Below are 144,179 nucleotides of genomic sequence, written 5' to 3'. Positions count from 1 at the left end.
AGTCGGATCTTGAGTTGTACTGGTCTTTATATAAGTCTTGTTTGATTGAGCAGTTTTTTTGAACTTTTTAAAGTATTTTAACGGTTCGCTATTATAATAGCGCTATGAAAAGACGTAAAGTACTCATTTATGAACTGTATCGTCTTATTCTCTATTCATTCCTAAGAAGTACAGTCATGTCACTCACTTAAGACGACTCAAATTCTCTCTGTAGTAAAAAGAAGATGTCGATGGAAAAAGCTTCAACCAGCGTTTGTGATGTGATACATTCTGCTTTCATTGTCGTGTCACTACACAAAGTGTGTTGAATGGCAAAGCGATCAGAAGTAATAATGACAGCTAAATATGAAGGTAGTATCTGTCCCCGAAGGAACAGATACCATTGATGACCGCGCAGCTTCTCTAGAATGAAATGATAATTAAATCGACACCCTAACTGCAAACAGGCGTTGTTAACATCATTGGGGACATGCTAAAAATGTGTGCCCTGACTGGGACTTGAATCCGGGATCTCCTTCATGGCAAACGCTCTATCCACCTCTTTCTTTCTTTCCTTTTTTTTTTCTTTGTTGATCGTTGCGCTTGGTCGTTGCAGACACATGACATCCGTTCAAGTTCATTATTGATCCTTTCACTCAGTTTTTTATTGCAGAAGCCAACCAGCTATGTGACCGAACACGCTGAGCTACCGAGGGCACAGAGGAAAGTGCGCATGCAGGGACTTATCCCTTGCACGCTCCCCGTGAGACCTACATTCCCAACATGTCCACACCACTACCTTCGTAGTACGCCTAATAGATGTTTGTACGCCTAATAGATGTTTGCCCATCACACTCATTAATCATGACAAATTAATCTACAAAGTCCCGTACGAGTTGGGGCATAGTGTGTGCGTTCGTACAAGAAGGTCAATGGCCGGGTAGCCATATTTTAACTATATATGAAGATAGGATCTGTTCCCGAAAGAACAGATAATGAGTGTGATGGGCAAACATCTATTAGGCGCAATAGGAATGTAGTGGTGTGGACATGTTGGAAATGTGGGTCTCACGGGGAGCGTGCAAGGGATAAGTACCTGCAGGCGCACGATCCTCTGTGCCCTCGGTGGCTCAGATGGATAGAGCGTCTGCCATATAAGCACGAGATCCCGAGTTCGAAACTCGGTCGGCCCACACATTTTCAACATGTCCCCAATGATGTTAACAACGCCTGTTTGCAGCTAGGGTGTCGATTTAATTATCATTTCATTAATGACAGCGTTAAAGATAGCTGTTTCCACAGGACATACGACGAACAGCCTCTCCGACGTCTACAAATAACTGGCCAAATCACACTAGTACCTAAAAATGTACCCGTTGTTGGTAGGGTATGGACGTATCTGAATTTCATTCTAGAGATGGACAAATGTGCCTGAAGAGGGCTGGTATTATGGACACGTTGCCGGTCCCTGTCACTTTGTTTTTCCCCACAAAAGTGTGTTCGTATACGCATCGGCTACTTCGCAGATTGATATAAAGTTACTTTCACTTGCCAATCATAATTTAGTTGAGTACAGCAATGGATATTTACTCGGCTGGAGAGCCAGCTCTGTTTAAACCCTTAGTGGAACTGAAACATCCTTTGAGCACCGAGTCAGGGACGTGGCAGACCACGCTCTATCATTAGCCGAGTTATTCCCCTTTACGCTGACGACCACCGTGGAACATCGCCGCTCTGTAATTATCCCTCCTGGTCTCCGTTCTCGGTGCGCGTCCGTGGTCACCATGAGCTTTTCAGAACTCTGGTGCAACGAAGGCCGTAATTTACCACATTGTCGTTGCAAATTTATATCGTACGTACTTTACGTTTCCGGTGATAAGCTAAAAATATTTTCTTCGCTGTGAGACGTGACTGTTACGCAAGAGAGTTAATATGGATTGCGGAACTGGTCGCTTCTCACACAGAGCTCTCTCACCAATAGCCTGCATCCTTGCTTGCGTCACTTCCCTCATAATTTCTGCAGAAGATGTTCTTCAGCAAAGTTGTGCTAAATGGAAGGCCATAGTTTGATGTGCACAGCGTAGCGTAGCGTTTATATCAATGGAATTTTGGTTTTGTTTTGTTGATACGTGTTGCGCAGTAAGGTAAGTCATGTGCCCTAATCGTTTCTTCATATGACTTATTAACAGAAACGTTTTGTGAATGTTTTGTTCCAATCGGTAAACTGCAAAACGTTATCATCACAAAAGAGCCTGTTTTGGACGATTTATCACTAACTCATCCAAAGTCGGTTAAGAGTTACGATTGTCAATTATAGTTTTAATTAATTAAGAAATGGCCAGTTGGATTTGAATGTGGCTACATTTCTCTTGAAGTTGAGCTGTGTGAATAGTTTCTTAAAACAGAAGCCACACGCGGCAACATCGAGAAAGTGCACGCTATGGTACGGTGACTAATAGTGTATCAAATGCCCGACTCCCTAAGCATATCATAAAGAAGAGTATACTACATTTAAATCCAAGAACTACCTTTCAGAAAGCATGGGTAAGATATACACCGTCTCAGGAAAAGTACCCACATACGTTTTAGCGGACATTAATGTAGGGTGTCCCCACTCTTCGCCTTTATGACGGCTCGAGTTCTGCTGGTGACACTTTCAATGAGGTGTCTGCTTGTCTGTGGAGGAATAACAGCCCATTCTTCCTCAAGAGCCCAAATTAGAGAGATAGTGATGATAGACGCTAGGGTCTGGAGAGCAGTCGACATTCTAACTTTTCCCAGAGGTGTTCCATTAGGTTCCGCTCGGGACTCTGGGCAGGTCAATCAATTTCAGGAAAGTCATTCTCCTGAAACCATTGCTTCACAGATGCTGCTTTGTGACAGGATGAATTGTGATGCCGTTAGAATCAATCATCTCTCAGAATTGTTCCTCTACCGTGCAAAGTAAAAAATGCTGTAGAATGTGGTCGAGAAACATGTGCCTAACGAGGTGCTGCTCGGTCATTGTACTCCATTCTTTTTAAATTCCTACGCACAATCATTGCGCTAGCTGGACAACTGGTAGCACTTTGGAACTCATGGCAGGTTCCTTTCGCTGATTTCGCACGATTTTTACCACCATCCTGTCCGTCAGTAACTGAGGCCTGCCTGCCTGGTGGGCAACTTTAGAAGAATTGAAATGTCCCTGACGGCTGAATTAATCAGGTGACATCCAATAACTAGTCCACATATGAAGTCACTCACCTTTCATGACCGATCCATTCTGTCACTGCTTCTCTACTGAACACACAATACTGCCTGCCACATTTTATGTTCTCGGGTCCGCCTCAAGTGGCATCTAGTGGTCAGCTTCGAATATCATAGGAGTGGCGGGATACATTCGATCAGATAGAGTAATTCGCATTTCTTGAACGTCACTCAACACATGCAAAAACGAAGTTCTCATCGACATTTGAATCGTTTTAAAGCTAATACAGCTCTTTTTGTGCTTTTGCGCTTCGGTTGATTTCTATGGATGAGCTGTGCTTCCATCATGATGTTGTTGGTGTGGTCTTCAATCCGAAGACTGGTTTGATGCAACTTTCCATGCTACTCTATCCTGTGCAAGCCTCTTCATTTCCAAATAAATATTACTATCTGCTTACTGTATACATTTTTTGGGCTCTCTCTGTGATTTTTAGCCCCCACATTCCCTCCAGTACTATTTGGTCATCCTTTGATGTCTCAGAATGTGTCCTATCAAACAATCGTTTCTTCTAGTCAGGTTGTTCCGCAAATTTATTTTCTCCGCAATTCTATTCAATACCACCTCATTAGTTACGTGATATACACAACCTATCTTCCACATTATTCTGTTGCACCACATTTCAAAAGCGTCTATTCCCTTCTTTTCTAAGTTCTTTATCGTCCATGTTCCACTTTCATACACGGCTACATTCCATACAAATATTCTCATAAAAGACTTCCGAAACTTAAATATACACTCGATGTTCTTCAGAAAGGCTTTTCTTATAATAGCCAGTCAATATTTTATATCCTTTCTACCTTAGCCATCATCAGTTACTTTGTTGATCAAATAGCAAAACTCACCTACTGCTTTAAGTGTCTCGTTTCCTAATCTAATTCCCTCAGCATCGCCTGATTTAATTCGACTACATTCAATTATCTTCGTTTTGATTTTCTTGATGTACATCTTACATCAGCCTTTCGAGACACTGTCAATTCCGATCAACTGCATTCCCAAGTCCTTGGCTCTCTTTGACTCAATTACCTCCTTTCCCTGAACTTTAGTTTCTACTCCAGTGGTTTCCTTTACTCCTTTCTTAGTGTTCAGATTGAATAACATCAGGGATAGGCTATACCCCTGTCACACTCCCTTCTCAATAATTGCATCTCTTTCATGCCCTCACCTCTTATAACTGCCGTCTGGTTTCTGTACAAGTCGTTAATAGTCGTCCTGTATTTTAACCCTGATACTTTCAAATTGTCAAATAGAGTGTTCCGGTCAACATTTTCAAAAGCTTTCTGTCACTCTACAAATTCGATGAACATAGGTTTGCCTTTCCTTAGCCTATCTTCTAAGATAAATCGTAGGGACGTGTTGTTACATTTCTACGGAATCCAGACTGATCTTCCCCAAGGTCGGCTTTTGCATTCTTGTGTAAAGAATCCGTGTTAGTATTTTGGTACCATGACTTATTAAACTGATAATTTGGTAATATTCACACCAGTCAGTTCCTGCTTTCTTTGAAACTGGAATTATTATATTCTTCTCGAAGTCTGAGGGTATTTCACCTGTTTCGTACATCTTGCACACGAGATGGAAGAGTTTTGTCCCAATGCCATCTATCAGAAATTCAGACTGAATGTCGTCTACTCCTTGGGGCCTTCTTTCATCTTAGACCTTTCAGTGCTCTGTCAAATTCTTCTCGCAGTATTATAACCCCCATCTCATCTTAATCTACGTCCTCACCCATTTGCGTAACATTGCCCTCAAGTACGTCTCCGTCTTATAGACCCTCTATATACTCCTTCACCTTTCAGCTTTCCCTTCTTTGCTTAGGACTGGTTTTCCATCTGAGCTGTTGATATTCATACAGGTGGTTCTCTTTTTTCCAAATGCCTACTTTTCCTGTAGGCAGTATCTACCTTTCCCCTAGTCATATATGCTTCTAAATCCTTACATTTATCCTCTAGTCATTCCTGTTTAGCCATTTTGCACTTCGTCTCAGTCTCATTTCTTAGACGCTTGTTCTCCCTTTCGCCTGCTTCATTTACTGCATTTCTATACATTTTTTTCTTTCATCACTAAAATTCAGTATATCCCATGATTTCTACGAGGCTTGCCTTCACGATTCCATTTATCAACGCTACCCATTCGTATTTACTGTATTCCTTTCCCCTCTTCACGTCAATTGTTCTCTAATGCTCTCTCTGAAACTCTCAATAACCTCTGGTTCTTTCAATTTATCCAGGTCCCATTTCCTTAATTTCTTATCTTTTTTACAGTTTCTTCAGTTTTATTGTTTTTTGCATTTTTTCAGTTTTAATATACAGTTCATAACCAATGTGATCAGAGTCCGCATCTGTCCCTGGAAATATCTTACAATTTAAAATCTGGTTCCGAAATCTCTGCCTTACCATTATATAATCAATCTGAAATCTTCCGGTGTCTCTAGATCTCTTCCACGTAAACAACCTTGTTTTACGATTCTTAAACCAAATGACACAAATGACTAAATTATGCTCTGTGCACACTTCTACCAGGCGGCTTCTTCTTTCATTCCTTTCCCCTATTCAATATTCACCTACTATTTTCCTTCTCTTCCTTTTCCTACTATCGAATTCCAGTCCGCTATCAGTATTAAATTTTCGTCTCCCTTAAGTACCTGAATAATTTCTTTTATCTCATGATACATTTCCTCAATCTCCTCCTCATCTGTGGAGCTAGTTGGCATAAACGTGTCCCTGAGTCGTCAGTACACTCGGCGCCTTCCATGAAGAGACTAACACCTCTAGTTGCCGCTGTCCACTATCAGTGTTGTTTTCCCCACCGAAGATATGCGGTTACACGTGCCGTTGTGAGCACTGACTTTCTACGAGATATCCGACTCCAAATGTCCACTGTATGCTGTTCCTTTCACAATATTATTTCGAAAACTGATTAAGATGGACTTGGATTCATTGACATCAGCAATTCCGGTCAGTTTTGAAAGCAGCTGTCATTGACTCTTCTCCAGTAGCTGTAGATTAACATTTGGAACACCATTCCTTACGCAGGGTGAACGACCTAAAATGTGAACAGCAGATATTTCGAAATGGACAATGCTACTGACTCGCGGTTTTCGCAGAATGAATTGTTTATCCGGGGTTCGTTCTTAGCCAATAAACAAATTGTAATAAGACTTAGAAAATGTATCTTTTATGCAAACATACACTTTTTAAATGGAACGACGTTTACTGAAAGTAGGATGGTGTTTTTTGCAGGATTCTAGTGCGAGTCGTTTACGAGATATCGAATTTGGAAAAATGTCCACACCGACACTTGTTTGTGACGTTCATACTGCGTGCGATGTTGTTATGTTTGCTTACAGTGTGCTCGTGTCTTCCTTGAGTGTATTAAGACTTGCTAGTCTACATCTACATCTACATTTATACTCCGCGAGCCACCCAACGGTGTGTGGCGGAGGGCACTTTACGTGCCACTGTCATTACCTTCCTTCCCTGTTACAGTCGCGTATGGTTCGCGGGAAGAACGACTGCCGGAAAGCCTCTGAGCGCGCTCGAATCTCTCTAATTTTACATTCGTGATGTCCTCGGGATGTATAAGTAGGGTGAAGCAATATATTCGATACCTCATCCAGAAACGCACCCTCTCGAAACCTGGACAGCAAGCTCTTCTTTGGATCTTCTCTATCTCCTCCGTCAACCCGACCTGGTACGGATCCCACACTGATGAGCAATACTCAAGTATAGGTTGAACGAGTGTTTTGTAAGCCACATCCCTTGTTGATGGACTATATCTTCTAAGGACTCTCCCAATGAATCTCAACCTGGTACCCGCCTTACCAACATTTAATTTTATGTGATCATTCCACTTCAAATCGTTCCGCACGCATACTCCCCGATATTTTACAGAAGTAACTGCTACCAGTGTTTGTTCCGCTATCGTATAATCATACAATAAAGGATCCTTCTTTCTATGTATTCGCAATACATTACATTTGTCTATGTTAAGGGTCAGTTGCCACTCCCTGCACCAAGTGCCTATCCGCTGCAGATCTTCCTGCATTTCGCTACAATTTTCTAATGCTGCATCTTCTCTGTATACTACAGCATTATCCGCAAAAAGCCGCATGGAACTTCCGACACAATCTACTAGGTCATTTATACACTCCTGGAAATGGAAAAAAGAACACATTGACACCGGTGTGTCAGACCCACCATACTTGCTCCGGACACTGCGAGAGGGCTGTACAAGCAATGATCACACGCACGGCACAGCGGACACACCAGGAACCGCGGTGTTGGCCGTCGAATGGCGCTAGCTGCGCAGCATTTGTGCACCGCCGCCGTCAGTGTCAGCCAGTTTGCCGTGGCATACGGAGCTCCATCGCAGTCTTTAACACTGGTAGCATGCCGCGACAGCGTGGACGTGAACCGTATGTGCAGTTGACGGACTTTGAGCGAGGGCGTATAGTGGGCATGAGGGAGGCCGGGTGGACGTACCGCCGAATTGCTCAACACGTGGGGCGTGAGGTCTCCACAGTACATCGATGTTGTCGCCAGTGGTCGGCGGAAGGTGCACGTGCCCGTCGACCTGGGACCGGACCGCAGCGACGCACGGATGCACGCCAAGACCGTAGGATCCTACGCAGTGCCGTAGGGGACCGCACCACCACTTCCCAGCAAATTAGGGACACTGTTGCTCCTGGGGTATCGGCGAGGACCATTCGCAACCGTCTCCATGAAGCTGGGCTACGGTCCCGCACACCGATAGGCCGTCTTCCGCTCACGCCCCAACATCGTGCAGCCCGCCTCCAGTGGTGTCGCGACAGGCGTGAATGGAGGGACGAATGGAGACGTGTCGTCTTCAGCGATGAGAGTCGCTTCTGCCTTGGTGCCAATGATGGTCGTATGCGTGTTTGGCGCCGTGCAGGTGAGCGCCACAATCAGGACTGCATACGACCGAGGCACACAGGGCCAACACCCGGCATCATGGTGTGGGGAGCGATCTCCTACACTGGCCGTACACCACTGGTGATCGTCGAGGGCACACTGAATAGTGCACGGTACATCCAAACCGTCATCGAACCCATCGTTCTACCATTCCTAGACCGGCAAGGGAACTTGCTGTTCCAACAGGACAATGCACGTCCGCATGTATCCCGTGCCACCCAACGTGCTCTAGAAGGTGTACGTCAACTACCCTGGCCAGCAAGATCTCCGGATCTGTCCCCCATTGAGCATGTTTGGGACTGGATGAAGCGTCGTCTCACGCGGTCTGCACGTCCAGCACGAACGCTGGTCCAACTGAGGCGCCAGGTGGAAATGGCATGGCAAGCCGTTCCACAGGACTACATCCAGCATCTCTACGATCGTCTCCATGGGAGAATAGCAGCCTGCATTGCTGCGAAAGGTGGATATACACTGTACTAGTGCCGACATTGTGCATGCTCTGTTGCCTGTGTCTATGTGCCTGTGGTTCTGTCAGTGTGATCATGTGATGTATCTGACCCCAGGAATGTGTCAATAAAGTTTCCCCTTCCTGGGACAATGAATTCACGGTGTTCTTATTTCAATTTCCAGGAGTGTATATATTGTCAAAAGCAGTGGTCCCATAACACTCCCCTGTGGCACGCCAGAGATTACTTTAACGTCTGTAAACGTCTCTCCACTGAGAACAACATGCTGTGTTCTGTTTGCTCAAAATTCTTCAATCCAGCCACACAGCTGGTCTGATATTCCTAGGCTCTTACTTTGTTTATCAGGCGACAGTGCGGAACTGTATCGAACGCCTTCCGGAAGTCAAGGAAAATGACATCTACCTGGGAGCCTGTATCTAATATTTTCTGGGTCTCATGAACAAATAAAGCGAGATGGGTCTCACACGATCGCTGTTTCCGGAATCCATGTTGATTCCTACAGAGTAGATTCTGGGTTTCCAGATACGACATGATACGCGAGCAAAAAACATGTTCTAAAATTCTACAACAGATCGAGTCAGTTAGTGTATGACAGTCCAAGCAGTAAATCGGATGAGCTGACCATGGGATTTACCAATGAAGAAGAATCCGCCATGCTCATGTCGTATGGAGAATGGAGGAAGAACGCAGTTCATTCCTGTACGGCGTATGCGGCAAGATATCCCAATAGATGCCAACTATCTCAGCAATTATTTATCACCTTCAACCAGTTACGTCAAAGTGGTAGCGTAACACCTAGATAACGTAACAGGTGGAAGCAAGTGACGACAGAAGAAGGGGGAAATTAATGTTCTTGCTGCTGTTACTGTTGCGCGCAATCGCACGAGGAAGTGGCATGATTCAGACAAGTGTCCTACGCGTTGTCCATGGACTAATTTAAATGCATTTAACACATCACCAAGAGCTGCATGGAGACGATTATGAGAATGGTGTACAACGGCGTTAAGGCAGGATACTCCAGATGTATCGTGTATCTTGTTTATTGATGAAACCACATTTACCAATGGTGGTCAGGTAAAACGGCGAAACATGGACTATTGGCCTGTTGATAATCCCCGTTGGCTTCGTCAAGTGGAACGTCAGCGTTCATGGAGTGTAAAAGTGTGTTGTGGGGTAGTGAGCCATGAGCTCATGGGCCAGATATTCATAGTCGGAACGTTGAACGTACACATGTATCGCAGCCTCCTAACAGGCCATTTTCCTCGGATGCTAGGAGATGTTCTTCTGCAGACTAGGAGGAACTACGGTACCAAAATGATGGCTGTCCAGCCCGTAATGCACGAAGTACGACAGAATGTCTTCACGGATTGTTTCCAGATAGTTGTATTGGACGAAGAGGGCCTGTACTTTTGCTGGCCCACTCCCCAGTTTTGATGCCCGTAGACTTTTGCTTATGTTTAAAGCGGAAAGACACTGTCTACGAGGACATACCAAGTACATCCGGTTATATGCAACAACGTAATACTGCAGACTGCTCGGAAATCTCTGCTGAAATTCTAGCACGTTTGCAGCAGTCGTTTCATACCAGACTGGAAGCGTATATTGCCGCTGTCGGTGGATCATTTTGAACGTAACCTTTGATGGTCAGTTGTCTCGCTTCTGGTCAGAATCTAAAGAAATGTCGACATTGGAACTTCACTGGAACTTTTCAAAATACGATAACTCGTAAACTACCCGCGCTAGAATCCTGCAACAAACACCACTGACATTCTAATTTATCCTACTTTTAGTCTATTAATGTCAATAAACACTGTTCCATTTAAAAAAGTGCATGTTTGCATAAAAATTACATTTTCTAAGTATTATTACAATCTGTTAACTGGCTAAAATTACGAGCCCTTGACTATTAATCCATTCTGTGAAAACCACAGGTAAATAGCACTTTCCATTTCCGCAGTATTTGCAGTGCAAGTTTTAGCTGATCCACCCTGTATACAATTTGGACCGAACGCGTTGATACACCAACAAATCGGCTACTTTATTAACAAAAAAATGGTTCAAATGGCTCTGAGCACTATGGGACTTAACTTATGAGGTGATCAGTCCCATAGAACTTAGAACCAGACTGTAGTGCCTGGAACCGCTCGTCCACCCCGGACGGCACTTCATTAACAGCGTGATCATGGACGCATTGAGATATGAGAGTTCCTTTGCGCCGTTCCGTCACGGATCCACGTCAGGCCATCTTACTATGTTGACTCCATACTTGTTCCATACATCAGATTTACGATAAAGGTGATGCGGAAGGTGTCAACAGAACAGACACAGAACACTTATATGCAACTAAATAAAACACATAGAAATGATATTTATATGACCGCGTGCTGGCCATTTAAAGGCTGTTTTTATTTTTTAACGACTAATTACCTCTACTCAAGTATTTCTCTATGTTACAGAAAGACTTCGTGGTGTAGAAGAAGTTGTTAAGAGCAGAGCTCTTTAAACTACGTTTAAAAATCTTTCTACTGAATGTCGGAAATTTTATTTCCATGAGTAAATTGTCACAGAGTTTTACAGCTGCACATTTTATCCCTTTCTGTGCCGAAGTTAGATTCATTAAAGAGTAATACAGAACTTTTTTTCTTCTAGTAAGCTTAGATGCATTGCTGTCAACGAATTTCATCAGCCAATAAATGTCAGTATTCCAAGCTGATGAAAGAGATACCTGCAAGCTGCACATGTGTGAAGCCTGCAGATAATTCTGATTACTTTCTTTTGTGCAATTAATACTTTTTGCCCAAGCGAGGAGTTACTTCAAAGTATAGTCCCTTAAGACAATGAAGCAACGAATGTTGGCTTACCGATTTCTACATCCCAAAATTTCGCCATCTTTCCTATGGCAAAAGCTGCCGAACCTAAACGTGTTAGCAGGACTACTATATGTTGTTTTCAGTTTAAGTTTTCGTCAAAACCCACACACTGGCAATTTTCTGCCCTATTTATTATTTCATGTTGGCATACTGGGTTATTGGAAGGTGAGATATGTTCGACAGAAGAAAATATGATGAATCGCGTTTTTTTTCAACGTTTGCGCACAATCATTCACCAACTTTAACAGTAATGTCGTTTACTATTTTCTCTGTTGATGCTTGTTTTCTCGGCTTCTTCGTAATAATGCTTGTATTATCTGCAAACAGGACCAGTTCAGCTTCCTGATTCAAGCAGAATGACAGATTATTCAAATAAAGCAGGAATGTTATTGGGCCAATAATCGAGTCTCATGGGACGCACATTGTAATTTTTCCCGACACAGATGATGTGGCGTCCCTCTTTGTATATTCGAACAGCATAAGGTAATTGTCTGCAATGTCCTTCTTAAATAAGAACTAAACCAGGCATTCGCTGAACAATGTATTTACATAAAAATGTAGCTTCCCCAATGCAATATTATGATTGACACTATCAAATGCCTTCGATAAGCCACCGAAGATCCCAGCTGGAGGTATTTTATCATTGAGAGACTTCATAATGTTCTCAGTAAATGTATAAATAGATGGATTAGTAGAATCTTCCTTTTAAAATAACTGTGGGCGACTAAGTATCCCATTACTACACAGTTGATGTACATTATCTTCTCAAACATTTTATAAAATTGTATAACAAATGACACTGGGCAATAGTTACGGTCATATTGATATCTGTAGACACCCCCAAACTATGGCATACGTATTTCAGTCAACCCGAGAAAACACAAAATTAATGAAGCATTATATAAGTGTCTGTGCACATTATATATGATAGGACCACAACTTTTTAGCGTCTTATAGGAGATATTGTCCACACCGTATGAACTTCTACTATTTTGAGTCTTGATGATTTTCCTTATTTGAGAAAGCGATGTGAGATCAGTTTTTAATTCACCGAATGTCCTCTGCATTTCTCTTCTGAACTATTTGCACCAATTTTCTCACCTATTTCTAAAAAGTATTGTAGTTATTAAAAATAACTCTTGTACATGAACTTTATTTTATAATTCTCTCACTCTCTTTATCAGAAATAATGTCAATTCTTATGGCGTCTTTCCCTGTCTCTCTTTGAAAAAAATTTATATTGATTTTTTTAATCTGATCTGTCAATTTCTGACAAGAGAAAAATCCAGGATTTTATTTACTTTTCTCAATATATTACAGGACCATTTACAACAAGAAAGTGTTTTTGGGTCATTACTTGTTATGGCTATTTTAGACGAATCCTCCATATGTTGTGAAGAAACTCTGATATCTGTAGTGATCCATGGTTCCTTTCATGACTTGCCATTATTGTATTTAATCGTCTTTTTAGGAAACTATTTTAAGATGGATAAAGTTAGCATTATACTCACTTTTAAGCTTTCTTTAAAATCTTTAGTAGTTTAGGCATTATTCAGCCTTACCGTTTTCTTAGTTTTTTCCGAACTGTACATGGAGCTAAGTTAGATTATGTGACCAACTGTCCATCGTGATCGGACATTCTGTTTACCACCAGAAAGGCATGTATCTCTTTTTTTGTGCGTGTTGGATGAATACATTGCCTGTAAGAGTACTACTATCTTGAGTGACTGGGGTAGGGAAATTTATAACTGATAACAAATTATAAGTGGCTAAAAGCACCTCTGGATCACTTTCATTGTCAAATTGTTTCACTAAATTTACATTAAAATCACCAAAAATTAGAAGTCCCTGCCTTCCAACTGACAGAGAGTACAATAATCTATCAACTTTTTTATGAAAATTTGCCAATTACCCATTGGAGACTTGCATACTGTAACAACCACAAATGTTATATTTCCCAGTAATAACTCACAAGTACATGTTCCTGTATCCTGAACTACACAGAATTTTCTTATTTCTACAGTTTTTTATTTATATTGTTCTTTTTATGAACAACACAACTCCTCGTTAATCCGCCTGGATCTACATGAATATACAGCTAACGTATAACCACTTGCTTTAAACACTTTTAGATGTCTTCATCACAATTTTATTATTCCAGTACGCCTTATGTGTTTATTATGTCATCATCAAAGGCTGATGCCTGGTTTCCAAATGGATACATAGTTTCTTGTCAACATTTCTTAACAAGCAAGTGCAAACTTACATTTTCTTTTGATAGTAATGACATAATATCAGAAAGCGAAAGACTTTTTGGAATAATAAAATTGTAGTCAAGACATCTCAAAGTGTTTAAGTGCATTCAATGGCCGCTTTGTCTCACAGTGCTTTTATGCAAATTGTAACTTACATTAAGATTTACTGTCTTCGTGGTGATATGGTGTTCAGACAGACAGATGACATCAATTTCTTTCCAACTACTAAGATCTTGAAAACAAATTAACAACTCATATATTTTATTTGTACCCCTCCCTCTAATATTGTAGCCGGCCGAAGTGGCCGTGCGGTTAAAGGCGCTGCAGTCTGGAACCGCAAGACCGCTACGGTCGCAGGTTCGAATCCTGCCTCGGGCATGGATGTTTGTGATGTCCTTAGGTTAGTTAGGTTTAACTACTTCTAAGTTCTAGGGGACTAATGACCTCATCAGTTGAGTCCCATAGTGCTCAGAGCCATTTGAACCATTTTTCTAATATTGTAATGACGCAAGTTGATTTAAAGCCATTTAATCGTTTCTGTCTGAATCTGATATAATGTCAGTGTTCCACCTTAGCCCAATAACCGCAGAGATTTGTCTCTGTGTACTGGTGGCCCACCTTATGGTTTCTTCTAATGGATCTGCTTAGTTCTCATTGTCCCTCCGATTCAAATGTTGACCATGAGATATGTATCGCCATCTTCCTATAGCAACTACTGGAACAGTGTCTGTATGAGATTTTGCATCATCTAGCTACACAGAAGAGTTAACGCACGACTGATCATAGCACCACAAAAGCTCCACAAAACCCACAAATGTGTGCACAGTAACTGCTCCTATTTTGTACAGGGTACGCCTAATAATGAATTTTTCGTTTTTTGCCAGGCTGTTTTTACTTCCCTCATGTATGAATACCTGATCTTCTTTGTCGAAATACTTATACATTTGTCCAAAGTTTTCTGTTACCTCACAAATACTGTCACTTGATTTGTCAAAACTTTTGGCCTTTTACATTGCACCTAATTTCACTGCAGCTGTTGGCCTACACCCTTCCACGACAGGTGTCTAGCACCAGAACTCTTCTTTTCCTGCTCTGTATTGCAGCTGACTTAACTCTAAGGTTGTTAGCATTGTCCTGCTGCATCCTACATTTTTCTACACATCTATGAGACTCTTCCTTCTGGTTGTAAGCGACGTCTGTTGATCAACTGAATTTCAAATTTTCTAGCAAAACAGTTCGCCATCTGCTTTCAGTCTTTTCACAGTACCACTTTTCTTTTTTCCCTTCCGCTGTGGTAATTGAAATATTGCTTTTTCTAACTCTTCTTGAAGGAGACAAATCTTCACCTCCTTTTTATCGATTTTCCTGTCTTTCTGGCATAACCTACAATTCCATGGCAGAGAGATCTACTTTCTGGGGCCTGACGATGGGCATAGCATGTTGATCTAGAGTGTGGCCATAGCGGCAAAGACATTTGTTTTTGACCTGCAGAACACAGTATTTCGCTGCCAAACAATGAATTGGTATCCAGAATGAGATTTTCACTCTGCAGCAGAGTGTGCGCTGATATGAAACTTCCTGGCAGATTAAAACTGTGTGCCCGACCGAGACTCGAACTCGGGACCTTTGCCTTTCGCGGGCAAGCGCTCTACCATCTGAGCTACCGAAGCACGACTCACGCCCGGTACTCACAGCTTTAATTCTGCCAGTACCTCGTCTCCTACCTTCCAAACTTTACAGAAGCTCTCCTGCGAACCTTGCAGAACTAGCACTCCTGAAAGAAAGGTCCCGAGTTCGAGTCTCGGTCGGGCACACAGTTTTAATCTGCCAGGAAGTTTCATATCAGCGCACACTCCGCTGCAGAGTGAAAATCTCATTCTGGAAACATCCCCCAGGCTGTGGCTAAGCCATGTCTCCGCAATATCCTTTCTTTCAGGAGTGCTAGTTCTGCAAGGTTCGCAGGAGAGCTTCTGTAAAGTTTGGAAGGTAGGAGACGAGGTACTGGCAGAATTAAAGCTGTGAGTACCGGGCGTGAGTCGTGCTTCGGTAGCTCAGATGGTAGAGCGCTTGCCCGCGAAAGGCAAAGGTCCCGAGTTCGAGTCTCGGTCGGGCACACAGTTTTAATCTGCCAGGAAGTTTCAATGAATTGGTATCGTCGACCACGAATGAAAATGTATGCGAGACATTCACAATGCACAGAATGAACTTACCTTGCCTTCAGTGTTGAAGAGGATAAGAAATCAGTACACCAACGAATCCAAGGAACAGCCTATTATCTTTACTTATGCCGCTGTAAATCGTGTGAATTACTGTGACTGGCACGAATGCTTTGCAGTGCACTGTCGCCTTTTGTTGTTAATAAGAAGGAATACTCGAATATTATGTAGCTGTATTAGAGATTTGTATAATATATCTAGAATATCTGTTATTTGAACACATCCAGTAGACGATCGTGAAAAGGATGTCATTTTACTCCCAGCGATTTCTTCCAGTTTCCTGAATACCTCCATAAGCCTATGTTCAGCTGACAGACAACTTGCAAATTATTAGTGTACTTGACTCGAAATGGAAAGGATGGGAAAAGCACAAATGTCTTTAAAGAAGGAACGACATTTTCACCTCAATTGATGGAGGTAAGAAAATTAAAAGCTAAATCAGAGTCCATGAACGTGGATTTGAAACATGTCCCTGACTAATAAAAGCCCATGGCGTTAGCCACTGTGCGAGCTCCTTCGGTATTTTCCTCTGTGATCAACAGGTTCTTGAAGTCCTTCAAATATATCGAAAGTTTTCATTGGCTCTCTCTAATGCGGAAACTACCGAGCAAGTGAGCGCAGAGCATATACAAAATGGACCTTGTAGTGTAACGACGTAAGTTTCTTATAAATGATTTTCTTTCGACATATGACCATGTGTAGACTTCGTCACCTACGTCAGTTACAACCCACTTCAAAATTATTTATATTCTTTTTAAATTGTCTCAGAATGGTTCTTGAACGAAACTGTAAAACATCATTTGAGTCGTATGCACAGAATTACGTCACTCGGGCCAATTGGTTTGCGTAAACTTTTTCAATTTTAGACGTCGTTTGTTTCTCCTCAGAAATTATATTGATACACGTTATCTGATTTAATCGATATTAGAACCACATTGAATAAACTTTTTGAGATTCAAAGTCGCGATGAACGCTGTCAAAATTTAATAATCTTGTCAAATATATTATTAATTCATTCACATAATTCTTCATAAATAAATCCTCGGAACACGTATTTCAACTTTAGTAGCATCCACTAGTTTATTATCTTCCTACATACAGAAGTGAACCTGAGCCTTGACGAGACAAAACTAACATTTTCAATAATATTAAACTTCCAATGATATCATTGTTGTACAAAACATTACAAATTTTCATTTATTTGATTTTTTAGAAGCACGACGCAACAACTCGGTTTCAGGAGCTTCTGTTGCTCTTTGGCTGTCGACCCGCGACGTATAGTGGCCAGCAATTTTCTCTCTGGTCCCGGCAGCGAAGATGCTGTCTTCGTTCGTTGCGCCGCCCTCTCCGTACATGAAACATAAAAAAAATACAAAACTTTAGACCATTCACAACCATTACAAATATTACAAAAATACATAAACAAAACTAAATTAAACTTATATTCACCTGCAAACTGGGCTGACACTGGTGGATGGGTGACGCTTCAATTTCGTCCCACTACAACCTGTATTCTAAACCATCTAGGTTTAGATTTCCCGAAATCACCGTACGTAAATGTGCAACGGTACCTGAAGTACGACGAAAAAATTATTCTGAAGCCCCTGTCCTCCAGAGTCAGAGTTTTGTGTTGAATGACTGGCACCTAGTAGGGAGGATGACCTCCTATTTCAATTTCTTGCACTATACGTTGAAAAGTGGCTGTATCTTCTGCAAATTTAAGTTATCATAAACTGCGCGATGTTTACGTACGAATAATCGCTGCTGATATAACACACCTCTGCCTTTCTGCCTAGCTATGACGGACTATTGTGCATCTGTATGCATATCTGCACTGCCTAACAAATGCTGAAGCACCCGGAAGACATGATCCCATGTCAATGCAGCTTCGTATACGTACACACCATAAGTGGTTGTGTAAATAATTTGAGCTGCATTTCTCTGTAACACTTAGAACAGTTACCAGAGTGCATCGGTGCTGTCGTGTTTGCCGTTTTTAAATTTAGGAGGAACGTACGGCGGCAGATGTTGAGTGATTACTGTGAAGAACAAGGAGATATCGCATATTCCTCTGAGACAGCGGTATCAGTACATGACAGAGTTTAAAAGCGATGTTATTGTGAGCCTCCATTTGGCCAGCTGTTCGAATCGTGCAATGTCCATATTTGTGGGACATTCGGATGTGACAGTGGTCCGATGTCGGTCTGCATGGAATCCTGAGGGCAAGCATACTCATTGTTGGTTCCGTTCGACAACGTCTGACCACCACAAGGGAGAATCGCAATATCGTCCACCAAGCTCATATGCGCCTGCAATACGAGAACCTGCAACGCTGTATGTAATCCTGCATCACTGGTCGGAGATTAGCAGCAGCAAGCACAGATTGCCGCTAATACCGCAACATAAACGGCTGCGTTTGGAGAAGTGCTGCAACTGGTTAACATGTATGAGCCGTGCGCGGCCCGTGTTCATGCCATTTGTTGTTTGTCATCTTCTTTTACGGTAACTGCCGCCTGGTTTTCTTATTCCATTTACTGGCGTCACTAGCTTCAGCCTTACTTGCCCGTGAGTGGCAGCAGCAGTGCTTATCGATAAGTGCACTGTCGTACCATCTCTGGAACGACTGTGAGTATTTCCGGATCGTCGTGTGTTTGAAAGTAAAGTTGGAGACGGGCCAGGAGGTCAGTCGGGACGCAGCAGCAGTGAAGTCGGGGACGGAGCGCCGGTGAGGTGCGGAAATCCGGTACTCGCCCGACCGCTGGCGATACACATGCACTGTCCGACGGCCGCTGTGGCCGAGTGGATCTAGGCGCTTCAGTCCGGAACCGCGCTGCTGCTACGGTCGCAGGTTCGAATCCTGCCTCGGGCGTAGATGTCTGTGATGTTCTTTGGTTAGTTAGGTTTAAGTAGTTCTAAGTCTAGGGGACTGACGACCTCAGATCTTAAGTCCCATAGTGCTTAGAGCCATTGTTGCTTTCTGAGCACTATGGGATTAACATCTGAGGTCATCAGTCCCCTAGAACTCTGCGAGATTCGTGCGAGCAACAGCGTGTGTGCATTGTAGTCGGCTAGAATTGCAACCGTTTTCTTAGATGGGGTTCAACTTAATTTAATTCACTCCTTCATTAATGAAGTGCACCAGTGGTATCTTCTGCCTTGTGGCCGTTAATGTTTCGGTTACCTGCGCAGGGCGTTGACTTAGTTTTTGGCAGTGTACTTTCCTCGTCGTGTTGTTGCTGTCCAGCACGGCCTGCAGTTTGACAGCTGAAGTGTGTTGGTAGTTCTGGGCGTTTATTCTGACTTGGCTGGGTTGGGTACTAGTATCCAGAATGTTGTGCTATTTACGTCTTGTTGTCGTTTTGCTAGTCAGGTGGAGCAGAACTGATTTGTTGGTTGGTTTGTCGGCTGGCCTTCGGTTGGGTTGCCTTCCGATTAAGACGTTGTCGGTCTGGCTGTTTGTCTTATCTAAACGTGCGTTAGTGTTACTTTCCAGGCCGATCCTTGGAACCTTCTGAGCGCCGCTCCTTGTATTTTACGAAGTGATTTCATTTTAGTCTTAAGTACTCTGTGTGGCCTACAACCGAGTTTTAGCTTATTAAAATTGTAAGATTTTTTCTCTTTAGTCCTTAAGCCGTGATATTGTTTTCTCCGTGGTGTGTGGCCTTCAGCCAAGTTGTAAACTCTCTTAAACTCAAAATTCAAAATCTTGCTCTTGCCGTTAAGTCATTACATTCTTATTGTTTTGGTATGAGGCCTTCAGCCGAATTTGCATGAAATGTTTTAAGCTAAGGTCCTCAGCCTGTTAAATTGAAAGCCCTTCCTCCTTGGCTTTAAGCCATTAAATTGTTAGCCGGCCGGTGTGGCCGAGCGGTTCTAGGCGCTACAGTCTGAAACCGCGTGACTGCTACGGTCGCAGGTTCGAATCCTGCAACGGGCATGGATGTGTGTGATGTCCTTAGGTTAGTTAGGTTTAAGTAGTTCTACGTTCTAGGGGACTGATGACCACAGCAGTTAAGTCCCATAGTGCTCAGAGCCAATTGAGCCATTAAATTGTTAGACCGATGCAGCTTTCAGCCGGGTTTCAGCCTATTTAGAATTAACATTGAAAATCTTTGTTTTGGCCTTAAGCCAGAACACTGTTATTGCTTAATGTGTGGCCTTAAGCCTATTTTTATTGAAGTAAAAATTTTTTTTGAAAGAAGTAAAACTTCCAGAAGAACTCCTGTACCTCAATTCCTTGCTTAGGCCTTGGGCCTTAGATTTTCGTATGTGGCTTTCAGCCAGTTTAAATCAAATCAAAGGAGCTCTTTCGTTAAAATCTTGAGAGTTTTTAATTCTTGCTTATGTTATTGTGTGTTTTAATTAATAAGATTTATATGTTGAGTGTAACTGACAGCAACTTATTTTGGCCCCTTTCCACAAATACACTCCTGGAAACTGAAATAAGAACACCGTGAATTCATTGTCCCAGGAAGGGGAAACTTTATTGACACATTCCTGGGGTCAGATACATCACATGATCACACTGACAGAACCACAGGCACATAGACACAGGCAACAAAGCATGCACAATGTCGGCACTAGTACAGTGTATATCCACCTTTCGCAGCAATGCAGGCTGCTATTCTCCCATGGAGACGATCGTAGAGATGCTGGATGTAGTCCTGTGGAACGGCTTGCCATGCCATTTCCACCTGGCGCCTCAGTTGGACCAGCGTTCGTGCTGGACGTGCAGACCGCGTGAGACGACGCTTCATCCAGTCCCGAACATGCTCAATGGGGGACAGATCCGGAGATCTTGCTGGCCAAGGTAGTTGACTTACACCTTCTAGAGCACGTTGGGTGGCACGGGATACATGCGGACGTGCATTGTCCTGTTGGAACAGCAAGTTCCCTTGCCGGTCTAGGAATGGTAGAACGATGGGTTCGATGACGGTTTGGATGTACCGTGCACTATTCAGTGTCCCCTCGACGATCACCAGTGGTGTACGGCCAGTGTAGGAGATCGCTCCCCACACCATGATGCCGGGTGTTGGCCCTGTGTGCCTCGGTCGTATGCAGTCCTGATTGTGGCGCTCACCTGCACGGCGCCAAACACGCATACGACCATCATTGGCACCAAGGCAGAAGCGACTCTCATCGCTGAAGACGACACGTCTCCATTCGTCCCTCCATTCACGCCTGTCGCGACACCACTGGAGGCGGGCTGCACGATGTTGGGGCGTGAGCGGAAGACGGCCTAACGGTGTGCGGGACCGTAGCCCAGCTTCATGGAGACGGTTGCGAATGGTCCTCGCCGATACCCCAGGAGCAACAGTGTCCCTAATTTGCTGGGAAGTGGCGGTGCGGTCCCCTACGGCACTGCGTAGGATCCTACGGTCTTGGCGTGCATCCGTGCGTCGCTGCGGTCCCGTCCCAGGTCGACGGGCACGTGCACCTTCCGCCGACCACTGGCGACAACATCGATGTACTGTGGAGACCTCACGCCCCACGTGTTGAGCAATTCGGCGGTACGTCCACCCGGCCTCCCGCATGCCCACTATACGCCCTCGCTCAAAGTCCGTCAACTGCACATACGGTTCACGTCCACGCTGTCGCGGCATGCTACCAGTGTTAAAGACTGCGATGGAGCTCCGTATGCCACGGCAAACTGGCTGACACTGACGGCGGCGGTGCACAAATGCTGCGCAGCTAGCGCCATTCGACGGCCAACACCGCGGTTCCTGGTGTGTCCGTTGTGCCGTGCGTGTGATCATTGCTTGTACAGCCCTCTCGCAGTGTCCAGAGCAAGTATGGTGGGTCTGACACACCGATGTCAATGTGTTCTTTTTTCCATTTCCAGGAGTGTATAACCTCACCCACTCTGTCCTGCTAGACCAGGGATTTCAATGGAATGCTGGTGAATGGTGTCGCATTATATCAATCAGTGAATCACGGTTCTGCGCTACCCCCGATGGCTATTGTCGATGTTTTGGAGAGATGATGATGATGATGTTTGGTTTGTGGGGTACTCAACTGCGCGGTTATCAGCACCAGTACAAATTCCCAATCTTTACTCAGTCCAGTCTCGCCACGTTTATGAATGAGGATGAAATGATGAGGAGAACACAAACACCCAGTCATCGTTTTGGAGAGGCTCAGCAGTATTACCCCTGTCGTCATGGCATGGGGAGTCATCGGGCATGACTTCATGTCGGAGCTGGTAGTGCTTGAGGTTACTCTGACAGCACTGCGGTACGTCTTGGCCATCCTGTGTCCTCATGTGTTACGTCTCACGTAACAGTATAGTAAAGGAATTTTTCGCCAGAACAATACCCCTCCACACATGGAACGCGTCACTATGAAGAGTCTGCGAGATGCTTATGTACCCCCATCTCTCCAGCAAGATCCATAGATCTGTCCACTGTGGAACAAGTGTGGCATCAGCCCGGACACAAGTCCGTCCCAGTGCCAGCATTCGGGATGTTAATGTCCAGTTCATCAGCTGCGTCCCAGCTTACTTCAGGAGAGGATACAATGACTTTACGACACCATTCCCAACTGAATCAGGTGCACGAGTTCACGCCAAAGAGGGTGGCTCGTACTGCTATGTTATTTGTAAATTTTACCTGTTTTTTCAATCACTGAAATAACATCACATATCCTCTCAACCCGTGAAGTTTAATTTTGTTTCATCCTCCCCTTCTGGTTACTTCACTTTTGATCAGGCAGTGAGCCTCAATGGATCTCTCGCACTCTCTGACACTGCGAAGGTTGCTGCATCCTTCGATGGAGTCAAGAGGAGGTTGGTAACACCAGTCATTTGGGTAAGCATTTCCTTGGTCCGCGACATGAAATGACGTCAGAGAAGTTACTCCTCGATTACAGGGTTGAACGCTCTGGCCAGAGACGTTCTGGCATTTATTTCCGATTCAGCTGGTTGCATGGTGCAGGATGCAGTACCTCCTTAGCGGCCCCTAGAAAGGCTGTCGTGCTTACGCAGACTGAAATACTCAATTTTGCCAGGCCATTTTGCACTTGGGTCGCAGTGAATTCATTTGCAGAAATTTGATTGCCATTTATTTCATTTTAACTCACGCCATTTCATATCATGTGTACTTTCACTGAGTTAGTTTCTCCAACGCGCCATTTTTGGCGCTGCACTGCTTCAAAGTAATCCAGTTTTATTTAAAACCACCATCTATCCTGAAGTGCATGTTTTGTAACCTTTTGATTTCTAGGCACTTGTGATCATGATGTTACGAACCGCGCGTAAGTCTGAGGAGTTCCGTGCGATGTTTGTCTTGAAGCAGTCGTGTGTAAAAACTTATATGACACAGGGAGCTTTACTTGCTGTGGTAACATTTTCATTTGCATTCTTCCATCTGTAACACTTGTTTCATATTACTGGGTGTCTAGCTGTGCGTGCGGTCAGTTTAAATAATTATTCAAATAGATCGGTGAACGTGTGTGTGTCAGACTGATGTGAGCCATCAATAACACACCACACGTGTTTGTTTTGTGATTCCCATCTTAGTTGGGTTCCCAGTACAACCATGCTTTTATTGAATACTCTTTTATGAAAAGAAGGTGCTACTTGTTGATATAGCTTTTCCCAAAGATCACCGTCTTTTCAAATTTCTACCACTTCTAGTTCCGTAATCTCGTCATCTTTCTAAAATTTAGTATAGTATTTGTGATACGTACGTATGGATTTCATCTAACGTTAAGGTTTTTACAGCAGAACGATGTAGCTGTCACAGAACAGTGACGCAGTTGAATCTATTGCATAACGCTTTGGTTTAAATTGAGTCGGTCTCATTCACGTAACTTTTCTGTTCGGTTTCACCATATAGCGGAAATGTCGAGTCGCAGATAGCTACACTACTGGCCATTAAAATTGCTACACCAAGAAGAAATGCTGATGATAAACGGGTATCAACTGGACAAATATATTATACTAGAACTGACATGTGATTACATTTTCATGCAATTTGGGTGCATAGATCCTGAGAAACCAGTACCCAGAACAACCACCTCTGGCCGTAATAACGGCCTTGATAAGCCTGGGCATTGAGTCAAACAGAACTTGGATGGCGTGTACAGGTACAGCTGCCCATGTAGCTTCAACACGATACCACAGTTCATTAAGAGTAGTGACTGGCGTATTGTGACGAGCCAGTTGCTCGGCCACCATTGACCAGACGTTTTCAGTTGGTGGGAGATCTGGAGACTGTGCTGGCCAGTGCAGCAGTCGAACATTTCCTGTATCCAGAAAGGCCCGTACAGGACCTGCGACATGCGGTCGTGTATTATCCTGCTGAAAGGTAGGGTTTCGCAGGGATCGAATGAAGGGTAGAGTCACGGGTCGTAACACATCTGAAATGTAACGTCCACTGTTCAAAGTGCCGTCAATGCGAACAAGAGGTGACCGAGACGTGTAACCAATGGCACCCCATACCATCACGCCGGGTGATACGCCAGTATGGCGATGACGAATACACGCTTCCAATTTGCGTTCACCGCGATGTCGCCAAACACGGATGCGACCATCATGATGCTGTAAACAGAACCAGGATTCATCCGAAAAAATGACGTTTTGTCATTCGTGCACCCAGGTTCGTCGTTGAGTACACCATCGTAGGCGCTCCTGTCTGTGATGCAGTGTCAAGGGTAACCGCAGCCATGGTCTCCAAGTTGATAGTCCATGCTCCTGCGAACGTCGTCGAACTGTTCGTGCAGACTAACGATACGAGGCCGTTGGGGTCCAGCACGGCGTTCCGTATTACCCTCCTGAACCCACCGAATCCATATGCTGCTAACAATAATTGGATCTCGACCAACGCGAGCACCAATGTCGCAATACGATAAACCGCAATCGCGATAGGCTACAATCCGGAAACGTGATGGTACGCATTTATCCTCGTTACACGAGGCATCACAACAACGTTTCACCAGGCAACGCCGGTCAACTGCTGTTTGTGTGTGAAAAATCGGTTGGAAACTTTCTCATGTCAGCACGTTGTAGGTGTCGCCACCGGCGCCAACCTTGTGTGAATGATCTGAAAAGCTAATCATTTGCATATCACAGCATCTTCGTCCTGTCGGTTAAATTTCGCGTCTGTAGCACGTCATCTTTGTGGTTTAGCAATTTTAATGGTCAGTAGTGTTCACCAAATGTCTGGAAGTGAGCTTTCGGTCAACAAGACCTTTGTCGAAAATAAAATACAGGAAACACACACACACACACGCACACACACACACACACACACACACACACATACATACATACAAAAGTAAGACACACACACACACACAGAGATGACCACAGCCTCTGGCAGCTGGAGCCAGATTGGCAGCTGCCGGAGACTGTGGTCATTTGTGTGTGTGTGCGTGTGTGTGTCAGTGTGACTGTGTGTGTTTGTATGTGTGGAAATTTGGAAATTTGTGGTCAGAGCCTATGAGACCAAACTGCTGAGGTCATCGATCCCTAAGCTTACACACTACTTAATCTAACTTACACTAACTTACGCTAAGGTCAACACACACACACATGCCCGAGGAAGGACTCGAACCTCCGTCGGGGGGAGCCACGCGTACCGTGACAAGGCAACTTAGACCATGCGGCTACCCCGCGAGGCTGTGTGTGTGTGTGTGTGTGTGTGTGTGTGTGTGTGTGTGTGTGTGTGTGTGTGTTTCGTCTATTTCCGACAAAGGCCTTCTTGCCCGAAAGCTCGCTTCCAGACATTTGTTGTGCCTGTCTGCGACACAGCACCTCCGCTATATTGTGAATATCAACTATCCTTTTCATAATATTGTTAGATTTCATCCTGGATTTTTCATTGTTTGATTTTTTTTCCTTTGGAGAGTTAGGCAGAATAGAAATTCCTGTTGGTCAAAAACGTACTGAATCCGGTTTTTGATTCTGTGAATATAGTTCTACAGTCTGTTTTATTGTATCTGTATGTTTGCACGATTTTGTACGGCTGACGTTTTCCTTTTGTTCCATTTCATGTTACATTTCACAGCACATTCTATTTTATCGATATAATTGAACACAACTTATATTACAAATGAATACTTTTGGCTTTTTTTTGTATGTACGAGAACTTCTACATAAAGTGTGGCGTAGATTCAAGGACTTCAGAATTCCCTAACAGTAATTCAACCATGATACCTCTCTACAAGTAACACCGATATAAGTGATCAGTCTGGGAACGATGTCTGGTGTTAGTCATATTCTGCATAAACTGTGAACTTTAGTCTGTTCGCAATACCACTGAAGTACAGTCGCTTGCACGTTTATTTCTGATTTACATAAACTGTGCTGAGCTATGTACCATTACGTAATAAGCAAAGATGGGAATCACATAGTACTTGACTATGTTTATCGTAAGCTAATGCATCGTGAGTGAACAATTTTAAATAAGCTTCGTTGATTGACGCCATTAAGAAGGAATCCTTCTAGTTCTGTAGAATTTGCTGCAGTAATTCACTGAGTACAAACATGTTCTCTTATTATCATGATTTTCATTTTCCTTTTCTTCCAAGATTTCTGGTTTGGTGATGATGGGACAGAAGGAGGGAAGGAGCAACGAGGAAATGGAGAAAAAAATCTTCTACTGAAGAACACAGTTATTGTAAATAGGAATTTTATTGATCACAACTTGTATAAGAGATATGCAAACATTATCAGTAGTCGCTGTACTTCATTTTGTAAGGAATGATGAATAAAAATTCTACTGTACACAAAAATTTTCCAAAAACAAGTAAATCCGAATGCCACAACTAAATACAAAGATTCTTTGGTTGCTAGCTGTTATGAAAGTCTTAGCAATGACTTGGTTTTCCTTAAACATAAGAACATGGTAAATTTTTTTGTAGGACGGTACATTAGTCATGAGACAGGTTTTATTTATGAAAAAAGAGAACTGAATTGCGGTTGCCGTATGGCATCTGTATTGCTGCAACCTGTGTTTAAACGCTGAGCTGTGGAAGTGCCCGAAATTCCCATCACGCTTGTGTAGTATTCTATCAGAACTGCAGGTCTTCAAGCGAGATGGGAACTTCAGCCCGAATCCTACATCAGAGGTATGCTGAAGGTACTCATCCTACAATTAAAGGTGCTTGTGTAGTATTATATACAGTGCATCTGTACATTATTCGAACAAAACGCTTTTTACATAAAATATATTTTGCACTCGCTCAGTAAAGACAAAGAAGAGAGTCAACTTGGGTATGTCATTCACAGATAGAATAATTGTTTTGCGGACATCGTATACATGATTTATAAACCTGGCAGGCACATAGCAGTCCGGCCAGGCAACCATTTGAAACATTTTAAATGTTTTGCGTCGGTATGACTAAGCACTTTTGCGTTTATCAACAATTCACAATTTAAAGACTAGAATTAGGAAGAATATTTCACTCTGACAAACTGCCTTCCTAAGAGCACCACGTTTAATTACAAAGCCCATCAGTAACTTTCATCAACCTCTTTCTTTTATAACATTCCTATATAGCAATCAATTATATAGGACCCAAACTAGCAAACTATGACGAAGATACATTGTCATTCGTCGAATTAGAAAACCAACATAAAGCATACAAATAAAATGTATGTAACTAGAACAATAAAGAACAGTTCTTGGAATGAGCAACTGCTTCAGTTTGAAACAATGTTCTAAAAGACACACAATATTAAAATAATTGTGTGTACATCGAATGACTATTCTGATCTGAGGGGAAATATACGAAATATATTTTAGAATAGCATTTTATGCTATGTTAGTGCTTCAGCTGAATGATATCCGGCTACAACGCTTTAAGAAGCTATGCCTACAGTAATCAACGTCGCATATTTTTATTTTTGGTCCCAATAGAGTGGCCCAGATACTTTGGTATTGTTTACACTTTTTTTTTTTTACAGGACGGAAGTCATACAGTGGACGGATGCGATCATCACAAGCGATGAATCTAACCTAATTAAGTATAAAACATCAAAAAATCTTTGGGTTGAGTTGCAGTATAGAATAAGGCCACAAAAACAACCGACTCTTTCAGCTAACTAGGAAAGAGACAGCAACAAGAGATATCTTTGGCGATTTTTCCTCTTTCTTCACCGAACTATTTACCAACCATCCCTAAGTGGTATTATTGTTGAGGTCGTACTATCATTTCAGCGAATAACATTGTTTAGTAGTAGTGTTCACGTCCGTGCTTACTTCTCGGAGCCCATAAAATATTTTTCGGATACCTGCTGTTAGTTTTATACGTTGTAAGAACATTTTTTATTAACCTACAACCACTTCAGAGAACTTCTTGTCATTTTGACTTAGATTCTATCGTTATGTATATAGTTTTAATTTTATGAGTTGTTCTACGTTTATCGTGGTTTACATGTTAATTTTGTTCTATATGCATTTAATGAAAATCACGGAAGCAGTACAAGAATAAATATCCATTGACTCAATGAAGGAATGTTTGAAAGTGGTTATGTTTGTACGAAACAAACCTGAGTACCAAGTTGTTGTAGAGATACTGTCTCCACGTAGAAATGACTGTGCCATATAATGTTTTCATCTTACTGTAATGTAATGCTGTTTTGATGAAACATCCTTTCGCGTTGATAATTGATGTATAAATTACGGAAACATATCATCTCAATACAGAATGACGTTGTAGATGGCCAGTATTCTTTTAATGCCTACAGTGTTGTTTTTGGGGTATTTTAGAGGTGGAACTCTGTACCATGTGGGACTACATTGTTGGACGTAATATTGCAATATTATTTACATGGTTCTTGAAAATGTGAAAGGTGGCAAATTGATAAATTTAATTTTTTCCTTGAATTATTAGAAATTTCTTTTTCATGACAGTTATATGAAAAAAAAATAGAAAAAGTAACTGCAGCTCGAATATTACAGACATAATACAATGTCTGTGAAGCTGTGCTGCTATCTTTGCATTAGAAGACTTTGTTTCCAGCCTGGACATTATTATTAGAGTAGGGTAAATCACGCTGAAGTACGTTGTAGGAGCAGATGATTCGCCCAACATCCCAATGAAGGTGTCTCTGAAGCTTATCTGTGGTTGAGTTTTCAACGTATTCTTTCGGTTTTAGTGAACATATACATCAGCGTATGCACTTTAAATTGATAAGGGTTGTGCACTAAAAAACAGAAAAAGAAGTAGCTGCTGTAAAGAAAGACATTTCCACATTTCAAGACTTTTCAGTTGCAGATCCAGCAGCCCATCCTCAACGGAATCGAGAAAATTAAGAGAGATTTGTTCCCATGAACGTGTAGTTTAGTGACGTATGTGCTGTAACATCATCGTCACACTCAGAGCACTTTTATAAAGCACTGCACAGATTACGTCACAAGTGAAGACAAATATTCCCTACTTAGTCGCACACTGCAGTCTTTTTCTAGTGCTCCTATGTCGTTAAATGATAATGCTTCTCAACACACGATATAAGATGGGAATTTTTAAATTTTTTTGTATTCAACACTTGATTGTAATGTAGTCTGCCGCTCTTTCCGTTTACAGCAGAAACTTCACGCGACACGAGACAATAGTTATTGGCACTGCTGGCAACGCATGGCTCACAGGTTTTCACATGTCTGATCGTACTGTACGACGAAACGAATTTTTTCCCCCTCATCTTCCTAACGTTGGATGATACAGATCAGAACCTCGGTGCGTGATGTGACACATCGTGAGAGAATAATTTGTTCATATCTTTAGGGTGTGAAGAATCTTCTTAAATGGTTAACTTCTTTCTTTGTTATGTAAACAGTAACTCTAGGAGAAACAAAAATAAGATACTGTACTTGTTGTTCTTAGCAGCATGCTGTCCATGCAATATTTTTCCTCATTCACGACTCGCTCTGTATAATGTCGTTTCCTTGTGTAGTGACATACTCTCGAAACCTCATATTATAAATTTATTAAGTCTTCAACGTATTATGTCGCCGATTTCCGGTGACTAAAAGCCCGACGGGAAGTCTGACATGTGTGGCTCGAATGACGACCACTTCTTATCTTAACATTTCTGTAGGACATACACATAATAGCGACGAGTGTTCAACAATTCTGACACAGACCAAACACTTCAAGAGCAAAAGCTCATAAACATATGAGATAACACAAAATTAGTTGTCTTTACAGACTAGTTCTGGTAATATTAAATTAAAGGAAAGGAAATGCCCACTGTTGTCACTCATGATGGCTACACCACAAAATTCCTTCTCCTTCTTTGCACCAGCTGCCTATACAGCTCTTGCAACATAGTTATTTGGTATGGTAGTCAGCTTGTGCATTATCACAGGATGTCTCTGATGTGACAGAGCCGTCTGTCACGGGTGTGTTCACCTCCGAATTGTTATCGGTATAGCTGCGGAGTCAAGTGGGAGTACAGGCTCAAATTTTGGAAGGTGAGCTCCATCCTCTTCGGTAAGAGTTCTGCACTTGGACGTGTGACCGAGGCTGAGGCTGGCGGCCGCCGCGGCCTCAGGTGAGCGGCGCGCTGGGGTGCTGGCTCTCGCGATGCCGGCGGAGGTCGACCTTGCGCTGGAACGCCTTCTCGCACAGGCCGCACGAGAAGGGCTTGTAGCCGGTGTGCTTGCGCATGTGCGTGATGAGGTTCGACGATTGGCTGAACGCCTTGCCGCACACGACGCACTTGTGCGGCTTCTCCCCTGCAACAGAGGCGGGCGAGCACCGTGAGAAACAGCAGCGGCGGGGCTTCTTCAGCCGGCAGCGCAGAGAAAGCAGGAAAGAGCAAGTAACAGAACTCGAGGACATGGCAGCCACCTCGAGAGGTTGCTGGCCAGCCGGATATCTGATTTGCAAGAAAGAGTGAAATTTGAGTATACACTGAAGCGCCAAAGAAACTGGTACAGGCATGCGTAAGCAAATACAGAGATATGTAAAAAGGCAGAACACGGCGCTGCGGTCGGCAACGCCTAAAAAAGACAACAAGCGTCTGGCGCAGTTTCTTTATCTATTATTTATTTATTTATTTTATTATTTTATAAAAAAAATGGTGAATGAATGAGTGTGAGAATGTGTTAACTGTAATATGTATGAGTGAGTACAATGTATATATCGTGTGAAAGTGTGAGCGAATGGAAAAAAATTTTAAAAAATTTAAAAACATAAAAAAATAAAATAAAAAATAAAAAATATTATCATCCAGCCAATGTCTTTTTAACTCATTTAAAAGAAGAAAAAAACAAGACAATCAAAAAGCCATTGTTTTAATGTCAATTTTTATTATTGAAGGCGTAGCCGCATGGCTTGAACTTCTATCCTCAGACATGCAATCCTAGATGCCCCAATATATCCTGCAGCAGCGCAGTTGTTAGATTGGTTACTGCTGTTTCAATGGCAGGTTATCAAGGCTTGAGTGAGTTTGGTGTTATAGTAGGCGCAAGGACGATTGGACACAGCATCTCCGAGGTAGCGATGAAGAGGGGATTTTCCCGTACGATCATTTCGCACGTGGACCGTGAATATTAGGTATCCGGTAAAATGTGAAATCTCCGACATCGCTGCGGCCGGAAAGAGATCCTGCAAGGACGAGACCAGCGACGACTAAAGATAATCGTTCAACGTGGCAGAAGTGCAACGAAGATTTATGCCTCGCCTGGGCCCGTCAACACCGACATTGGACTGTTGATGACTGGAAACATGTTGCCTGGTCAGACGAGTCTCGTTTCAGATTGTATCGAACGGATGGACGTGTACTGGTATGGAGACAACCTCACGAGTCCGTGTACCCTGCAGGGTACTGTTCAATATGGTGGAGGCTCTATAACGGTGTGGGCAGTGTGTAGTTGGAGTAATCTGGGACCCCTGATATGTCTAGAGACGACTCGGACACGTGATACGTACGTAAGCATCCTGTCTGATAACCTTTATCCATTCACGTCCATTGTGCATTCCGACGGAGTCGGACAATTCCAGCAGGACAGCGCGACACCCCATTCGTTTACAGCAGGACAATGCGACACCCCACACGTCAATAATTGCTACAGGGTGGCGCCAGGAACATTCTTATGAGTTTAAACACAACCGCTGGTCACCAGACTCCCCAGACATGAACATTATTGAGCGTATCTGGGATGCCTTGCAACGTGCTGTTCAGAAGAGATCTCCACCCCCTAGCACTTTTACAGATTTATAGACAGCCGTGCAGGATTCATGGTGTCAGTTCCCTCCAACACTACTTCAGACATTAGTCAAGTTCCTGCCACGTCGTATTGCAGCACTTCCGCGTGCTCACGCGGACCCTATACGATATTAGGCAGGTGTAACACTTCCTTTGGCTCTTCACTGTAACAAATTGTCTCCACATGCTATCCAGTTGTCGTAGAACTTGTAACACCGACCCATTGTGCCGTTAATATTACTGTTTTATTATTAACGTCTTGTCAAATTTGTGTGTATTTTTTTTGCATTGTTCACAGTAGTGACAAATACTTTTGTGTGTGCTGTACACAGCGACATGTACATATACAGATGGCGGTAGAATCGTGTACACTAAGGCAGTGTACTGGCGGAGCTGTCAATTGTACTCAGGTGATTTATGTGAAAAGCTATCCGATGTGATTATGATGGCACGACGGGAATTACCAGCAGAATGGTAATTGGAGCTAGACGCATGGGACATTCCAATTCGAAAATCATGAGGGAATCCAATATTTCGTGATCCACAGTGTAAAGAGTGCGCCGAGAATACAAAATTTCGGTCATTACCTCTCACCACCGACAGCGCAGTGGCCAACGACCGAAGGTAGCGGCTTTTGGTAGCGTTGTCAGTGCTAACAGACAAGCAATACTGAGTGAAATAACCACAGAAGAAAATGTGGGACGAAATTTGGCTTTACTGGGCTATGGCAGCAGACGACCGACACGAATGCCCTTGCTAGCAGCATCGCCTGCAGCGCCTCTCCAGTCCTCGTGACCGTATCGGTTAGGCCATAGACGACTGAAAAACCGTGGCCTATAGGGATGAGTTCCGATTTCTGTTGGTGAGAGCTGATGGTAGGATTCGAGTGTGGCGCAGACCCCAAAAAGCCGTAGACCGAAGTTTTCAACAAAGCACAATACAGGCTGACGGTGGCTCCATATGGGCTGTGTCTATATGGAATGTACTGAGTCCTTTTGTCCAAATTAATCGATCATTGTCTGGAAATGGTTACGTTCGGCCACTTGGACACCATTTGCAGCCGTTCAGGAACTTGATGTTCCCAAACAACGATGGAATTTTTATGGATGACAATGCGCTATGTCACCGGGCAAGAATTGTTTGTGATTGGTTTGAAGAACATTCTGGACAGTTCGAACAAATGATTTGTCCAGCCAGATCGCCTAACGTGAATCCCATCGAACTTTTACGGGATATAACCAAGAAGTGAATTCGTGCACAAAATACTGCACCAGCCACACTTTCGCAATTATGGCAGCTGCTATAGAGGCAGCGTGGCTCATTGTTTCTGCAGGTGACTTCTAACGACTTGTTGAGTCCATGCTATGTCCAGTTGCTGCACTGCGCAGGGCAAAAAGAGGTCCGATAAGACTTTTGTCATCTCAGCATTTGTATGAGAAGGTGTTGGTACTAATTATTGATTCATGCATAGGATGATGATGATGATATGAGGATCATGATCATTACAGTCTGATAGCATTAAAAGTCCGGGTTATTAGCGCTCTTAAATGAAATAAGAGATGAGGGTTCTGAAAAATAATAAACTTTAAAACCAAGCTGTGTCAACAAACAACAGTTTAAGGTACAACACTGACGTTTTAAGATTCATTAAAAAGCACCTACAAAATTTATGCGTAAGGAAGTGAAAAACTGGTGGAAAGTCCCTCTCTGTATAGGAGGTGGTTATGGAGGCTGAGTAAAAGTTATAAGAGCGTATAGTGAGGGCGCCACTAAAGAGACGGCCTCCCGTCTGTCGCTAGCCTTTACACCGTCTGTGTGGAAGGAAGCACGTTTGCTGCGTAGTAACAGCGACGAGCTACAGGGAGGGAGTGGGACTTACCCTACTCTGTCCTCTAAGTCTCAAAGTCCAACAGAGAGCTCCTTAAGCATTTCGCAAACTGCGTAAAATAGAATTTAAATAGTGTTATAATTTTTGTAATTGGTTCATGGAATAGTGGAGAATGATGTAGACGTATGAAATACAGTGTCTGAGTAAAAATCTATGGGCCTAAGTAGTTCCCACAGTTCCTGCTATTATTCATAATTTTTACAGGCCGCAAGAGAAATAGATAAGGAGCTGGAATTTGGAGAATATATGTGTGTTTATGTAAAACTAAGATGTAGAAATTATAGCGGACTTAATTGCAAACACTTTTTGAGATTTTGAAAGAAATGTGAATTATGAACTAAAAAACAGAAAACCTTAGTAGGTACACTTTATTCTCCATAAGAAGTAATGACGGTGTATCACATCACACTGCATTTACTGAATTTTACTAACGTACAGTAGAAGCAAACGAGACAGTTCAGCCCACACAAGACTCCATTGAAAGCATAATTAAAGCTATAAAACTAAAATTATAGGTAAAACTTCTTCAAGTATAGAAATTACAGAGGCGATACGACCGCAGCAGAAGAAAATATTAATAATCTGATATGCAGAGAGGATACTTTTTTAACACTGAGGTAACAGCTCCAGCGCGTTAGTGGGGAGTATTCTGTTTCGCGGTCCGTTCCGGACGACCGAAAGGGTATACAAGGAACCCCGAAACTGCATCGTATTTCATTCACTCAAAGTCTTCCGCCAATAATGTGTGCCACTATCAGCAATCGGGAACCCGAGCCGTCGGGTAGCTGTGGACGGATACATCTGAGTGATGCTGACAAACTTTAAGATCTCGGGTTTAGAGAATTGGTGGAAGTAAACTTTCGTATGAACTGCAATATTTGAAAAGCCTTTTTTTCGTTTCCAGCTAACGTGGTTTGTGCGCTGTCTGCAGTATTATCAATCAGCTTGGCAAGTGGAGTAAAGATTTACCACTCTTAGACGAGCAGTAAACAGTTCTCTGAATAATGTAGTTTCAGAAAACTAACATGAAATCAAATTTTGAGAGGATTTAGGCTCAAACTGTGCCAACTACTGGTCACAAAAAATACATATCGATGTGCACTGTAAAACATTTTGTACAACAATAAACAACGCCTTCATGTAATGTGCTGTTTCTTTGACTTGTAAAAGTACATTAACCTGTATCTTATTTACTGTGATCGAATACAAGTGAGGAATTTATCCTGCGTGTGCTACGAGGCAGTTATTGGCGTTAGTCACTTAGCTTGTGCTAGGATCCCAGTCCAATTCCTAAAATTAACTGAGTGCCATGCTATTTAATCTGTTGATAAAAGGACTGAATGATTTTGTTAATTATTACAATAGATGAAGCGAGTAAAACAACTTGCACAGATTCGAGAAAGACTGCAGTTCTTAGTTGCATAAGCTCAACAGAAAATTTGCTTGTTGAAGAAAATAACTAGCTGCTTGTTCCATTCCGTTTTGTTGCCATTTTTAAATGAGTAATGAATACAAATGCTATGGAACTCAATATCGGATTCTTCAGACCTTAATACTATAAAACTTGGTGTTATGGTGGAGCACTTCCGTAAGGAAACACACAAAGAAAAGAACAGTAGATGGCGCAGAAAAATTTTATTTGCCCAACACCGGTGAGGCATTGACACCAGTGAACGTGAAAGATGTCCCATAGCTTCAACGGCTGACAAAAACGTAGAGAAAGAGTAAAAAATGGTCACGGACGAGCGGCAGTTTAAGGTTTATGAAATAAGCGATATCAAATTCACTTCAGAAGAAAGACTACAGAATAATATTACACGAAAATTTGACTGCGTAAGTACTTTCCTCAAAATGCGATCCACGCTCTATGGAAAGAGGTCAAAAGTAGATATGAATACAAACTTATAAGCAATATGCAGACCATTCTGAAAAGAACCCATATGGCTTTGTGTGTCCACTCGTTACTATGTACGAGGCACTGGCCCATTACTTCACGGCAGGCACAAAACAGCAGGAAAAGCAGTCTCTGGAGGTCTGTGTGCCTGTACAGAAAAAGCGAGGTCGATTTCGTCTGCCAAAAACGCGGTGCACAATCTTTTCTGAGATGTAGATGGGATTAGTCTTGTTAATTACCTTAAAATGTTAAAACACTACTTGGATGGCGAAACAGATGTAAGTCCTCAGGACTGACTAGACGAAAACATAAGAATAAAAGCTTTTAAAGAGATTTTTTTTTAAGGATAATGCACCTACTATTTCTAGAATATGGAGCTCACTGTTCTTGCTGCTATCATGTAATCTGTATTCTGCAAAAGCTCTTAACAGTATCATTTCTGCAGCTTTAGTTCTCTATAAGTGTATCTTCGCTGACGTCCATTCTTCGGATCCATGGAGCAGTAAAGGTACGGTCATAGTATTATAAAATTTAAGCGCTGTCTCTTTCCTGGTTTTATTCAGGTGCCTCCTCTTAATCGTACCTAACATATGTAAGTACCTTTGTAGTTTATTTTCAGGATTAGTATCGTAAGCCTAAGAAATATATCAGCCCAGGCAGCTGAATACATAAAACTGTTCCAATGTGTTATTCTCCATTAAGATGTTAGCTCAAAGATGTTCTTCTCAACAACAAGTCATAACTTTTGTTTTCTTACCGGATATGGTTAGATTACATTGTTTTGACAGTATGTGTAAGGACCAAAATGCTCCTTAACGGTTGTCTTCCGTATCCGCGGATATAGCCTCGTCATCTGTGAAAAGGAGTGAACTGAAAACTGTTCGTCTCGGTTGCGGCACCCTTACAGCATAGCGACGATATTATATGCCACGTTCTCTTGCCCTTCGTGGCAGACCATCCTGGGCTTACATTTCAATCAGATAATGCATGCCCGTCTGCACATGGGGAGAATTTGTGCTGCTTGTCTTAGAGCTCGCCACACCCTACCTTGCCCAGAAAGGTAGCCGGAACTCTCCCCGATTGAAAACGTTTGGAGCATTATGGACAGGGCCCTCCAACCAGATCGGGATTTGACTGGCTAATGCGCCAGTTGTACAGAATGTGGCACGATATCCCTCAGAGGGACACCCATCAATCAATGTCAAGCCCAATAGTATAATTGGTTGCATAAGGGACAGAGATGAGCAAACGCATTATTGACTTGCTCAGTTTTGTCAGGCTCTTTTCTTGAGCAAATCATCTAGTTTTTCTGAAAATGGAATGTTTTTTTTCTGTCTCCACATGTACACCGCATTTCTCGTTTTCGTCCTATTCGGATAATTTACTCGTAGCGCATCGGTTTTATTTATTTATTTTGAGTTCGTAAGTTAAGTTGTGCGGCGATAAAGGACACCCTTTCTGACTCCTTGTGTCATTCTTCTGGTTACTGTACCATCGCATACCTCAACTTACAAACAATGAATTACCTTCTTAAATGCTGAGGGATGCCATAGCCCTTAAAGTGTGGAGAGTAAAAATTGTGGAGGGAGACGAAGAGGTGAACGCAGAAAGCAGGTTCAAAAGGATGTGGGTTGTAGTAGTTATTTGTAGATGAAGAGGCCTACGCATGATAGATTAGTGTGGCCATATGCATCGAATCAGCCTTCGGACTGAAGACCACCACAACAACAACAGTTAGTAATGATCGTATAAGAAAAGCAGCTGGCGTGTTGTGACAACCTAAGCGCAGCCACGAGCCATGAGCCGGGAGTGTGCGGCGAGGGAGTGGCAGGGATTGCAGTTGCTGCTGCTGCGGCGGCGGCGGCGGCAGGTGGTAAGGTCGAGGTCCCTGGTGGCGCGGCAGCTGGCCCGTCTGTCCGCGGCCCTCGCCCTGCCATGCGGGCGCCGCGCCGCGCCGCGAGAGCCTCAAGGTCCGCGCCCAGCCCAGCCCAGCTCAGCTCTGCCGCCGGCCCCAGGTGTCGGCGCCTACGCTCGCGCCTCATTACCCACCCGCATTGCGTGCTCCAAACCAGATTCGCTGCCTGTCCGAGATTACGCGAGGGCAACGACGCCGGTAGGACTCGAGGGTCACCTACTGCCGCACTCTCGCTTTTCGACAAAGGATCTCATAGTTTCAACAGCGCAAGAGTGTGGGTGTTCCAAAAAATCAGTTTATTTAGCTTAGTGACAAGTCTGTTAGCGTAGCCACCACGCGCACCAAACACGGAAATATTAATATTGTAAGTAACAACTACATTTTCTGGTTGTAACGTATTTTATTTTTTCCAGAAGCGTTTCGCCGTTTTACTCGTCTTCAGTTGAATCTAGAATGATACAGATTTGTTTTGGTATGCGGTATTTGTTCATGTCTCTTTTTTTACGTAAACAAGTGGTATTTGAGTTAGGTCGCACTGTAGTTTCACTTACGAAACGTAAGCACGTATTCACATTACGAACTTTCTTCCTCACAACTTTCATGTTCTTTGCGCTAATTGCAGTGGAGTACTATTATTTGTCTGTCGCTAGTTGTAGAGATTTAACCGAAAATTGATTTGAAGTCCTAGCTAATGTTTTTTACTTTATGATCTTTCCTATGTGCTTATGTTTTGTAGGTGAAATGGTAGCATGTGACCAGATGAGAGGAAGCACAGATGCCAGCCAAAACTCGAATAACAGTAAGTAATCACTTATTTCCGTAGAAACAAGCATGAAATATTTTGCAATCTACAAATATCGCATATCAAAACAAATCTGTATCATTTTAGATTCCGTTGAAGATGCCTCAAACTAAAAAGGCGAAACGCGTCTGGAAAAAAGAAAACGGGAAAAAACATTGCAACAAGAAAAACGCGGTTTTTATTCACAAAACGAATATTAGTTTAGTGAAGTGCAAACACCGACTAAATATTGTCTTTGACGCAACATAATTGAAAATATACGAGTATATGCTAAACAGTAAGTAAATGCAAAGTAAACATAAAAGAACTGTGTGTGTGTGTGTGTGTGTGTGCACGTTCGAGGATGGGGCGGACAAGGAGAACGACAACTTGAACAAAGAATTCTACTCAGTAGAAGTGATGTGAAAGCAACGGTAGTTCTTAATATTCAAAACGTTTGCAACATCAGTGGCTTGCGAGATAACTGTTTCCCTTGTAGGCTACGTAGTAAATTAAAATAAATTTCATGTGGCATTGTTGCTCTACAATCCCATCCTAAGGGGAGGATTCAGCCGCCTAAGGGAAACTGTGTTCTTCCTCTGCCCCTTTTCTTGCGGATTTGCGAAAGTTATGTTGTATGTTTATTTGTAGAGTGTATGTGAATGTAATGAAAGCGCGAGTAATGTAATGTTATGTTTATGTTATATGATGATGATGATGATGAGATAACGGGGAGGGTCAGACCTTCTGCCAATTTCTCTCGAAAGACACTAGGTTGCTGCCGAGCTTAACATCCCCAGCCGACGGACGTATCACCATTAATAGTGCCACATGCTCACACTTCATGAGACACACCAGATCGGTTTGGTTTTTAACCCAGGACGCTGGAGTAAAGAATGGTCATCAGGAACTTTACACCACCCCCTCTCCTCCCCTTGTCGGCCAAACTCTGGCAGTGAAATTTTCATCCATCATCAGGACTCGAACTGGCGTAACTCCGACATAAGCGACACCGCACAGGCGTGCGCTATAATCTCGGCTATGGTGGCGAGTATGTAATACGCGATCATAATTCTCGCTTAAGTACAAAAGTATAGCGAATTATTGTTTTCAAAGTGAAATAATATTTCCTGCATGAATACAGTGTTCCTAATATATAATAAATCTTAAATAAATAATAATTCAAAATGATATTTTGTTGTTGTTGTATTCTTTAATCTGAAGATGGTTTTGATGCAGCTTTTCACGCTAATCTATTAGTACACGTAATATCATCTGTGCATAACTACCGCAGCTTACCCCACTTGTAGCTGCTCACTGTATTCAGCCTGTTCTCACTCTACAATCTCCTTCCCTCCCCACCCCCCCAAAAAAACCTTCCTTTCATTACTTAAATGATGATTTCTTAATGTCCAGAATGTGCCCCATCAGCTTATTTATTCTTTTAGTCAAGTTCAACCACAATTTTTTTCCTCAGTTCGATTCAGTACCTCCTAATTCGATCGATCTATTTAAACTTCTGCGTTATTTTATAACAGCACATTCAGAAGCTTCCATTTCCTTCTTTCCTGACGTGCCTATCTTCCACATTACACTTCCAGACAAGACTACCGTGACAAATACATCCAAAAAAGATTTTTAACACAAATTTATATTCGATGTTAACAAATTTATCCTCATTCAGAAATAATTTTTCTGTTATTGCCAGCCAGATTTTTATATCCTACCTATTTCGGCCATCATCATTATCTTATTGGCCAAATACTAAAACTCACCTGGTACTACTTTTGCTGCCTCATTTTATAATGCAACTCCCTCAGTTACTCCTTATTTAATGCAACTGCAATCCATTTCGATTATTTTATTATTGTTGTTGTTCAGAGTATAGCCTCTTTCTTAGACAGTGTCTATTCCAAGCCCTTTGGCATTTCTGACAGATATACAGTGTCAGTGGGAAACGTCAAAAAATTTAGTTCCTCTCCCTGTTCATTAACTCCTTTCCCAAATGTCTCCTTCATGCTTGTTACTGTCTCCTCAATTTACAGATTGACCAACGTGGGCGATAAGCTTCAAACCTGTCTCATTCGCAACTACTGCCTTGTAAGTAGGCTGTTTAGATTTTTATATTGGTAATGCCACGTAGCGCTCTGTATGAAAATCACTGGCTGTGCTGTGTGCAGTATGTGGCTAGTTTGCATTGTTGTCTGCCATTGTATTGTTGGGCAGCTGGATATTAACAGCGCATAGCGTTGGGCAGTTAGAGGTGAGCCGCCAGCAGTGGTGGATGTGGGGAGAGAGATGGCGGAGTTTTGTAATTTGTCATGAACTGCTATATATATTATGACTATTAAGGTAAATACATTGTTTGTTCTCTATTAATATCTTTCATTTGCTAACTATCCCTATCAGTAGTTAGTGCCTTCCGTAGTTTGAATCTTTTATTTAGCTGGCAGTAGTGGCGCTCGCTGTATTGCAGTAGTTCGAGTAATTAAGATTTTTGTGAGGTAAGTGATTTCTGAAAGGTATAGTTTAATGTTACTCAGGGCCATTCTTTTGCAGGGATCTTTGATAGTCAGATTGCGTTGCGCTAAAAATATTGTGTGTCAGTTTAAGCATAGTCTTGTACAATTGTTGAAAGGGGACGGTCCAAACCTTGTAGTTGAAAAACGTTCCGTTGTTCCCCCAGGCAAACCCCTCGCTTCGCCGAGGTACAGCTTGTTTACTGGGAGACATAAAATATACACGAATTCGGTTCCTCCGAGTCATTTTAGTAGCTGCGACAAATCTCTCGAGGGACACGAGAAACCCTGCAGCTCCGTGCAGGAAACAAGTTGTTAATTCGCCGGCGCGAGCAATTGCGTGAGTACTGATTACTTCGATAAGAGGACGCAATAAACGTAATGGGGCGAGCCAAGCCGTCAGTGGCCGCCCGGCGGGGCCCAAATATTTACCCGCCGCCACCGCGGCGGCTTCGGGGCGCCGTGTTGACGCTGCACGGGCTGCCTGTTTTGCCGCGCCTCAGCTGTCAGGCCGGCTAGCAAGCACGGGGCCCGTGATACCTTTGGCAGAATTACTGCTCTCCCTAGCTGGCCCCTTCCGCGCCGTAAAGAAAGCCGGTGTGTATGTGTGTGTGGCGGGTTCTACGGCACAACACAGTAGTGCAAGGTTTTGTTGGCGCCGGCGCTCTTGAACAACACTGAAAGCTACGTTGTGCGATGTTTGCAGAGAAAACAAATTATCCAAGATTGCTTTGTGACGCAGACTTTGGTTGTGAGGGCAGTACGCGCCCGTAAATTCAAGGCGCGCGGTACTGCCAGACCGTGAAAGTGAGAACCCGTCTACGGCGGGGTGTGCGTCGCTCTTGTTAGGTCCCGTTACTCGGAAACGAGATTGTAATCATCAACAAAATTGAAGTAAAATGGAATCTTCCTTTACTTAAACCTTTTTTCATCATTACGCTGCACTCACTCGAATCTATTTCAGGCGGCCTAGAATGAAATTATCGACCGAGACGGCACAGTCGTTTAAGGCACAAGGCTCGCATTTGAAAGCAACACGATTCGAATCTCCACGTGAGATTTAGCTTTTCAGTTTTTTCCTTAAACCAATTTAGGTGCAGGCTGGAATGATATCTTTGACAGAAAGTTGGAGGCTTTTCTACATCTCGAAAGACCTCGCCGTCTTAGAATGGAATTACGAACAGACTTAATCGAAAAGTCTCATTTAAAATACATTTGCACTAACCAGGACAATGTTTCACAGAGCAGTCAGTGGCGACACATAACTACACAGAGGCAATTTCTTTGCAAAAAGCTCTTTTGCTCATCCATGTTACCGAAATGTTTTTGCTTCTCTTGGTGTATACCTTCACCTGTTTCAGTTTTCAGTATTAATTATGATACACAGAATGTTTTCAGCAAGGAAAGGAAGGAAATGAAAAAGTATCTGGCGATACGAGATAATTTTTTCTCCTCACGCGTAATACGAAGGGCGTTTCATATTGATTTGTGCTTTATATTTTCCCATCACTCACGGTGCGCCATTTGACCCAGCATTAGAAGTTGCAAGTAACGGGTGGTTCAAATGGCTCTGAGCACTATGAGACTTAACATCTGAGGTCATCAGTCCCCTATAACTTAGAACTACTTAAACCTAACTAAACTAAGGACATCACACACATCCATGCCCGAGGAGGATTCGAACCTACGACCTTAGCGGTCGCGTGTTTCCAGACTGAGGTGCCTAAAACCGCTCGGCCACACTGGCCGGCAGTAACGGGTGGTTGTACTTAAAATGCAGCTACTCAGGGAGGGCCAGTATGGGCTATAATTATCACACAGCTGCGAAACTTAGCTGATATTCCAATGCGTTAATACGGAACCGATTTGTATTGGAAGAAATTTACCTCCAATTCTGCGAATCTGGCGCTATTGACTGTATGACGGTATGACATCCACGCTGTTACTAGACTAGCCATTGCGTGAGTGAACAGTATGGCTACCAAGAAGAGTGTCCATGCACCGTTGGAGAAACTGTTACGTCTGAACAGCAGCAATTACGGTTCTATATTGAGTATCCCCGACTGAAAGGTCTGAGGGGGAACCCGTCATCATTAAATGATTCAAAGAAGATATAGTGAAATGAGAAAACATGGATGAGCGTTCCCCTGGAAGGGGAAGGCGTCGTATTCCAGTGGAAGCTATTGGCGAGGTTGCTGTTGCTGCAACTGACCACGTAGCACGTGCCCCAGGCAGTGTTAATGCTCTTGTAGTGGTACGAGAACTGCCCATCTCATGGTCAAGAGTACGCAAAGTTTCGCGTTCTATATTAAGCTGGTACCCCTACAAGATCCAGACGGTAGAGCAACTGAAACTTCATGACTTGCAGTAACGTTCTGAATTTGCTCTTCGATTTCCGGCTCGGATCGAAGTTGATGACAAGTAACCAGGCAATATTCTATGGAGTGACGTGCCACATTTTACTGTACAGGGTGCAGTGAATACACAGAACTGGCGAACTGGGGCACTGTTAAGCCGAGTGTTTGCGCACAAAGAACCATTGGCCCTGAGCACTATGCGACTTAACTTCTGAGGTCATCAGTCGCCTAGAACTTAGAACTAATTAAACCTAACTAACCTAAGGACATCACACACATCCATGCCCGAGGCAGGATTCGAACCTGCGACCGTAGCGGTCGCTCGGTTCCAGACTGTAGCGCCTAGAACCGCACGGCCACTCCGGCCGGCGAAGAGCCATTGCGCTGGTTATATGTGACTGTGCGGTGCGGATCCACAAGCACGTTCATTCTCGGTCCGTTCTTCTCTGAAGAGAATACACCCAGAGAGTCTGTCAGGTATACTGTGACGTCTGCACGTTATCGGGACCTTCTAGTAGTAATAGTGTTTCCTGGAAGTGCACAACCGTGAGGAAACCACTGTTTTCATGCAAGATGGGGCAACATTTCATGTCGCTCGCCCAATAAAAGACCTGCTTAACAACCTTCCAAGAGCGGCCGCATTCCAAAAAAAAAAAAAAACTCCCAACCTAACCTCAGTCGGGCTACGCTACAGTTCAATGGGTCTTGTAAATCAATTACTTTATTTATGAAAATACAATGTACAATCTCCAACAAATTTGACATATTCACAAGTACCTTTGCCTTTAATCCAAATAAATACAGTTTCATTAGATGATAACTTACGTCTATTACGAGTATATAAAGTAAAAGGAGAAGGTGACATATAGGTAGATTTGCCAAAGTCTTTATTTGCGTTCTCAGTAACATGGTAGGTTCTATATGCAATCACATCACAGTCCACGAAGCTCTCCAGGCCAGATACATTTGGAACTCCTGATCCGCCTCGTACAATTGCGACAGTTAACCAACCATTGCCATGGGTGAAGGAATCGTTAATGTCAATGCTGAAGTTGAGACGGCATCCACAGAATACTGATGGACCATCGAGCAGAGAGTGTGCTGCAACAGACTTTATAGTATTCTTCTTCTTGTCAGCAGCCGATGTTGTCATTTCAACGTCTTCTATTATTTTATACATGGTCTGTCTTTTCCAGATGCATGGTCTGCGCCGGCCGCTGTGACCGAACGGTTCTAGGCGCTGCTGCTTCGGTCGCAGGTTCGAATTCTGCCTCGGGCGTGGATGTGTGTTATGTGCTTAGTCAGTTAGGTTTACGTAGTTACAAGTCTAGGGGGCTGATGACCTCAGATGTTAAGTCCCATAGTGCTTGTTGCCATTTGAATTTTGCATGGCCTGCAAGATCACTTCATTTGAATCCATATGATTTTTGGCTCTGGGGATTTACCAGGGATACGTTCGATCTCTTCTTGGTCTGAAGGCGAATGTACAGGAATCCGTTGCTCAGTTCCACCAGAACAGCTGCGAACAACTGTTGATAACATTGTCTTACAGATGTAGCAACTCGTCGACGTCTCCAATGCTCATATTGAACAAATTGTGTAAGCGGTGGTTAATAACAAAATCAACATTATGCCTTTCTCATTTGTTTTACCTTTCCCACCCACATTCCGTTCCTAATCCATTACGTATGGAAAAATTCTAACCGTCTTTTTTTACATTTACAGCGCCAGATTTGCACCTGGTGGCCAAATTTAGAACTAATTTTTCCCAGCCTAAGTAAGTTCTGAATTAACGCATAGGAATATCTACCAAGTTTCGCTGCCATACAATAATTACGAGTAAACGTTTTCGTTATTTCCAACATCGCACCGGGTTAACGTCTGGAGAACGGCCAAAAGAAGCCTACTATCCTGACTACTTGATTCCAACGGTTAAGCATGGAATTCTGCTGGTTTAATCATTACTCTCAAAGGTCGTTTTACGTTCAACGATTATTTGAATATTTTAGGTGATCAGGTGCACTCCGGGATTCAAATGCTGTTCCCTAACAATGATGCCATATTTCAGGACGATAACGAACATATTGACACAGCCAGGACAGTACAGTCGTGGTAGGAGGAGCATGCAACTGAACTGCAGCATCTTCCCTGGCCAACACAGTCCCCAGACTAATATTATCGAGCCTCTGTGGGCAGTATTGGAGCACAGATTCCGGAGCGGATTTCCGCCTCCCTCATCACTACAGGGCATAACATTCCACTGGAGACTATACGATCGTTATATGCCAGTATTCCAAGAATTATCGCAGCTGTATTACAGGCAAATGGGGGTCCAACCCCTTATTAATAAACCATTCCCAAGTAAGTGCACGTGTTCACATTATCCCCTGAATATGTGTTAGATATAGTTTACTTTCGATTACACTTGTTTTGCGAGGGGCGTCACGCTGGTAAACACGCTGCACTCATACTCGGTAATAGAGCTCATATACCCATTGGGTCATCCTGCATTATGATTTCTGTAATGCTCGCAGATTAATGCAGGCATATACCAAAATCACTTCCACTCCATCAGAGATTACTTCTACACCATCAGAGATTACTTCCACACTATCAGTGATTTCTGATTACCTCCAAGTCAACTGGACATTAAGGAGCAACCATTGTTTTTTACTTTATTCTTATCTTTTGAGCATGCCGCAAAACTTGTTTCACCTTGGCCTGACAAAGGATTCTTTGGCCTTGTTATGAAATCCCTTGAGGCGAGCCGGCCGGAGCGGCCGAGCGGTTCTAGGCGCTTCAGTTTGGAACCGCGCGACCGCTACGGTCGCAGGTTCGAATCCTGCCTCGGGCATGGATGTGTGTGATGTTCTTAGGTTAGTTAGGTTTAAGTAGTCCTAAGTTCTAGGGGACTGATGACCTCAGCTGTTAAGTCCCATAGTGCTCAGAGCCATTTGAACTATTTTTTGAACCTTGAGGCGAATTCCTGGCTGCGTTCTACATAAATCGTCAGGCTGATATCCTACTCCGTCCTAATCGAGGAGGTGTTAGGCTTTTACGCAAAGCGATTAGGGAAATCACGTTGCCGGCCGAAGTGGCCGTGCGGTTAAAGGCGCTGCAGTCTGGAACTGCAAGACCGCTACGGTCGCAGGTTCGAATCCTGCCTCGGGCATGGATGTTTGTGATGTCCTTAGGTTAGTTAGGTTTAACTAGTTCTAAGTTCTGGGGGACTAATGACCTCAGCAGTTGAGTCCCATAGTGCTCAGAGCCATTTGAACCATTTGAAATCACGTTAATCTTAAAACAGAGGCCAGACGGAGATCTGAAGACCACTCCTCGAATATGCGTCGGATGTTTTAACCACTCGCTCATCGAAATGGTTAGGCGAGGAAGCTCGCATAATGATTAATTTGATATCGGTCAGTTAACATTTCTTAAGATGAAAAACTATAACCAAAATCTTCAGCTGCGTAGTTTATGCGTTTAGGTGTTCACATCATGCAAATGGCCTTCGAGTACATGCCCGGAGTGGCTTCCAGGTGTCCGCCGCTGACTGCGTGTCGTCCTACGCAGTACGCTGATGGTCGCTTCTGGCCCGTGGCACAGATGTAATTACTGACTCTTAAGTAGCCCCTTATAGATTGAGATTATTTCATGAACGCTCGAAATCCTACGTACTCCATAAAGGACAGCTCATTGACTATTAATGGCGCTTAAAACGCCTTTCTTTCCCAACAGGCGTTGAACGCTCTTCACTGTTAAACGTACTGGGAGAATTATCTCGAGGACAGGTGGCGAACAAACGCGTTTTGGTGACGCTGTTGGAGAACATTACCATTACACTTGATAATTACCGGCCCTGTCCGAAGGCCATGGCTGCCCTGCTCACGTAATAGCTGTACGCAGGCGGCCGACGATGCGCCGTAATCGGGAGCAAGTTTGTAATTACTGCGCCCTTAACGACACCTCCAAATGTACCTCGCTTCTGTTTTTCTTGATCAGACTTTCGCTTAACTATTTTTCTTGGCGCTTTTATTCTGTGATGCAAATGGAACATTCTGTGGAAGAATAAAGCTCGTTGTCTCATTACGGATGATTCAAGTGCTCTTATGGTAATATTTGTCGAGCATTGCAAACGCCGCAGTGGCCAATTAGAGATTATTTTTAATTCAAATACAACAAGAACTGTGCCTTAAATATCAAAGATGTGTGAGTCTCTCCTAAAAGAGAAGCGATTCTGGTTAACTTTTTTCAAACGTCTTCGATAAAGATAGTAGATTAACTAATGAATTAAAATTTGTGGCTAGGTCGGGGCTTAAACCCGGGTCTTCTGCCCACTAAGCCCATGAGTCAACGACTACAACACTATGGTATTGTAGCGCAAACATCTGCACAGACTATCCTAGGCCGTAAGCCCAGTTTCCCCTTCTTAAAGCGCCAGCATTGCTGAGGCTCTCTGATATTGGAATAGCACCTCAGCTTTGTACGTAATGGGGAAATCCTCTCTGTGTCTCAACCGTACGTGATCTATTCATGTGATAGAATCACATTTTCCTGAAGACATCCTGAGTCTCAACCTTAGCTTCGATGAGAATAGTAGCTGAGGTGTGAACTGAAGTTTGTGTTAGGGACGGCATTGGACTAAGGTATTCCTTGCAGGTGCATACGCCACAACACCTCACTGGTGTAGTGATTAGCACATCTGTCTAATAAGTGCAGGCACGGTAGCTCAGCGTGTTCGGTCAGAGGGTTAACGACCCTCTGTAACAAAAAAACTGAGTGAGCAGATCAACGGAGAACTTAAATGGGTGTCATCGGACGTCCATCCCGAACAAATTGAATGAACAATAGAGAACAAAATGAGATAAAAAAAAGTAAGCGGAAGACGTCGGTTCAAGTCCCAGCCTTACCCCAATTTTTAATTCGTTACTTCAGCTTCTTTGCTTATTGAAGATAAAGTTGAGATCTTCTGTCTCCAGGAAAAAATTACTACTGCTGGAATTTTCGCCTGGGAATACGAGCGACTTGCACGAGGCAGACGTCAGAGGAGGCGATGGTGTTGCTCAGAAACCCGGCATAAATCATTACTGGTAAAAGCATTAACTGAACAGAACATCGTCTTAGGTCTCCATCAGTGCTGCTCAGTGCGGCTGCTGAGAGAATTTCATATACAGTACTTGAGTTGGCTATTCAGTTTGCAATACATACGTCCGTTACTGGCTAAACACATAGTCCACAAGCTCGTGTTTACTATATATCGGAGCTTATTCTGTACCAGTCTTAGCCACTCAGTATCCTACTTCATTCGCGTATAGAGAGAGGAGTCCACCCCGAATATCCGTTGTCTAGGTTTGTCACCAGGGTTTCGTCGTATAAAGGGCTCGAATCTCTGCTCGACTTCTGTATGAGCTATGGTGGCCCTTCTGAACTGTAACAGCGCGTGTGCGTTTGGGTCTGCTTCATAAAGGCTCTAAACACGGGAGAAGTAAATAGAATTTGTTGGACTAATGATTCCTTAACGAATGCACTTCTTTTTCCTGGAATTCTCCTCACGACTTTCCCTTATGATCGCCTCATTTTTTCATTGTTTCATTTCCAGTCAATGAAAATCCACAAGAAACAGAAACCGGAAACACAAAAAATTCTCATTATTTTGAGGAATCAGTGATTCAAAGCATGTAAAACTTGTCGAAAAAGCGCGGTTGCACACAGCTGTATTACTCAATTTTTACCAGTCTGAGTATTAACAGACCATCTTAAAGAGTATTCGGAAATCGTAATCAGGTGGGTGTTATCTCATAACCAATGTTAACCATTACTGACTATCACAAGTGATAAACTGGACTTGAATAAAACCGCAAACAGCTGTTAATTGATGATTTATTCAAACGACCAGTTTCGCTGCGTTAAAGCATCATCTTCAGATGATAAGTATTGTCAGATAGATTAGCAAACAAAGAGGCCCCATAGATCATAGACACATAATCGAACCCCATGAAGAGAGGAAGTAACAAATAACCGGACGAGCATTGGGGCGAATTTCACAGGAGATGAAGCACAAAAACAGACTTGTCGGAACCGAGAATGAACATAGCAAATACACTCATGGAAATGGAAAAAAGAACACATTGACACCGGTGTGTCAGACCCACCATACTTGCTCCGGACACTGCGAGAGGGCTGTACAAGCAATGATCACACGCACGGCACAGCGGACACACCAGGAACCGCGGTGTTGGCCGTCGAATGGCGCTAGCTGCGCAGCATTTGTGCACCGCCGCCGTCAGTGTCAGCCAGTTTGCCGTGGCATACGGAGCTCCATCGCAGTCTTTAACACTGGTAGCATGCCGCCACAGCGTGGACGTGAACCGTATGTGCAGTTGACGGACTTTGAGCGAGGGCGTATAGTGGGCATGCGGGAGGCCGGGTGGACGTACCGCCGAATTGCTCAACACGTGGGGCGTGAGGTCTCCACAGTACATCGATGTTGTCGCCAGTGGTCGGCGGAAGGTGCACGTGCCCGTCGACCTGGGACCGGACCGCAGCGACGCACGGATGCACGCCAAGACCGTAGGATCCTACGCAGTGCCGTAGGGGACCGCACCGCCACTTCCCAGCAAATTAGGGACACTGTTGCTCCTGGGGTATAGGCGAGGACCATTCGCAACCGTCTCCATGAAGCTGGGCTACGGTCCCGCACACCGTTAGGCCGTCTTCCGCTCACGACCCAACATCGTGCAGCCCGCCTCCAGTGGTGTCGCGACAGGCGTGAATGGAGGGACGAATGGAGACGTGTCGTCTTCAGCGATGAGAGTCGCTTCTGCCTTGGTGCCAATGATGGTCGTATGCGTGTTTGGCGCCGTGCAGGTGAGCGCCACAATCAGGACTGCATACGACCGAGGCACACAGGGCCAACACCCGGCATCAAGGTGTGGGGAGCGATCTCCTACACTGGCCGTACACCACTGGTGATCGTCGAGGGGACACTGAATAGTGCACGGTACATCCAAACCGTCATCGAACCCATCGTTCTACCATTCCTAGACCGGCAAGGGAACTTGCTGTTCCAACAGGACAATGCACGTCCGCATGTATCCCGTGCCACCCAACGTGCTCTAGAAGGTGTAAGTCAACTACCCTGGCCAGCAAGATCTCCGGATCTGTCCCCCATTGAGCATGTTTGGGACTGGATGAAGCGTCGTCTCACGCGGTCTGCACGTCCAGCACGAACGCTGGTCCAACTGAGGCGCCAGGTGGAAATGGCATGGCAAGCCATTCCACAGGACTACATCCAGCATCTCTACGATCGTCTCCATGGGAGAATAGCAGCCTGCATTGCTGCGAAAGGTGGATATACACTGTACTAGTGCCGACATTGTGCATGCTCTGTTGCCTGTGCCTATGTGCCTGTGGTTCTGTCAGTGTGATCATGTGATGTATCTGACCCCAGGAATGTGTCAATAAAGTTTCCCCTTCCTGGGACAATGAATTCACGGTGTTCTTATTTCAATTTCCAGGAGTGTAGTAGGGGAACCCATTTGTAATGGCAACACCGTAGCTGGTAAAGCTGACCGCCTCCAGTGCTTTACCCTCACGACAATCAACTACAGGGTTCCTGCTATTTGCTATGTTCATTCTCGGTTGTCGACTGGTTGTTGTTGTTTTTCATACCCTACACCATTCACCGCAAATGGTCTTCCGGTAATTATTTTTGAGTATTGCCCCTCTTCATGGGTTTGGATCCTGTGACTACGATCTTTGGGGACGTCTCCGTTTGCTACTCTGATACTACTTATCATCTGAAAATGCTACTCTAACGTTGCGAAAAGGGTCGTATTAATACAACTTCAATTAACAGCGTTTGCGGTTAAGTTCAGCTTACCATGAATTTCAGTGGCTGTGGCTGCCCACGTTATAAAGTTGTATGTCCCAAACACGACCACATGTGGCGCCCAGTAATGGCACAGAGAAGCACTTGACAGTGTTTCCAGCCATCCCCTGCCCACTGACGTCGCTCTTTGGACCACCTCAAGCCACTGGCTACAGAAATGTGTGGCTTATGAGAAGCTGTTGGAGCACTGTACTACGTTCTTCTTAACATCCTACGCACAGTCACTGAGCTAGCTAGACCACTGATAGCATTTGGAACTCTCGAGTGATTACTTCCACTGATTTCATGCGATTTTTCATAACACCCTCCGCAATGATCAATGGTACCCGCCCGTCAGAGCAAGATGTCTGCCTTGTCTTGGTGAGCTGTGGTTGTTCTTTCGCTTTCCCACTACACAGTCACACCACCAACAGTCGATTTCGGCAGCTTTAGGTTCGAAATGTTCGTGATTGGTTTGTTAATCAGGTGACATCAGCTGAATAGCCCGTGGTCGAAGTCACTGAGCTTTCCTGACCGATCGATTCTGCTGTTACTGCTTCACTTCTGAAAACACAAAACTCCCCGCCTCAAATAACATTGGCAGGTGGACCTCTTGTGACATCTAGTGGTCATGTCCCTACTACATACGGGTGTCCGGATACTTCTGACCAGACTGTATATAATGTCGAAAAGCAACTGTAGTTTTTGTGTGTATGTGGCCAACAGTATGTCTCCCTTACAACACGTTCGAGACTTATATTTTCAGTTATCGGTATTTCTGCGTCATCTTGGATTACGGAAGCCAGTGGAACATTCTGTACAGCAGAAGCCACGTCAACCTAGGCTGCTGTCCGGAAGTTCTACTGAGACGCGACGCGATCAGAGCGGACCCCCGTGCACGCAGCCACACACGCGTGTGTCACCGCGAACTGGCGTAGATTTTTCTCACGCGCGCTGCTCGCTGGCCATTAGGGCTCAATTTAATGGCTCGCCTGCCATAAAGAATTCATCGTGGCTGGGGTCCCCAGCTCATCAGAGAGGCCTGCGCGTTTCCCGAGTGTCCGGCGTGTGGGTGGGGGTGGGGGGGGGAGGGGGAGTAGAGGTTGGGGCAGACTCGTAGGCGCCGGCTTACAGTGGGCAATTACCGCCGCTGCTACTCTGCCGCGGCCGATAGCAATCGTGGCACCTGCCGAACGCACAGATTGAGGGAGCCACAACAATGACTTAATTGTACGACCGGAAATTGCACTCTGTCGCTGGACACTGTTGCCGCTCCACGAGGCCTTTCTCGCATTTCATATTTGTTACCGTTGTCATCTGATTATCATAATACTGGTCGATATACATGAAAAGCAGTTGGAACAGGAGAATCATTCTAAGTACCACGCATTGAGGACATTTACTTAAATGTGAGACAAGACACAAGTTAGCATCTCTGTTGTTTAACCGGAATATTGAACTGTGTACGGTCACCGAATGTTTTATGGGGTCAATGCATGCGGCGGCTGTGTCAGGGCAAATTGAGAGGCATAAGTACAAATAAGTCCGTCTTTGCAGCGGTGGTGTGGCTTAGAGTGGAACTATCCAGGAAAGATGGAATAACACTAGAGTCAGTCTCATAGGCAAATAGGTGGGCGGCAGAAGTCAAAATATGTTCAAAAGCAGCAGTGAAACTAGGAATAATGCGGAATAATACACAGAGCAGACGCTTTCGGGGCACTTGTCGCCAAATATAAAATATCGAAAGGTTAATGTAAAGCAACCTTTACGAAATCCTGAGAAGATGAAAATAAAGTGTAAAGAGACTGTTAACGCTAATGCAAAGAGCGTTAGACAAGGTTGTTACCTCCCCCTTTGTTGATCAACTTACACCTTGAACTGATTATTACGAAACGCTCAGATGGGAATAGAGAGTTATGTTTTGGTAGGAAGAGAATAGAACGTATAAAATTGGCTGAGGATGTGGTACTCGTAGCAGGAAGTGGAAGAACTGTAAACATAGTGGTTAAAAATCTCAATGAATCTCGTGTGGTATATGGTATGGGATCAATACAGCAAAGATAAAGAATATGATGATCGGCGCAGGAAGGATAATGGCAAATATTAAGACAGGACAAGTTACTATTAGCCACGTAAAAGCATTTAAATATCTTGGAAGTGCCATCAATCAAGACTTGAGATGTCATTAGGAGGTGAAAATTAGCAATGCTGTAACGGAGGAGGCGTTCTACAGAAAGAGGAGATTATATGACAGACTAGTGTCAGATCTGAGGAGAAGGTTTGACAACTCTTTACCTGAGTATAGCACTCTTTGGATCAGGAACAAGGACATTGATAAGAGAGCGTGAAAAAAGGTTAGCATTTGAGATGTGGATGAGGTGGAGAATGGAGAGGATAAGCTATATGAAAAGAGTAAATACGATTGGTGTTTGGGAATGTTCGGTGACAGGAGAAGACTGTTGCAGTTTATAGGAGAAAGGAAGAAGAAACAGATGGGACATTCGTTGAGACGGTAGTGCTCGCTATCAGATGCTCTGGAAGAACTAGTTTGTGGGAAGAGATTGAGACGAAAGAGGAGATACGAGATAAGGGCACACCCTTTGGGTACAACACTAATGATGCTGTTGAATGTTCAACTGACACTGACGTTACAAGAGGTGTAGAATGATCTTGCTGAAGGAACGATTACAGGAAACCTAATTCAGGATGACCCATGGGAGATTTAAACGCCGCTCTTTCCGAATATGAGTCCAGTACAATACCCTACACACCCTTTCCGAATATGAGTCCAATATAATACCCTACACACCACCTATCGGAAAACACGTGGGTAACAGGAATACAATTTAGCTGTCACATATATATCGTGGCACAGCTGGAGATTTCCTCAATACTGAACTGTCTGAGGCAGCATACAATCATCCGCCTACAATAACAGATTCCAACATATCTTTAAAACATTTGTGTACTTAACGGACCTGACAATATAAGACAGAATGCGTAGAATGATAATAAATAGCAGAGCTAGTCGATTAATTTAAAACATATTGTTTAGACGAACAAGGGAGAGTAATATAGAAAAATCAATAAAAACAGGCACATGTTAAAATATATGCAGGAAAATTCACATCAACTTTCGCTTAGCATGTATGCTGAAAAATCAATAGGGATATTGAAGAAAACTTTCATAACAAGTGCAAAGAGCAGCAGTCGAAATGCAACAAACCTGTAACTTGCGCTTGTAACTGAACTGACTGAAATTGAGGAAGACTTGATAAAGGTATAAGTGGAGCAGGTAGGCAGGTTTCTCAATGAAAACATAAAGAACGTATGGCGTAAGTAACAAACGAAAAAGACAATACGGAACTTTGTACAGTTAATTAGTAGAAGAGAGTGTGGCAGCTTGTGTAGAAGCGAAATTGTGCAAGACGTCATCTTTGTGTAATCAAAACATTTGCCTAGCTGGTAGTTCGAAACCGAAGATTTTCTCCTGATTTCGTGGGTGTTCGTAGGGTGTACTGAAGTATTGAGATGAAGCTCTGATTTTTTTAGACAGTTTTGTGCGTGATGTATGTGAAGACGATGTAGGATTGACTGTGATGAGTTCTCTTGCTGTGTATTGTTGTATTTATATTATTACGGGTAAGTATGGAAACAAAAAATAAGGGAAAGGTGACAAGCAGTGCCAGTAAACTGCCTACTCCTACCAAACAGCATCAAGATGGTATCTGAGCTTAAAACTCATACTCTAATGACAGTTCATTATTAAGAACTTCACTAGTCGAGACACTGCGGAGAGGTTTACGTTTCATTGCATGATATATGCGGATAATCTGATGGTGAGAATTATATATATATATATATATATATATATTACCATCTTTCCTCTTATTTTCGGCTATAAACTGGTAATGAAAATCTCGGTAACGACCAGTATCTGAACTGAATACACAGTGATCTGAGTTAGCACACTGGCTTGCCTCAGTGATTTTGACCTCGGAAATGGATTATAAATACATGATCTACGCACTCTTTACAAGGGATGGCCAATCGTAACGGGGATGGAATTAAGCCATTCATCACGATGTATTTAGGGATAACGATTTAACCCTTTTCAGGCTATTACCAGAAGTATTCGAACAAAGCTCCTCTCAGAATTCGGCAGGCGTTTGCAACTTTGTCAGCCTGGTCTTCCCGTACGAGAGACACGCGCTGCTCACATTGTCACCGCCTGCCCTCATGCATTATGCCCGTGAGAAGGCAGCCAGCCGGCAATCTGTTGCACAGGGCATCAGATGGCGGCGGTCGCAGTCGATTGTCTGCGGTCGACTCGGAGCACAGTGCCCGCCTTGCGTATCTCGCTGAACACAGAACTCACATTTGTCTAATTACTCGACCACTGACGTGGTATCGATTGTGACAGTGGCCTGATGATAGTGTTACGCTACTGCTGTGATCGATCTCAGCCCGCGCGTGTAATACCTGTCATCGCCGGCATGTCCACAGGGAAAAATAGGAGCGAGAAATGCGCGATACGGAACTGAAGACTTCCAATTCAGCGCGTCCGCCAGGGGCGAAATGCTGTAATCACTGGCGGAGTTATTACGAATCAGGTATCAAGACTTTTACTGAATGTTCTGTAACGCTGTGTTCAAATACTGGAGATACCGAGCGACGTGGCGCAGTGATCAGCACACTGGACTCGCATTAGGGAGGACGACGGTTCAAAACCGCGTCCTACCGTCCTTATTTAGATTTTCGTGATTTCCCTAAATCACTTCAGGAAAATGCAGGGATGTTTCCTTTGTAAGGGCACGGCCAACTTCCTTCCGCATCCTTCCCCAATCCGATGGGACCGATGAGTTCGCTGTTTGGCCCCCTCCCCAGGTTCAACCAACCAACCAACTAACTAGAGGTGTCACCCAAATGCACTCTAAGACAAAAAAAAGTGATGTACATGTACAGACAAACAAATTATTGCAATTTCAGAAAATGCGAATGATTTAAGAGAAGCTTCGAAAATTGAGCAAGTCAGTAACACGTTGGTCCACCTCTGCCCCTTATGCAAGCAGTTCTTCGGCTTGGCATTCATTGACAGAACTGTTGGATGTCCTCCTGAGGGTATTTTGCTAGATTCTGCCCAAATGGCGCGTTAGATCGTCAAAATTCCGACCTGGTTGAAGGCCACACGGGTACTTCCATCTAGGAATTTCTGAACCCAAAAGGCATTTCTGATGTTCTACAGCCTCCCCCCGTCTCCCCCACCCCCTATTCACCTAATCTGTGCCCCTGTATCTTTTTTCTTTTCCTGAGATTGAAAAATGCCTAAAAAGGACTTCATTCTGGGACTCTAGAGCCCATTCACAAGAACGCGATCGAAATGTTAAGGGCCCAACCTGCCTTTCAGTGGCTCCCAAGACTGGGAACAACTCCGCCACTACCTGTCGAAGAGGATAATATTGTTGTTTAAGAAAAACATACAAAATTTTGTAGATACAAAGTCAGTCTTATTGCTTTTCTCACATAGCTCAGACATTTTACAGCACGGCATGCTACATACAGTAAGATGATTGTATCAACATGACAATGCACTCTGTCATAAAGCAGCACCTGAGAGACAGTGGTCTGTGAATAATAAAATTCCTGAAATGGATTAGCCTGGCCACAGTCCCAACCTGAACCCAATGGAACACTTCTGGAATGAGTTAGAACATAGACTTCGCTCCAGACCCCAGCGTCCAACATCACAATCTTCTGTGGTTTCTGTTCTTGAGGAAGAATGGTCTGCCATTCTTCCATGACATTCTGACGCCTCATTGAAAGTGTTATCAGCAGAGTTCAAGCCGTCATAAAGGCGAAGAGTGTAGTTTTAGTGGTATAGCGTATACACTACTGGCCATTAAAATTGCTCCACCACGAAGATGACGTGCTACAGACGCGAAATTTAACCGAAAGGAAGAAGATGCTGCGATATGTAAATGATTAGCTTTTCAGAGAATTTACACAACGTTGGCGCCGGTGGCGACACCTACAATGTGCTGACATGATGAATGTTTCCAACCTATTTCTCATACACAAACAGCAGTTGACCGGCGTTGCCTGGTGAAACGTTGTTGTGATGCCTCTTGTAAGGAGAATAAATGCGTACCATCACGTTTCCGACATTGATAAAGGTGCGATTGTAGCCTATCGCGATTGCGGTTTATCGTATCGCGAAATTGCTGCTCGCGTTGGTCGAGATCCAATGACTGTTAGCAGAATATGGAATCGGTGGATTCAGGAGGGTAATACGGAACGCCCTGATGGATCCCAACGGCCTCGTATCAATAGCAGTCGAGATGACAGGCATCTTATACGCATGGCTATAACGGATCGTGCAGCCACGTCTCGATCCCTGAGTCAACAGATGGGGACGTTTGCAAGACAACAACCATCTGCACGAACAGCAGCATGGACTATCAGCTCGGAGACAATGGCTGCGGTTACTCTTGACGCTGCATCACAGACAGGAGCGCCTACGATGGTGTACTCAACGACGAACCTGTGTGCACGAATGGCAAAACGTCATTTTTTTCGGATGAATCCAGGTTCTGTTTGCAGCATCATGATGGTCGCATCCGTGTTTGGCGAATACGCGGTGAATGCACATTGGAAGCGTGTATTCGTCATCGCCATACTGGCTTATCACACAGCGTGATGGTATGGGATGCCATTGGTTACACGTCTCGATCACCTCTTGTTCTAATTGACGGCACTTTGAACAGTGGACGTTACATTTGAGATGTGTTACGACCCGTGGCTCTACCCTTCATTCGATCCCTGCGAAACCCTACATTTCAGCAGGATAATGCACGACTGCATGTTGCAGGTCCTGTACGGGCCTTTCTAGATACAGAAAATGTTCGACTGCTGCCCTGGCCAGCACATTCTCGAGATATCTCACCAATTGGAAACGTCTGGTAAATGGTGGCCGAGCAACTGGCTTGTCACAATACGCCAGTCACTACTTTTGATGAACTGTGGTATCGTGTTGAAGCTGCATGGGCAGCTGTACCTGTACACGCCATCCAAGCTCTGTTTGACTCAATGCCGATGCGTATCAAGTCCGTTATTACGGCCAGAGGTGGCTGTTCTGGGTGCTGATTTCTCAGGATCTATGCACCCAAATTGCGTGAAAATGTTACCACTTGTCAGTTCTAGTATAATATATTTGTCCAATGAATACCCGTTTGTCATCTGCATTTCTTCTTGTTGTAGCAATTTTAATGGCCAGTAGTGTATGTAAGAGGAGGAAGTGTCACTGATTTGTGTTTGTTGGGCAGAAGACATTACGAGTGTATAAAGTTGCTGGGTATTTTACTGACATGTGCGAATAATAACATCAAGTAATGAAACTAAAGGCGGAATTGTATCGAATCAGTGGCTACAAGACTCCGAGATATTGCTCGGGGGTCTACTCATAAAGGGTTTGTTTCCTCAGTTCACAGCGGCACATTTTCACGTTTTGTACGATGATTTTGTCTTTGGTATCTCGGTCGAGTGTAGGTGACTGTAATGGGCGTAATATCTCGTTAGTCCGCAGCTCGTGGTGGTGCGGTAGCGTTCTCGCCTCCCGCGCCCGGGTTCCCGGGTTCGATTCCCGGCGGGGTTAGGGATTTTCTCTGCCTCGTGATGACTGGGTGTTGTGTGATGTCCTTAGGTTAGTTAGGTTTAAGTAGTTCTAAGTTCTAGGGGACTGATGACCATAGATGTTAAGTCCCATAGTGCTCAGAGCCATTTGAACCATTTGAACCAATATCTCGTTAGTTTTGTATAATGATAAACAGGAAAGGGCATTGATGCCGCTACATAGCCTATTCCTCTCGAATAGCACCAAGGCTCAATGACTCTTTCAACAGACGGTTAGTCATCAACAGTATGTCGTGCCCTCACTGGATGACACGCGGTAGAGATGGAAGTTAATCCAGGAGGAGATTGGCGGAAAGTACGGTAGGTCTAAAGTTAGAAGGTTTAATACAAAAGTGCAAGTAATTGTGATTACGTGATTCAAAATTTAGCCTGAGTTCTTCACCAGAAAACAGACCGGTATGGTATAATAAACGGGGTATACGTGAAGTATTAATGTTTTGGCATGATACGATAATCATGAATGCGTAGGATATACGAATCCCTTTTCCGACTGTACGGTGATTGCGATCTTGCGCAAAGGAAATACGGCAAAGAAGAGTATAATGGTCCACGAAACGAAGATCAGCGGCCAGCCGCTGTGGCCGAGCGGTTGTAGGCCCTTCAGTCCGGAACCGCGCTGCTGCTACGGTCGCAGGTTGGAATCCTGCCTCGGGCATGGATGTATGTGATGTGTCCTTAGGGTAGTTAGGTTTAAGTAGTTCTAAGTCTAGGGGACTGATGACCACAGATGTTAAGTCCCATAGTGCTTAGAGCCATTTGAACCATTCTGAAGATCAGCGAGAGATTATGCATTAGTTAAACGCTGAAATATCGGCTCGAAGATTAACGGCAGACGCTGAAGCAAGGATAATGACGGTCGTTTTGCGTATGAGAATCGCCACTGCCGGCTGCCGGGTTCGCGAGCGGCTACGCAGCAGCTGCTGTGCTGTATCTGATGGCTGCGCTTGCTCAGTTATTTTAAAGTAATAATCATATGTATATGAAGCGGCGCGTGTGTCGTAGATAATGGCCCATATCATTAAGCGATGGCCGAGATAAGGGAAGAGAAACGCGCGTAGGGAGAAAGTCATGAGAGGCGAGGCGGGCTGCACCTGCCAATCCGCCCAGCCGACACAGCGGACCGGTCTGCTGTGGGCAGACACGTGTCTCCGAGACACACACACACACGTGGGTTGCTCCTGCACGAGGGAAAACAGCCGAGAAATGCGGCAGAGAGGGGAGGAAACAAATGCGGTAGAACAAGATTGGAATGTCTCTGCGCGAAGAACGTTCACACAAACCGCAGTGGGCAGTGAACGAGAGGTGGAAGCTCCTGTGAGAGATAAGACTTCGTTAACACATTCCGAAGCAATCCGCGTGCCTTTCGCTCAGAAACAAGTAGTCGTTGAATAAGACGCGACACGTGATCAGTTGCTGAATTACATTCAAGTACCAGGCTAAATGAGGTCCGCCTGATTTTTTAAATTCTATTTTTTTTTCCAAGCTGCATTATGACTACTGGGTCCTGCCATCTCACAGCTTCATGCACACCGCAGTGCTCCACAAAGACTCCCATGGCTCCCACGGCGCAGCAGAACTGTGGTACGCAGTTGACGCTGCGGACACTGTTGCCCATGCAGCACCATGTGAAGGTGGGGCTGTGCGGAGGTATTTTGTCTGTTGCTTGATATTGTATTGTATGGTAACTGTGGGCTAGAAACGACGGAGAGGCTCCACCCCCGCCGCAGCCGCAGTGGTCCACAACCCCACGACGACTACCGCAGTCCACTTCACCCCTCTGCTGTCCCACACCGGACCCAGGGTTATTGTGCGGTTCGGTCCCCGGTGGACCCCCCCAGGGAACGTCTCACACCAGACGAGTGTGACCCCAACGTTTGCGTGGTAGAGTAATGGTGGTGTACGCGTTTGTGGAGAACTTGTGCAGCAATCGCCGGCATAGTGTAGCTTAGGCGGGATAAGGGGAACCAGACCGCATTCCCCGAGGCAGATGGAAAACCGCCTAAAAATCATCCACAGACTGGCCGGCTCACCGGACCCCGACACAAGAAGAGAACAAAAAGAAGACAGGAAGGAGTAGATATAGATGCCCTTCACCAGTACCACCCGGGAAGAGGACCTGGTGTTACCCTTGTAAGTTTACCCGCATGGATGTCACTCCTCGGGAAAACTCGATTTGTGCTAATGTAATTAAAATTGTGTTGCTTCTTAGCGTGTATGTGTTAATGTTTGTTAGCTTACAAAAAAAGAAATAACTACTACTCGGTAGTACTAAACAAATTTCGCGTAGCTTTGGAGCCACATCCCGCCACAATCTAATCTAATTAAGTTTTATACAGATCTCATGTGGCTGCAGGAAAAGAAATAACAAGCCACACTAGCCTAATTCTTAATCTTGCAAATACATATTTGTACAACAAAATTAATTCCTTTGAGATGTGTACTTGTCGCTCACATATAAATATATATTGCTTAATATGTATGAAGTGTCACCGTCGTATATTAACACGGTTTGAATTAGTGCTGTGTGTTTGTATGTTACTTATATTATATTTATATTATTAAATTCACAATGATGTGCTCATTTACACTACTACTTTACAATAAAGTCTACAGATACACCAGCCCGGATAGCTGTGCGCTTTAGCACGCCGCTTCCGGCATTCGGGGAATAACGAGGAAGGTCGGTGTGTCGGCAAAAAGGTTTTTAGGCTGTTTCCCGCATTCACCTAAGTGAACACTGCGCTGATTCCGACCACGTCCCGCCTCAGTTAGACGATACACAAACATACAGTAAACACTCGCGCAGGATAACAGTAGGCTCAAACGCTTGAGTTATACAAATTTCATCCCGGGAGAAGGGGCGGGGCGCTGCGCGAAGGGACCAAATCCATAAAATTAAAATGCCGAGCGCTTGTAGATACTGAATAAAAATCAGTAAAAAGAAGAAAAGGAAAAGAACAGTGCTGAAGAAGATGTAAGCAATTAATGTCTCGGTGCTGAGGCATGTACCAATTGCTCAGATGTAAATGAAGCAAAACAATTACATAAAGAAGTCGTAAACCTAAGAATAGTTTTCTTGTATAAACATCTATTCGTCACGCAACAAATAGCGGCAGGTGTCAAACCATTTGTTGTAAATCCTGAAGAATTAATATTTAAGGTATCTAACAATATAAGAAATACGAGCAGAAATGACAGTTTTTCCTACATGACACCTCCAGGTGCATGACTTTCATTCAGAACTACCCTCCGCCACACAACGGAAGGTCCCTTGCGGAGTAGCAGATGTAAAATCAACAGTATAAAGCACACTCAAAATAAAATTTTGTTTTCCTTAGACTGAAGTGAAGACCGAAACTAAAAACTAAACTTTGAACGTCTGCTGTATCACCCGTCCCGTATATCGCTCACTCGACCGATAATTCAGCTTTTCCGAAGCGGAACAACGGGTTTTTGTTCAAATAGCTCTTAAAGCTGCTCGTACAATGTTGAGTTTACCCTTGCGCTGACGTAGTAAAATGGTTCAAATGGCTCTGAGCACTATGGGGCTCAACTTCTGTGGTCATTAGTCCCCTAGAACTTAGAACTAGTTAAACCTAACTAACCTAAGGACATCACACACATCCATGCCCGAAGCAGGATTCGAACCTGCGACCGTAGCGGTCGCGCGGTTCCAGACTGAAGCGCCACAGCACTTAAGAAGCATTTTCATGATATTCTGTTGGTTCTAACGCTGCTCTCCGCGGGTGAATTCTTCTTAAGACCTTCGTGCAAAATTTAAGTGATCTGGCATGTTATCTGAAGGTACATATTACCTTAATGAGTAGGCACTCTTCCAAGATTAAAATGAGTTAATATAAAAAGTTCTGCGTCCGTTTAGGTTCCCTCTGAAAAAAATTATGATCAGCTTTTAGTTCGTAAAACCGGGTGCACACTTCCATCCTATCATTGCTGACTGTGCTATATTCTGAACGCAGTATTGTAACTTAAAACAGTCCCCTTAAAAGTGTCTCACATGTTGTATATTTACTGCGACACTAATCATAATTTTAAGTTGCTGTAACGTCATTTTATTTCTTTTCGTTCAAGTATTTCAATTGTATGCGAGGGCTGTCCAGAAAGTAAGTTCTTGTCGGTCGCGAAATGAAAACCACAGTGAAAATCAGAGATGTTTTATTTGTAACAGTTACCTACACCATCCAACTACTTCGACTTAAACATCTGTTGTAACGTTGTACAAACTTTCCAATACCCTCGTCATAGAAGGCAGCCGCCTGCGCTTTCCGCCAGTTCTCTACCCTGGTGTGCAGTCCGCTGCCTGTGCCACAGTGTTGTCTTCATGGCCAGCGGTTTATGGAAGTAGAGATAAAAATTAGGGGGAAGCAAGTTTGGGCTGTATGGTGGGTGATCAAACACTATCGATCGACAACGCTGCAAGAGTGTCTTCATTTCACCTGCAGTGTGTGGCCGAGAACTGTCATGAAAAAGGAAATGTATGACAGCTACGTTGTAAGGGGTTGCATAAAATCAGACGAAATCTCTCGGCAGGCACCCATGCTTGGCGGGAGACACTATTTTCCAGTCATCTCACTGTGCGCTCAAAACTGCCAAGTGCAATGTGACGCGATCGACGGGAGTACTAGAGAGACTGCCCAACACATCTCTGCAAAGCTTCGTCAGATTTTCACTGTTGTTTCCGTCTCGCGACCGATCGGAACTTACATTCTGGACAACTTTCGTATATCAAAGAATAAATATTATGATTATATGGAGCACAATAATCTGGCCTCTGGATCTTACAGGGAGGTCGCTAGATCTGACGTAAGTTTCATTCAAACTTTTGTTATTCGAAATGGGAATCCTTCGAAGAAAGACGGCACACTTCACATGGTTTCTGACCAAAGACAGAAGCAATACGAAAACGTTGCTCCATTGTATTTTAACAGCGGCACGGCTCTTATCGGTGCCTGCCAAGGAATTTTCCTGTCAGCCACTTAAGTTGTTTTGCTTAATTATCCTTTGCAGCGCAGAAGCGACCGGTAGCGCTCCTCGCCGCCGAGGCGACAAAGACAAATTGACCGACGCGGCGTGGACGTACTCGTGCGCCATATCCGGACCCCCGTGTCCGAAACGGCGCGATGCGCAACTCGCACTCGGGCGCCATTAATAAGGCAGCCCCGTACTTCAGAACAAGACGATTCGTCACAGGAACTCAGGCAATGAACGGCAAAAGCGAAGTCAGGGCCATGAAAAATTCATCCCAGACAGGCGCGACGTCGGTAATTTCTCTCTCTGACTGCAGAAGCGATTGATTAGAGTCCGGTAAGACACTTGGAGGTAGCGGACGAAGCGGGAGAAGGCTGGCAGGATGAGGAGAAGAGGGCACCGAGCAAAGGGAACGAGCCAGGGGCTATAGAGGCGTCCAAATATACTCCTTTCGCGGGCGGTAGGTCCGAATCAATTTAGTAGGAGAGCAAGAAGGCTACCGTTCAGTCGCATAAATTAATCGTAGCACCGCAGAGAACTGAGACGGCCTTTAATAAATGAACTGCCACGGCTGCCCAGCGATTGCAAAGGTCGCTATCAGAAAAGCGAGCGCTCTTTACCACTCCGCCATATGAGTGCACTTCGTGAGTGTGTATTAGCCCTCGCAAGCTGCGTGCTTTTCTCCAACTTGGGGAGGGGGGGGGGGGGGGGAGGACATAGACATTCTGAACACGATAAAGGTCGCCGACTGCTGTGTTCCACGACTACTCCCACCCACACAAAACGCTCGTCGAGCCGCCTAATCAGCAGTGAAAAATGCTGGGTGCATGATCCGAAGACAAAGGAGCAAAACAAGCTGTGGAAATACGACGTGCGTTCAATAAGTTATGCAACACATTTTCTTTCTCCGACAATTCCTCGTGAAAATGCGAAATTTGTTGTGCGACATCGTAGAATATCCCCGCCTCTGCCCCTATATCTTCATGGAGTTCCGATAGGTGGCAGCGCTATACGTAGCCTTCAAAATGGCGTCTGTAACAGAGGTGCGATCCAATTAGAGAGCTGTCACAGAGCTTCTTTTGACACAAAACCACAGCGTCGCAGATGTTTGTAGGCGCTTGTAGAATGTAGACGGAGACCTGGCAGTGAACAAAAGCACGGAGAGTCGTTGAGCGATGCGTCTGTCATCATCGCAGTAACATGTCCGATCTCCTGCATGGCGGCCGGCCGCACGCAGCTGAGAGTCCTGTAATTTTGGAACGTGCGGACACTCTCATTCGATATAACTGAAGGATCGCAATCAAACATCTCACTGCACAACTACGAGGGTTGCCCAGAAAGTAAGGCACCGCATCTTTTTTTCTCAGCCGAAAACAATGCTACGATTGCGAAACGTTACGTATGTATTATTTGAAGTCTCCTGAGGAAGCGCGCCAAGTATCCGTCACTTCCGACAGACAGCGTAGCTGCAGCACAATTTCAAAATGGCGTCTATAGGTGATGTACGTTACAAGAATCGTGCCGTCATTGAATTTCTCACTGCAGAGAAAGAAACTGTGGGGAATATTCACAAACGCTTGTGCAAAGTCTGTGGAGCATCTGCTATCGACAGAGGTACAGTTAGTCGCTGGCCACAGAAGGCGGTTCGGCGGAGCTCCACAATTTGCAGCGCTCGGGGAGATCATCTACGGTTGTCACATCTGACTCACCTGACCTAGCCCCCTCGAATTTCCACTTGTTTGGGCCATTAAAGGATGCCATTCGTGGAAGACATTTTGAGGACGATGAGGAGATGATTCATACAGTGAAGCACTGGCTTCGCCACCAGGACAAGGATTGGTACCGACTGGGCATACATGCCCTTTTTTCGCGCTGGATGAAGGCCATAGAAAGAGATGTGTAGATAAAACACCGTTCTTTCGTTTGTGTAATTCTCATTATGTTCAATAAAGAATTGTTGAAGAAAATAATGCACCATAAATATCTCTGTTGGTAGTGCTGACACGTTCACGAGTTGAGGTACTCAAACGTGTGCACCCGCTGCGCTCCTCGTCGCCTAACACAAGACCGTAAAGAGCGACGTAGGTCTATCTGTGCGGGACTGCTTGCGCTTTATGAAGCTGGTAGTGACAATTTTTTGTCGAACATTGCCACAGGCGATGAATAGTTCGTTCATCACTTCGCACTGGGAAGAAAATGGCAATCCATACATTGGCGCCATACCACATCTCCTCCGAAGAAAAATTTCAAAGCCGCTACCTCAACCTGTAGTGTCATGGCGACGTTTTTCTAGAACTTTGAGGCGGTTGTTCTTTTTGATATTCTAGCTCGTTGTGCAACGATCATTTCTGAAGTGGACTGCACTACCCTCAGGAAATTGAAGAAACGACTTCAGCGTGTTCGTCGCCAGAAAATTACAAACGAACTTCTCCTCGACAAAGGAAGACCTCACACACGTTTGCGCGCAACAAATGTTCAAATGTGTGTGAAATCTTATGGGGCTTAACTGCTAAGGTCATCAATCCCTAAGCTTACACACTACGTGACCTAAATTATCCTAAGGACAAAGACACACACCCATGCCTGAGGGAGGACTCGAACCTCCGCCGGGATCTGCCGCACAGTCCATGACTGCAGCGCCTAAGACCGCTCGGCTAAACCCGCGCGGCGTTTGCGCGCACGAGAGGAGCTCACAAAACTCCTCATCCACCCTACAGCAGGGATTTCGCACCTTCCGGCTTCAGTCTGTTTGGCCGAATGACGCTGCACTGCGTTGGAAGTAGTACGTGGATGACGGGGATGTTATCGACGCAGTAAGACGTTGCCTCCGACGTCGGTGCCGGCCGATGTGGCCGAGCGGTTCTAGGCGATTTAGTCCGGAACCGCGCAGTCGCTACGCTCGGAGGTTTGAATCCTGCCTCGAACATGGATGTGTGTGATGTCCTTAGGTTAGTTTTAAGTAGTTCTAAGTTCTAGGGAACTGATGACCTCAGATGTTAAGTCCCACAGTGCTCAGAGCCATTTGAACCATTTGAACCTCCGACGTCGACCAGTAGAGTGGTACCACGCGGCCATACATGCCCTCTCAGTAACGTGGCGGAAGGTCGTCGCACTGAATGGAAATTATGTCGAAAAACATGGTTTTGTAGTAAAAAGAGTGGGGGATAATATAGTGTATTTGAATCCTAAATAAAACCTACCTGCTATCAGAAAAAAACGTGTTGCATTGAATGTCCCTCGTACACTATCTGATCGAAAGTATCCGGAAATCTACCAGTTGATATTAATATGGGGTTTGTCCATACTTCGCCTTCATAACTGCTTGAACTCTGCTGGGAATGCTTTCAATGAGATAGCTAAATGCCTGTGGGTGAATAGTAGCCCGTTCTGCCTCAAGAGCAGGTGTTGGAAGCTGGGGTCTGGAGCAACTCGACATTCTGATTCACGCCAGAAGTGTTGAGTGAGGTACATATCGGGATTCTGGGCAGGCACAAACCTTTGTTGACAGATATTGCTTTACGACTGGGTGAATTGTCCTGCTGATAGAATCACCGTCTCTGCACTGTTCCTCTACTGTACGCAGTACACGACACTGTGAAATTTGCTCACACCCTTCAGCACTAACAGACCGCACCATAAACACGAAAAAACAGTCAAATGCCGTCACACCACCTTCTCTGTACTTCACTGTTGACACTACACATGACGATTGGTGTCATCCATTGGCAAGTGACGTCACTCCCACATCACCTGAAGCTTAGATTAGCATTGTCTAGAAAACGTGGCTTATAAGGAGCTGTTAGACTATTGTAATTCTAGCTCCATACGCTGGGCTCTACGTTGCACTATGGATCTCACGGGAGATTCCTTCCGCTGATTTCATCCGATTTTTTGCGACCAACCTCCGGAATGCTCGACGTTCCCTGTCCGCCAGTACATGAGGAGTGCCTGATCTTGGTTTAGTTGTTATTGCTTTGCGTTTCTACTTCACATTACCAGCGGTCGATTTGAGAGGCCTTACAAAGTTTGAAACGCTCCTGACTCACTCGGGTGACTTCTACTGACTGGTCCATTTTCGTAGTCGCTGGGCTCTCCTGACCTATCTACTCTGATGTTAACTGCTTCTCTAATGACAACACAGTATTCGCCCAGCCTCCTTTCTAATTGGCCAATCAGACTCCCGTCACATCTAGTAGACAATTCCGTATTACATAAGAGTGTCAAGATATTTTTGATGGATTTTGATGTATTATATGGATCCACCAGTGCCGAAAAGAAGCGAAGACCCCACCATCATCGCGCTAGATGACGCTCGGTGTTTCTTGGAACAGACATGGTGTGATGCTGTGCTGCTAAAAGATTATCTACTTAAGGGGAATCCGTCGGAGGAGCATCCCACCGAAATCTCCTAGAGGCATTACCTGAGGCTACCGAGAAGAATGTCGCGGGAAACTTTCGAAGAGGTCGGTTTTGTTCCTGCACAATCCATTCTGCACGAGTCAAAGTCACTCAGGGTGCTTCATTGGGTTATCAAAATTTGCCTATCCACGTGTTATCCTGACATGGCAGCAGAAACTCCTACCACCATCACGCGGCAGACATTTACAGAATGACGAGGTAATTTTCGAGGTGAATTGTCAAACCGCAGACCTCCCATAAATCATCGATCGCTGGGTATTGAAGGGTGAATACGTAGTAAATTACTACAGAGTTGTCCCTAAAACGATCCGCACTTGTTATTCAGATTTCATCCTGGAAAAGTGTCATATCCGCTACCTTTTCTTTTTACAAACAACAGCTGTACAAAATTTAAGCAAATTTCGAACAATGCAACTAGCGTCACTATCCGAAACTGTCGACAAGGCTTTTTATTACGCAACAATGCAAACTTTTACCGGTGTTTTATTGTCGTTAACATTTTGTAGATCTACCAGTATTGTTTCGTTAGCATATAATACATTTTCAGTTCGATACTGGTAAGAAAGCCCGATCGATGACGATATGAACGACCATTTAGAGCCAAAGAGCCATCAAGCCAAGGAATTTGGCGTAGTTACGATGCAAACTTCAGACGTACATTGGTGCGTTCTACCAAACCACAACGAACAAAGAGGCCAGAAGAAAATATGGATTGGACGAATCTATCGTGCGACATTGGGTTTGCTTCAGAAGAAAAAATCGTTCATGGAAAATCGTTCAGGGAACCGAAATGTGGCAAATATCCGGAACTTGAAGCTAAGGTTCTTTCCTGGGTGCAAGATACGAGGAAGATGGTATGCCTATCTCAGGAGAAATTATTATCCAAATAAAGGTACTGGAAATCGCAAACGCAAACGAGAATTGCGTGGCATCGTCGCTTTATACGGAGAAATGGCCTTGCTCTCCGAAGTACTACACCAGCACAGAGGATGGCAGCGGATTTCGAGGAGAAGCTGGTCAACTTCCAAAGAGACCTCATGCATATGCGAAAGTGCCACTCATACCAGATTGTCAATGCTGACGAAACGGCAATATTTTTAATAAGCCTAGCAGTACGACAGCAGACATGAAAGGACCACAAAGCATCTCATTAAGAGAAATCAGAAATGAAAAAATAGAGTAACTGTGATGTTAGATGTTACAGCCGATGGGGGGAAAGTTACCTCCTTATGTAATTCTGAAGCGAAGAATCACGCAAAAAAACACTTTTTCTATGCACTTATTGATTCGTTGCCAAGAAGATGGTTGGGAGACAACGCAATTGACGGTCGACTGGTTGTCTTCTGTCTGGAATCGCAGGCCTGTGGCACTTTTTGCTAAGAGAGCCATGTTAGTTTTCGATGCTTTTAAGGAACATATTACTGCTGAAGTAAAAGATAAACTTGCTGCACAGAAGACATGTCTTATCATAATACCCGGAGGAATGACTTCGAAACTACAGGTACTAGATATGGCGATAAACAAATAGTTCAAGCACAACCCCCTAAAAAGTATTCAGATTGGTTCTGGAAGAAGAACATGTCCTTATAGCAGTCTGGTAATATTAAGAAGGCACCAGTCACATTTTTTGTACGAGTCGAATCTTGCTTCATGGACCTCAGTATTATCAGAGACCGTCAATCAGAGGTTCAAGAAATTCTGCATATCGACTGCGCCGGATGTCAGTGAGGATGACGTGCTGTGGGAAGGGAATGAAGAAAGTGATAGGAGTGATGAACCGAATACCGGTACTGATAGTGTTGAGAGTAAATAACACAAAATATGTTGCCAATGCCTCATATAAAATGTTACAACAAATGTTTACGTACATACCTACGTCTTACATATTAAGTACCATTAAATTTTTGGTAATTTTTCTCCTCTCAACCAGTGAGCGGCTTACATTTGTGCAAAATCCTATTTAGTTTTCCTCGAAATTTAGGGGTGTTGCTTATATGACGTGGCAGTTTATTTTCGGGACAATACGGTAACACCATGTTTCGTGGTCGCAGTTAATGTTTTCGAGGTGACAAGTAAAACATTGTAAAGTATCCCACACGGTTAGCTACAGTAACGCTCGCTTCAGTCCGAGCGTATCTGAGAATGCTGCGGCGCTGAACACTATAGCGATTATCAGTTGTGCCTGCGAAGTCGACGGAGGAATCGCGCCCCGCACCTCTACGACGGCAAAGCGCAGCGCATGCGCACTATTGCGAACGGGCGCGGAGTGTTCGGTACCCCATCAGGGCAGGGTCGTTATTAAATCGTCATACCCGCGCCGCTCGCTGGAGTCCGCGCACCGGCGCAAAAGTTTTTGTGACGCGAGTAGGGGGCGGGGGTGGCGGCTGAATAATTCCTCGCGGTCGTGGGAGGCGCTGCAGCCGGCGGCCGTAATTCCGGCCACGCCCACCGCGACCATGTATAATACAGAGCGCCACGGCGGCGAGCCTCGCCCTGTGGGACCGCCTGCTGACAAGCTGATTCCACCTTTCTGGGGTACTTGTTTTACCGCCGCCGGGCGGGTTAAAAAGAATATAGCGTTTGCCGCCAAATCCCGGTATTAATCCGATCGTTTTGTCAGTTTGGAGGGGAAAGTTAATGCCGCCACGCGGCACGCTTCCGGCCGCCGGAGTATTGCTTGACTTACGAATCGAAATCGTGGAAAGTAAATAATCGGAGAAGCTAGTCCGCGTGTTTTATTCAGGATGTTGTTCCTACTGCGGCCTGTTACGGAGATGCCAAATTACCGGTTCCCTCTAATATTTGAAAACCTTTTTTAATGTTCTGTACTGTAAACCGCTGCCCGTGTTTCGGTAATAACCAACAAATGACGTACACAAAACATAGCCCTGAAGGGCGTGTTGCATGTATTGTTATTACAGTCGATAACAAACACCATGCAGCACACTAAACGTAATTTGCTTGAAGGTTTAAAGAGGAGCCGTAGATCGTTTGTGTCTTATCATTGTATCCAAGGAACATGCAAGCATATTGCATGGAAACCCCAAAAAAATAACTTAACGCCTGAACAGTTCAATATCAGGTAAATTTATATGAGAAAAAGCGTATAAAATTTTAAGAAATATATAAAAATAAACCACTGTCTGTTACTTCAAATGCCTTCAAATGGCTCTGAGCACGATGGGACTTAACATCTGAGGTCATCAGTCCCCTAGAACTTAGAACTACTTAAACCTAACTAACCTAAGGACATCACACACATCCATGCCCGAGGTAGGATTCGAACCTACGACCGTAGCAGTCACGCGTTTCCGGACTGAGGCGCCGACAACCGCTCGGCCACCGCGGCCGGCACTGTCGGTTACTGTTTTTATTTCAAAATTATCGGTAGTATACGACACTGCGCTGACAAGTCCATTACGACAAGTTACTCTGTGACTACAACATACAGTTTGAATATCTGCGACATTGCCCGAAACCGGTAACTTTGAAATAAAAAGCTTCCTCCGACAGCTAGCTGTCCCTGGTCTATTTGTTTAATCATATTCTTTCAAATAGTTCTAATGGCTCTAGGCACTATGGGACTTAACGTCTGAGGTCATCAGTCCCCTAGACTTAGAACTACTTAAACATAACTAACCTAAGGACATCACACACGTCCATGCGGAGACAGGATTCGAAACTGCGACCGTAGCAGCAGCACGGTTCCGGAACTGAAGTGACTAGAACCGCTCGGCCACAACAGCCAGCAATTATATTCTTTCCCATTGTCTTTTTACTTAAATGTCTTGTTTTAGCGTATTCGTTAACGCAGGCCAATCTTGATTTCGCTCTTCTGTCCAATGAAAATATTGTATCAGTCACGTATTAGGAGTGAATTGTCTTCTGAAGACCGTCTGGTCTTCCTTATTTTCATATTTTCTGAAATAACTTTAGATTAACAAGGGGATTAGTTTTGTAACACGGGTACTGCAATTTATCCCCTAATTTTCTCTGACTTTGCTCTTGCTAGCTTACCACTGCACTCGACGGTGACTGGCTGTGATCTCTATTCTCCATTCCTGGTGCTAATCCTTCAAGTGAAACTGAACACGCTACTTTCTGTTAATCGTTGTTGTACTTTAATCTCCCTTCTTTTTCACTGAAGAGCGTTTGCGTTCCGAACTGATAAACGGAAGGAGAAGTTTCATTCAAGGAATGTTATTGTTAACTAGGTGAATATTCTCCGAATGACATTTTCTCCTTAATGTTTCTGAGCCTAGTAACATGAAGGTGTTCTTCACCAATGTAACAAATAACACGAACCATTCATATTCAGAGTTATAAATTCAGAAGTTGTTAATAGTGTGCCCTTCTTTCCTTCCGTCTCCTTTACTTTTTCTTGACAAAAATGTTATCAGAAATTCTACGGCTACTAAGTTCCATACAGGAGATTTTTACACCCTTGTCACCACAAATGAAATTCATGAACATTTTCTCAAATTTTTCAGTTAATAATTTGATGCTGAAACTAAATGAAATCTAATACACAAATTAATTTACGTTTTCTCTTTCAGATTAAAACGGAGCTGCAGTACATTCATCTGGTTCTAATAGACCTACTATCGAAATAGTACATGACGCCATTCAGTCGAAATAATGAACGCAGCGCTCATAAAATGAGGAAAACATTCAAACAAATGACCACAATCCATTACATATACACAAGGCATCACGGATAAAACCTGAGGTAAATATTTAAATTCATGGCTTTCCCGCCAAATGTGGTAAATCTGTCATCAGAAATAAAGTATTAAGTCAAAATTATCTTTAGCCTTCCAGAGAAAACAATAGCAGGCCTGCCAGGTTCGCCGAGAGTGCTAATGCGCCACCCGGCGGATTAACGACGTGGGTCGGTGTGCTGGCCAGAGTGGATGTAGTTTTTAGGCTGTTTTCCACACACTTCTAGGTGAAAACTGGGCTGGTCCCCACGTCCCGCCTCAGTCACACGCCTCGCAGACATCTCAACATGTTCACACTATTCCATGGATTACTCTAGACGCAGACAGCTGGGGTACACTAATTCCGTCCCGGGTGGTACAGGGTGGCGGCAGGAAGGGCATCCTGCCACCCCTTAACATTAACCTTGCCAAATCCGATTGTAACATTGCCAACCCTGCCAAACCGCGGGATAAAGGCAGAAGAATAAGACAATAGCACTTTTATATCCCGTCAAGGGTGACTTGATGCTTTTCACGCGCTAGATTTACAAAATTACTGCGAATTTGGCCTTTCGTACATCTGACACAGAACACTGGAAAATCTTGACATATGCCAAATATACAGAAAACTTTGGCAACATGCGAAGACGGAGAAGATGACAATCAACTCCTGGTACTGACTATGCTTCATCTACAGCCTACGAAAGAAAGAAATGCTAATTACTGTAAAAAAACCTGAAACTTTTTTATGCGTCTAATAACAAAGACATTTTTGTGCAACATGATATGATTACGTTTGTATTATGGTGATAAATTGTTCAGTTGTAGAGATGTGTGCAAGGCGAAGGTACATTCGATTATTACAGCCCAGTAAATCGGGTGTGACAGTGAAAGTTCGTTTATCGAAGGATTTAATTGATAGAGATAGTGGTTTTAGCCTGGACGAAGCATGGAATCCGGCGCTTTCATCAAGTCGCAACTATGTCGCTACATTGCACCTCCTACTCTTGTATGTATCGAGATCTCACTTTGCACTGACCGCGTAACCATAGATTCAGCTCATACGTGTACATAGCTATTCGCTGCCGAATAACATTTCTACCGGTTGAGTATTCTGTGGATGCAAGCGCAGTAACGCGGCTCTCGTATTTAAAATAATGGACGCGACTGCTGTAACCTCTGTCTCTCAGCGTACACGGAAGATGGCCGAAATATGTTGAAGGGATGGAATTTCTTTGGCTGCATGCCAGAAATGTAATGGAATATTAATTGAAACACCAGAAACCGTGTTTTTTAAGAAGGGAACTGATCGCACGCCGAGAAGCGACACTGATCGATGTGCTTCGCGCATGAAAGTGCCGTTCTCCTTGTAGCGAGACAGCAATTGCTTCCAGCTGTTTTAAAGCCGCAAAGACGATCGTGAAATTTTAACTTTCTCCACAACCAACGACAGTATTTTGCTGTGTCCCGCTTTCTTGAATTGATTTATTAAAAAAGAATAAATGCCGCATTTAATAATCTTTTTCATTTCGTATTAAAAATTTCTAACGAGTGCTTCGATTTATCACAAACGCGCAGATCAATCGACTTGCATGCATAAAAAGCGCTTCATTTGTTTCACTATTTTCCCCCCTTGTAATTTGTACCGTTTTTGTAGAAGAATTAAATTCTGCATCAGCATTCTGTTCACGTGCTCTCGGCTTTCACATTCTACTTTTTAATATTATAGCTAGAATTTAAATACTGCGCTAAAACTTATGAAAGACTTGTCGCTTTAAGATATTCATTTCAAAGAGACTCGTATATGCAAACCCCCTCGTGCGTACTCGCAATGTTAGGGCGACTGCAGAGCTGCTAAATATTTCCGAGAAAATATAAAATCCCCCTTTGGAAAACAGTGGCAGTCGTTTATCGACATTGTTAATGTAACTTTATGTGCTCCGTGCACCCCAGATTACTCAAGCGTAGAAGTTGTTTAACACAATGGGAAATGGTACGGTAAGATAATTACGCCGGTGCAGTTCCATTGCTACTAGAAGACACAGAAGAAACTAATTCAAGAAATTTGTATTTCGTAATTGCAAGATAAGGTCTAGAGTATAAATGAATGTAATCGGTATATGATGACAGATCGTAAGAAAGACGTCATCACTAATTCAGCTTCCATACTGTAACGTCCAGTTCCCCTCTCCGGTGGAGACCTGAGCGAAAGGGCTCAGATATAGCTGTGTACCAACCTTAGTGCTTGATTTAGCGTGCGATACTATTTTTGTATTGCTAATGCTGCATGCAGACGACGAACAGCGTGGGATTTTGTTGGAATGTGTCACACATTTAGTCTGTATGATTGTGTGGTCTGCACATTTTCAGTGGAGTGATTGTGCTGACTGCATGGTATGTAAGTGTAATATACATGTTTTTACGAATACGAATGGAAATGAAAATAGAGATGTGTTACCGCATTTTTGGAAATAACAATAGAAGCTTATTCATCAAATAGACAACAAATATTATGTACGAGTTTCTGAAATACTTCATCTGGATCACAGAAGATTTTTATACAGTGCGACAGCGATTAAAGCCATTCTCACACGTAAGCGAGGCTCGAATGAGCTACGGTAGATCTTCAGGGTACAGCCAACCTATACAACGAAGTAGGTGTGAGAGCTACTTAGGAAGATTTCACAGTGTGACATCATGTTATTTACATGGAGCATAGAAGGACTAGGACTCATACACTGCTACAGTGCAACGAAAACCTAAGATTCTTATCGCTATACCATAGATAAGGCATTAGATTCCATAAAAGATTATAGTGAAACGCATTCCTTCCAGAACACCACTCTTTTTCTACGTAACGCAACATCACGTTAGGGATAGTTTTTGGTGTTGAAATGGTAGTTGTTTTCACTGCTGGGAGGTGGTAAACAAACTGTTCGAAGCGTGTCTGAATTAAGTTATGCATCTCGATTTGTTGTCACAGAGAGTCTAGCTATTCCACAAGATTACTGGGAAAAAAATGGTTCAAATGGCTCTGAGCACTATGGGACTTAACATCTGTGGTCATCAGTCCCCTAGAACTTAGAACTACTTAAACCTAACTAACCTAAGGACATCACACACATCCATGCCCGAGGCAGGATTCGAACCTGCGACCGTAGCAGTCGCGCGGTTCCGGACTGAGCGCCTAGAACCGCTAGACCACCTCGGCCAGCTACTGGAAATCAGTTGAAACGAAATGAAACGGAAATACGATCACTTCACTAAACTGTCATTACCCATTTTGGTTTCCTTGTCCACCATCGGGAAGCTGAAATGAGAGAAAAAGCTCTTACAATCACACATGTGTAGAACGAGAGTTTTTGGAAGGAAAGACAATTTTCGTTCGACACCTCACCGAGTCTGATCCTTCTTACTTAAGTGACGAATTCCCTCCCGAAAGCACATATAAACAAATAAAACTGAAATTTCGACCATAGCAGCAACGACGCCGAGTTTACGCCAGAAAAAGCATGGCATGTGATCGCTAAAACCTGACCGACGCGTTTGTTTGGCAGTACACATCTGGTGCCGTAACTTTGACACTATTTATTCTCAGCGTGGTGTGTTCGAATTATCATCTAATCTAAGTAAATAACTTACTTTTTAAATTATGAGGAGCTTTTCGTAAAACATGTAAAGTTGTTCCCCCGTAAATGACAACTATTTATCATTCACAGTCTTGAAACTTTTAAAATCGAATCTGCTAAGCATTCGAATACAGGTGGTTGATGAAATTTGCTTTATCAATATTTGTTCTTGTCCGGCAAGAGGAGAGAGTTAGTTGCATTCTGTTCTTGGTCACCATACTTGGTGCCCATGCCTTGAATGCAGTTCCAAGAATTTCATCGTTCTCATGACCGAGATCTATAACAGCAGATTATGTGCTGACTCTATCCTTATCCCTCTCCCTTCCTTTCAACCATAACAATATTACAATGTTTAAGCACTCATCGCAATGATGTGCATGACACACATATACACCGTCAGCCAGAACATTACGACCACTGACCTACTATCGATATAAACTGTCCAACCGATAGCTGCATCACTCGGCGAGGAATGACCGCTAGTCACACACACGTACGGTGCGTGTAATATCAGTGAGTGTGGGGTCCGTATGAAGATTGGGGAAGGCACGTGATCTATCTGAGTTTGACCGGGGGCAGATTGTGATGGCACGGAGGCTGGGCGTGAGAATTTCGGAAACTGTACAACATATCGGGTGTTCGAGGAGTCCTGCGGCGAGCGTCCTCGACACGTGGCTAAATCGAGTGAAACCATGTACAGATGTCGTGGGGTTGGGAGGCGACCCCTCATCACAGATGTCGGAAGTTGTAGGCTGGGCAGACTGGTAAAACAGGACTGGCGGCGAAAGATGGCGAAACTAACATCGCACTTTAATGTTGGGCGGAGTACAAGGGTGTCTGAACACGCAGTGCACCAAACATTCCCAACGATGGGCCTTTCCAACAGACGACCCATGCATGTATCAACGTTAACACCATGACGTCGGCTGCTACAACTGAAATGGGCACGTGACCATCGGCACTGGATGTCGGTGCAGTGGCAGAGCGTTGCATTGTCTGATGAATCCCGACACGTTCTTCATCATGCCGATGGGAGGGCGCGAATCCGTCGTCTTCCAGGAGAACAGCTCTTTGACAGCTGTACTGCGGGACGGATACAGTCTGGCGGCTGCGGCTCTGGGAAACATCCACGTAAGTATCCATGGATCCAGTGCAACTCGTGCAAGGTACCATGACGATCAAGGAGTATCGTACACTGGTTGCAGATCACGTACACCCCTCCATGACGATCGTGTTTCCCGACGGCAGTGGCATTTTTCACCAACATAATGCAGCACGTCATAAAGCGATGAGTGTGATGGATCGGTTTGAGGAACACAGTCTCGAGTTCCAGTTGGTGTCCTGGCCCGCCAACTCGCCAGGTCTGAACCCGGTCGATCACGTCTGGGATTTGGAGGTAGCCGTGATTGAACGTGGCGTGAGAACTCATCGCCCCCTCCCGGAATTTACGGGAATTAGGCGACCTCTGCGTGCAGATGTGGTTCCACGTCCCTCCAACGACCTACCAAGGCCTTATTGCTTCCAAGCCACGACACCTCGCCGCTGTTATACGTGCCAAAAGTGGACATTCTGGCTGATCAGTTGACTGGGATTCCCTCATCTGCTGTCAACTGTCATTTCCTGAGTAAGGGCCTTACTTTGACTTCATTGGCTAACCTAGACTTATAGTTACGTGCGGCAAAAATTAAGTTACTGTAGGGCTAGTGCGTTGCTGTAAGCACATTTACGCATATCGTCTGCGAAATATTGTATGTCACAACTTCTTATTTGCAGAAGATATTAGTGTCTTACTCACTTCTACACAGTGTCCTAAAATGGTTTCTTTTCACACAAGTGACGTGTTCAGTTTTAATACTTTACAATCACGTTCCATAACTGCTCTGTCACTGTGGCTACTTCGCCCTGTTCATCGTTTTACATTTGCTTTTTTTTTTAGCCACTCCTTAAGCTTGTTACGGCAGACACTATGCGGTAAGAATATACATTACTTTGAACTGAATCGTTACTACATCAAGTAGATTTCTGCTGCGGTCGGCCGTTCAATATGCTTGTCTCGTAACACTTGACATATGTTGTGTACATAGTTCCGCATAGTCAGCGCGTACACAACTTTCCCACTAGAGCGCGCCCCGCTAAGCACAACAGCGCAGGCGCAGCGCTCGGACTACGGGATGCCGCTGCCATAGACATGGACCAAATTCTGCTTCCGCCGATCCGCGTATTAATATGTCTCGCAGCCAATGAGATTGCTGCTAACGTAGAACCTTTCCTCCTCGCGGATCACACTCGCGCAGTGATACCTGAACGCTCGAAGTATTATAACGAGTGTACAGACCTCCGATTGGACAGTCTGCATTAGTCTGCATTTATCTGCACCTGTCTGTACCAGTCTGCATTTGTCTGTACCAGTCTACAGTCAAGTTTCAGTCTGCGCCTAATAAGATTACCGTATTCCTGTACATAGCCATGAAGATAAATGAATAGACACTTTGTCAAGTATCAGAGATATGTGAGAATAAGATTAACGTACCAAGACCAAAGAAACTTCAGATTGTCAATTGTAAATAGCATCCAGAATCAAGTTAAGTAAGGTTTATGCTTGTTACAATTTTAATAAATGTGTGTGAAAATTAGTCAAGGTCTGTTTAAAGTTGGTCAACGTCAATCTGCTACTCAAAGCGTGCAAGTGGCATTTCTATCGTCTGACCTAACGGCAGAAGATAAACACGCCACGATAAGACCACGAGACATGTTGCTGACACTCGCCTACTTCTTTAGTGCGACAAGTCAAATAATCTGATGGTGTGTGTACCGAAGGTCTTACAGTACGCACACCACAACATATCTGTATTTGCTGGGAGAAGACTCTTGCAGAAGTCGCGTGCGCAGCAGCTTGCAGAGGAGACTCGACTCACCTGTGTGTATGTAGGTGTGCTTCTTCATGTCGGACTTCTGGTGGAAGCGCTTCCCGCAGAACTGGCAGGGGTAGGGCCGCGTGTCCGAGTGGATCAGCAGGTGCGTCGACAGCGTCGACGACCGTTTGAACGACTTCCCGCACTGCTTGCACTGTCGGCAAAAGGACGGACGCACCCAAAGTTAGCGACACACATTGCGTCTAATATAGTGTACAAACATCAAGGCCCATATTTGTTACTGTCATTGATTGTCACCGAAAGCTTCACTGCGAACGCTCTTAGCAACGTATATGCTCTCTTTTCTCCGAAATACTATTACAACAGGAACAGGGAATTGTATCTATGCTTTATAGATCTAGAAAAGGCATATGACCGGGTTCCTAGGAGGAAGTTATTGTCTGTTCTACAAGATTATGGAATAGGAGGCAAACTTTTGCAAGCAATTAAAGGTCTTTACATGGATAGTCAGGCAGCAGTTAGGGTTGACGGTAAATAGAGTTCATGGTTCAGAGTAGTTTCAGGGGTAAGACAAGGCTGCAACCTGTCTCCACTGTTGTTCATATTATTTATGGATCATATGTTGAAATCAATAGACTGGCTGGGTGAGATTAAGATATGTGAACACAAAATAAGCAGTCTTGCATATGCGGATGACTTATGTGATGGCAGATTCGATTGAAAGTTTGCAAAGTAATATTTCAGAGCTAGATCAGAAATGTAAAGACTATGGTATGAAGATTAGCATCTCCAAAACGAAAGTAATGTCAGTGGGAAAGAAATATAAACGGATTGAGTGCCAAATAGGAGGAACAAAGTTAGAGCAGGTGGATGGTTTCAAGTACTTAGGATGCATATTCTCACAGGATGGCAACATAGTGAAAGAACTGGAAGCGAGATGTAGCAAAGCTAATGCAGTGAGCGCTCAGCTACGATCTACTCTCTTCTGCAAGAAGGAAGTCAATACCAAGACTAAGTTATCTGTGCACCGTTCAATCTTTCGACCAACTTTGTTGTATGGGAGCGAAAGCTGGGTGGATTCAGGTTACCTTATCAACAAGGTTGAGGTTACGGATATGAAAGTAGCTAGAATGATTGCAGGTACTAGTAGATGGGAACAATGGCAGGAGGGTGTCCACAATGAGGAAATCAAAGAAAAACTGGGAATGAACTCTATAGATGTAGCAGTCAGGGCGAACAGGCTTAGATGGTGGGGTCATGTTACACGCATGGGAGAAGCAGGGTTACCCAAGAGACTCATGGATTCAGCAGTAGAGGGTAGGAGGAGTCGGGGCTGACCGAGGAGAAGGTACCTGGATTCGGTTAAGAATGATTTTGAAGTAATAGGTTTAACATCAGAAGAGGCACCAATGTTAGCCCTGAATAGGAGATCATGGAGGAACTGTATAAGGGGAGCTATGCTCCAGACTGAACGCTGAAAGGCATAATCAGTCTTAAATGATGATGATGATGATGATGACTATTACAACACTTTTGGTTCAAATGGTTCAAATGGCTCTGAGCACTATGGGACTTAACTTCTGAGGTCATCACTCCCCTAGAACTTAGAACTACCTGAACCTAACTAACCTCAGGACATCACACACATCCATGCTCGAGGCAGGATTCGAACCTGCGACCGTAGCGGTTGCGCGGTTCCAGACTTTAGCGCCTAGAACCGCTCGGCCACTCCGCCCGGATTACTTTTGGTACAGCTTAAATCTGCCGTGAGTGTTCTACGCAGTCCTTGAGGGAGAGGATTCTTTGCAAAAGATTTCGGATACAATGAAACTGACGACTATGAACTGAAGTATCTCGTTAGCTATTGTAATACCATTATACACATGTCTGGCTAGCATTTCAGATTTGTATACATTCGTCGACAATGTCAATGTAAGGTTTTCAAGAACACTACAATTAGTCCTGTGGCACAATTAGTTTTATGGGTTCAGTTTCATAATACTGCGTTCATGTTTCAAGCCCCATAAAACTCTTTGTCCCCAATATGTTATCAAGGTAAGGTACAATTACACATTGCTATTAATACACACATCAATACAGTGTCCATGCCCAAATGCATGTCACTGTGAACCGGCCGAGGAAAATCGAAGATAGAAATTAGGGGTACCGGAAGGAAGTTATTGTAAATAAAGGCTTTCTTTGGATTATTGAATATATCGGAATCCACAATAATTCTAGCAGACGCATCTCATTTATTTTCCGAAAACGGATGTGAATTTCGTTGATGTAGGCACAAAGAAAACTCAGTGTTATCGATGAGTATATTTCCATTGTTCACGAAGAAGTTCTGTGATGAAGCATTGACGTCCAACACCTGGTCGCCTTCTTGTGGTTTCACCGTCCTTGAAACACTTTCCGTAGATGCTCAGGACAGTAGCACGCCAACAGACGACCAACTTCGCCGATTTCGAGATGCTTGTTCCCAGATTCCGGACCGTAACAACCTGCCGTTTGTCAGAGTCGCTTAAGTCACTGGATTTCCTCATTTTCAAGCCTTATCTTTCTGACTTTCCGACTTTCCGACTACATCTACAGGTTGCATGCAGTCTTGCGTTGGGTACTGCTTATAATGTTTTCACTCATAATTTGTATAACAGAATGATACTTACAAGTAGCAGAGAGGATGGGGGCACTGAGACGCAACAGGCGCGTATGAGGCGCAGGGGGGGCGCTGCTACGGGGACAGTGGGTCGAATACATGGGCACTCGTCACCGTGGCGTCTGGTTGGTCCCACGGTGGATTTTCCATAGATATTCAAATTACGTAATCTAAGTCCGTGTCATTCCAGGGGCTTTCTGCTCTATAAGGGATGCCATCAAGTGCAAGCAGCCAATAATTTGCCTCTAACGTTGATGAAAGTCATTGATTGCTGAAGCTCATAACCGAACAGATGAGAAGATTTTAGCGAAACAATAGGCAAATTTAAACTGATGCGTTTGAGAGACTCACAGGACTAGCATGTAGACATTAAGAGATTTAGTCAACTGCTTACGTTCATAGATTGTTACCAGTGGGGCATTTAACTTTAGCAAATTTTGTTCTCCCCAGAGGGTGCTGTTTGCAACCAAAATTTTTTGTTTTTTTTTCGTATATTCTCTGCTATTTTGTACTGTGAAACTGAGAAAGAGTAGTGACGGAGCAGAAGAAGGGAATATGTCCCATACGGAAATAAGTTTATAGAAATTTTAGGAGATAGCTCCTGTATTTGCCTCACTGCCAAGCGAAATTCCAGAATGCCTAGCTGAAACCGGATGCCAGAAGGCTGGAATGAGAGAAAGAGTAGAAGCTAACGACCTGTCGAAACTAAGATCATTACAGGCCGAGCACAAGTTCAGATTGCGGAAGGATGGGGAAGGAAATCCACCGTGCCCTTTGCAATGAACGATCCCGGCGATTGCCTTAAATGATTTAGGGAAATCACGGAGGACCTAAATTTGGATGGCCTGGCAGGGACTTGTGCTGTCGTTCTCCTGAAAGTGGGTTCAGTATGCTAACCACTCCGCCACTTCGTTCGGTAGGAGACTTGTGCGGTCTCTCATTGAACATGTACCGATTAGCCAACCCATGGTGGTCCATGCTCTCTTTCCTAAGTTCGATACCATGCCAACGCTTCACTTGGCTCCTGTCACTCAGTCCAGTATCCCCAGTCTTCGTGCAGTACATCTCGCTGCGTGAGCTTACGTGTTGCCAGCGAGAGGATGGGGGAGGGGGGGGGGAGGAGGGGGGAACTGAGGCCTCCATGAGTTTGTATCCAATGCCGCGGCTATGGAGGAGATAGTTAACAATGTTTATGAAAGAAAGCGTATATTCTACTGTGGGCGTGACTCTAGATGGTACCACTGTTTTTCGAGATGAAGAGTGGCAGCAGACACAGGATGACCGGCAGTTCGTTTGCTTGGTGTCGTGCCGGCGCGCAGGTGCGCGGGAGGTTCCGCTCTTGTGTGCTGCGGGTCTGGTTTGCACAACACTGCTTGCACAGCGGCGCAAGTGTTCCCCCTTCAGCTGCGGCGTGATGGAGCACATTTCCTGCCGCCCGGCCCGTCTCTTGTCTTTTGCGATACCCTGCCTGCTACTGTACACCAAGCTGCCGTAATCAGCGCCCCGCCGATATCCGACACGTTAGCACTGACGTGAAAATACTTCACTCTTACTTCACTCTTACTGAAGGCCTAAATTTTCTTAAATTTGTGCTGATATTTCAGTGTTAATAGAATAATAGCGATGTTCCGAGAATGATTTTGCCCCTTTTTGACAGTTAAAAAGTCAGTAATTATATACGTGACAGTGTAACTATGCAGGACGAGACAGGGAGATGAGACAGGCCTGGATAGAATTCGCGCGGTGGTATGACGACTACTGCTCTGTTAATATAGTACACCGTCCACGGTTAGTGTCCTTTCTAGGCGCTTCTCCACATTCCTTTAGGCAAATACTGGCGCTCCTCAATCTCGACTTCAGAAAACACGATACAAAGAGTTAAAATAAAATAAACAAAGCTTACACAATTCTCTTTCAGATGACCCACAATGCTAACCCCCCCCCCTCCCCAAACTCGAGATTCGTTGACAATTGTGACGACAGGACGAACATCCGGCCACAAGATTAAAATAAAATAAATTTTCTTAATCACTCCGTACGATGGGCCAAACGATACTAAAGAGAGAGAAGGGGGGAGGGGGAGGGAGAGACAGAGATTAGTCGGTTGATTTGGAGGAGGGGACCAAATAGCAGGTCATCAGTCCCATCAGATTAGGAAAGGATGGGGAAGGAAGTCGGCCGTGCCCTTTCAAAGGAACCATCCCGGAATTTGCCATATCGATTTAGAAAAATCACGGAAAATCTAAGTCAGGATGGCCGTAGGCGGGTTTGAACCGTCGTCCTCCCGAATGCGGGTCCAGTAGGCCAACCACTGCGTCACCTCGCTCGATAGAGACAGACAGAGAGAGAGAGAGAGAGAGAGGGAGAGAGAGAGAGAGAGAGAGAGAGAGAGAGAGAGAGAGGCGAATTACATAGTAATTGAAGCTATAATCTCTGAGAGGGCACTTGTAATCATTCTGTCGTCTCCATAGCCTACAACGCCATCACACGTTACAGATATTGTTTTTATCTCGGAGGTAGCCGGTTCAGATCCCGAAGGTCGAAGAAATTTACATCACTATGTGGCCTAGAGGGAAAGGGGAGGTAGTGCTTTGCTGTTCTTCTTCACCTGACATTACAGCCGTGTCGTGGCCCTAAATCCACATCTTCCCACAGTTTATCACCTAGTGGCGCCTGGTAACATTACTAATAAGGACTTTAAGGTTGCTGGAGGCGGTTGATAATGGAAGCAAGACTCAAGAAAAATCAAGACATGTTCATAGGATTTTTCGACCTGGAAAAAGTGTTCGGCAGTATACAATAGTGCAAGACGTTCGAAACAAACAGCAGTAAATTATAGGGAAAGATGGATAATATACAATATGTACAAGAACCAAGAGGTAACAATACGACTGGGAGACAAGAACGAAGTGCATGGATTAAAAATAGCGTAAGACGGGGGTACACTCTTTCGCCCCTACTGTTTAATCAATACATCGAAGAAGCAATGACGGAAATGGAAGAAACATTCCAGAGTGGGCTTAGAACTCGAGATCAAAGATTTTCTGATGACATTGGTGTCCTCAGTTAAGGTCATAAAGATTTACGGGATGTATTTCATAGTATAAACAGTGTAATGAGTACGGAGTATAGACTGAGAGTAAATATAGGAAAGCAGCAGAAATGAGAATACCGATAAACTTAACATCAGATGGTTGATCACGAAGTAGATGAAGTTAAGGAATACTGCTATTGAGGCATCAAAATAACCCATGACGAAGGAACAAGGTGGACACAGAAAGCAGTCTAGCACTGGCAAAAAGGTTATTTCTCGTCAAGAAAGTCTACTAATCTAACATAGGCTTAAATTTGAGGAAGAAATTTTTGAGAGTGTACGAGAGCACAGCAGTGAAACACGGACTGTGGTAAAATGGGAACAGAAGAGAACAGAAGCAATTGAGATGTGGTGCTACAGAAGAGTGTTGAATATTAGGTGGACTCATAAGGTAAGGAATGAGGAGGTTCTCCGCAGAATCGACGAGGAAAGGAATGCGTGGGAAACACTGGCAAGAAGAAGGGACAGGATGATTGGACCAGTGGTAAGTCGTCAAGGAATAACTTGGCACCAAAGGGAGCTTTAGAAGTTAAAATCTGTAGAGGAAGACAGAGATTTGAATATATACAACAAATAATTGAGGGTCTAGGTTGCACGTGCTACTCTGAGAGGAAAAGATTGGCACAGGAGAGAAATTTGTGGCGAGATGCGTCAAATCTGTCACAAGACTGATGACATAATACAAGAACTTGCCAGTCACCTGGAAAGTATTCGGGAGGAGTAGCTTCTGTAATGAACTCAACGGTCGCCTCGTCGGGTCTTTTTCCGTTTTCTCCAAGAAAGAAGCTCCGCTTCGTGTTCCAGACGGGCTAATCGGGACCGACCGACCGCCGTGTCGTCCTCTGCCAATGGCGTCATTATGATGCAGTATGGATGGACATGAGGTGATTCGGCACACCGCTCTTCCGGCCGTTGTCGGGTTTCTTGACCCTGGAGCCGCTATTTCTCACTCATGTAGTTCCTCAGTTGGCATCGGGTGGATGAGTTTACCTCGTTCCAGTCCCTGAATCATGAAAAAATACCTAGGAGTATCGGAAATCCTCGCAGCAGCCAGACAAGCTGACCACTGAGCTACTAAGGTGGACTTCTTGTTAAAGAGCTGTAGCCTGCATACCGACACGTGATTTCAGTTTTCACCGTTTGCCGTTGACAACGCAAATAGAGCGTCACACACGACATGAGGATAGCTGTATCAGCTATTACAGAGATACATTTAAGGACTCGACACATAAATCGCGAAGAAAAATTTCGGCGTCTTTAGGCCTCAACATTAATTTCACTTTCACATTTAAGATATCTCGGTTTGTGTTAGATTTGATAATCATGTAACGCTAGCAAATGGCATGCTTTAGTCAGTAAGGCAGTTCCGAACTTCATTAGATACAACCACCCTCCATAAGTAAACTTACTTCCAATATGAACGTAACTAGAAGAAGCAGGAGTATGGGCTATGGTAGAAGATGTTGGTCGATAGCATAGCGTACCGTACTTGTATTTACTTTGTGATGCCGAAGTCTCAGTTATGTAAAAATAGTGTTGGCCGACTATTTTTAGCTGCAAATAGATACGTGAGAAGACGGTTAGCAAGAAGTAGTAGATCACATCAGCAATATTTTAATCTGTTTGCCCTGTTACTGTGACGACAGAGAAATGGTGTTGACGACATGTGAACCTACGTCATAAAATGTCAGAAGCAGTTTTCTTCATGGAGAAGTAACACCAAACAAAAGTCTCAAGCATCCAGTTCATATCGCAAAACACATGGCATCCGAAAGGAGAACTATGATTTCAAAAAAACTCATAACTTGGAAACTATTAAAGTTGGAGACTCGTCGTTTGTTGCAAAACGTTGAGAACCACTCAGACTATTTTTCCTACATCCACTGCTGCAGATTTAACACGGAGTGCATAGAAATAGCGACAGATCAGGAGAAGGCGCAACGAGTCACCTGGTATGCAGAATCCAAATCTGTGATGACGTTACTGTGGAGTTATCGAATTCAGTACGCAAGGGCACCACAGACAACCAAGCATAATGAGGTGGTTCAAAAACTTTAGAGAGACAGGCAGTGTCGTAATGATCCCATCGCATGGGCCATGAGCTCTCCCAATGTCACGAGATTAGACTTCTTTTTGTGAAGTTGCGTCAAGGATCGAGTGTTTCAATGACACTGCTACCTTTCGTGCACGAATCAATAAAGCAATCAAAACTGTTGATGCTACAATGCCGACCCATACGTGGGCAGAAGTCGAATATCGCCTTAGTGTTCTATGAGCAACGAATGGGTGACACTGAAATTCCGCCATGGAAACAAAAATCTTCGAGAGCTTCTAAACATTCTACAACAAACCAGTACGCCCTACCTCTCACTATTTCCAATTTACGAGTTTTTGAAATGTTAGCGGGACTTCATGAGCACCCAATATCATTTCAGTCTTTCAGCGATGTTTTCAATACACTGGAAACGTTCGTCGACAGACAGAACAAGATCGTGAAACCCAAAACAGGTACCCCACCTCAAGTACAAGATAAGTCGGGCTATGTCCGAAAGGTGGCTATTCTTCGAGCCTGCAACCGTTTTTGGATCTCGAGCTAGTTTACCTTTGGAGTATAGTTTGATGACATCTTTTTCGTGCGTCAGTCACCAAACGAAGTGTCACACTGGGGATGATTAATTACAGTAGAACTGAATACCACATCTATTGATTCTTATGCAGTGGTTTACTGTTTTTCTGAATACCTCCAGACTAGTTCCTCCGAAAATTCCACGACCGAATTATTGCGTTATTCTTCTAGCTACCTTCTTTCCGCATCACTTGTCATTAAACGTGTGATGGCGAACGTTGTGGTCAATCGTTTCTAGGCGCTTCTGTCCGGAACCGCGCTGCTGCTACGGTCGCAGGTTCGAACCTACCTCGGGCATGGATGTGTGTGATGTCTTTAGGTTAGTTAGGTTTAAATAGTTCCAGGTGTAGGGGACTATGACCTCAGATGTTAAGTCCCATAGTGCCTAGAGCCATTTGAATCATTTGAAGTGTGAGATTCCATTTCCGCAGCGGTGGTTAGTGCCTGTGGAACCAAACTGCTAAGGTCATCGGTCCCTAGACTTACACACTACTTGATCTAACTTTAACTAACGCTAAGGACAACAGACACGCCTATGCCCGAGGGAGGACTCGAACCTCCGACGGAGGGAGCCGCACGAACCGTGGCAAGGCACCTTGACCGCATGGTTACCTCGCATTTCCGCAGCAGGGGAGAGTGTGTACCTTGGTAAACTTCTCAGACCTTCGCATATAGCCAGTCCTGTTGTGGAAGGTCAGTATATTTTTTTATTCCATTTGTAAATGATTGCATTCAAGTTGTATGTGCTGCGTTCTTTTCCCAAAATTACAAAAATTGCTCCTGAAAATTTAGGTTTTTTCCAAATGTGGAAACATATTCCAAGGTGCAACATGGTCATGTCTCCACGAACAAATATTCGACTGAAATTTAAAAAACTTTGTAATCGAGAAAAATCTTGTCAATACCGTATTTAATAGTCTAAGTGTTAAATTATTATTGTAGTAGACATCAATAATCGCTAAGTGAAATCTAATTAGGTAGAAGTATTATCAAACACAAAAAATGGTTCAAATGGCTCTGAGCACTATGGGACTTAACTTCTCAGGTCATCAGTCCCCTAGAACTTAGAACTACTTAAACCTAACTAACCTAAGGACATCACACACATCCATGCCCGAGGCAGGATTCGAACCTGCGACCGTAGCGGTCGCGCGGTTCCAGACTGTAGCGCCTAGAACCGCTCGGTCACCTCGGCCGGCTATCAAACACAAGTTACAAGTTAAATACAAGGACTTCCTGAAAAGTAATGCCTTCGAAATTTTTATGTGGGGACCCTTAAAAATTTTTAAATAAAACAACACTCAACGAGAGACCAATTTGTTGACACCGTCAGCAAGGAACGTTCGAATTTGTTATCTGTCGTTATCATGGTGAAGGAGAGGGTGCTCCGTGTGTGGACGAACTATTCGAATTTGTGCTTTCAATTTTCTGAGGGTCTCGCAGAACCTTGGAAAGTTTATGGCCGTGCCTTTAGGCCTGAATTTCAAGTGCAACACACCTTGAACATCCCAGAATACAGTTTAGAACTTTCTCGGCATCGGAGATTCTAAGCAGTGGACCTCCATTCATCGTCTCAGGGGTCAAAATGGTGGAACCCACCCTTCATCAGCTGCACAGTGTTCTTAAGCAACCCATCACCCTCACGCTAAAAAAAAAAAAAAAAAAAGCACTCCGTCTTCAGGCCACAAGTGGCCCATCGGGACCATCCGACCGCCTTGTCATCCTCAGGTGAGGATGCGGATAGGAGGGGCGTGTGGTCAGCACACCGCTCTCCCGGTCGTTATGGTGGTTTTCTGTGACCGGAGCCGCTACCAGTCGGTCGAGTATCTCCTCAATTGGCATCACGAGGCTGAGTGCACCCCGAAAAATGGCAACAGCGCATAGCGTCTGGAAGGTCACCCATCCAAGCGCCGACCACGCCCGACAGCGCTTAACTTCGGTGATCTCACGGGAACCGGCGTATCCACTGCGGCAAGGCCGATGCCTCTTCACGCTCAAAACGCAAGAGAAATTGTTGACAGATATCCAATCTCCTCTGTTTCATGTGTCACGCTGTATCTCAAGCACCGGCATTGTTACATCACACACCGCCATCTTACATGCTACAATTCGGAGCACTCTAGTGGCAGAGTGTTGCAACTTGAATAAGTGAAGCGAGAAAGCCGACCGAGTATTATGCATGACTTGTAATACCTCGACCAGTACTCAGAACAGAATACAAAATTCGGAAGCATTACTTTTCAGCACGACCTCATACTTTTTTAAATAGAAGCTATTGAAAACTAACACGAATTTCCATATTTCCATTCTCTAAAATAAGTATAACTGTCAAGACAAAAAAAAACCTCAATTCATTTTCTGGTACCATGTATCCCACGGGAAAAGACCTTCTTTTGTTTCAGGACAGAAGATGGTGCACGACCGACGAAATATGGCTTAACTGTCCATGTGACTGATAAATAGTTCCAAAAATATATAGCATATTTCGCAACACGAAATTCCGGACCTGAAGAATTAGAAATAGTTTCTAAATAGCTTTAATACATTCTACAGCACTTGACTGTGTGGAACGCGAAATATTTACAAATCCCACGAAAAACGCAACCTCATGTCTGACAATAACAAAAAGTTTATAAAATGGTGAAAATTGCTTATGTCGGCCTTAACGCGCATTCCTTCGCGTTATTCTAAATTTAAAATCAGTTAATAGACTGAACAACCGAAAAAAAAACAATCTTCCAGGTACAACACTCTATCCCGCATATACGATGCTATACGCAGCATTGTGACTTAAAAATCAAATCAAGACCGCAAGTAATACAACACTTTGTAGATGATTAAACCTGAAAATGATTTTCTGTGTTGTTTAGTTTACAGCGAATGTTCTACATGCATTATTATCTCGTATTTTATACGTGTTTCTATTATGGCCTTTAGTACATACAGAATAAATATTGATCTTGTTCAGGCAGCTTGAGTTATAAATTCCCCAATCCGTTCTGGGACTTTTCCGTCAAGCAGCAACTGTGTACACTGCCTTCGTGTGCGAATGGAGAGGGGCTTGGGACATAGTCTTCCGGCCGTCGGCGGTGCGTGCGCTAATGAGCGCCTATTGTGGGCTGGCCTCTTTGGTTTACGCACTCCGCACCTGCGTCTCAAGGAATTCATAACACCCTGCGTAAATACCGGCAGCTGGAGTCTGCCGCCGACCTGGTAGACACACACAGTTCAAGCTGCCGGAAGGAAGTGGCGGCGCTATAATCTGGACACCGCCAGTCTCTGACAGGGTGACGGCTCTGCAGGGGATCAACACGTCTGAGAAAGCAATAACAGTTACTAGCTTGCTACACACTTTTTGTGCAGGTCCAGCTCACATACTTCATTGACAAACTTGTAAAAGCGATTATCGCAATTCGATACAAATGAATCTGAAATATCCCGTCGACGTTTCATTTGATTTGGAGGACATTTTTGGGTATAGACAGGGATGAGGAAAAACATGGCGCACGACCTTTGAAGGAAGTCTTCATTTGGAACGAAATAAAGCGTAGATTCGGCGTGCCAAGTGTTCGACAAATACAGGGTGGTCATAACTGAAGTGCAGCTACTCACGGAGATCAAGTGTGTGCTGTAATTATCGTATGGCAGTGAAACTTGGTAGATATGCTAATGCGTTAATGCGGAACCGATTTATGCTCGAAAAAAATTAGTTCCCATTTTAGCCACCAGGTGCCAATCTGGCGCTCTACAGTGTCTCGTCGACGTCTACGGTGCTCATGTTGAACAAAGCGGCGGTTAATAATAAACTGAAAATTACATCTTTCTCATTTGTTCGACCTTTTCTACCCATGTCTAGCTCCTAATCCATTACATATGCAAACGTTTCTATACGGCTTTCTCGCATTCAAAGAGTCAGATTTACACCTGATGGCCCAAACTGGAACTAATAACTAATCGTTTTCGACCTCTGCGAGTTGCTGCACTTTAATTATAACCACCTGGTACTTGATAGGTTTCTATAGGTGTGCAGAAGCAGATATCTAGCACCGGCCACACAGTTGCCGCAAGGTGGAATGTGGGCGTGGAGTTAGCGTCTGTTAGAGTCCCAGACATGCACCATCGGATTCGAGTTTGGTGGCGTATGTTAACTACCACGCTCCTCAAATCACTGTAGCACACTCGTGATTCATAATATCTCCGTACAGTTGTATTAAATTTTAGTTTCCAATAAAAGTAGAGTACAACCAGCTTCTAGGAGAACAGTCAAATCTTCAGGTGCAATGAATTCTATACGAATCAACTAGGGTAATGTAGCGATTCTCAGGTACAAGGAATATGAAAGGAAAATTCATATTCTTGACTATGTTGAGCACTGCAGCCGACGTTTAAATGCAATACGTGAGGGCACATTAGTGGCGAGCTTATGTCTCGACTTTTGACCCGTTCTGCTAGTGGTTTTTCCAAGCGGCCTTGGAATATATGAGACGAATTTTGAGATGATTAATGAAAACCACATCAACCGTAAAATTACATTTTTTACAGTGCTACGACCGGTTTCCTTCTTAGAAAATCCAGCTTGCCGAGTTGTGCTAAAGCAATCTGAAGACGTTGTGAGAACGATACCGGTCGTAGCACAGTAAATGTCTAATTATACAGCTGTATACGTTTCCATTAATCAGTTATATTTGTCAGCTGTAGTGCTCAGCATGCTCAAAACCACAAATTTTCTGCTTACATGCCGTTTACTTGGGAATTTCTGTATTACCCCTGCTGACTCATAAGAATGTTCTATGCGCGTGAAGATGTGATTGTTGTTCTGAAATCTGGTTTGCTCTCCTTTTATTGGAAAATAAAATGTAATACGGCTGTGTGCAGATGTTGTCAGTCGGGAATGATATACACAACATGTCCATTGAAGGTATAAATTCTGAAAAAGAGTCCGTGATCATATTTTCTTGGCATTTTATTTTACAGGTCCATCTTGATCACACAAAGTTTTACACTTCACTATTACCGGTTTCGGTTACTGCCATCTTAAGATCACAAACTATTCTGATGTAGTATCAAAGTCAAACTAAACATGTAGGTACATAGTAAATGCGCACTTACTATGTACCTGTATGTTTAGTTTGACGTTGATACTACATAAGAATATTTTATGATCTGCAGATGGCAGTAGCCGAAACCGGTAACAGTGAAGTGTAAAACTTTGTGTGATCAAGCCGGACCTGTAAAATAAAGTATACAACAAGTGTTGATGATGATCAGGAGAGACTATGTAACACGATTCTGGTCTGTGACGCGAGCAGTAATCTCTCTGGAAGTCACCGAAGTGGTGTCAATTAAAATTGCACAAAGTGATCAGTCTACATGATCGGAGGCCCTAGCCACACGCACATTTTATCTTACTGGAAGATTCCATCACCGTCAGGGAAGACATCTAATACGAAAGGGCGAAGGTGGTCCGCAATAATTGTCACGTAGTCCACAACTGACATGGAGCCTTCGATTATAACCACCACAGATTCCATGGAAACCCAGGTAAGTGGCCCGCATAGCATAATACTGCCCTCAGTCGTCTTGTGTCATGGCACGATGCATGTTTCGATTAATTGTTGGCATCGATGACAGCCTGAAACTTGGTGTGAGTCAATTCGAGTTCAGGTGAAAGTTGCAGTTTCCCTTCCATGGCGCCATCTCCGTTGTTAGTACCAAAAAGTAAAATTATATCTGCGCACAGTAATCACAACGATGTCTACTGTTAGCGAGGGAAACAGCGAAGTGCCTAAAGCTTTGCAACCACGTACTGGGGGAGCAAGGTTCTAATCTCGGTCTAGCCATCCAGATTCAGATAGCTGCCGCGGTAGTTCTATAGACAAGGCCACTGCTGACTTTCTGCCCCATTCTTGTCTAATAGGAGCTCTGTCATTCACTTTAATGACCTTAGTCTTCCTTCGGTTGGCTTAACAACAGGCAATTTGCCCGCAGTGAGCTGTATCGAGAGTGACAAAGTCAAACCATAACCGCTGTGTTTGTTCAAGTGCGAAATATGGCCGTCTGGATTATAAGCCTTCATTCATTAATGTCGGTTGGTTTCCTTTGTTCTCACATCTACAGTAATTTCGTTTCTTCTCTACCATCGTCAACATATCAGCCGTGGAAAAGGTGTTTCGGGAAGAGCTGCACCTGCATATTGGATCTTCTTATGTAACATGGTGCCAGAATTCATTTCCCTTTTACTTTTCGATGTCGGCACATCTGTACTGCTAGCTAGTACGACATATGGTACAAGGGAGTACGTACACAGTTTCTTCAGTTTCCTCTTCCATTCACGAATGGTACGCGCAAAGATGGATTTTCGCTAAGTCTTTGTACGAACTTTTACCCCCATGATAGGTTCATGGGAAGCAGTGTTTAACTTCGAGTCTTGTGTGTCGTATTGAACATTAATAAATAGTTAACAACTTGAAGTGTGTCCATTTCAACATAATAGCGTTAATTGTATCTTTCTAAAGTATCTGTGTTAACTTTCATTGCCTGGTTACAGAGGCATGATGATAGCATGAAGGGGAGTTACCGAGAGGATCGCTAGTGCCAAAGCTTCAAGCATGTATCTCTGCATCGAGACACAGAAGCTCTTTGGGCACCGTGTGCTTGAACTCGAAAATGCATGTACGTCGACACAATCTTTGACGAGAAGGAGACTGGTTTTAGGTGACAACACGTTAGGAAATTTTGATGGCCTTGTCCCACTTGTCCCATTTTATTTTTACATCATCAAGCTTCAATTTTATACGAATTTTAGAGAAATATTATGGCTCAGATGCTTATATATACTTTGATGCCATCTCCATGTCAATACCCACGTCGGCATAGATCGGCATTGGTGGAGACCCGTCAATCAAGACGCGAGGTCAATGCACTTCAGAATAATGTCCTATGTGAGATAGAGTTTCCACAGGACAGTAAAAAGCTTGCAACGAAACAGTCTGGCGTTCATCGCGTGTCATAATTTTAATTTTCAAAGTTATTCTTTCCTCTGAATAATCTGAATCGCAAGCATACTGCAAGGTTGTTTTGTACGCCAAATGATCGATCAGTCTTTGACTGGTTGAGTAAAGGTACGTTCGCCGAGATGTTCTTTGGCGAGTGGCGCTGCGAGCGAATAGTGAGCCAGCGCTGCTGCATGGCGTCGGCGTTATGCCCCGTTTGAAGTGCACTAAACACTTTATTTTATTCCTGTGGGCGTTTTCGGGTGGTCTTGTACGAACGGCTCTGATACTTCCACGTTTGTGCTATGGACGACTGATGTAGTAGCCTCCCTTGAAGTTGCTTTCTAATTGTCATTCTCGTGCAACGAGTGAGGAAAGTGTGATGAGATTTGGCAGCTTGGCGTAGTATTTGCTTAAGCCCGCCCGGCTATCCGTGCGGTCTAACTCACTACTTCCCAAGCGGGAAAGCGTGCCGGTATCCGGCACGAATCCGCCCGGCGGATTAGTATCGAGGTCCCGTGGGCTGGCCAGTCAGTGGATGATTTTTAAGGCAGTTTTCCATTTGCCCCGGCGAATGCGAACTGGTTTCCCTTATTCCGGCTCAGTTACATTATGTAGGCGATTGCTACTCAAACACTGTTTCCACGTACGCGTACACCATAATTCTTTTACTACACAAACATTGGGGTTCCACTCGTCTGGAATGAGACGTACCCGAGAGGGCCCACTGTGGGCTGAACGGCACAGTAACCCTGGGTCCGGTGTGGGGCGGCGGTGGGGTGATTGGACTGCTGTAGCCTGTTGTCGGTTTATGTAGCGCTGAGGGCTACGGCGGGGACGAAGCCTCTCCATCGTTTCTAGGTCCCTAGTTCAATATGATATTTGCTTTTCTCATTTTAAGCTCATCAGCGAGGTTTCACATGTTCTCAAACGTTCGTAGTTCAATGGGGTAGTCTGTTTTCGATGCTCATTTTACGGTATAGAGTTTTCAGTATGCATCCTTATTGTAGGCGTGTTGAATACATCACACTCTCGTTTATTTAAATGATGATAGGATTGTCTAATGTGCGAATAATTCTTCATTGTGCAGTTCCATCTTATATGGTAGTCTTGCATGGTATGTGGAACACGCACGGAAAACTGCAGCCTTCTCTGTGTCCATGACTATGATTCGTGATATACATTCAACTGAAGCATATATAGTTTATTTAGCTTCCTTTGTCACTGATAAAGTCAAGTTTATGGATATAACTGTTTACATGGCATTGCATGGATTTTGTACTCTGCGCAGGAGTCGAGTATGAATTCTCATCCATCCTCTACCTTCAGCAGGGATGTTTATTAATGCGAGGCACAATTGCAATCAATATACGCTTTCTTTCGGAGTTGCAAACAGCGGAAACCTCTGAGTACTCTTTGCATGTTTTTCAGGTCCGAAAGTAAGTGACGGCATTGAGATTTCGAGTCCCAAACATTCGTTTATTCCCATAATTCTTTCCGTTGTGCAAAGTAAGCAATACGTACTCTTGAATATGTCTTTAAAAATGGTCAGATTGCGTTATAAACCCTTTCTTTGGTCAAAGCATCATGTAAAGGGGAGCATTTATTCAGGGTATATTAGTAAAGACATACACTACTGGCCATTAAAATTGCTACACCACGAATATGACGTGCTACAGACGCGAAATTCATCCGACAGGAAGAAGATGCTGTGATATGCAAATGATTAGCTTTTCAGAGCATTCACACAAGGTTGGCGGCGGTGGTGACACCTACAACGTGCTGACAAGAGGAAAGTTTCCAACCGATTTCTCATACACAAACAGCAGTTGACCGGCGTTGCCTGGTGAAACGTTGTTGTGATTCTTCGTGTAAGGAGGAGAAATGAGTACCATCACGTTTCCGACTTTGATAAAGGTCGGATTGTAGCCAAATTCGATTGCGGTTTATCGTATCGCGACATTGCAGCTCGCCCTGGTCGAGATCGAATGACTGTTAGCAGAATATGGAATCGGTGGGTTCAGGAGGGTAATACGGAATGCCGTCTGGATCCCAACGGCCTCGTATCACTAGCAGTTGAGATGACAGGCATCTTATCCGTATGGCTGTAACGGATCGTTGCAGCCACGTCTCGATCCCTGAGTCAACAGATGGGGACGTTTGCAAGACAACAACCATCTGCACGAACAGTTCGACGACGTTTGCAGCAGCATGGACTATCAGCTCGAAGACCATGGCTGCGGTTACCCTTGACGCTGCATCAGAGACAGGAGTGCCTGCGATGGTGTACTCAACGACGAACCTGGGTGCACGAATGACAAAACGTCATTTTTTCGGATGAATCCAGGTTCTGTTTACAGCATCACGATAGTCGCGTCCGTGTTTGGCGACATCGCGGTGAACGCGCATTGGAAGCGTGTATTCGTCATCGCCATACTGGCGTATCACCCGGCATGATGGTGTGGGGTGCCATTGGTTACAAGTCTCGGTCACCTCTTGTTCGCATTGACGGAACATTGAACAGTGAACGTTACATTTCAGATGTGTTACGACCCGTGGCTCTACCCTTCATTCGATCCCTGTGAAACTTTACATTTCAGCAGGATAATGCACGACCGCATGTTGCAGGTCCTTTACGGGCCTTTCTGGTTACAGAAAATGTTCGACTGCTGCCCTGGCCAGCACATTCTCCAGATCTCTCGCCAATTGAAAACGTCTGGTCAATGGTGGCCGAGCAACTGGCTCGTCACAATACGCCAGTCACTACTCTTGATGAACTGTGGTATCGTGTTGAAGCTGCATGGGCAGCTGTACCTGTACACGCCATCCAAGCTCTATTTGTCTCAATGCCGAGGCGTATCAAGTCCGTTATTACGGCCAGAGGTGGTTGTTCTGGGTACTGATTTCTCAGGATCTATGCACCCAAATTGCGTGAAAATGTAATCAAATGTCAGTTCTAGTATAATATATTTGTCCAATGAATACCCGTTTATCATCTGCATTTCTTCTTGGTGTAGCAATTTTAATGGACCGTAGTGTACTTTTGTATACTCACAATAAAATACTCAGAGTATTTGGCTTACAATCGACACAGGTGCAGCAGCTAATTCGCTTTCACAAACTCTTCTTGTTGAGAACAGTAACATCTGTGATACTAGCTTTGCAAGAACGAGTGGGTAATTTATTGAGCAAAGTTACAGAAGAGCAGATCCGTCCTCAGCAGTAGCGAACTGCCTCATGGTTTAAGCGCTGCTACGTACACACCTACGTGTGTTGCGAGTATTTTTGCAATGATCGCTGTGGCCTGTACTGAGGCCTCCCTGCCCGCCTGCCGCCGCTTTGCTATCCCTGGAGCCGTGCTGCGGCTGCTGCGCTGGCCACTTCAGCTAAGCCCCGGCTCCCGCCGCCTCCCGCCGCTGCCGCCGTGTCGCGTGCCGCTGCGACGCGCCAGCCGCCGCCCACGTGGCCGCCGTCGATGACAGGACGGGACGCGGCGCGAATACCCGATGAGGCACGCCGGCGGGATAACAGGCTGCGTTCCTCTTCAATAAGTCAGCGCTTCCTTTTTCTGCATAATTAATTCCGTTGTCGGTTTATCGTGGTGACACCGGTTTTCAAAACAGAGCAGGGTGTTTGCCATAAATTTCTACCGTGAATACTTTGCCTCCAGTGGCTTTCATCCGTTCTAACTCCACACGATATAATGTCTACTGGTTTCGTCGAATGAAAAATGATTCCTTGACCCAAGTTCTGATTTCCTTTCCTCCTTGCCGACCTTCGTAATTGGCTCATTATGTGTACATCCGACAACTGAAGAAGAACTAGAGTTACTCGAACAACCCCTTATCTTGAATCTGGGAAACTTGGATCATAACCACAGACAGAAGAAAACCGTTCCATACACTTTTCCCATTTCCGGCAGCAGTTTACTCAAATAGACTGCCGGTACTCACGGTGTGTTTGTTTCATTGCTTTTCTTTTTCTTTTACTTCCGTTAGCGAAACGTATCTAATAATGGGGTACCTCACTGTATATCCGTGCCTGCAGTCCTATGGAAGGACTAAATAAGCACACAAACAACGCTATTCCAGCGAATCCCTGTATTACAGCAAATCTGAATGGCACTGGGAGCTGTTCTGAAACAGCTAACTAATTGACACAAGCAGGGAATGTTGAAAAAAAAAAAAACACTGCTGCTGCTGTAAATTCTTTATTAAAGGCACGACCGGTTTCGTAATTTTAAATTACGAGGGCTATTCGTAAGGTAAGGAACGATAGGTCGCGAAATGGAAACCACAGTGAAAATCAGAACTGTTTTATTAGCAACAGTTAGCTACAACTTTCAGCTACTTATCTCCATAGTCACCGATCCGGCTTAGACGTTTGTTGTAGCGTTGTACCAACTTTACAATACCCTCGTTATAGAAGGCAGCCGCCAGTGCTTTCCGCCAGTTCTCTACGCTGGCCTACACCTCGTTGTCTGTGCCAAAATGTTGTCTTCATAGCCAGCGGTCCATGTGAGCAGAGATGAAACTCAGAGGGAGACAATAACGGGCTCTATTGTGGGTAATCAAACATTTCCAATTGAAAACGATGCATTGCCCCTGAAGAATGCGGCTGAAAATTGTCTTGAAGAAGAAAACGCACGACAGTTATGTAATGTTGGCTGCATAGCTCCAGGCGAAATTTCTCACGAGGCCCACGTACTTGGCGGGAGACACTATTGTTCTAGGTATCTTTATGTGCTCCTTGTGCGCTCAGGACTAAAAAGAACGAAGTAACGCGATCGACGGGCATAGTAGAGACACTGCCCAACACACCTGTGCAAACTTCTCACTCTGGTTTCCATTTCGCGACCGATCGTTCCCTACTTTCCGAATTACCTTCGTACATCATCAGGTGCAAGAGACCGTAAACAATTTTTTCGCAGACCGTATGACACTGACAAAAAGTGTCTGGAAGAGCGAGTACTTACATTAAGTGGTTAAGCCATGTTTACAGTCCGATCCCAACCCTTCCTTTAAAATACGGGAAATTTTGGAAAGAGCGAGATCATGGATTAAAATACGCGGGATGAAACTGGAACCTATGAACAAATCGGATGAAGGATAAGATTATAAAACGCACATCAAAGAGGGAAGCGGGGGGGGGGGGGCGGAGGAGGAGAGGGGAGGAACAAAGTATAGAGTAAACAGTGCTTCACATAAAGCCGCGCCGGGGCGGAACGCTGCCACTGCCATACATGGACGGATTGAATTCAAAACATAGCTGACCTCAGATTAGCACGTGATGATGTAATTTAAAATTCCGAAACGAGTCGGGCCTTTAATAAAGGATTTACAACAGCTGTAGCGGTTTTTATTCAACATGCAGAAGGTTGGCTGTGGTTGCCCATCCAGTAAACTGTTATGTTCAAGACAAGCAGGGAAGCCGAACACACAAGTCACAAACAAATCCCGACGCGACCATTTACAAAGAGAAGCCGTTTTTGTAGTCAAACTGACCCTAGTATGACGACTCGGTACGTTACAGGTACGCTGACGCTGCAGCAGAACCAGGTGACTCCATCAGAGACCAGTTACAGCGGTAATACCTCTCTACCAACAACCCCCAACGCTCAACCATCAACTATCGCTACTGGCACAAATCCGCCAGTAGCCCTACTACCCGCCCACATTACCGCAGAAGTTTTTCCCCAATGGCGCTATCCGTGTCACTTTTCTCCCTCTTTGGCCTTAAAACCACTGCCCTTCAATCGCTTTCTGTCAACTATCCCCTCGATGGGACCGTATTATTGGGCGATCGCATCCAGACGTACGGACAGAACAATACCACAGGCCCGCATCCAGTGACTCCTAGATTCGAATACTAACCCTTCTGCTGAGTTGGTAATAGAAGAACATTTTGTGATGGTCGCCATACTAGTGCGAGTGAGGAAGGGCTCCTGTGCTACAGATCTGGCAACAGTCTATGACGCCGAACACAGCTTTATCCTCTTACTCACGCACACACACACACATACACTGCATCAGATACACTGTATGTGTGGGAAGAGATATACTCGACAATCCAATTCCTTCTTCACGTTCAGGGCACCCATTATAAGATATGTTTCGCTAAAGGAAGTAAAAGAAAACGAAAAGCAATGAAACCAACATACCGCGAGTACCGGTAGTCTGTCTGAGTAAACTGCTGCCGGAAATGGGAACAACTTGTGCACATCAGGGACGGGCATCGACTTTTGCGGATTGTTAACAGCATATAAACTGATGCGAAGAAACATTATGATCGTGTGGCTACGAAGCCTTTCGCGACGGAGTCCTTGGATAAAAAGTTCTCGGTAAAAGTGATGCATCACATCTCCATAAAATCCCAAGCTTTCGTTGATTATCTCCATCATCGTCATCAGAGGCATCGTCTGATTGTAGCGAAGCTGACGAGCTCAGAGGCGCAGGTGATTGGCTGAATTACGTCATGATGACATCAAGGAAATAGCGCTTACTCAGATGACACCCTCTATGTCCATGGATTATGTTGGCATACTCTATCCACCGTCGCTTGCCACGCCATCACTCGTATTGGGTAGTAAACTACGAGAAGTTCTCCTGTGACGTCTTTATTAAGTGCACGATTCCATGTATTTCAAAGTACATGATTGTTGTGTCCATTGAAGATTTTATCACAGCGGCTACTCTCCACTGCTTATTTAACCGCAGAGTCCAATAGCTCGAAGCGTGGAACAGAATTCTTGTATGCTCAGACATACAAACTGTTCCTAGTCATCGAATTCTTGCACTTTAGGTGACGCTGTCCAGCGCGGCTATCGGCAACAGTCCGTGCAGACTGAATCACGTATCATCTCCTTCACTCACAAGGAATATTATAAATCCCTGGCACTCGGCCGGAACTGACTTTAAGGGGTCGCGACATTTTCTTACTTTTCCTAAGAGGACGAAACACCAGTCTGATTCCTTGCCCGTTTAGGATTACGCATACCTTGCTGGTTATTGCATGGCAGAATAGAACTTCCCTTGTGTTGGTCCTCGTGGCTTTACTGAACAATATCACGTTTTGGTTTTCTCGAGCGGAATGTCTTAATGTCATGCATTGAATACTCGTTTCTTTTGAACAAGTTCGTCCGAAGATTCGTCTCCGAGCCGAGATAGCCATTGTCCGAAATAGTCCTGGCTCTCTGCTTTACGTTGCTCTGCATTGCTCTCTTCTGTGCTGGATAATGAAAGCTGCGCCCATTGAGATTACGTCTGTGTGAGTCGGTTCTCGGTACACAGAATTGCCAAGTCGACCATCTTCTCTCTGTTCAAGCAACGCATCTGAGAGCTACAGCTTTTCATCCTTCTCTGTCTCAACCGTGAATCTTATGTTTGGATGCGTACTGTCCATATGGTTAGTGCACTGCTGCAGCCCCTTTCTGCCATACAACTAGATTGTATCGCCGTTGTATATGAAGAAGCTGGATGGATGGAGGAGGTGGCATTCGATGCTTCTTCAAACTCCTCCATGAAAAATTTAGCTGATGATAGTCGTGACCCCATGGCTTTTCCTGCAGTCGTTTCATAATACGTAGCCATCAGGGTGCATCGGAATAATTTTAAGATTTCAAGACAGAAATGAGTGGCCGATGGAGTTAACGTTTCTTCTACTGGTACTTTCGACAACATAGAGAACACGTAGAGGCTGAGCGTGATTTTATTGGGGCTGTCCTCATCTCCATGATCAGACTCTCAAAGCTTTGAGAGTTTTTAGTATGTTACCTGTAGACGCCAACTATAGGTGTCAATAATTTAGATGAATACTTTGCCCCGTGTATGTAGGAAAGCTGATAACACATCTCTCTTAGTGGGATGCCATCCTTTCTTGTTTTAGGAAGATCATATATGCTGAGTGACCTCGGTGTTCTTGGCCTCAAATTATACAAAAGTTCGTGATAAAAACCAAAGATCTTTAACAGTTTTCCTGTCTTCCGATGTCAAACCTCGTTTAAGAACCTGGTGACTGAAATCCTCCAATAATAGACGCACTTTGTTTCGATAATCATTTGTTTTGAGGATAACCATAGCACTCCCACTGTCACCCGCTAAAACAACTAATTCTTCATCTTTCTCCAACTGTATAAGTCCTTTCACCATGCAGCTCAGAGGTGGACTATGTTGAACACCGCGAGTCATAAAACCAGGACCATTTAGCACAAGGAACACCTCGGCTCCAAGAAGAAGCATGTTCAAATGGTTCAAATGGCTCTGAGCACTATGGGACTTAACTTCTGAGGTCATCAGTCCCCTAGAACTTAGAACTACTTAAACCTAACTAACCTAAGGACATCACACACACCCATGCCCGAGGCAGGATTCAAACCTGCGACCGTAGCGGTCCCACGGTTCCAGACTGAAGCGCCTAGAACCGCTCGGCCACCTCGGCCGGCGTAGAAGCATGTGATGATGGTATTCAAAAGGAACGAGTCTTCAGTGTGATACATTAGGTCAACGCTGTCGAGGAAACTAAGACGCGATATCGTCCAACGAAGTCAGGAGGGCCAGCACACAGCGCAGTTCCGTTACTCGGTGCAACAACCGGTAAGATAAGTGTAATCCTAAATAAGCAAGGAATCAGAACGGTATTTTGCCCTCCAAGGAAAATTAAGGACTTGTCGCGGCCTGCTAAAGACAGTTTCAGCCGAGTGCCAGGGATTTGTAACGCTCCTTGTGAGTGTAGCAGCAGTTACGTGGGTTAGTCTACAGGGACAGATGCCGATAACCGTGCTGGATCTCAGCGTCACTTACAGTACAGGAGTTTTGAAAGATATGCGGTGGCTAAGCACAGTTTGTATGACTCAGAATATAAGTATTCTGGCCCACGCTTCGACTTCTACTGGGACTCTATAATTAGAGAAGTAGTGGAAATTAGACTCTGTGATAATAACTTCAGAAGAGACATCTGGTATTCACTTATAAATAGATGAAAGCGTGGACTTAATAAAGAGCACAGAGGAGAACTTCTCGTAGTTTACTACCCAATGCGAGTGATGGCGCTGCAAGCGACGCTGGATAGTGTGTGGCAAATTAGTCTATGGACATAGAGGGTGTTACCTCAGTACGCACCATTTCCGTGATGTCATCATGATGCAATTCTACTAATCGGATGTCGTCCTTTGAGCATAAAGTGGAGGCCTCGCCAGTTTTGTGACAGTCAGACAGAGCCCCTGATGACGATGGTGGAGCGAATCATCGAAAGTTTGGGATTCTATCCGCATGTAACGCGGTAAGTTTACCAGGAATTACATCACCTGATTAACAGCGCATTGGTCCATGTTAGGAAGGCAAAACAGCACCGATTCTTCGCAACATAGATTGGACAAGTCCTTAGTAGGTTTTCGAAAGTATGCGTCATCAGTTTTCTCTGCACAGGTCTCACAGTTCCTGCAAATTACGGACCGATGGTTATGGATGCTGAGCTGGCGCCTGATAACGTCCCAGTGCGTTCCATCGGGTTGAGCTCAAGCGAATTTGGAGGCCAAGATATCAACGTAACTTCACTACGATGCTCCAAATTCAATGTTGCACGATTCTGGTCTTTTGAGACGGGTAGTTATCCTTTTGGAGGATGCTATCGTAGTCGGGGAAGACATCAAGCATTAAACGACTCATGAGATAAATAATGTTCATGTGGTCCACAGCTATCATGGTGCCTTCGATTACAAACATAGAGCCCATGGGAACTCAGTTGAATGTCGGTCGTGGGATAATACAGCTCTAACCTGCCTGTGTCGATGGTGGAGTACGTATTTCTAGTAGCTAATCGTCTGGATGACGTATTTATCCGACCAGACGTCACGTTTCTTTTAGATCACGGTTCACATGTACCCGTTATAATCGAAACTGACGATGTTGTTGGGTCAACGTGGGAACACATACGGGAGACCCATGTCGAACAATTTTCAGTGAACAGCATTGCGCTCTACCACAAATCGTTGCCTGTCCTACTTTACTGAGCGATCAATCTCCGGTCTCCACATGTCGTAATGAGGCGGAACGTCCAACATATCATGCACTCATGAATTCACTGTGCTTTCGATGGATGCGCACGACAGTAACACGCGAGCAGCTAATGAGCTTCGCCGTTTGCGAGATGCTCTTTCCCAAGGACCGTGCTATAACAATCAGCCCTTTGTCGAAGTCGCTTATATCACCTCTTTCGGCCTATGTCGTCATTAGAATGATTCCGCATTCGTTTATGCTCCCCTTATAAAGGGTGCTCTAAAATTTCCCTTACAAATTTATTTGTAGAGGGGACTGAGTAGATAATATTTTGACCTGGAATCTATGTCTAGGAACGTACTGTTTCCGTGCTACAGCGTTCTGAAAACAAGTTTGCTAGGTTGGTATGCAACAGGGTGGTCATGGTGGGAGGTGCTTAAATCAGTTCGGTTGATGTCATTTTAAGTATGTCCTACCTGTCTGACCTGACTCGAGCCTCATTCATGTGTCCTGAGTGTTGGAGCAACATGACTGAGAACACGTTTACAGAATTAAACGACAGTATGTTTCCGTATGGTGAAGCTCACGCTAATGGAAGAGCTTCTCGTAGCCTCCGTCAGGATCGTAATCCACGACGTCCGACTCCATCGCGTATCCTTTTCGACACAGTTACGCAGCGGCTTCGAGAAAGGGGTAACTCCACCGTCAGCAGGTTTGACTATGGTGCTCCAAAGATATCCTGAACACCCGAATTGTAAGAGGTCGTAGTGCATCACGTTAAAGAGAACAACATCATTCGTAAGTACAATGTGTGCTTCGAAGTTGGTGGTTGCTACACTTGTAGCGGATCAGAATGCTAACTCTCCTCTGAAAAGGTGTTTGTGAAAACTGCTTAAGTTTCCTATTTATTTGTCTGGTTATTAACGAGACCTCACATCTCCGGACCTCTTTCTTTCGGGAAAGATATTTGCTATCGTGATAAACCGACAACGCCTGAAAACATGCACCAGCGCATTGTCAATGCATGTGCGACAATTACTCAAGGCGATCTACTCGCTATCGAAAGGAATTTCGTTAGGCGTATTGCCAAATGCTTTGAAGTTGAAGGACATCATTTTGAGCATTTATTACATTAATGAGGTTATTACCATTGCTCATGCCGTAACAGCATGCGTTTCCATAATTTATGATAAGGTCACAAAAGTAAAAGTATCACATTGGAACAACAGAAATGAAGTGCAAACGTAAGTACTTTTTGTGTTTTAATTTTTAAAAAACTACATCGTCACCAACTGTGCATCTAAATGGGTGAGGCATATTATAAGTGTTGGAATATTACAGCACCATCCATCACAAAGCGAAACAAATGTTCCAAATCAAACATTCCTATTCATTTACTTACTATACGAATATGTAATAAAAATGGGAGCACCTATTCAAAAAAATGCAGTTACTACCAATTTGATCTATGGCAGAGCCATCTAATGGGCCATCCATAGCGCCATCTGTTTTCCCCCGTCACTATCTAACAGATACGTTCTTCTTATTTTTTCGTTTGATTCTAATTTCGTGTGATGTTTGGCCCGGTCACTATCGGTGGAACACACATCGGGAAAACTGTTATACACAGAGAAAACCAGCCAACTAACATGCTGAAGTATGTACATATTAAGGTATGAATTATCACAATAACTGCTCTTATACCCTTAACACCGTTATATATATGGGTGGGTTCGTAAAATCTGATTGACCCTATCTGAGACCAGAAACTCAGAACTAGAGCAAAAAACTATTTCGTGTGAGAAATCGCGTGGGCAGCCAGAAGCCAGGGAGAAGTGATTACCTGGCAGGATTTCGTAAACGCCGCCACGTGTGACGTCGAGATGTACAAAATAACCTATACTTTTGCTGCCACCGCGTAATGGGAGCCGTGTCGCAAGTCCGCCGCCTTGATTTCATACCCGGCGGCCAGCAGGTGTCGTCGCTCCCACGACTCGGTTACCTCACGTCCAATCATGTGTCACCCTGGCCGCCGGGCTGGACAGCCGAACTCACTTCCGCTCTCACGGCCTGCGTGCCGACTCTCGCTAACGATAAGTAAACCCCGGAAACATCGGCTTTGCCGACGGAGGAGTTTCCAATTCAAAGCTAACGAGACGCCGGCGAGAGATCGTTGTCGAGCCACGACACGGGAAGCCGAGGCGAGCGCGGTATTGTCGGCGGCGTCGCTTTGCGGAAAGCAGAGCTATCGCCGGCGCAGATCGGCGCTTCCGTCTGCAGACAATGCCCGAGGATCGCGACCTCCGCCACCGCTGGTAGTTCTGCTGCACGCGGGTGAATGGACGCCAGCCAGGCGATGTTTCGTAAACGTTGCTCTCACTGTTGTCGAAGTTTACAGACCACCTCACGTATATAGATATTCTGACAAATCCATATCAGTAGCATAAAGTGTTTTATCTGTCTGCTGCACGTGTTTACTGCTGTCAGATATCTCGGTGATCTGTCTTCCGCGCTCCTAATAAACAGTGGCTTCCCTTTATTCTCCTACTAGAGTGAATCGGGGGAAGATGGTATCCGGGCTATGACGCCTACTTGCTCGTGTTGTATCACCGTGTCAAGAGAGTACAGCATTCAGTAATCAGCTGCATCCTTGAGTCCACATCTCGAGCGACAAGCGGTGGGTGCAGCTGTAACGATATTTTTCATCTTCAGGCGTATAAAATCAAAAATAATGATATCTGTATGTTTTTACCAGTTCTAACCATGTTTTTATCACTTACTCTATGTCTTGAACTATGTGTGCGTCCAGTTACTTAACGTTTGCTGCCATAATGGAACACGTATATCAGCTTGTATCTCATCCCGATACCTGGAAGACGCCGTATTTCGTTTGGAGAAAGATGCACACTCATAACTTCTTTTTAGACTGATTTATTTGCAGGACAATGCCTAGAAATTACCTAAAGATTATAAATGTCACTGGAGTGAATAAAGCTTCCAGTTAGCAATGTAGCACTTAAAACTGATGGCATGAACTGCCCCGAACTTCTCAGGAGTATGGGATTCCATATGGCATGTCTAACGACTGTACCGTAAAACTGTAAACATCAGTCATATAATAGTCATTAACTCCAATACAAACGTTTATTTTTTAACATTTGACAGTCAGGTATATGATAAAAGGTGATGGCATCACATTTATTTTGCCACCTTACCCGATCTTTCGGATAAGATGCCTAATAGTCTCATCTGTAAAAAAGAAACTATTGCTGTGAGACATAAATCGTATAATTTTGTCCTATAAATCGGTTTTCAGTTTGAAGAAACCTTGCCAAACATATGTGATGAATCTCATTTGGCAAATCTCAGAATTTCCCGTCACAATTTATGTATCCGCAATGAAATTTTCACTCTGTAGCGGACTGTGTGTTGATACGAAACTTCCTGACAGATTAAAACTGTGAGCCTGACCGAGACTCGAACTGGGGACCTTTGCCTTTCGCGGGCAAGTGCTCTACTGCTTCATTCTGGAAACATCCCCCAGGCTGTGGCTAAGGCATGTCTCCACAATATTCTTTCTTCCAGGAGTGCTAGTCTTGCACGATCTGCAGGAGAGTTTCTGTGAAGTTGGGAAGTAGGAGACGAGGTACTGCTGAAAGTAAAGCTGTGTGGACGGGTCGTCAGTCGTGCTTGGGTAGCTCAGTCCGCCGTCGGTGGTTCGAGTCCTCCCTCGGGCATGGGTGTGTGTGTTATCCTTAGCGTAAGTTAGTTTCATTTATAAAAAAAATGGCGGCGCGGTGGCTCATCGTGTTCGGTCAGAGGGCTAACTGCCCTCTGTATCAAAAAACTGAGGACTGGATCAACGACGAACTTGGATGTGTGTAAGCGGACGTCCGCATCGAACAAATACAAGGAACGATGACAAACAAAATGAGATTAAAATTAAAACAAAAATCTGTAGAACACTTGCCTCCGAAAAGCAAAGGTCCCGAGTTCGAGTCTAGGTCCGGCACACAGTTATAATCTGCCAGGAAGCTTCACAATTTATGTAAAAACAAGAAGTATTTCATCTTCCCCCCAACGCACTATACAAATTTTGTCTATCTTTCGCTGGTGTGCAATGTACAGCGTGTCTCAGAAATTTTGCGAAAACCTTCGAGGGGCTGTAGAGGATATCTTGAGCAACAAATCAGGGGTGGGAAACGGTGTCGGGAAAAGTCAACCAAAGACGCTACAGAGCGTCGAAGTTATAGGCACCCGCACCTGAAAATAGGCTACCCCTTCGGTAGCAAACATGATTCTGCGCACTGACGGATCGCAGACGGAATGTTTAGCAATATTGTTTGCTATTCAGTGACCGCGACTGACTGCCACGGTCGCCAGTGGAGAAGTTGTTGCTAGCTGCTGCATAGAAAGGACGTGTCTCCCATGAAGGCGATGTTCTATTGCCTCGGTCGATGGCGGTTTCGGACTTGAGTTTCCATCAGCAGGTTATATTTCTCCTGGAGCCTTCTAAAATCTCCACTGTATTTCGGTTTACAGGAGAAAAGTAAAATACAGATGGCATCCCGTGTCTGAAACTGTCATCCACCAAGGCAACAGACCATCGCATTCATGAGAGACGGTACCTGTCTACGGAGCAACTTGCTCCATCCTCTCCACTGACGATAGTAGCACTCAGCTGCGCTCACTGAATAACAAACAACATTGTGAGACGTCTCGGCTCTACGTTCCGTCAACGTGGAAAGTCACGTTTGCTGCCGAAGGGCTACGCCAGTGGCAACCGCCTATAACTGCGATGCTCTGTAGCACTGTTGGATGCTGCTTCCAGACAAGCATTTCTAACACTCGATTTGTTCCTCAAGATACGTTCTACAACCCCTCGAAGTTCGACGCAACATTTCTGGGACACCCTGTGTGTGAGACAGGCGAAATACCCTTAGACTTCAAGAGGAATATAATAACCTCAATTCTAAAAAAGGCAGGTGATGACAATAACATTATCGAATCATCAGTTTAATAGGCTACGGTTGCAAAATTAAAAAAAAATATTTACGGAAAAATTAAAAGACAAGTAGAAACTGAGATCGGGAAATATCGATTTGGGAAATATTGGAACGAGAGGGATAATACTGACACTACGACTTATCTTAGCATTTTAACGTTTAGAGAACTCTTTTGACGATATTGATTGCAATACACTATTTGGGATTCCGAAAACACCGGCAGTAAAATACAGGGAGTTTAAGGTTATTTACAACAAGTAAGGAAATCGGACTGCAGTTACAAGAGTTTGCCTATGACGTTGTAAGTTTGTAAGAGACGATACAGAATATAGGAGATTACTTGATTGGAATGGATAATATCTTGAAAAGAGTTTATAATGTACGTATCAATAAAATAAATACAAGAATTTCTTTTAAGTCAGTACCACCATTAGACTATTTTTTATTTGCAGTGTTACATTTACACGATCATGATTTCGGCTTTAAAGTGCCATTATCAAGTGTGTTAATGTTATACAGTGTCTATGATGGCATACTGTCATATTTAAAATACACTATTAGACACATTGTCTAAGGGTCAATATTTCTGGTAAAAGCCTACTGCTTTGTTTTATAACTGATTATACAATCTTAGGCACTGTATAACATTAAAACACTTGATAATGGCACGTTAAAGCCGAAATCATGATCGTGTAAATGTAACACTGCAAATAAAAAACAATCTAATGGCGGTACTGACTTTAAATAAATATATTATGACTGTGGCCCCACATTACGAAAACTTATTAAATACAAGAATACTGATGCAACTACTTTAGAAAATGAGCCAGTAACATTAGTAGACGAGTTTTGCTGTTTCGTGAGAAAAATAATTGGTGATAGAATGTGATAGAAAGGATAAGAAGCGAAAATGACAATAAGCCATAAAACAATTTTTGAAAAAGGGAAGGTATTTTAAGTGTTAGGAAGTCTTTTCTGAAAGTGTTTATCTTGTGCGTTGCCTCGTACGGAAACGAAATGTGGACGATACACAGATCACATAAGGAGAATATAAACACTTTTGAAATGTGGTACTGTAAAGAGAGCTGAAGAGTAGATGGGTCGGATAATTAATGAAGTACTGAATCGAATTGAGAAGAAAAGAAATGTATTGCACAATTCGACTAAAAGAGGAGTTCGTTGATAGGGCACACACTATAGCAGCAGAGAAACGTCAGATTGGGTGTGTATGTGGGGGCGGTGTGGGGGGGGGGGGGGTTTGGCGGAGAGGGGAGGGGAAGTTTTAGAGGGACACCAAGAATCGACTACAGAAAGCAGGTTCAATTGGACGTAGGGCACGATAGCTACACAGAGATGAAAGGGCTCGTACAGGCTAGAGTGGCGTATATTCAATCTCATCTCCTCCCAAACATTTTGTCAATCTGTTCCTCTACTGCCGATTTTGTTACTCCTGGATTCCTTCGTTAGTGTCCTCCAACATGACATTCCCCTCAGAAGGATTATCCACACATTTCTGTTCTCGCATTTTCGTTTTAGTAACAAAAAAAAATGGTTCAAATGGCTCTGAGCACTATGGGACTTAACTTCAAAGGTCATCAGTCCCCTAGAACTTAGAACTACTTAAACCTAACTAACCTAAGAAAATCACACACATCCATGCCCGAGGCAGGATTCGAACCTGCGACCGTAGCGTCGTTCTAGCATCCATATATGTAATTGTAGCCCGCTGTCCGTCGTAAAGCAAGTAGCAGGAATCTAAACGTGCTTCCAGTATCACCTTCTTTTGAAATGTCTTTGAAATTCCTCTCTCGTTTTTAGAGCGGAATTTTGGGTGTTGATTAGCATTTCTGCGACATCCTCTCTGTACCTCAATAGACCCGTGACGAATGGCACTATTGTTCTCCTTCTAAGAATTCCGACCAACGATGAATAATTAATAATTTTTGTAGGAAATTTCCTTCTTTGATAAATTAAACGGCCTTACGACTTTTCGGCGTGGCTCAGTGACTGAGTTGATAAGTGTGAGACTATAAATCATACGGGTTGGGGTCCAGTTGCTAGTCCCAAGATTTTTTTTTTTTTTGTCACTTATCGCTTCCTCCATCTCTTGGAGTGAGTTACGTGTGTGATAAATGCAAAGATGCGCAGTTATTTGGAGTCCACATTAAAAAAATAGGTCACCCTTTAACGGGGGGGGGGGCATAAAATACTTCAAATGTCGGAATATGAGAAGTGAATTCCCCTATTGAGAGGAGAATGTCCAGTAAATCACAGATGTCTGCAACTCAACTGAATCTCTGCCTAGCCGGCCGAAATGGCCGTGCGGTTCTAGGCGCTGCAGTGTGGAACTGCGAGACCGCTACGGCCGCAGGTTCGAATCCTGCCTTGGGCATGGATGTGTGTGATGTCCTTAGGTTAGTTAGGTTTAACTAGTTCTAAGTTCTAGGGGACTAATGACCTCAGAAGTTGAGTCCCATAGTGCTCAGAGCCATTTGAACCATTTGAATCTCTGCCTAGCATCGGCCTGACATACGGTAAATTTACATGAACGTTCCACTACTAAATATTTGGCATGGATGGTCGCTTAAATTTGTCGTTAGAAAGTCATTCCAGTGTTCAGTCGACAAAGAGGAATATCACTGCATATTCTCATCAATAGCATTTTCAAAATATCCAGAAAACTTCCTCGTCATTCTCCTCGGCTTTACAGTTGTACCATGTTCAACCTCAATGCAACTTTTCGCCCCAAAATTAGAAATGGTGGTATTATTTAAGTTTTTAAAAAAACCATGAACTAGTGTTTCAAACTAGAAACAATTTTTAGCTGAATAAATCCTTTAGAACTTACGTTTGAGCTTCATAGGCGTATTATCGATTTACTGTATTTTGCGTTCCACGTAACAGAATTATTACCTACGTTACTTTTGCCGATCTGTGCCAGACGGAAATATAAAATTTCTGTGTCACAGCTTGAGAGTAATGTATTCCTTATTTTTCGCTATTGGATCACTACAGTGACTTACTGAAAGTTTTAAATTATTCTCAGACTGACAAGATGAACTATCGCATTACGATCAGCTCATTGTTGAGAGTTAAAAGAAGTGTAATGAAGTGTTTACATTCTGGCAGAAAAAAATCATTGTTTACAAACTATGAGTGACACTGTGGACTGCGGAACTTTCGAAGCTCGGAGAGTGCTTTACTTGTTACGAAGTGATAAAGAACGCAGGGATGGCGGAGAAGAGAATATGTGTACCGTAAGATTATAGGTAAGCAACTTAAAGAGGTTGTAGTATGGGCCAAAACAACTCCGGCCGCATTAGCCGAGCGGTTCTAGACGCTTCAGTCTGGTACCGTGCGACCGCTGCGGTGTCAGGTTCGAATCCTGCCTCGGGCATGGATGTGTGTGATGTCCTCAGGTTAGTTAGGTTCAAGGAGTTGTAAGTTCTAGGGGACTGATGACCTCAGATGTTGAGTCCCATAGTGCTCAGAGCCATTTTTTTAATTTCCCAAAACAAGAACAAAATATCTATTAAACGTAGGCTCTAAAATGCAGACATTAAGAGTTCTGGGCACTTGTTCGTGTCCGCTACTGTGAAACAGAATACTTCTACTGAACAAGTGCTCATAGCTCCTGTGGTATGCATTTTAAAACCTACGTTTCCTTGAGACTTTTTTCTTGTATTAGTCGATGCAACCTCCTCCAAAAATTTGGATACCAAATAGCTTGCAATAGAAGAGGTTTGTTTCATAGTATCGAATAAGTGCTCGGCTGTTATGGTGTGTATTATAGAGCCCATATTTACTAGAGATTTTTTTCTTACTTTGGTCCATACTACCCCCTCTGAAAGTTGCATGCTCTAAAATCTTAGCAACAGTCGCGGTAGATGTTTTCCTTTGTTGGAAGTAGCAGAACGATTTTCGCATACAACTTTCAACTCGTCCGTTTCTGGACCAGAATCCCTCACCTCAAATGGATGCATTTACCCATCACATTCATCTCTGGCAGTTTGTAACATCACCACGGAATCACGCTGTATTTTACTTCGCTGGAATGTACGTAGGTGCACCAACAAAAAAGTGTTAAAAATTATCGCTACTTGCAGGTACAAGGGGCGATCACAAAGTTCCTCTTCGAAGACCGTACTGTCCAGGCAGAATCATTCTACAGATGCACCAGGCTGAAGATACCCGTTTGGTAAAACACCGAGTTTCACTGAGCGAAGAGACCCGTAACCGCCTTGTCTTAAGGCCTTTGTTAAGGGACCAAAGGTGTGAAAAACGCATGGGAAGAAATCAGGTATATAAGGCTGGTGCCCGAGCGCCTTCCACTTGTTACTGTCTGTAATGGATGAGGCTAACCTCCCAGATCGATCGGCGTCTGGTGTCGAATTGCGACCAGCACAGAACTTGTCGCACCGTCCCACAACGATCGTTTTGCCCCATACACGATCTTCATTATTATATGGATGCTTACTGCAGTTCCTCCTTCAGCAGCCTAGAAAATAATAAAAGAACGTTGGTCCTGTTTCGACGCATTTAGTAATAACGGCGCGGTAATTCACCTTTCCGCATTTACCTCACAGGCGTCGGAAAGACACAAATGTTCCCCTGTCTACACGTCGGTGCTTATATACCCGTAGCGGAGTCTCGATACGTCGCATATACGCTGCAGCAACGCCCACAAACGGAGACTTTTTGACCGGCTCTTGTACTTTAGCATTAACGGATATGTGTTTCTGCCAACGTTGTTTACCTAGAGGCAGATTTAATTTCCATTTACTTTCCAGGCAGCACACGTACGTTAACGCGCTTTCACTTATGATAACGCAACTCCTCTTTATGCTGTTGAGACGCCTATTGTTTAATGTAATGGTAATTAAACGTACTGTCGCAGCCATTGATGTAAAGACAAATGGTGTTGCTCAAAACAAATCTGTTATGTAGCTATGTCTCATTTAGTCGGTAATCTATGGATCGAATGACGAATCTTTTAGCATAACAATCAACTGTACCTCTCCCAAGTAAGAGAAATCGGGTTAACTCTTGCATATTTCTTCATTGTTTGTCGCACTTTCACGCCTGGTGCATGTGCAATACTTTTCCCACGTGACCTGAATTTATTGACGTCTATCAATAGAATGTCTGCCATTATTTGGCTCACTATATCGACTGCAATGGACGATTGTTAATGTCACTTCTTTGGTGTTTATAATCAGTCCTGAGGTTTCAAATGCACGCGAGGCCCTGCATTTGGAGCCTCAGCACTGATTAAAAACACCAAAGAAGTGACATTAACAGTTGTCCTCTGCAGTGGACAACTGCACCACAAGATTAAATTACCACGAGATAAATGAAATAGTGCGAAGTTTTCTTTTGCTCTCTATACCTTCGTTATTGGATTCAACCGGAAAGAAAGTGTTTAGTAGGATAAAAAAAAACGCAGCAATGACACAAAAAGTAATAGAATATCAACATCACTCCTCGTAGTGTATTTATGTTGCAGAACAAATAATACTTCCCTTGTATGTTTTAAATTATTTTGTAGAACTTAATAAATATTATCCATTTTATATAGGTGGAGGTGTTCATTGCGCAAGAGTCTATGTGTTGTTTGTGGAATGATATGAGGCGCGTACGGAAAGCAAGTGCCGTTTCGTTCCAGCGCAACCGTAGCACTAGCGTCGCAGTTCCGCACATTCGCACTCGTCTCTCTGGTTCACTGTCTTTCCGCTGGCGCCATTATAACTGTATTGTGTAGTATAACTGATGTGGGGCCATCACATAACTATTATTCAAACAATACTGCAGATATTCATCCCAGTTATCAATCGTGTGATTATTGCCACAACATGTTTCGGGGCAACATTATCCCATTTTCAAGTGTGAAAAACAAGGAAACCAGAAACGATAAACAATCCTCCTTATACCGTCAGACATATAAGGATTACAGACGCCCTGAGTTATAATCTACCTTAAAAATATTTTTATGCCATCAGACCTCGTCTCAACTTGAAAACAAGATGCACACGTTCGTTGTCAATTTAAAACGTAAAGCATCACAAGCCGGTGCATCCACCTTTCCTGAGGTAGAGTCGCAAACTGAAAGTTGCTACTATCACCTGCCTAGGATGATATTTACTTAAACTTAATGCTTAGCATCAACGATACTACTCTCTGTCACAAAATATTTGAGAAATGCCTCTCTGTTCCTAGCCCATTCTAACTTAAAACTACCTCTACGGTGCAATCTGAAGGGAAACAGCGCTCGTAAATCCTAAGCCACTAGGTAAAATATGTTGTGAAGCAAGATATGGGGCAGACAGGACGGAATTTGATTGAAAGAGCATAATAAGAGAGACACTGACTCGTTAGGTGTAGCAAAGCATCCCAAGAATGAGCTGCATTCTTTGGGGGATACAACGGAAAGCATGATGGTATTGCACTTTGAAGAAAAAGAGTGATTGCTGTCACTTGTAGAGGAGGTAGAGATTTATTGTGCGTTAAAAGAGAAGTGCGTCGGCGTTTTAAATGAGATGACGAATGTGTCTAAAGAGCATTCCTGAGCACACTTTAGCGATATCCTCCTTACGAAGCAGCGACCAGCATATTTTAGCTAGTGACATGACTTTTACGTATGCTATTTACGTTCAGACCGCAGTGTAGAGGTAGTTTTAAGATTGAATTGGCTAGGAATGGAGAGTCATTTCTTACAGATTCTATGACAGACGGTAGTATAGTTGGCACTGAGCATTAGGCTTTAAGTAAATATCAGCAGTGGTACGTGATGGCAGCGGCTTTCAGTTTGCAACTGTACTTCAGGAACAGTGGATGCACCGGCTTCTGATGTTTTATATTTTATGGTTTGAGTTGATAATGCACGTGTGGATCTTGTTTTTAAGTTGTGACGCGGCCCAATAGCATAATTTTTTAAGGTAGTTTATAACTCTGGACTTGTGTAATCCTTATACGTCTGTCGGTATAAGGATGATTGGTTTATCTGGTTACCTTGTTTTTCGCACTTGAAAATGGGATAATGTTGTCCGTAAACAAGTTGTGGCAATAATCGGACGATTAACAACTGGGCTGAATACACTCAATATGGATTGTGTTGTGTTTACGTTTGTTAGTGATCATCAAAATGTTTAAGACAATCTTCCAGCCGCCAGCTATAAAGTAAGTTCTATAACACGGTTGTTGAACGCAAAGAATGTTAAACCAGCTGAAATTCAACGTCAATTTGTAGAGATTTTTGGTGAAAAAATAATGTTGGAATGGTGAGAAAGTGGGTGGGACAAATTAACGATTGTCGAACCAATGTCCATAATGAAGCACGGAGTGGGTGGCCTTCTGCTAACAATGATGGTTTAGTTGGGAAAGTGAATGAGACAATTTCTAAAAACAGACGGTTCTCCATAAGAATGCTTTGTGATGAGTTTTCACAAATTTCAAAAACTGTTTTGAATGAGATTGTCACAGATCGCTTAAATTTTCGAAAACTGAGTTCCCATGGTCCCGAAAATCTTATGGATGCCAACATTAAGGAAGCGACATGTCAGTGCTTCGACATTTCTTGCCCGATGCAGTGGTGAGGGAGAAGAATTCTTAAACAGAATTGTGACCGTTGATGAAACCTGGGTTTGTCATGTCACTCAAGAATCAAAATAACAGTCTATAGAGCGAATGCAATAACAATCTCCGAAAAAAACGAAAATTTAAAACAACGTTGTCATTACAATAAATCACGTACACTGTGTTTTGGAACAGACAGGGCAATCTGCTTGACGAGTCCCATGTCAGAGGTGAAACCGTCAATGCCATACGATTCTGTGAAACACTGAGGAAAACTCCAGCGTGCAATTTAAAACAAAAGGGGTGGAATGGTCAATCAAGGTACTGTATTGCTTCATGAAAACGCAAGTTTCCATGCTGCTAATGTCGCTCAAAACCTTATTCAGCAATTCGACTGGGAACAGTTCGATCATCCACCGTACAACCCCGATCTCTCACCTTCTGACTGCTATTGGTACTTGAACTTGAAGTGTGACTTGGAAGTAATGCATTTTGACAGCGATGACGACACAAAACACAGTGTTCGGCATTGGCTGTCTTCACTGGCAGCATATTTATATGTAGAGGACATAGAGAAGTCGGTTTCCCGCTATGACAAATGTCTGAACAATGGTGCCAGTTATGAAGTAGAAAAATAGTTTAAGAAACGCTCTTTCTTGCAAAGAAATTAATTTTGGTTTGAAAAAAAATGTTTTTTATGAGTATTTTATTGTTTTATTTTATTTTTTCCCCATAACCTTACTTACTTTCTGCACAGGCCTCACTTTTGAGAACTATATAGCTCTTACGAAACTAACCATTGGTTGCTGCCCCACTCAGAAACACCCAGGGAACAGTACATAATGCTTAGTTTCGAGGATCACACTATACAAATATTACATATGTGTGTATACATACAATCGTCTTATATGGAAAGTTGTTCAAGCAGCCGTTAATTTGCTAACTTTTACAGATAAAGAGTAAAAACGTAATTTTTACAGATTTGTAACGCATTTGTTATAATATGTGCTCAAGTTAACACAATTAATTTGGCATACAATAGCAACTTTATGCTTACGCTTTTAGTAGCCATTGTTTTTACAGTATATGGTTAAAGGACAATATTACGACAGACACTTTCAGTTCCCTGCTGAAAATGTCTCAAATCTTCGTATAATAACATACAAGTCTCGTCTTATTAATGGAGGCTATCATGTTACTGGCAAAATTAAGGTCTCCGATTACTTTTTATTACAAAACATTTCTATATGAATAATTAAAATCAGAACAAAATTTCCTTGGCCTCTGTATTGTGATGCTGCATAGTTCAACGCAAACAGTGACTATCAAGATCCATTGCTAATTATCTTCTTAGTCCTCCTACTATGATGTGCAAAATGATAACGTTAGTAGCTTTCTTTCTTTATTTAAGATATGTGTGGAGAAGGAACACAATAAAAGTTAGTGATCATCGTGCTTGCAGATCGTCTGCCTGACACTTTTAGTCTGAAATAAGACTGTTAAAATTTCTAAAACAACAAAAACGGTCACATCAGCGTAACGCTACAGAACACTTTAGTTAATAAGATAACACGCAATATTATCTTATTTATGGTTTATTATTCGTGGTTTTCTCAGCAACATCCGTACGTTATTTTGCAGATTAGTTTGCTATGAACAAAGAATAGTATGACATGCATCGCTTACAAAATGTAGACTGTTTCATTCGGCAAGCCAGAGAACTATCACTGATTCGAAGTTTTCTTTGAACATTTTTGATGTTCTACCACACCTGATCAGGCTTTTTCCCTCTCTGATCCGGCCACCAGATCTGCAAGACGATTTTCGAAAAAAATTTGTTTACCGCAAAAGAACTATAAATTTCAAATATTGCTTCATAGTATAAATCTGGACCATGGTACCGCTAGACCCAGATTGTGATGCCCAAGGCAGTGTATTTGCAGTCAGTGATTCCTCTAGTTACTACATTGAGGCACCACGCGGATGTTGCCCGCGTAGCAGTAGTGTTACACTGCGCGGCCTAAGCGGTAGGGGCGACAAAGAGAGGAATTCGCAGAACATCACAACACTCTACTACAGAGATTGGAAACACCGCGAGAAACGCATGTTTGAACAGAAATGCAGATGCAGGCCAAGCCTACAAATGGAACTGTTGCATCTGATCACCAACGGTACCTCATCAAAGATGTATACCGTATGCAGGCAAAACGGAAAAACATCATCCGCTAAATCAAAACGCAGACAGAAGTGTGTGTTGAGTGATCGTGGCAGACGGACACTGAAGAGGATTGTGATGAAAAATAAGCGGACCACAGAAGCCAAAGTCACTGCAGAACTGAGTGTCGGACTTAAAAATCCTGTCAGTACCAAAACAACACTAGGGGAGCAGGAAATGCAGGGTGAGCTGAAATTCCAAAACCCTCGTCAGTTAGGCAAACGTCCGTAACAGAAAAATGTCTAGCCAAATCCACAAAACATGGAAGAATGCCATTAGGTCGGATGCGTCTTGTTTCACATTGCTTCCAGCTTCTGGCCGAGTTTAAGTCCCAAGTGTGGAACATGGAGGGGTGATGATTTGGGCAGCCATATCGTGGTATGCCATGGACCCCTTGATCACTCTGCAAGGTCGGTTTGCTGCCAAGGATCATGTGACCATTCTGGTTGATGAGGTCCATCGCAATGGTGATGCTGTGTTTCAAGACGCAGAATCCCTATTCACATTTCTCGCGTCGTTCAGGACTCGGTTTGTGAGTACGATGATAAATTGTAGCTTTTTCCCCGGCCTCCACAGTCACCAGATCTCAATATCATTGTGCCTTTGTGGTCAACTTTGGAGAGCAGGGTACGCGATCACTATGCACCTCCATTATCGTTACGTGAACTTACCGCTATTTTGCAGGAAGAACTGTATAAGATTCCCTTGAAAACCAAACTAGACCTGTGTTTCTCTATTCCAAGAAGTGTGGAAGCTGATCTGACTGCCAACGATTTCCCTACACCGCTCTGGCTATTGTAATGTATTGGGTTGTGGTATTTCCGTATTTTTGTTGACTCCCTGTACGTCAGTATTTAGAGACACTCTTTTGTGCGGGGTGTATATAACCATTCTCCGTACTTGATCCCTAGGATTGTAATTGTGTCTCTCGAAAGGGTTGCCACCGATAGTCTTTTGCCAACCACTTCTGAATCAGGCGTGCTGCAGACTCCTGTGTACGATAGGGCTTAAGCCTATACATATGCACGTTTGCTTAGATGATTGTCTAGTATCTCCTATCCACCTTCCATTAGGTCGTTTTCTCGGTCTTTTCATATGTCTTGGAAACTACCAAAGAAATTTGTTCATCCACCTGAAAACTGTTCCTCTGGCTGCATGTGCCGCATCCAATTCTACTTCATTTTTATTGTTGTTCGAAAAGGGACAGCTTGTATTGACAGTAAAGTTGCTGTGAAATAGCTGGTAAAGAAATATAGGCAATATAATTTGCTCACCTATGTGGCGCTTGTATATCTAGAGAAGGCGTTTGATAAGGTAGCCAGACAGGAACTACGGAATATGGTGTCTAAACGTGGCTACCCCTAACACATAATAATTTGCGTAAAACGTTTATATGATGGCACTTGCTTCAGACTCAGTTTATTTCATTACAGTGGGGGGGGGAATGTAGCTATTAATCAGAGAGTACGACAAGAGTGCTGGCATATGCTAATGAGTGAGCGATTGTGCAAAGCATTAAAGATAATCTCCAAAGAGCTACATAAGATCTGTAAAGAACGTAACTTTAAAATCTCTACCTCAAAATCAGTAACCATGGCATTCCAGGGCAAACACCCAGTAAGACCAAAGATTGTTCTGGACGACAGAATTTAGAACCAGTTGGCCATTTTAATTGTTTAGGCTGCCATCTTCGGAACAAGATCGCGCAAACATATCCGATCTCCTGCATGCCAGCCGGCCACACACAGCTGTGACTCCTGCAGTTTTGGAACGTGCGGACACTCTCGTTCGACCACAATTAGGCATACTACTGATCATCTGGACGTCTCTGTTGGTAGTGCCGACACGCTCGTCCACCAGTTGGGGATACTCAAAAGTGTGTGCCCGCTGGGTTTATATGTGCTTAACCGAAGACCATAAAGAGCATGCCCGTAATTGCTTTCCTCGCGATGCAGTACGTGGATGATTGGGAGGTTACTGCTGCAGCTAGACGTTGGCTTCGATGTTGAACAGTAGAGTGGTACCATACGGCCATACAGACCCTCCCAGTAATGTGGCGAAAGGCCGTCACATCGAACGGAACTTATGTTGAAAATAGAGTTTTGTAGAAAAAATAGTAGACAATAATATGGTGTATTGGAATTCCGAGTGAAACCAACCTGTTTTCAGAAAAAAGTGCTGCATTGCTTTTTGGATGCCCCTCGCAGCAAGAAGATGTTGCCTGATGTTATAAGGACAGACCATTCAGTTAGCCTGCAACTACTGAAAAGGCTGCTGTTCCTCTACGTGAACCACACGTTTGCCTGATATCTCCACAGATACCCTGCCAATGAGGTTGCACTAGGGTACGGCTGTCTGTATCGGTGGGCACTCAGGTCACTATCTCAGCAAGGTCCACCTTTCGTCATAATTAGATCTTCCGCTATTATCTACTTCATTTCATTATTTTCCTGCCTCTACATGTAATTCTCAACATCTGTCTTCCCATTGCTCGTGGAGCAGCCCTCTGCTTTTGAATGATTTTACCACGTAGTCCACATCTCACTGCCATAATTCAGTCTGGTAATACATACGGACTGTAGACTTACTGTGTAAGACTAACAAGGAATCTTAGGTAATTTCTCACATTTATTGTTGAAATTTATTTGCACAGTTCAATACCATCAGCTCAACGAAGGTGTAGATTGGAATTCTTATACTGCAGATTACGTGGTGTTTTAATTAGGACCTGTGGCGAATTTCTGTTGGCAGTCATAGGCCGCACATAGTGCAGGAAAAAAGTACAGTATGAGAGCCTGCTGGAAAGTAATGCCTCCGAATTCTGTATGTGAAAACTCTTAAAGATTTTTAAATAGGACAAATATTATTAACATTCTGCATCTTTGTTTTTTATGTCCACAAATTTATTTCTCAACACAGTCACCCTGGTGAGGAACACATTTCTCACAACGAGAGACCTGTTTCTCGTTAGCACCATTGTAGAATGTTTGACCCCTTCGTTGATAGAGCCACAACCTCACCTCTGCTTGCACCGGTTCATCACTTCCAAAACTAAGCTAAGTCCTCGAAGGAGTTCTTTAAGTTGTGGAAACAGATTAAAATCGATGCCGCCAACTCGGGACTGTATGGAGAATGATCGATGATAGTGAACCCAAGGCGTCGGTTTGTTGGGGGTGGTTCAGTGCTCTTGTGTGGTCTGGTGTTGTCATAGTGAAGGAGAGGCTGATACATGTGTGGACGAACTCTTCGAATTCGAAACTCAATTAAAGCACTCTGCTTGTCACACACGCTCGCATGGTACGCGCAACAATTCGGAGCACTCTAATAGCTGAGGATTGCTGATACGTAGGAATGAAGAATAAAGATGTAGAATATTAATACAGTTTTTTTTTGTTTTATGAGTTTAAAGTTAAAGCAATTACAGCCCTCGGTCTCAAAATTTAAGCCTTTTGGCCAGGTTTCGATACTTCTATGAGTGTCTTCATCATAAATTAATTATTCAAATTGGCATGTCAGGTATAAGATAAATATCAAACGAGAAAGGCTTTAGTCACAAAAATTTAAAAAAAAGATTATGTGGAAGGCGAGTCACTATGGGCTGCTCATACATATAAAGCCACGGGTAGCAACAGACTGTTGGCGCTATCGTTCGTCGTCTGCTACCATAGCCCATTAACACCAAATTTCACCGAACAGTCCTAACGGATACGTTTGTCGTTTGTTTCACACTGATTTCGGTGATTATTTCACCCAGTGTTGTTGGTCAGTTAGCACTGACAACCCTAGTAAATACGCTGCTCTCAGTCGTTAAGTGAAGGCTGTCGACCGTTGTAGTGTCCATGGTGAGAGGTAATGCGTGAAACTGGTATTCTCGGCAGACTTTTGACACTGTGGATTTCGAAATGTTGAATTCTGCAACGATTTACGAAATGGAATGTCGCATGCATCTAGGTCTAACTACCATTCCGCGTTCAACGTCTGTCAATTCCCGTTGTACAGTCATATTCATGTCGGAAACCTTTTCCACGAATCACCTAAGAACAAATGACAGGATAGCCAATGAACTGCCCTTTTATACCTCGTGTACGCGACGCCACCGCCATATGTATAAGTGCACCCCGCTATCCCATGAACTTTGTCACCTCAGTGTATATCTATTCAGCGAGAGGTTTATACCTTGTCAACAGCTTCTTACCGGTCCATCTTACACTTGCCCCCTACCTCCCTCAATATCTTTCTTTCAACCATAATTTCCTTTGAAGGTGATACCTTTTTAAGTTATTTCTCTTCAGTTCTGCTGAGTTTCATGCTTCTGAGCCACGTTTACGTGACTATTATTTAAGTAAAATTCAAAATGTGGAAATAATGTTTTCGGAAACTGGCACTGAGCGAATACGTGTGTACATTGGTATAGTCAATCATAGTAATTGCTTATTCACTAAGCACCAAAATGTGTAAACATGTAGGAAATGAAGCTACTAGTACTACATTTGATGACTTCAGGAAAATAGGATTCTATCAATGTAGTGTGTTAATGTTCACGGTGAAACTGTGCAACTGGGAAAAAAACGGGCAGACAGTATACAGGATGAGTCGCGTAACACGTAACACCCCCATTATTCCGGGGGCGATTGCACGTGTCGGCATGCGGTTTTCGGCGAATCATAGCGGACTATGGGGCACATACGTTGGTACATGCACAATAATCACAATGTTTATATTGTCCGAGATAATGAGGCAGGTACATGTTTTTTAAATGGGACGCTATACTTTTTTTACCATCATTCATGTTAAAAAAATATAACGTCCCATTTAAAAAACATGTACTTGCCTCATTATCTTGGTCAATATAAACATTGTGATTATTGTGCATGTACCAAACTATGTGGCCAATTGTCGGCTATGATTCGGCTAACACCTCTTGTCGATACGTGCAATCGCCCCCGGAATAATGGAGGTGTTACGTCTTACGCGACTCACCCTGTATAATAGATGAGCTCTATTGACGTCAGAGCAGTTAAAAGCTTTCCTAGCTTTATTTACGCTAACGTATTATTTTAAATATTTTCTAAACAGTTTTTCAGTTTCACAGTGAACATTTACGCATATTATACTATCGCACACGTTTTTTCAAGATATATAAAATTTCGTTGTAGGAGCGTAGTTACATTTAAAAAAATGTGGGTTTTCTTAGTGTTACGATTGATCTTCGTTTATTATCATTGAACGATGACCTCACACAGCTGTCTCGAAACGATTCTCGATTGTCTACAGTGTCCAACGGGAGGAACAAGTTCTGCCTGAACGACGCAGACTATTGACGAGATGCGGTGGTATCGATATAGAAAAAGATGTGTTCGGAGGTAGTATTCAGTGAGAGAGCTGTCAAGAACGAGAGGCAATTAATGAAGGAGACTTACCTGGAACGTCCTCTCGTGGGGCGGCGGCCTCTGCGGCGGCACAGCGGCGGTGTCCGCGGCGGTGGTGGGGGCGGCGGGGGTGACGCCGGCGGGTGCGGCGGTGGGCGGCGGGGCGGTCCTGGCGCCGCCCTCGCTCTCGCGTTCACACTGGCTGCCCGGCGACCAGATGGTGAGCGCGCGCGGCTTGGTGCACAGGTTCAGCGGCGCCTCCTCCGGCTCGCCGCTCACCTCCGTCACCGCCAGCGTGACGTCACCTGGGCGCGGCACTCTGCCCAGGGCGCAGCCTGCCGCAGACACCAAAACACACCGCTGCTGCAGCACGCGCCGACAGTATAAGCTGGACACAACACTGTGGACTTCCATTTCTGCTAGCCGAAACAGCTTGGATCTTCATTGGGATTAGTATATTTCAATTTCCAACGGCAATGCTTAAGGTCTTATATCTTCGTCTACATCCATACTTCACGAGCCACCTTACGGTGTGTAGCGGATTGTAATTCTGGAATCACTATCTGTCCCTACCCCTCTTCCTGTTCCATTCACTAATGGCACGTGGCAAGACCTACACATAAGCTCTGTACTTGCAGCAGAATGAGAAAATGAATTAAGACACAAAGAAGTTACAGACAATAGCTGCGAGTGAGCATTGGTATAAGTCCACTAAGCCAACGGGACACAGTAGTCATTGCACCTGCGCATACACATATATATAAACAAAATGAATAACAGCTAGACGCGGAAAAGGGCAATGTTAGCGGTTCACCTATACTAGCACGATAATATATATATATGACTGTGAACGCTACAGTTGTGCATTTCAGTACTCAATTCCTCTGTACGTTTTTCATTAACCTACACACTAAGTTCGTCTTGTAACCACATAGTGGTCTTATCGCTTTCCAGAGATTGTTTTGGGTATTATAAACAAATTGGTGGTACCAAGCTCGTGCTCAGGAAACTCTTCTATAAACAAATGACTGGTATAATTTCTTTGGTTTTCTTATCGTGGCGAGATTGCGACTATGCTGGGGGAAGCAATGTTGCCGTCTCTTTCCGGAACGTAAACTATCGAAAATTCTGCAGAAAACTTCTCAGTGATGCACAACGCTTCTCTTGTAACGTTTGCCACAGTAAATCGTAGAGCACCGGTGTAACGATTCCCCGCTTGCTAACGATCCTGTAATGAATCGTGTCGCTCTTCGATGGATCTCCTCTATCTCTTTCGTTAGTTAAGTTTGCTGAGGCTCCCAAACAGATGAAAAGTACTCAAGAATCTGTGAACAAGCATTTTGTAAGCCACCTCTTTCGTGAATGAAGTATATTTCCTTTCTATTTTCCCAGTATATCTCAGTCTGGCATCGTTTTTTCTACAGTTAGCTCTCTGTGGTCATTTTCGGATAATTTCTCCTAAATTTGTCATGATAGTTACTGTTACCAACTCTTTGTCGCCAAAAACGTAATCGAAAAGTAGCGGATTTCTTCTGCTCTTTATGGGCTGTATATAATATTTATTTACTTTTATGGTCAGCTACCAGTTTCTCGACCATCTGTTGACTATTGCAGTTCTTCCTGTATTGCGCTAGTCTTCTATACTTGCAGTCTTCCTACAGAAAACAGCATCGTGTGCAAGTAGCCACACAGAGTCCCCACCCTTATCAAGTAAATCAACAATACAAATTTTAAACCGTAACAGCCAAATACCATTCCATTGAGATTATACTAAAATTTATAAAATTAAATTTATATTTGTGCTTTATTGAATGCCTTCAGGCAGTCAAGGAACACGGCCCAGCCTGGCAGCCTTTGCCTATGGCGCTCTGGATCTCCTGGGCAAACAGTGCGACCTCTGTTCCCAGCTTTCTGTCAACCTTCTGAAAGTAACTGGACATGGTCAGCTGCAAAATTTGACCGGTAATTGCACACTACAACGTATCGACAATATACAGATGAAGTGTGTTAGGTGGAGAGGACATATACTGATGAGTCAAAACATAATGACCACCTACTTGATAGTTTGTTTGCCTGTCCATGGAACGAAATACATAACTGTTTCTGCATGACAGGGATACGACAGTTTCTTGGTAGGTTTGTGGCGGCATGTAGCATTACATGTCTACGCACACGCCGTGTAATTCGCGTAAATAACGGGCCGTTGATTTTCGTACTCGATAATGGCGCCCGATAGCGACCCAGATGGGTTCCAAACGATTTACATCAGCCGAATTTGGTCACCGAGACATCAACGTCAGCTCACTATAATGCTCCTCAAACTACTGTAGCACGGTTCTGGCTCCGAGACACGGGCAGTTATAATGCTGAAAGATGACATGGCCGTCGGGGAAGACATGAAGTTGATGGGATGCAGATGGTTCGGAGCTGTCAGCATGTCTTGGGTTATTACCACAGGTCCCATGCAAAAGCAGGAGAATGTCTCCCATAGCAGAATACTGCTCCCACCAGCCTCCGTCCATAGCGCGCTGCACGTTTCGAGCCGCTGTTCACCCCGATGACGGCGTTTTTGGAGACGACCTGGTGCAGCCAAATTATGATTTACTCGAAGAGCCGAAAGGTTTCCATTGATCGACTGTCGAATCCCGATGGTCCCGTGCCCATTGTAATCGTAACTGACAATGTCGTAGGTTCAACACGTGAACATGTAGGGGTGGTTTGCTGCGGAGCTACATGTTCAACAGTATACGATGAACGCTGTGCTCTGAAACACTTATGCGCGCACCAGCAAAGTGCTCTTTCGGCGGAGAGACGACAGATCACCATCTGTCTACTTTAAAGAACAGACAAGCCTCCGAACCCCACGTTCTGTGAAGAGACGTGGACGTCCAACCATTAACGGCCTAGTAGTAGACGATAGTAGCATATGAACAGTCGACCAGATTCGCCGTTTTCAAAATTCTCGGTCACAAGCTGTGCTTAGTAATAATCTGCCCTTTCTAAAATTGGTTGTCTCAATGAATTTCCTCATTTGCGACCCATATTTTCGCTAGCTTGATGCCCTGTCCCTATCTGCTCCGCTTACATACTTTTGTTACCACGTCACTTGCCCTCAACGCCACCAGGCGGCATCCAACGTCGCGGTCGGCAGTGGTCATGATGTTTCGGCTGATCAGCGTACAACAGGCAGCAACATGCAAACTTTTTATGACCCTACTGTACTGCCCCTCTAAATAAAATTTACGTTTTTAACTTCGAGACGTTCCTTTTCTAAATTAACAATTTTTACCATTAGCAGAAGACGCAACCTAACTTACACTTACTTACAGTTGCTCTGTTACCGTCAAAAGACATCTGTAATCTTCAGCATCACCAGATGTCCGAATAAGCAATTCTCTACCTGAAGATGACGTTGTGAACCATCGAAACGCGTAATACCTGTTTTGTTTTCTTACGTACAGAGAAGATTGTACAAAAGACTTTGCTGAAAATTTTGAGCACGATGACGGTAGTTCTTGTTGCTCCGCTTTTTGTTGTGGAACTTGGCGAAACTCCACCATGTTTTCTTCTGGTAACAAATTTAGTCACCTAAAATGCCGAAAACGTAGTATGAGAGACATCATTTCTGGCTTTTGTGGGCTAATAGACGGTAGTCCAAATAAAAATTTTTGAGTATTTTCTTATTGCGTAAGAGCTAATTTTCGACGGTGGGATCACGCTTGTGTTTACAATAAGCTCTAGCAGCGTGCTGTCTTTCACACAAAGAGACTAATGTTCAGTTACAAACTTTGGTGGTAAAACCTTATAGCGCAAAGGACGACTAGGTGTTCCCCGTGTAAGATTTGGGCCTTAAGCTTGTAGAGTGAGGGGATCGTCGCTTCTAGCTGGTTATGCAGATTCGGGGTGGGAGGTGCCGTGAGACAGAAGCCTGGAAACGTCGGCAGACCGCCTGAGGCGAAGCCGTAGCAGTGCTGCGCAGTCAGCAAATCTGCGCCTTCGGAATCCTTAACAGCTATGCCGTCCACTCAGAGAATGGTAGGCGCCGGGGGCAAAGGAACCCCAATAAAAGAAGTGAGATGTTGGCCACTCTGTGCATGGAAATTCTGAGACTTACTAACGAACCAAAACAGATATGTATTGCAAAATAAACAGAAAAGAAATAAATGTCTTGTTATGTCTTCCTCCTCACTGTGATTTGCAGCCACGGTCAGTAGAAAATCTATAATATAGCTATAGCGGCAGGAATGTAACCTACGAAGTACAACTTCAAAATGAAGCATTCAGCACACATAAGTGTAGATTCAATGAAGAGAAATGCTCATTCATTTAAAAATGAATGAAGTTTGTGAATTAGATCTTCACAAAAGGGATATTTAAATATGAAAGCTATGCTGAGCGCCCGGTCGGAGTGGCCGAGCGGTTCTAGGCGCTACAGTCTGGAACCGCACGACCGCTACGGTCGCAGGTTCGAATTCTGCCTCGGGCATGGATGTGTGTGATGTATTTAGGTTAGTTAGGTTTAAGTAGTTCTAAGTTCTAGGGGACTGATGACCTCTGAAGTTAAGTCCCATAGTGTTCAGAGCCATTTGAATCATGCTGAGCGCTGAATAGCACCAAAAGTGTAATCTTTTATTTTGTGCAATTCCAACACTCGCTTCCAGAACAAATTATTTCGAGCTTGATTCATTTCGAATTAAATCGTAGTGATTCACGTAATATGTATTTTCCCCGCAGTCATCTCGATGAATTCTGGAACTGTTTCATAAATAAAATTACAACCGATTCCTCAATTTCTCCTTTAGTTGAAGGACAAATGGTAGTTTACTGTGGTCGAATAAAGCCATGTAATAGTGCAATTAGACTAGAAAACGTTCATTCTTGAAGAAGCAGATAATTTTTGGTATTTGGGAATTTCAGTAACTAATGATAGCAGAAGTAAAGATGATATTGAATGTAGATTGACTGCACCAGGAAAATATTACCTGAAAAATAAAAAAGCAAGTATTGTGGCAGCGAATATAAATTTAAGGGTTACTAAAATATTTTTCTGGGGTTAGCGATGAACAATGCCGCTATGAACAGAATAGAAGATTTTCAAATGTATAATTTGAAGATCGCTTAAATGGGGAGACTGACGGACTGCAGTACTGAACAGAATCGAAGATAGCTAGAATTTGGCTAAAAGAAGGGAGCAAGGTACAGAGGTTGGACAGAAATACGGAAACAGCAAAAACACAACACATTAGCATGCCGAATACGGCGTCGGGAAACCGTAGGCATTCTGAACAGCTCCCGCGTCACGGAATGGAAAATACTGGTCCCGTATGGTTTTCAGACGAATCTTCTACTATTGTTATAGCAAAATTCTGGCAAGGACGGGTAACGTTGATGAATAAGGATAGAGATCACGCACTCTTCTCTCCAAAGTAGAGCACAGTGGCTCAGTAATATTGGGATCTGATGACTGTTGTAGCCACTAGCTAATAATTCATCTCCACATTCACTCTGGCTGCATGAACAGGAATTCTATCGTATTGGATCACAGCATCTTCATCAGGGACAAACGTACCAAAGGAAGGACCCGATCAACCAGAATGGACACATAATCCTTGGCAGAATTGCGTTCTAGCACAGTACGCAAAGAGTTCATGGAATGCCACGATATGACTGATGAAATCATCACCGAATTCCCGTCATGTTTTACTCTTGGGACGCAAACTCGATTACGAATTGGAAAACGTGTACAACAAGACGCATCCAACCAGATGACCTTGGAACAATGTCATTTGGTTGGATGAGTCTTCGTTAGGTTTTATGGCTTCGGCACCACGTTTTCCTGATGCTGGCATTTGCGTCATTGATAAGTGGTTTCGGAATTCCAGCTCTTATGGAGCTCCCTTCGTGTTTTTTGGTAGTGACAGCTATACAGTGACTTTGCAGCTGTCCTCCTATTTTTCATCATAATCCTCTTCTACGACCTCCTGTCACGGTTACTCAACACATAGTTTCGCCTACGTTGGGACTTAGTGGGTGATTTTTTTTTTCGTTTCCCCCGTACCCGGTATAAAAAATGGTTCAAATGGCTCTGAGCACTATGGGACTTAACATCTGAGGTCATCAGTCCCCTAGAACTCAGAACTACTTTAACCTAACTAGTCATCACATACATCCATGCTCTAGGCAGGATTCGAACCTGCGACAGTAGCGGTCACGCGGTTCTACACTGAAGCGCCTAGAACCTCTCGGCCACCCCGGCCGGCGTATCCGGTATAAATATTTGATGTAGTGCCTTTTCAAACGCCAAACACTTCGGCTCATTTTCAAATTCACTTAGGTTCCGACGTAGTTCACAAACACATGAATACCACGAAACTATTGTGACCACGATTGATACTTGCAACGTATTGAGGACATTGCACAGGTGCCGTCGTTTTGTTAAATACAACAGCACGACCTGCAGTCTCGGCTAGCGTCTGCGTTTATGTTCAGGTTTGCATTTCTCGCAGTATATCCATATTTTTGTCCAGCCCTTGAATATTTAATTCGTTACTGGAGGGAAGACCAAGCAGTAGGAATGTTGAAATGGATGTACATTTCAGTAGTTATGCAGAGACACATGGCTCGCTCGATAAAGCCTAGCGTAGAGAGCTGCTTCAAACCAGCCTTCGGACTGTAGACCACAAGACCAACAAACGAAAAGAAGACAGATAGAAACTAGCTTAGCTTTGATAAAATGAGAAGCACGTGTCATTTCAATGCGAGTGAGGGGACAGGAAAGGGGAGGTAGTACGTTTGGAAAAAAGTGACCATTAGCAACAGTTAAATTTTGTAACCTCCAGAAAAAGCATTCCAGTTAGTTTAGATATATTGAAGCAAACATGATGAATACTCCCTTGGACGCATTTATCCATCAACAAATTCTCGAGTTCATCCCAAAGTGGTTTGTGATTTTAAGTCTGAACCTTAGAAAAGCCCACTTAATATGTTTTCAGAATTTTCTTCGTCTTATACGTTACTGGAACATGAACAACAAATGGTCTTTTTTGGGGGGGGGGGGGATTGACATTCATATGAGGGATAAGTTAAGTTACTCGGCCTGAAAATAATTAAAATTATCGTTGGTTCATGCTGGCTTTTAACGCAAAGGAAGTTCCTACTTTATCTGCTGTATTGTTTATGGCTTTTTAAAGCAGTCGTGTGTATTTTGTTTTAACTGATATGCCGGAATAGTGTGTCGTTACAAAGTTCTTTGTTATGGACTGGTTAATGCCATGAAAATTCATCGAGAGTTGATCGTCTATAATGAGTCAGCTCCGTAAGTCTGAACGGTGCAGAAATGTTGATGACAAACCCAAGAGTGCCGCACTTTTATTTACTATAGTCCCCGTGAAGGAAGTTCGAAAAAGTTCAATTACCCACTTAAATACAGAGGAAGTGCACAGTATGGTATTTCAAGCTCGGCCGATCATAGGTGTATCAAATATCCGAAGTAAGTGACTGAAGGGTCTTCACGGAATATGGAGGCGGTGCTAATTGAATATTTACCGAAAGTAAATGGGAAAACAAGTTTCTTTAGACCGGCCCAAAAGGAATACAACTGTTTTTAAGCACTGACTTGGTACTGCGGAAGCGACAACGATTCACCGCTCTACACCTAAAACTAAACAGTATTCAAAGCACTGGATAGATGAAACCGGTGTCCGTTCATCAGAAAATCTGATACCTTATTCATCTGTAGGGAATACTGGGGTCAGCAATTTCTAGGAATTTAAAGAAATTGCTCTTGCTCATTACATTGCAAAGGACGAAAACAAAAACTGGGTATCAATACGCAAGTGTATTCCCTGACTGAATGAAAAATAAATGGGGAAAACTGACTTCATATGAAGAGAAAAGCAAATAATCTTACATGGAGGGAATGTCCCTTCCAACAAATCCGTCTTCAGTAATGTAAAAAGTGGAGAGTTTTTACAACACCCGCTGTACGCACATGATTTTGTACCTTCTAGCTACCACGTATTGGCACATTTAAGTGTGTAACAACAGGCTCTGACATATCTTTCAGAGAACATTTCCCATATATAATAGAAGAAAACACCGACATGGGTCCAGAAATGTTTCATTTCTACAGCAACAGAATGTACCCGTATAACCCACGATCCCTGTTCTTGGATGCAAATGTTCGGTACAAACTCATGGTTACCTTTGGTTGACTTTTACAGATGGATAGCAACAAATCTCTATGTTCTTCGGTCCCAAACATACTAGATTCTCTCTTTTCTTTCCTAGTACGGATTCCGTCATACACAGTCAGATCTCTTCAAGATTTCACAATTTTATTATAGCTTTGTAGCCAACCGCTCTTTCTGCTGCCACTATTGTGTATTAACCTAAGCGAAGAATCGTAATAACTTTGTTCTGTGTGCGATCGTATTTTCGCTGTTCGTGTATCGTATTTTCTGAATTCGGACTGGAGGCTAGCGATCATTGTCAGCGTTGCCGGTGTACCAGCCAAGAGAAACTGCGGAGAGGTTTGGAACTGAACCCCGGACCTTGACCCAATGGCTTGTGATGGCAAACCTTACGCCACAAGGTCTCCTGTTCTTTGCCGGAGAGGTGCGGGAAACCACCCAACATCAGGTGGCGTACCTGGACGGATATCCATATAAGTACCAGTCACGTTCGACGTTGCTAAATCACCAGTAAACAGTTAGTCAACAACTGTAAATTTATGGAATAATTTTATTACGTTACCAGTTTAGGTGCCTCATTGGCACCATCTTCAGGTCCCTACACACGAAACTAGGTAAACCATCCAGTCGTTTGTGCTTACTAAAGAACCACTATATCAAACTGGCTTCCGTAAATATCTTCACAATAGATGTGGACACTTCACACACCTTTTCATTAGATGACGCATCGAAACGTGTAGCGTAATAAAATTATTCCATAAATTTATGATTGCTGGGTATGTTTTTTCTGGAAGTCGAGCAACGTCGGAGGTGGCTCGTACATGGATGGGTAACCGTCCGCGTACGTTACCTGCTGTTGGATAATTTGCGGTGCCTTTCCGGGCATTCATCGACCAGCTGCAGTCCCATTCTTCCATTTATACAACATGGAATTAGAGAAAGTTGCTTAACTTCGGTGATGTGACGGAAACCAGTTTATTCAATGAGGCATATGGCAGATCACTCTTAATTGTCGTGAATAGAGGTTTTTGGCTGGAAAACGTTTTGAGTACAATGAAGAGATGATGACAGCCGTGGAGTTGCTGTAAAAATCCAAGGACACTGTCGACTGATATATTATTAGTTACACCGAAAATTAGTTAAGGTTCGTCCAGAATAAGTAGTGTACCAAGCGCAGGCCGATAATGTTGTACCTTACAACGGTAATGAGTAAGGTTGCTGGTAGTCAGCACTATCGGTTCAAAAGAGAACGCACAAATGACGATAAGCAAACGTTAGTAGAGATTCGTGCGTCTATGAAAAGATCTATGAGCACTACCAGCGTCAATTGCCAGTAAAATATCTACCAGAGAACGCGAGAAAATTCTAGTCCTATGTAAAACTGCTAAGCGGATCTAAGGATTCCATTCAGTCCCTTGTTGACCAGTCTGGTGCGGCAGTTGAAGATAGTAAAACGAAAGCCGAAGTTTTAAATTTCGCGTTCAAGAAATCGGTCAAGTAAGAGGATCGTACAAACATACCGTCATTTGAAACTTCCTGACAGATTAAAACCGTATGCCAGACCGAGACTCGAACTCGAGAGTTCGAGTTTCGATCCGGCACACAGTTTTAATCTCCCATATCAGGAAAAACTCCGCTGCAGAATGAAAATCTCATTCTGGATACCGTCATTTGCCCATCAAACAGACTCCGTACTGACGACATACTAATAAGCATAGTGGTATAAACAACTGAAAGCTTTGAAAGCAAATAAATCAGCAGGTCCAGATGGAATCCCAATTCGGTTTTACAAAGAGTGCTCTACGGCATTGTCTCCTTACCTAACTTGTATTTATCGGGAATCTCAGCGGAAAGTCCAAAGCTACTGGAAAAAAGCGCAGGTGACTCCTGTATAGAGGCCCATAAAAAGGGTGAAAGAACGGACCCGAAAATTTCAGATCAATACCACTAACTTCGGTTTCCAGCAGAATCCTTGAACATATTCTCAACCCCAATATATTAAATTTTCTTGAGACTAAGAAGCTTATGTCGACGAATCAGCTTGCTTTTAGAAAGCATCGCTCGTGCGAAACTAAGCTTGCCCTTTTCTCACATGATATCCTGCGAACTATGGATGAAGGACAACAGGCAGATCCCATATTTCTAGATTTCCGGAAAGCATTTGATACGGTGCCTTATTGCAGGGAGTTAACGAAGGTGCGAGAATATGGGATAAGTTTACAGATACATAAGTGGCTCGAAGACTTGTTAAGTAATAGACTGCGAGTGTTCGTCAGAGACGAGGGTGTCATCAGGAGCGCCTCATGGAAGTGTAATAGGACGACTGTTGTTCTACTCATACATTCGCAATTTGGCGGACGGGATGGGCAGCAGTCGGCGGTTGTTTACTGATGATGCTGCGGTTTACAAAAATGGCTCTGAGCACAATGGAACTTAACTTCTGAGGTCATCAGTCTCCTAGAACTTAGAACTACTTAAACCTAACTAACCTAAGGACATCACACACATCCATGCCCAAGGCAGGATTCGAACCTGCGACCGTAGCGGTGGCGCGGTTCCAGACTGAAGCGCCTAGAACCGCTCGGCCACATAGCCGATTGCGGCTTACAGTAAGGTGTCAAAGTTGAGCAACTTTAGGAAGGTACAAGACGATTTAGACAAAATTTCTAGTTGGTGTGATGAATGGCAGCTAGCTCTAAATGTTGGTAAATAATGTTAATGCGGATGAGTAGAAGAAACAAACCTGTAATGTACGGATACAGCATTAGTGGTGTACCCTTGACACAGTCACTCGTTTAAATGTCTGGGCTTCACGTTGCAAAGCGATATGAAATGAAAAGAGCATGCGAGGACTGTGGTAAGGAAGGCGAATGGTAGACATCGCTTTATTGGGAGAATCTGAGGAAAGTTGGTTCATCTGTAAAGGAGGGAGCTTATAGGACTCTACTGCGAGAAATTGTTGAGTACTGTTCGAGTGTTTAGGATCCCGACTAAATCGGATTGAAGGATGACATCGAGGCAATTCATATGCGGGCTGCTAGATTTGTTATTGGTAGTTTCGGACAATACGTAAGTGTTACGGAAATGCTTCGGGGACTCAAATGGGAATCCCTGGAGGGTAGGCGACGTTCTTTTCGAGGAAAACTACTGAGAAAATTTGAAGCCGACTGCCGATTGAGTCTACTGCCGCCAACATGCACTGCGCTGAAGGACCACGATGATGGTAAGAGAAATTAAGGTTCATACGGAGGCATACAGACAGTCATTTTCCTCTCGCCGTATTTGAGAGTGGAACAGGACAGGGTACCTCCGCAAGGCACCAGACAGCGGATTGCAGATTACCTATGTACCGGGTGATCAAAAAGTCAGTGTAAATTTGAAAACTGAATAAATCACGGAATAATGTAGATAGAGAGGTACAAATTGACACACATGCTTGGAATGACATGGGGTTTTACTAGAACCAAAAAATACAAAAGTTCAAAAAATTTCCGACAGATGGCGCTTCATTTGATCAGAATAGCAATAATTAGCGTAACAAAGTAAGACAAAACAAAGACGATGTTCTTTACAGGAAATGCTCAATATGTCCACCATCATTCCTCAACAATAGCTGTAGTCGAGAAATAAAGTTGTGAATAGCACTGTAAAGCATGTCCGGAGTTATGGTGAGGCATTGTCGTCGGATGTTGTCTTTCAGCATCCCTAGAGATGTCGGTCGATCACGATACACTTGCGACTTCAGGTAACCCCAAAGCCAATAATCGCACAGACTGAGGTCTGGGGACCTGGGAGGCCAAGCATGACGAAAGTGGCGGCTGAGCACGCGATCATCACCAAACGACGCGCGCAAGAGAACTTTCACGCGTCTAGCAATATGGGGTGGAGCGCCATCCTGCATAAACATCGTACGTTCCAGCAGGTGCTTATCAGCCAGGCTGGGGATGATGCGATTCTGTAACATATCGGCGTACCTCTCACCCGTCACGGTAGCACAGGCGTTTGCTGTCCAGTGCCATCTGTCGGACATTTTGTGAACTTTTTTTTTTTTTGTTCTAATAAAACCCCATGTCATTCCAAGCATGTGTTTATTAAGTTTTCAAATTAATACTGACTTTTTGATCACCCGGTAGTTGTAGATGTAGAGATGTGGCGCTTACCGAGCTTGGCCTTCTCGGGCGACAGCGGCTGCTGGGCGGCGTGCCGCGGCGCCACCAGCGGAGAGAAGGACTGCAGCAGCAGCGCCGGCTGCGCCCACAGCAGCGCAGGGTGGGCGGCGCCGCCCCCGGGCAGCCAGCACATGGCGCCGCCCTCGCCTGCAACACCGCGCTGCGCTCACCTCACCAGCTCTCACCACGCCACAGCACTCACTCTGCACAACCGTACACTCTGCAGTCAGTTACTCGATCCGATTTCACAAAGCAAATGACTTCTCATTCATTATCGTCATACTCTGCTGGCAATTAGAACAGCAGTACCAGAAATTACAGAATATGATGCAATTTTATTGGGTTGATGCGTTACGTTCGTAGAAGTTTCCAGAAGTTTACTACACAAAATAGATACATATAACAGGGACTTCAGTCATTAATAATATATTCTCCTTTACTATTCACAGCAGTCTGCCAGCACTTCAATAACTTTTCCATTCTGCAACTGAAAAATCACGCAGTTTTGAGGCGAAGAACTCGCCGACCCATGTTCGGAGCGCATTTTCATCCGGAAAGGAAGTTTCTTGAAAGTTGTTCGATAAAAAGCGGAAATCTGAAGGCTCAAGATCAAATGAATAAGGTCTGTACTGTATGACTTCTCAGCTCAACTCCTGTATATTGTTTTTCATCAGTCTAGCAGAATGCGGGAGGGTGTAGCATTACTTCACGGAGTCTTCCTGGTCGCTGTTCTTGGATTGTATCAGCTGGGGAAGCAATTCGTAGTACACCACACTGCCGCTGTTCCATAAGATGCATAAAATTATCTTTTGTGGATGCGCGCAGGTCTTCGTACGGAGAGCTTCTTCAGTGCGGATGCACAATTACTTTTGACCTCCTGCGGGAATCTCAAAGTAGTGAGCATGGAGCAGATAGACAGGGACTGCAGCTCTAGGTGGGAGTGTGGGTCGTGCAGAGATACTCCGCCCAGTTGCGATAAACCCTGTGTCCCGGTGGCGCAGAGGTTAACGCAACTGCCCAGTAAGCAGGAGATCCTGGCTTCGAATCCCGGTTCTCGCTCCTCGCCGCTGATTCGGAGTAGTGTCCCGATGCAGCTGACATCAATAGTCGCTTCCCTTTCCTTTCGTTTCCGTCCTCCCCTTTCACCTTCAGTTTACATAAAACGTATCACAGCTGCGTATACCGTGTGGTGTCTGTCGCTTCGGACATGTCAGAAATAACAGACACCACGCATTCATACAGATACTGAATGTGGATGGCTTTACTCATTTGTACTTAAAGTGGTTGCGCTGAAATTCATTTGCATAACTAAGTTGCAGAAACTTCTTGCTAACACGACGTTTTTATATGCGACCTTTATGCTGCTGCGGTTTAATGGTCAGCAGTGTAGTTTTATCAATTATATACGCTTCGAACAGTGACAAACGATAGCATCTCTGAATTTTTTGATGAAAGTCGGTTAAAAAGAAGGACTCTCCTGATAGGACACAACCTGAGCCATCGAAGATGAGAGTGGAGGGAAGTATGGGAAGTATAAATTGTACGTAGGTACAGAACAGTAACCTGCTTTAAATGGGTGTGGATTGCTGTAGTCATACACAGAGAATGGAGATGGACAGGTGTGACTAGCGTGGAAAACTGCATCGAGCTGGTCTTCACACTGAAAACGACAGGAAGAAAGAACAAGTGAGAAGCTGAATGACTCACCCCGGAAGTCTCTGGGCGAGACGAGGGAGAAGGCGCTGTGGCGGCGGGGCGGCAGAGGCAGCGGCAGGGGCGGCGGGGGCGGCGGCGACGTGGCGCAGCGCGCAGGCGCGGGTGGCGACCCTGCCAGGCGCAGCTCCGGGGAGGACGGCATGCTGCGGGCCGAAGACGCCGGCTCCACAACTGCCCAAAGAAACACGGCCTGGCGTCAGTCGCGAGCGCTACGCTCCGGAATAAGGGGCGCAACACGTAAGTACAATAGAGCACAACAGTTTTCGCAAGTACAACAATTTATGCTAGTATAATTGATTTTACACATTCATTTTTATGTTACCTGCCATTTTATTTGTTTATTTTTCATGTTTCGTGGAACTACGGGAGACAAAGCAACTTAGCCTTGCACAAATTGCTACGTACTTTACAGAACACTGATTAAAAAAATTAGAAACAAAACAAACTGAACAACTAATGAATAAAAAAATTGTCTGATAGTACTGGAATAAATGATACATTACAGACAAGATCCCTACTACAGCGATGATCTCCCATACAGAATAAAACGAATGTACCATAAAAACAGATTTTAACTTAGATTTGAGACTTGAGGTTTGCCACTTTTTTTCTATTTTGTTGGATGCCTATAGAAAATGAAACCTACTGAAAAGTGTACGCTCTTCTGTATAATGCTTAAGGATATATTACCCAAATGCAAAGAGTAATTCATTCTAGAGTTCACTGAATAAATGTGACAGTTAATTCTGAATGAGTCATTATCGTCAAAACAAATCCCATGCATCAGTACAGATGGCAGAGTTAGAATACCGAGTCACCTGAACAACGGCCTACACGAACTTCACGAACTGAACTCGCAGGTTTGCCTGACAACCCTTTTCTTGGCTAAGAATATTCTTGCAGCTTACAAGATAGTGTACATGTCGATACCGGATACCAGTACAGTGAAACATCACGAGGCGACGCATCCCATTTGCCTTAAGCGTACAGGAAGTTTGTGGGGGTATTCTTGTGTAGAGAATGTTCACGTGGAGAAATGTAGCATCCTTGATATTTTACCTCAACGGTGAACGACAGGAGAGCCCATTGTCGCATCTTATGCACCCGTTTGTTCGGACCGAATGAGGGGATACGATGGTGAAGACAATGGTCTCGCGTCCTCTTTTTTGGTTTCGATTGTTTTCCAAAATCACTTAAGGCGAATTTCGAGAAATTTCCTTTGAAAATGACTCTGCCTATTTCCTCTGCCTGATTTTGACCTCAGATTACCTAGTCGTAAACGAAACGTTAAAAATGAACATTCCTACCTACATTCCCACCTGACCTCACACACGTAGATATAGATGCTTTGACTATCCAACCAACCTCAGTTTTAATATCCGCTGCAATGGCCAATATCAATCACACCTCTGAGGCGGAACAGATCGCGAATGACGACTGCCACCATGGTTGTGCATGGTATGTCACATTGGCTGAACCGCATCGAGATCAAGACGGCGGCCATGATATGGCCTACTACAGTGCGTCCCATCATCTACTATCAATCCCGCTGTCCTGCTTATTGGTTTTTGACCTTGCACAACGTCTGGACTTTCTTGATCTCGTTATCGGCTATCATTCTGCATTATTCTCACGACGAATTTGGACTTATTTACGGATTACGCGGTGGCATAGGAAACGGACATAAAATCAGTGAGTAGTGCGCGGCAGCTGAGCAGTCGTTGATCATGGAGTCTCGCAAAGCCCGCTCCTCACTGCAACCCCGCCAGTTGAGGATCCATGCCGGACATTGTTCTGTTGACATGCGTAATTTACCTGAAGAGGGGGTAGCAGCTGAAACCCTCTTGAAATACCAGTGGTTGTTCAGATTTCTCTCAGTACTCCCCAAATCCAGAGTGTCTTTTTATGTACTATATCCGGAAACTATACAGTTGGTGGTTATCCACCATGTCGATTACGTATGCAGTAATCACTACAGAACAGAACGAAGCAGGAATTATCCTAAAATATTCCAATATATTTCTTGTAGCCCGTGATTACTTTTTAAAAAGTCATATTTCAAATAATTCTTTATTTACTACCGGTTACGATCTACTGATAATCTTCAGGTACCTCAAAATCAGTTATTAACAACGTACGTGTCAGCGCTCTCTCAGTGGCGCCAAATATAGTAAAAACAAATCTGCGTCACTGTGTTCGGTCATACCCTCTGGAACCCGTGCATCAACCAGTAAACAGTGTTGAGCTGTGCAGACGTTAGTATGCCGAGTGTCGCCACATTAAAAAGTTAAACCGGTTATGATAGTATACAAAGGTTGTTTAACTGTGCTCGTACGTTTCAGCACTGATTCCACATGTATTTTGCTATTGCCGGTATGTAAGAGTAAAAAATGAAGCAGGACGGCTTTTATGTGACGCCTCAGTAAGAACGATACCTGAAGATGATCAGAAGACCAAAACCGGTAGTAAATAAATAATTACACAGCCAGGCAAAACAACTGAAGCGCGCAGAGGACTTGGTCGGATTTCAATGTAACTTCGTTCACGTACAGACGATCGACGAGTATGTAAATGAGTTGCAATTCTCTGTGACACGCAAAATGGGTACCAGAGTCCATCAAGGTTTTTCGGGTTTAGTATCGTTGCCAGGCGTGCTTAGGTATACAAGGTGCGTCAACAGCACAGACGTTGGGTGATCACTGTGAAGGTCACAGAGATGTCGCGTATTCGTGTGAGCCAGCATTTACAGTATCCGACAAAGTTCGAAGGGGCCTCATTATGGATCTCCATTCAGCCGGCTGGTCGAATCGTGTAATACCCAGATTTTTGCGGGATTCACTCGCAAGAGCGTTCCTGCTGGAATTGGCCAAGTTCGTCGGAAGGCACAATGGACATGAATGGATGCAGGTGATCAGACAGGATGGTTACGTATGTGTCATCTATCAGAGTCGTATCTAGGCGTATCAAGTGTCCCTTATCACTCCAACTACACACACCGCACACCATTAAAGAGCTTCCACCTGCTTGAACAGTCCCCTGCTGACATGCAGGATCAATGGATTCATGAGGATGTCTCCATACCGTACACGTCCATCTGCTCTATACAATTTGAAACAACGTTTCCCGTCATCAACAGTCCAATGTCGCTGTTGACGGGCCCAGGCGAGACGTAAAGCTTTGTGTTGTGCAGTCGTCACGGGTACACGCTTGGGCCATCGGCTCCGAAAGCCTATATCGATGATGTTTCTTGAATGGTCCTCACGCTGACACTTGTTGATGGCCCAGCATTGAAATCTGTAGCAATTTACGGAAGGTTTGCACTTCTGTCACGTTGAACGATTCTCTTCAGTCGTCGTTGGTCTCGTTCTTGCAAGAACTATACTCGGTTGCAGCAATGTCATAGATTTGATGTTTTACCGGATTCGTTATGTTCACGGTACACTCGTGAAATGGTCGTATAGGAAAACCCCCACTTCATCGCTACCTGGGAGATGCCGTGTCCCGTCGCTCGTGCGCCGACTGTTAACACCACGTTCAAACTCAAATCTTGACAACCTGCCACTGCAGCAGCTCTAACCGATTTAACAACTGCGACAGAGACTTGTTGTCTTTTGTAAGCGTTGCCGACCGCAGCGCTGTATTTTGCCTGTTTACATATCTCTGTATTTGAATACGCATTCCTGTACCAGTTTCTTTGGAGCTTCAGTGTATAAATTTGTTTTCTTCAGAAGGCAATAGACTCGCAAAATTACATATTGGATAGAGAAGCTATAAGGATACCCAAGACCATTATGGCTTCACCATTCGTTTATGCCAATATGTGATTCTATGTGTCCGTTTTCCTTATGAAGAAGACAAATTTACATTCGTTGAAAAAATAGTAAACGGGTAAGAAACTTTTAATTGTGCAACAAGCTGACTGTTATTTTCCAATTTTATCAAATTTCTCTGTGAAATGTTTCCGTGACACAGAGGTGCTTCCATGGCCAAGAAGATCCCCAGATCGGTCCCCGATAGAACACGCGTAGGCCCAGATGGGATGTCAACTTCGTCCCAGTGCCAGTAACCAGCCTAACAAGAACCATTTATATCACTTGTTACCCAGGTTGCCTCAGGAGAGGATACAATGGTTTTAAAGATGGCTCTGAGCACTGTGGGACTTAACTTCTAAGGTCATCAGTCCCCTATAACTTAGAACTACTTAAACCTAACTATCCTAAGGACATCACACACATCCATGCCCGAGGCAGGATTCGAATCTGCGACCGTAGCGGTCGCGCGGATCCAGACTGTAGCGACAATGGCTTTAAGACAAACTTTCCAACAGAATCAGCACACGCGTCCAGGCCAGATGTGGTTCAACGCCGTACAGGTAACTAGGCTCATTCTGCCAAGTTCTTTATACATTAGACTCGATTTTGTAATAACTGAAATAGCATCACTCATTCTCTCAGCCTGTGAAGTTTCGTTTCCTTCTCCTCTGGAAGGTTCTCTTTTTTTTCAGGCGGAATATATTATCAGCAGCCCTTGGAAGTTTTGAATTACGAATACATGAATAAAATTAAATTTCGCTTCTTAATCATGCCAGCGACGGCGTTCACTGGGCTGTTAACAGCCTGAGATATTTGTGGTTTCTAGCGAATGGGAGCCAACGACGCTGCTTGTGTGTGAACGAGAGAGCTCGCAGAGACAGCCTCAAATCGTGAACGCAGCTAACAGTATGGCCGAAGCTAAACATTCCAGGGTTATGCCGGCAAGATGCTGGCTCCTTCCGTGCTGTGGTGCAGCACGTGGCCGTGGCTCGTGTAACCTTTTCTACGTCACGCTCGCTTTAGTGTCGTGACTGTGTGCTCGGTGCTAGCCGAAATGTCACTGTATGACTAACCTGTTTCTCAAGAGCCAGTCATTCCGCAACGTCCGAACACTTACATGCTGA

General features: G+C 43.9%; 1 protein-coding gene across 1 annotated transcript; it reads right to left on the bottom strand.

Moving 5' to 3' along the window:
* Positions 1 to 30,438: 30,438 nt before the first annotated feature.
* LOC126088345 (zinc finger protein GLI4-like) lies at positions 30,439 to 137,660 on the bottom strand. The gene is made up of 4 exons (XM_049906481.1): positions 137,519 to 137,660; positions 125,218 to 125,501; positions 79,684 to 79,834; positions 30,439 to 30,646 (listed from the first exon to the last, which is right to left on the bottom strand). Exons 1-4 carry the CDS (start codon positions 137,658 to 137,660, stop codon positions 30,459 to 30,461), a joined length of 765 nt encoding a protein of 254 aa, XP_049762438.1. The 3' UTR covers positions 30,439 to 30,458.
* Positions 137,661 to 144,179: the final 6,519 nt, after the last annotated feature.

Source organism: Schistocerca cancellata, chromosome 6, assembly GCF_023864275.1.
Source record: "Schistocerca cancellata isolate TAMUIC-IGC-003103 chromosome 6, iqSchCanc2.1, whole genome shotgun sequence".
Taxonomy (NCBI): Eukaryota; Metazoa; Arthropoda; class Insecta; order Orthoptera; family Acrididae; genus Schistocerca; species Schistocerca cancellata.
The sequence above is the reverse complement of the archived record's forward strand: the minus strand, read 5'-3'. Positions and strand labels throughout refer to the sequence as shown.

Excerpts from the sequence above, each read along its gene's own strand:
- LOC126088345 (XM_049906481.1), bottom strand. The coding sequence starts at position 137,660 with ATGTGCTGGCTGCCCGGGGGCGGCGCCGCCCACCCTGCGCTGCTGTGG. Across the intron at positions 79,835-125,217 it reads CCCACGAGAGGACGTTCCAG|TGCAAGCAGTGCGGGAAGTC; the intron begins GTAAGTCTCCTT and ends TTTTGCCGACAG. Across the intron at positions 30,647-79,683 it reads GCACACCTACATACACACAG|GGGAGAAGCCGCACAAGTGC; the intron begins GTGAGTCGAGTC and ends CCTCTGTTGCAG.